The sequence below is a fragment of the Lemur catta genome, chromosome 7, assembly GCF_020740605.2.
Source record: "Lemur catta isolate mLemCat1 chromosome 7, mLemCat1.pri, whole genome shotgun sequence".
NCBI classification, from domain to species: domain Eukaryota; kingdom Metazoa; phylum Chordata; class Mammalia; order Primates; family Lemuridae; genus Lemur; species Lemur catta.
In genome coordinates, this window is record NC_059134.1 from 104423133 (window position 1) to 104567311 (window position 144179).

At 43.0% G+C, this 144179-nt stretch overlaps 2 protein-coding genes across 11 annotated transcripts in view; both read left to right on the plus strand.

Moving 5' to 3' along the window:
* The first annotated feature begins 8733 nt into the window (after positions 1-8733).
* On the plus strand, positions 8734-65824 carry KMT5B (lysine methyltransferase 5B). Of its 7 annotated transcripts, none has more exons than XM_045558273.1 (11): positions 8734-8788; positions 28338-28573; positions 37194-37341; positions 40781-40849; positions 45140-45305; positions 45863-45972; positions 47636-47802; positions 48090-48109; positions 48190-48326; positions 54206-54402; positions 61582-65824. In XM_045558273.1, the coding sequence occupies exons 2-11, from the start codon at positions 28414-28416 to the stop codon at positions 63057-63059; spliced, it is 2652 nt and encodes an 883-aa protein (XP_045414229.1). In that variant the 5' UTR covers positions 8734-8788; positions 28338-28413; the 3' UTR covers positions 63060-65824. The 7 variants fall into 7 exon arrangements, with proteins under 7 accessions (XP_045414229.1, XP_045414227.1, XP_045414226.1 ...); XM_045558271.1 differs by lacking the exon at positions 8734-8788 and adding an exon at positions 9239-9651; XM_045558270.1 differs by lacking the exon at positions 8734-8788 and adding an exon at positions 9784-9993.
* A 21851-nt stretch (positions 65825-87675) lies between these two features.
* CHKA (choline kinase alpha) overlaps positions 87676-144179 on the plus strand; it is a 65671-nt gene continuing 9167 nt past the window's right edge. Inside the window, exons 1-10 of one of the 4 annotated variants that reach the window (XM_045558279.1) lie at positions 87788-88239; positions 108901-109012; positions 120488-120517; positions 121547-121600; positions 131449-131562; positions 135100-135233; positions 135665-135769; positions 137188-137246; positions 139628-139715; positions 140211-140319. In XM_045558279.1, coding sequence (XP_045414235.1) covers positions 87908-88239; positions 108901-109012; positions 120488-120517; positions 121547-121600; positions 131449-131562; positions 135100-135233; positions 135665-135769; positions 137188-137246; positions 139628-139715; positions 140211-140319 — 1137 coding nt within the window. In that variant the 5' untranslated portion in view covers positions 87788-87907. Of the gene's footprint in view, positions 88240-108900; positions 109013-120487; positions 120518-121546; positions 121601-131448; positions 131563-135099; positions 135234-135664; positions 135770-137187; positions 137247-139627; positions 139716-140210; positions 140320-144179 lie in introns of all 4 variants that reach the window. The other 3 variants (XM_045558277.1, XR_006736531.1, XM_045558278.1) reach the window with 3 other exon arrangements.

Genomic DNA, 144179 nt, shown 5'->3' on the forward strand with positions numbered 1-144179 from the left:
TTTACACCATATTCAAAAATTAACTCAAGTGGATCCATGACCTAAATGTAAGGCCCCAAACAACAAAACTCTTAGAAGAAAACATACGGAAAAAGCTTCATAACATTGGATTTTGTGACGAGTAGATATGACACTGAAGGCACAGACCACAAAATAAAGAATAGACATACTGGACTTTGTGAAAATTTTAAAATTTTGTGCATGAAAGATCCTAACAACAGAGTAGAAAGGCAACCCACAGAATGGGAGAAAATATTTGTAAATCATATACATGGTAAGGGATTAATATCCACAATATATAAAGAACTCCTAAAACTCAACAACAAAATAACAAACGACCCAATTAAAAAATGAGTGAAGGTCTTAAATAGACATGTATCCAAGGAAGACATACAAATAACCAATAAACACATGACAAGATGCCCAGCATCACTAATCACTAGGGAAATGAAAATCGAAACTACATTGAGATAACCCTCACACTTAGTAGGATAGCTACTATTTTTAAAAGGAGAAAATAATGATGGGGCAATGCAAATCAAAACTACAATGAATACATTCCATTGTTGTACTACAATTCCCACATCCATCCACAGAACTCTTTTCATCTTGCAAAACTGAAACACTGTCCCCATTCCCCCAGCCCCTGGCAACCACCATTCTACTTTCTGTTTCTGTGAATTTGACTACTCCAAGTACCAAATAAGTGTAGTCATACAGTATTTGTGGTTCTATGACAGGCTTAGTTTCATTCAGCCTAATGTTTTCAAAGTTCATCCATGTTGTAGCATGTGTCAGAATTTCCTTCATTTTTAAGGCTGAGTACTAGTCCATTGTGTGGGTATGTCACATTTTGCTTATCTGTTCATCTGTCGATAGACACTTAGGTTGTTTCTACCTTTTGGCTATTGCAAATAATGCTTCTGCAAACATGGGTGTACGGTATTATTATTTTCATTAAATAAGCAATTGTTTGCAGCATGCAGACCTGAACCAGTCCTGGCACTTGTGCTGGAGTGCCTTTGCCCTAAGTTACATTTCATCATTGGAAACTCTGTTCCCAGAGGGAATAAAGAGGAAACCCAGGAGTCAGAAGGCATGGCAGGGTCCAGGGATTTCTGCCTCAGCCAGCACCAGCAGCAACTGCTCCCCGTGGAAGAGCCTGGGTTCCAGAGTCAGGTGACCCCAGAAGGGGTGGTAGCTGTGCTTTTCCAGACCTGCCCTGCACTGAGGGCTTTACCCGCCTAAACCCTGGGCAGCCTGTTTTAATGTGGAAACATAACTCTTATCTTTCTTTTCTTTGCTGCAATTAATTTTTCTCACTTCTAGGGAGGGTCTAAAGATTAAACTCTGCTCTTCCTCTCCCTTTTCCCTTCCTGCTACAGACGGAATATTTGTATCAGCCCCTCCCCAACCCCCACTCCCAAATTCACATGTTGAAGCCCTAAGATTCTGCCCGGGCCTTCAGCGCGTTGGTGATGCCTGCCCACGCTAGGAGGGGCCGTCTGCTTTACTCTGCTGCCGATTCAAGTGCTAGCCTCTTCCAGAGCACCCTCACAGACACACCCAGAAATGATGTTTAGCCAGCTATCTGCACACCCCTCAGCCCAGCCTCGCTGACGCTAGCCTAAGCGCCTCTTTCCCGATGGTGAGCTAGCTTCTCCAATCTCTAGTGGACCCCTCCAAAGCCTTCTGCTTGGGGAATGCGGGACCGAGACCCCCAGTCATGCTCTCCACCTAGCCACCCAGAGTGCCCTAGAGGAAAATCATCTGGACTTTCGACTCAGGAAATGCCACCCTTTGGAACTTACCAGACAACAAGCCAATAGCCCAAAGTGTATCTGTGAAGTATGACTTAAGGGAAGGATGATTATGAGGCAGAGCAAAAAGTTGACTCCACCCGAAGCACATATGTCCTGGCCAGAGAAGCCCAGGGTCTCCTAGTCGCGTGCCGGCCAGGCAGCAGCTCCAGTGGCCTGCAGCAGGGAGGCTCACCTGGTGGTAGAAGTTTCCTGCGGGCCTATTGGAAGCAGGAGCAATTTTTCTTCCTCCCTTTAAATGTCACTCAGCAATAACTGGCACCACCAATGCCCCAGCGGAAGGAACATGAATCTTCGGGTTCCTCATCTTCACTTTGAACCTGGAATCTGCACTGTGAACCTGGGTCAATCCCAGAAGCACTGTCAGGGAAACACTCCAGGAAAAACTATTCTGCAAAATTTGCTTGGTTGCAAGACAAGCCATGGAAAAACTGAAGAAGTTTTCACTGGGCAATAGCTAAATTCAATTCAGTTCTTTTTTCCCAGATTTTTTCTCTTTTCTGAGTGCATAATTTACAGGCAATAATTTTCCCAGAACTTAGATTTACAGTTTAAGAAGGTTCACAACATACACACCCAGTTACCAGCCCCCAGCAACAGGACATTTCCCTCTCACCAGAAAGTCTCTTGTGTCCCTACTTGGGCAATCCCACCTTTTGGGAGGCACATGACTCTTCAGATTTCTACCCTCAAACCCCAGATTAGGTTCTTTCTGTTCTAGGAATCAAAAAATTTTTACTCTACAGTTTTTGACTTGTCTCAACATAATGTTTTTTAATTCATCCATGTTGTTGTTTGCAACGGTAGCTTGTTCCTTTCTATTTCTGAATAGGATTCCATCACATGGATGGACTACAATTTGTCTATCCATTCTTTTTTTTTTTTTTTTTGAGACAGAGTCTTGCTCTGTTGCCCAGGCTAGAGTGCTGTGGTATCAGCCTAGCTCACAGCAACCTCCAACTCCTGGGCTCAAGCGATCCTCCTGCCTCAGCTAATATTTTTCTATTTTTAGTTGTCCAGCTAATTTCTTTCTATTTTTAGTAGAGATGGGGGTCTCGCTCTTGCTCAGGCTGGTCTCAAATTCCTGACCTCAAGTGATCCTCCCACCTCGGCCTCCCAGAGTGTTAGGATTACAGGCATGAGCCATTGTGCCCGGCCTATCCATTCTTTTGTTGATTGGCATGTGGGTTGTTCCCAGTTTAGGGATATTATAAATAAAGCTGCCACAAATAACTTTGAAGAGAAAGAGAGAAGGGGAAGAGATAAAGAGATAGAGGAAAAAAGAAAGAAAGAGAGAAAGAGAAGGAAGGAGAAAGGAGGAAAGGAAGGAAGGAAGGGCGGGAGAAGAAGATGGAGGAAGGAACAGAAACTTATAGAACAAAACAGGAACCCATAAGTCCATTCTGATGTAAATGTATTAATAAATTGAAAGTTTAATGAGGAATGGGATGTTTACATCTCTCCAAGTGCCTCTCCACAGAAAACTTGTTTATTACAAAGGGAAAACAAGTGACTTTCCAGAAGAGAAGACTGGCAGACATCCCTGAATTGGGTGACCCAAGTGAGCGTCATCCACAATGGGTCAAACTGAAGTCCTTTGCACCTGATAGGGTGCAATGACAAGAACACAGCATCCTTTCTGCAATGTTCCTGCCAAAGATCCATGACCTTAATCTAACCATGAGGAAACAGCAGAAAACCTGAACTGAGGGGCATACTAAAAAATAACAGGCCTGTAACCTTGAAAGTGTCAAGGGGTGATACAAGTCAGGAAAGAATGAGGAACTGATTCAGGGTGAAGGAAACTGAAGAGACACGACCATCCAAGGCAACTCTGGATTCTGGACAAGCTCCTTGGCAATAAAGGCCATTATTAAGGATCGCTGGAAGAACTTGAATGAGGTTTGAGGGTTAAATGGCAGCAACCTACGGAGGTTGATTTCTTGATTGCGATCACTGCACCCTGGTTTTGGAGGAGGCTATCCCAGATGGAGGAAACACACTCTAAAGTATTTGGGGGTAATGGAGCACCCAGAAAGTAAATTATAGTCATATGGTCCAGGAAAAAAATTCTACTATATTTGGAACTTTTCTGTACCTATGAAATTATTTAAAAAAAATAAGATTAAGCTCTCCCTGTCCTTGAGGAAATCAGTTTTTCAGCTGCTGTTGATCCTCTGTGTGTTGACTTCCAGATGTGAGTGAAAGAGAGGGCTGGTTAGGGCTCGGTTTTATTTGGGGGAGGCAAGAGAAAAGAGGGTGTGTGGCAGGAACCCAAAAGAGTAACGTCTCAGTGACACGGGACTTTCCCTAGTGCCCGTTTCATTGGCCCAGGTGGACACCACACACACAGCTCCCAGCGCACCTGTGCGCTTAAAGGCTACACACCTTTCAGGGGTGAGTGGTGGGGAAGCCCCATCAACTGAGCAAGCTTGAGTCCCCAAGGGGGAGGGGGCAGTTAGAGGGCCCCTTAAGCCTCCTTTTCTTTGAGTTTTAAATTTTATTAAAATTTTTTTTATTTTTAATTATTATGTATACGTAATAGCTGTATATATGTATAGGGTACATGTGATGTTTTGATACATGTACATCAGTCACATCAGGGTAACTGGGGTATCCATCACCTCAAGCATTTATAACTTCTTTGTGTTGGGAACATTCCAATTCCACTCTCTTAGTTATTTTAAAATATATCATAACTTATACGGGCAAACGCTTCAGGACCTTGGTCTGAGCAAGGACTTCTTGAGTAATACCCCCAAGCACAGAATCCAAAGCAAAGTTGGACAAATGGGATCACGGCAAGCTAGAAAGCTTCTGCACAGCAAAGGAAACAGTCAACAAAGGGAAGAGACAACCCACAGAAGAGGAGAAAACATTTGCAAACTATCCATCTGACAAGGGATGAATAACTACAATATACAAGATGCTCCAACAACTCAATAGGAAAAAAAATCAAACAATCCAATTAAAAATGGGCAAAAGATCTGAACAGACATTTCTCAAAAGAACACCTACAAATGGCCAACAGGTACATGAAAAGATGCTCAATATCAGTAGTCACTAGAGAAACGCAAATCAAAACTACAATGAGATATCATCTCACCCTACTTAAAATGGCTTTTATAAAAAGGCAATAACGAATGCTGGCATGGATGTGGAGAAGGGGAACCCTCGTACACTGTTAAAGGGAATGTGAATTAATACAACCACTATTAAAAAAAAAGATACAACCACTATGGAGAACAGTTTGGAAGTTCCTCAGAAAACTAAAAATAGAACTACCATATGACCCAGCAATCCCAGCGCAAGGCATATATCCAAAACAAAGGAAATCAGTACATTGGAAAGACATCTCACTCCCATGTTATTGCAGTATTCACAATAGCCAAGATTTGGAATCAACTTGTGTCCATCAATGGACGAATAGTAAAGCAATTGTGGTACATATACACAATGGAATATTATATTGCCATAAAACAGAATGAAATCCTGCCATTTGCAACAACATGGATGGAACTGAAGAATATTATGTTAAATGAAATAAACCAAGCACAGAAAGATAAATCTCACATGTTCTCACATATATGTGGGAGCTAAATAGTTAAAAAATTGATCTCATAGAAACAGAGTAGAATGACGGTTACCAGGGGCTGGGAATGGTAGTGGTGAGGAGATAAAGTGGGGATGGTTAATGGGTGCAAAAATATAGTCAGTTAGAATGAACAATATTTGATAGTACAACAAAGTGACTATCGTGGACAATAACTTACACCTCCTTTTATCCTTGTAGCAATCCTGGAAGGTTAGCCCTGTCCTCCCTCTCTTCCTCCTTCCCTCCTGTCCTTCAACAAAAGCCATTGGAGCCTCTTCACAGCTGCCCCAGGGGCTGTTCCAGAGGCTGGAGATACAGCAGTAAACAGGACAAAGGCCCTGCCCTCCTGAAGGATACAGCCCTACAAGGGAGAGACTGGGACAGACACGATGAATAAGTGAACAGGATGTCAGACTGTGACATGTGCTAAGGATAAAAAACAAACAAACAAACAAAACCGGAAAATCCTAAGAGAGAATGAAAACCAGGCATTGCATCTGAGCAGTGGAAGAACATTTGTCTGGGAAGTGGCAGAGTGCTGGAGGAGGGGGGGTTTGCTTTTGTCGGTGTGTGCATCCAATCTCAGCTGTGTTGTAGTTGAAATGCCTATTAAACAGTGCAGTGGTGATGTCTGAAGTTCAAAGAAGTCCAGGCTGGAGATAGAAATTTGAGCACCCCAAGTATACAGATGATTTTAAAGCTGTGGATGAGCTCACTTAGGTAGGTCTAAGGACTGGCACCTTTTTACCGTTGAGGGCTTGGCAAGCAGATAGGCTACAACACTTGTCCTAAATCATATGGCTGGCAAGTTGCAGAGCTGCGATTCAAACCCAGGTCAGACTCATGCCAACTCCCGTTAGCAGCTGCTAAAAGTCTTGTTGCTGTTGACTGGGGGACTTTGGGCATGTCACCTGACCTTTCAGAGGCTGTTTATTAAACATCTCTAATGAAGGAAGGCAGATGAAAGCCAAGAACGGTATGGGGTGCTCAGGCCAGTGGTGCTCAGGCATAGGGCCAAAAAGCCAGCCAGCCACCCAAAGGGGTCACTGCGATGGCTGGTTTTATCCACTGGTTTTAGAGACCTGCTCTCATTAGAGCAGTCCTAGCTTCTGGGCAGGAGTGTGCAGAGCCTGAAAGCCAACATATCACTTTACAAGAAGCAACCTGCCCCCAACCTGGAATGCTGGGGTCAATGTGACCTGTGGGCCCTCCCAGTAGGCACAGGGTCCACGCAAGCAAATCCCTGCCAGACAGTTGCTGAGTGAACCTGGCATTGGAAGAAGGGGAAGTGAAGAGCAAAGCAGGGTTGGTGGCACCAGGCTGGGTCCCTGGAGTGCCCCTGGACACACCAGGGCTGGCCCTGCTGGCAAGACCAGAATAGACTCTGTGGCCTCAGTCAGTGTCCAGCAAGGGTGCTGCACCAGGCCAGCCCCGGCCGGGCTGGCACTCCTGGCCAGCCTCACAGTGCTCCAGGGCTGGTCAGGCCCCTTCCGCTGACTCAGTCTTTCTTTAGAGTTGCTAATCCCTCTCGCCGGCCAGGCCGGTGGGGGCCCTGTGGCCGCTGTGGCTCTTCTCTTCCACTTCAGGGCATCCTGAGGCTTCACAGTGCCAACGCCAATGGCTCCTGTCACGTGGGGACTAGGCAGGTGCCTGGCCGCCGACTTCCTGCCCCCTCCCCCTCCCCTGCCAGCCGGCCTCAGGAGGCCTCCAACTGGCCTCTCTCCTGGGGAAATCTCCCGCTGGGCCTGGAGGAGCAGCCGGCCCTGCCGGGGGCTGCGGGAGAGACGGACACAGAACCAGGGAGCCTGAGAGGAGGCTGCACTTGGGTTCCCTCATCTTTTATGCCTGCCAGGCTGTGGGCTCAGCCCACCCCCTTGCAAGGCAACACCAGAACACGTGGCCTGGCACTTGGCAGTAAATAAACCGAAGTGCCAGCATCTTGGGAGTATGGGGACTTTACAGAAGTGGGGGTTTGGGTCTCAGTCTGAGGGGTGTGTGGAGAGCATGGCTATGTTGGGTGGATTCTGGAAAGCTCAGAGTGGGAAAGACACTGGCATTTGGGGCTGTGAAGGGCTACTCAGGTGTAGCTGGATTTGGGGCCTGAATACCAAGACCTTGGAAGGTTGGAAGGTTGACTTAGGGCCATGGCTACCCCCTGGGGGGAGATGGTGCTTCCCTGCACGTTGGGGGCGGCTAAGGTAGTCTCAGAGTCTCTGGGATGCAAGTGGAGCATTTGGAGCCAACCACTACGAAAATCTTGGCAAGTTTAGTGATAAACCAGAAACTAATAATCCGAAAGCAGCCATTTGTTAGTTGTGTTTGCAAAGAGGAACGTGGCCGGGTGGCTTCTGATGCCACGGATCATGCTGCTTTTAGAGTGAAAGAGCACAGAGGAATGCGGTCTGCGTTACCCAAGGCGGCCAGGCTGTGCCCACTGCCCACACCAGCCTCCAGAGGGAGGAGACAGATGGACAGTGAGGGCAGTGGGAGGAGCTCTGCTTTCCAGATCTAGACCTTCCCCTGCCTGTCAGCCATGTGCCCTCAGCAAGTCACTGTGCCTCAGTTTCCCATCTGCGGAAGGGGGTCACAAGCATCACGCCTACCACTCAAGGTCAAGGGGGAGGGGAAATGAAGTAAGCACTCTGTGCTGGTGTTAGTGGACTTTAGGACAGTCCTTGTAGTGGTCGTCCACGCCCTCCCTTAAACCACTCTCTCTGGAGGGCCTACTCCGTGCCAGGCCCGGGAGATGCAGCGGACACAGCCGAGAAAGGCAGGCTGGGACTCTGCCCGGAAGCCGTCTAAGCTGTCTGTCTGTCCTGTCTGCCTCCCCCCCAGCCCCCAGCGCTGCTGGCCCCACTGTCCCTATGTGTCTTAACATACCCAATTCACCCTCCAGGTCTCCGCTTCTTCGGGGACGCCTCCAGGCACCGAGTTGCCCGCATCTAAACGCCTGCGGCGACTTCAACTTCTTGGCGTCCTTAGCACACTACTTATGTACTTGCTGTCTGCATTTTTCACCAGAGTACTGGATAAGGGTCTGGCTCAAGCCCTGACTAGCTGTCATGTAGGTTACCTAAAAAAGAATCTCTCTGTGCCTCAGTTTCCCTACATGTAAACTGGGAACCACGACGGTGCCCCCCTCTGCGAGCTGCCTAGGGAGCGAGAGCGCGTCAGAGCCCAGAACAGCGCCTGCTAAGGGCCGGATACGAGTTACTCTCTTCAGTGGTGTTGTGTAGTCCTCACTGCAGACTGCAACCTCCCGCCCCGGACCCTCCGCTGCCCGAGCGCCCCGAGGACGCGCCGCACGTCGGGGGCCGAGGGCCCCGTCGGAGAGAAGAGGCGCCGTCGCGGCGTCGGGAAAGCCTAGCCCACGGTAGGTGCCGAGGAACGGCCGGAGGCGCAGGCTCACTCCCGCCTCCCTCGCAGCCCTGCGTGCGGCGGCGCTCGGGCTGCCCACTCGGGCTTGATCCGCTTCCAGCGACACCCTTTCCCACAACAAAGAGACTCCGTTCCTGGGGCCGCCTCCCCCGGCGCAACCCGGAGGCACGCTGGGCTAGGCGAGTCCCCGTCGCCCGGGCAGCCCCTTGGGCTCGGGAGCTGTCCCTGGTAGGGGCAAAGGTGCGAGGGCCCGAGGCTGGGGGCCGCCCGCCGGGGCCCCGCAGGGACGCGGACGCCACCGCAACCCGGCAGCTAGGTGGCGCCCGCGAGGCGCGCGGCGACGCCGCCTCCAGCCGCGATTTAAAGGGCAGCGAGGCGGAGGGATCCCTGACCACCGACTGGCTCGGGCGCGGATCCCTCCGCCGCGAAGTGAAGCGACGGCAACAACTATTCCCATTCTCTCAAAAATCGCTCCTTTTGTCCCTCCGCCGTCGGGAACACCCGGTGGGGAACTTATTTCCCTTTCGCATTTCTTTTTCTCCCCCGACAAAATCCCGTCGAAGCCACCAAGGCGGCCGGCGCCGGGCGCGCGCACGCTTCGGCAGGCCGAGGCCGTGGTGTCCCTCCGCCGTCGGGTGTCCGCGGGACTCCTTTTCGTATCCTTCCACCGATCCCGGGCGGTGTCCAGGTGGCTCACCGGAGGCGGCGGCGCGTCTGCGGTGCGGCCGGCGAGGCTCCCGGGCTATGAGGTGAGGACACCCGGGACCGAGGCGGCACCGCGCGGGGCAAGCACTCGGGACGTAGAGCTCCGAAGCTGGCGGACGCCTTTCGGACCTCGCGGCCGTGCGTGAGGCGAAGGTGAGGCCTAGGAGCGGCGCAACGGGGACGCCCGAGCGCGGCGAGCCGAGACAGGGGGCGCGGGTGCGGGGGACGCCGGCGGCCGCGGCGACCGCCGGGTGGGGGTGGGGTCCGTGGCCGCAGCTGGGACTTATTTTTGCCGACAGCGGATGGAGCGGGCGGTGCTGCGGCCCTTACCGCCATCTTGGATTTTAGTCTCCATTTTTCTCTGGAATTATTTTTTGGTGATTAATTTTGTTGGGGGACGGAACAGTGTGGCGCGGCAGCGCGGGCCCCTCTATCGCAGCGGCCGGGCAGCGGGGTCCCGGACGCGCCCCGAGAAGGAGCCGGGCCGCGCCGGCAGTGAGTCGGGGGAGGGGCGGGCGCCGGCGCTGGGAGTGCGGGGGGCGGCTTCGGGCTCCGGGGGCGTGCGGGGCCGCGGCCGGGCCGGAGCGGGGCCGCCGGGGCCGGGGCGGGTGGAGACCGGGGCGGCGGGGCCGGGCGGCTGGCGCGGGGGCGGGGCCGGGGCCGGGGCCGGCCGGGGCCGCGGTGCGGGGCGGGTGCGGGCCGGGCCTGCAGTGGTGGCCGCGGCCGGAAGGGAGCGGTAGTGGCCGCCGGGCAGTGTCGGGGCCGGGCCCGCGGCCGCACGAGGGGAGCAGCCCCGGCGCTCGCGATTGGGGGACTCTGTTTTCCCTCTTCTCCAATGGGCAGCCGTGAACCGTCTCGCCCAATCTGCTACCTCTGCCGCGCTGAACTTTTTGCTTTTGTTTTGGCTTGAGTCTGCTTTCATGGGTCCCCCCAGAGCTGTTCTGCAGCCCGCTCGCTCTGGGCGCCCTCGGCTGTGGCCGGGCTGCCTTCCTCCCCTTTGTGCTTTATCTGCTCTCCCGTGGTCCGACAGCGGCGGTTGGTCCTTCCACACGTGTACGGACGGTGTGAAGCAGTGTCACCCCTACCTCTAAGAGGGGGCACGAACATGTTTCCAAAATGACAGTTCTATCCAACTTGCTGGAGTGAGGTAGAAACAAATTGGGCGCTGAGAAATTCGCTGTCTCTGTTTAGGTTCGTTTGACCCGGTTCTGGAGCTGTAACCTCTGTGATGTGTTGAGTGGTGAAACTTCAGAAATAACGGGGGAGGTCAAAATGTGTTCTTTAAAGTTATTTTTAAGAATCTGCCAAATGAAATTCGCTCTGGGGGGAAGTTTTATCTAGAACTGCGGGCAGGTGAGTTAATTTGATTAATTGTGATTCTTTTCACCTGGACCTTTTTAGATTTAAATGAGTTTGATATGACGTAGAGTTAAGCGGGGCCTTTTAGGTTCTGAACTCTGTAGGATCGTCAGAGGAAGCAGCTGTAACTTTTTTCCTTTAGTTTTTAATATTGAGAACATACCTGTAGTTTTTGACAATTAGTAAAAAATAAATACTTTGAAAAGGGAGGAGAAAATCATTTTTGCCTGAAATAATCGCAGATAATTTATACATATTGAAATATATAAAATATTACTTGCTGTAGATACAAGTTCATTGTGTATTGGAAGGTTTAGCAATTTGAATCACAGGTGTGGCCCTGTCCCCGTTGGAGCTCCCTATATTCCAAGGTTAAAGTCCACAAATGCGTTAATCCTGGCATGTGTGGAAACTGCAGTCCACTTTTCAGTTTTGAATCTCTAAACATTCTACATTCTACTCCCTTTCTCAAACTCTGGCTGCACTGGCTTCCCCATGACTAGTGCCTTTTGGCCATGTCTTGCTGGGCATTCCTACACCCCTCCCCTCCCCCCAGTACATGCTCGTGCTTCAGACAGGCCCAGTGGGAATGTTGCCTCCTGGTGAAACTTGCCTTAGACACACAGGTTCAGGGGCTGGCCTGCTCAGGAGAATACATCCCTCCTCTGTGTTCGCTGAGCACTTACTACATTGTGTTGGACTGAGTGGTTTTCTTGCCCATCATCTCTGCTTTCTTGTGAGTTTGAGTCTAGTTATTGTCTTTGCTGCCCGGGGCCAGGTACAGAGCAGGAGGAGGTGCTCAGTAGCACTTGATGAGTGTGTTAATCTGTTCATCTCCAAGTTGTCAAGCTTAATGGTTTGTATTTAGTGTTTCAAAATATGTCCATTCTAATGTTACTTAATGTTGCATCATTTTGAAAAAAAAAAACTTTGAGTTTGAGACTGAAAAGAATATTATAACTTACTCTTCAAGAGGAGAGTAGGGCTCCATTCTTTATCCATAATGTTTGAAACCAAACTTTCAAAATCATTTCCTAGTGCTCTCTTGCCTATATTTTCGTCTGCCTTTTAATACACATGGAACTGCTCCTGCTCTGAACTCTCCAGACTTGTAGCAGTTACCAGTGGGCAGTCCTGGGGAAGTGGGAGGTGGGTGGGGGACAGCAGAATATGGGTTGGGGAGAAGGAGGTATGCTCCAGGGAAGTGTCCTGGTGTTTGCATATCTTTGAGCAGGGGGTTTTGTGGGTAAGGGATGCTGGTTTGTAACTTTTACCTTGGGTCATAAAAGTTTGGGATTGAATCTATTTTTCTTCACCTGAGTTTCAATTTATGGGTTTATAGGGCATGAGTATGTGGCTGGATTGTGTGACAAAGAGATTTGTGTGTGTGGCATCTGAGCAGCTCCCTATCCACAGGGATGCCCTTCCCATGGCTTACAGAGCAAATCCTTTCAGATAAATCAGCGTGATTCCATTATTTCGTGTTTCTGTGTACCATATATGAGCTTTACTTCTGCATGGCAGGAGTTCCAGGACTCTGTCAGCCCCAGAACACTCTAACGTAAGAGTCTTCCGCACACTTTTAAACACAGGCACCATGTGTCTTGTCTTCAGTGTGTCATGCTGTGGACTATGTGGTATTAATATACATATATTAAGTACATGCAGGGAGAGAGCCATTACATTTGCGTGGGGTTGATTTGGGGATAGCTGGTATCTCTGAATGAAATAAACTCAAACACCGGGCAACCTTCTAGGGCTGTATATAAGATTGAATGTTACATAAATATAATTTTGGGAATAGTTGAAGGATCTTTGGAGTAAGACTCAATACGTGTGTCCCAGTCTTTGCTTTGTCACTATTTGTATAAAACATTGATAGGGCCAGGTCTCAGTTTCTTCATCTGTAAAATGACTAAACATTAGTCTCTGAAGTCACTTCCAATCCTAAATTATACTTCATCTTTACACTTACATGCCGTCCAGTGTTCTCATTGCTAAGAATTATGTCATATTTTGATATCTCTCTAATTGGCTTACTTAGTTCATCTGCATGTGTCATGTAATTTTAGCTTCTTTGTTTTTGAAATGTCATTAAATTGATGAAATGACTTACACTCTTTTGGGTTTTAGAATTGAGAGACTAGTGTGTATCAGTGGTTCCTAAAAGCTTGGTTATTAAGACCTATGTGGCTCCTACATGCCATTTGCATTTCTGCAAAATGTCTTAGTTTCTTAGCACACTGAAGGAAAAAGTAAATGGACCAAGGAAGCATTTGCCAGTGACAAGCCTCTTTATTCATGGGTGACACACGTGGCTCAAGTATGGAGTTAACACCAGACTGCAGTTTAAACACGAGGGTTTTAGACCCAGCCTCACTACTTAATAGCACTTTGCCATCAAGAAAGCAGTTCATTTCTGAGCTTTAGCCTCCTTATTTGTGGTGCTAATACTTGTCTCACCTACTTTGTAGGGTTGCTGATCTAGTGAGTCCTGAGTCTTGCAAGTTAGGGTGAACCAACATAACATCTGATACAGGTGTCAGGGCAGCTGTGTTCTAACTTGTGCCACCTTTATAGGATCAGCTGGTCAGCACATGTCTGATGGCAGTGGGGTTGCCTCTCAGGCCTTATGCAAAAGGCCCCTTCAGCGAAGGTTCATTCTGCTGCTTATTTTGTGCCCATCTACCCTGTTGTGTAGAGATCCGGTTTTTCCTCACGCTGCCCTTTGGTTTTGGTTCTCCACTCATCTGTGTAGTAGTAACCCTGCAGTTCTCCTGAAAGTAGGCGCTCTCGTGCGCCCTCTAGTGTTCCTTGTTCGCGACCGGTATTCCAGCACCACGAACAGTGCCTGCTGGCTCCCAAGGGGTTCTTGATAATTTGTTGAATTGTGTGGATTCTGGGTCTACAGAATGAATCATTTTGTCTGATTTGTATAACAAGGTTGAAGTATCTGATATGTTTTAATGATCTCTGAGGAATATTTTCAAGGAAATGCTTATGTTGCGTCATGTGGAGAAATATATATTTTAGCCAGAAGACCAGCCTGCTCATAGGAAGGTGAGAAGTAGAAGGGGGCTTGATCCTTCAGCCAGTGGGGTCTGGGGCTGGAGAAGCCACAGGAAACCTCCTGTCGCACTCCTTTAAAAGGGGAGGTCCTGGTGGCTTCAGACAAATCCAGTTGCCTCAGAAAATATTTGTTTGATGGATATAAATGGATACCAGGAGGGTTTTGGCCCAAAAAAGTCGATCATTTTTATATTTACGATTTGGGTTTTCCCTGATCATCTGATCTAAAGTCTATTTTCATATTATTTTCTCTCCTAACATCCTGTTTGTTTCTGTTATACCTCTTGTAAGAACTTCTAGTTACACACTTACTCAGTTGTTTCTCTGCCCACAGTATACTCTGAGCTTTGAGAAATTAGGAACCAGGTTTATTGTGTTCTGTGGTTTTACTCTTGAAATATGTAGCAAAGTGTGTTTAAAAGTTTGTTTGGGTCAGGATTGTATTGCTTTCTTAATGATGTTAAGAGTGTACAGTACTCAACCTGGCTTTGGCTTAATTTTTTCGTAATTCTCTAAGGCTTGTTCTCATTTATAAAATACAGATGACAGTAGTAGTATGTGTGCGAAAGAGCTTTGGTGTGAGGAAATAATATGATGCACATAAAGTGATTAGCACAGTTCTTGCATAATTGTAAAGCAATAGTGTGAAATGCTGCCCAGAAAACTAGAGCTGGGAGGTGGGCTCTCATTTCTACAGCATTCAGTCCCTCACTTGCATCTTGAGCAGACATAGTTAGCTGGTCATGGGACACTGCTCGGTGCTCAACAGCACATGTCCCCAAACACTGGAAGTGGGTTGCTCCTTTGCAAGAATCATCTGTCTCACAGTGCCTGTGTTTGTCTCTTGCCCATCTTTTTATTTCCTTCTCTGTTCCCTCCCCTTTCTCGTTTCATTTACCTGCCCATGGTAAAATACTTCAAGATTTTATTTTGGTTTCATGTATTGATGGCACGGTATCTTGTCAGAAGAAGTGAATTGCTTTGGGCGAGTAACACAACTCCCTGAGCCTATTTCTTTTAATTTAAGACTTTTTGCGGTGAATTGAGATAATGTTGAAATGCTTGGTGAACTGTAAAGTCCTTTTATTATTAATGTTAATCTCTTCGGTCTCCACTTATTTTCAAAGTTCTAATATCTTACGACAGCTTTACCTGGGTAGTGCCCCACTTCCCAAATTTAGCAAATCCAGACTTTCTCATCTTTCCTGCAAACCTATTTCTCTGTCTTCCCTACAGTTATGGCAGTCTTGCAGCCTCCCAAATTAAAACTTTAGCCCCACCTAGAGATTTTGGACTTACCTTGAATTCGTTGCTCTTCCTCACCACCTGTAGCTAATTAATTTATTACCAGGTTTGCCATGCCTATGTCTTAAACACCAGAGCTTTTCTCTTTCCTCATCCGCTGCTACTGTTGCATTTAATTTCCTAACTGGTCTTTCTGCTTCTAATTTCATGGTCTTCCACCAGAGAAATCTTTTCTAGAGCACAGTTGAGAAAATTTCCAACCTCTTATCTGTGTAACCAAAAAAAAAAAGGTACTTTTATAGTCTGTGAGAACTAAGTGATAGCATGAATATTAGGAAGCACTAAATGAATGGAGCTGTTATTATTTATTGTTGGTGTTTTTAAAAATGGAGTTACAGTAAGAAAAAAATATTTTACCGCATATACAGCAAACTAAATTCCACTGTAACCAAATCTGTAGTCCCTCTGAATGTTGATGGGTGAGGTGCAGTTTGGTATGATTTTTAATCATACACTTGCCAGGAATCACATTTCTTCCCTTTAGGAATAGTAGGAGAAGCAAAACTGATGCTCAGTTCTGTATTATAATTAGCACCTTTGGTCTTTTTTCATTCTCTTGAAAGTTTGTACTTCTTAAATATTAGGGGTGAGATGATACGATTTTCTGGTGGGAGTTATGGTTGGATGGCGAATGGAAGGGAATTTTTTTACTTGATTGTTTGCAGTTTTGTGAATAATGTATCTGGTCCTCTTTCAAGCCTTAGTTACTTGAAAAGAGGAGGCAGTTGGAGACTTTAATTTTATAAGCAATTTCTGCTTATTTTTGCTGCAAACCTAGGAGTTAGGCCCTCTTTTCTTCTCATTTTACTAATGTGGTGTGAACAAGGTTCAGGGAGACTCGTGCATGGTCACACTGCGAGAGAGCAATGATGTAGCTGGGGTGGAATCCAGGTGCTTTGACTCCAGAGCCACATCCCTCACCACAGTGTGGGCTGCCTCCAGCGGAGTCCACCAGCTGGCAGACTCAGACATGCCCTGAAGGTTCAGGCCAAGAATCACCTTTTGGAAGTTTTTCCTCACCCTTGTCTTGGCCTGGTAAGAATTGACTATTCTTTGATCCATTTGTAGCTTCTGACTGAGGAACAGCACTGTAATGGCTGTACTTACAGACATTTGACACTAGATGGCATCTTTTTCTAGAAAAGTGAAATTCTCTTTGGTCTTAGAGAAAACGGTAACAAAGAAAGCATCCTTAATTTTATCTATATAGGCTCTACTAGGTAAGCAGGTGGATCAGATGTAGAGAGATGGGGAAGCAGGTGTTTTCTGTTGTTTTGTGGGTTATTTTTGTGGAATTTCCCTCAACCACATCAGTTAACCTTTATTTTAAAAATACCTACTGAGATGATTGAAGACATGAAATCTTTCTTACATAAAATCCCTTATAGTGATACATATTGAATGTGGATATGTAAGAATGAAGCAGTATTTTCTACAATGAGGCAGAGAGGGATTTATTACATGTCTAACTGTAGATCAGTAGCCCACTAAGTGCAAAAATTGCAAATGTGTGATTGTAAACTTACCTGTGGTGGGTATTTCACTGTGTAAAATGTTTTGCCACATGAAAAATTCTATCTAATAGTTTGTTTTTATTTTAAGTTTTTTTTTTTTTTTGAGACAGAGTCTCGCTGTGTTGCCCGGGCTAGAGTGAGTGCCGTGGCGTCAGCCTTGCTCACAGCAACCTCAAACTCCTGGGCTTAAGCGATCCTACTGCCTCAGCCTCCCGAGTAGCTGGGACTACAGGCATGCGCCACCATGCCCGGCTAATTTTTTCTATATATATATATTTTAGTTGGCCAGATAATTTGTTTCTATTTTTAGTAGAGACGGGGTCTCGCTCTTGCTCAGGCTGGTCTCGAACTCCTGACCTCGAGCAATCCACCCGCTTCGGCCTCCCAGAGTGCTAGGATTACAGGCGTGAGCCACCGCGCCCGGCCTATTTTAAGTTTTTATATAAATTGAAAAAATGTTCAATCATAATACTTCTAAGGAAGATCTTGGTTATCTGGCTTAGCACAGTGTATAAGTAGATGTGTAAATGAAAAGCCAGCTTTATTTTCAAAATCCCTATAACTCAATAGCCGTTTCATACCTGCAGTTGAAGAGGAAAAATGACTTTTAAAAATTGTTCTAAATACACTGTTTTTGAAGGTGTTTAAAATCTTTTTTCTTGTGACATGTTGGAATTTTGTTTTTGAAGTCTCGTAAGTATACAGTGTTTCTACTTTTATTTACTTTTTCATTTCTGTATTAGTGGCTGCTATTAGAATCCTGTGGCTGCTGTCACAAATTACCACAAACTTCTTTGCTTAAGTTAACAGAAATGCGTTTTCACAGCTCTGGAAGCCACAAGTGCAAACAGTGTCGCTGGGCCAAAGTCAGAATGTTGGCAGGGCTGTGCTGTAGGAGCGAATCTCTTTGCCTCTTCTGGCTGCCAGTGGCTGTGCATTTCTTCACCTATGGCCACGTCACTCCAGTCTCTGCTGTTTCTTCTCTTCTGTGTGAGCTGTCAAATCTCCCTCTGCCCTCTATAAAGGCATTTGGGATGGCATGTAGAGCCTACCTGCATAATCAAGGATAATCTCTTTTATCTCAAAATCCTTAATGTAGTAACATCTTCAAAGACCCTTTTCTTTTTTTTCTTCTTTTTTTTAATTTTCATTTTCTTTTTTGTTCAAAGACCCTTTTTCTTATAAGGTGACATTCACAGGCTCCAGAGATTAGAACCTGACGTCCTCGGGGGCCATTTTTCAGCATACTACAGTATTCTTTAGAGCAATTAGCTCAACCAATTTAGCATGATCCAGTACTTTTCAAAACTTAGTGATGATATCTGTAGCCATCATTTTATCCTGAAAAGGCGATGGGTGAAGCATTATTCCTTGGTGTGAATCGCTCAGCTTCAGGCCTGATTCCCTTGGAGGCCCAAGTTGGGGGCATTACCACCAGAGAGTGCTCGAGAAATCTGTAGAGTTGTCTGAAGCTGGACAAGTGCTAGAGAAGGAAAGCAGGAATGACAGTAACAACACGGGCACTGATAATTATTTTACAATTATAGAGACCTATTCTTTGCTATTGTGTTGATGGTACTATATACCTAATTAGCATTTGAATTAGTATGATAGCTCTAGTCTTTAAATAAAAAAAAAAAAAAACCAGGACACTGGCTCTGGCTTAGGTAGAGGCATAATTGTGAATTCAGAGAAACAAAAATCCCCAAAGCACCTGATTAAATTAAAAAGTTTATACACAGCCAAAGAAACTGTCACGAGAGCAAACAGACAACCTACAGAATGGGAAAAAATTTTCGCAGGCTATACATCCGATAAAGGGCTGATAATTAGAATCTATTTAGGACTTAGGAAAATCAGCAAGAAAAAAATCAAACAATCCTATCAAAAAGTGGGCAAAGGACATGAATAGAAATTTTTCAAAAGAAGACAGAAGTATGGCCAACAAACATGAAGAAATGCTCAACATCTCCAATCATCAGGGAAATGCAAATCAAAACCACAATGAGATATCACTTATCTCCAGTGAGAATGGCCTTTATCAAAAAGTCCCAAAACAATAGATGTTGGCGTGGATGTGGAGAGATAGGAACACTCATACACTGCTGGTGGGACTGCAAACTAGTGCAACCTCTGTGGAAAGCAACATGGAGATACCTTAAACAGATACAAGTAGACCTACCATTTGATCCAGCAATCCCATTATTGAGCATCTACCCAAAAGAACAAAAGACATTCTATAAAAAAGACATCTGCACGCAAATGTTTATAGCAGCACAATTCACAATTGCAAAGATGTGGAAACAACCCAATTGCCCATCAATACATGAGTGGATTAATAAAATGTGATATATGTATACCATGGAGTATTACTCAGCTATAAGAAACAATGGTGATATAGCACCTCTTGTATTTTACTGGATAGAGCTGGAACCCATTCTAAGTGAAGTATCCCAAGAATGGAAAAATAAGCACCACCTGTACTCACCACAAATTGGTTTCACTGGTCATCACCTAAGAGCACATTTAGGAATAACATCAATCAGGTGTCAGGCAGATGTGGGGCGGGGGAGAGCATGGGTGTATACCTACATAATGAGTGCGATGCGCACAGTCTAGGGGATGGACACGCTTGAAGCTCTGATTTGGGGGGGAGGGGGGCAAGGGCAATATACATAACCTAAACTTTTGTACACCCATAATATACTGAAATAAAAAAAAAAATCCTGAAGGCTTTTTTCCTTTCATGACACTAGCAGTAGTTGAACTACTCTGACAAGTCATCTACCTTCTCAAGTGAAATTTATTTCTGACAGCAGTATTTATAGGAGCAAGTTTTAAGGTTATAGATATGAACAGGAATTCGTGGTAGTTTTCTAACAAATCGGCAACTGAGCAATTGCCCTGTCAAACTGTGTTATAGCCTTGTGATGGAATATTGATCACAAATGCTTCTGGTAGCTCTTCAGGGTTTATGGTGGCCTAATCTCTAGAGTTATAGGATTCCATGGAACCTGTAGCAGGTTAGGTTTGGGATTGGAAAGAGGGTGTGATATGAATGGACCTATCCTGGGCCTTGTGCTAGGTTCCAATGACATGAAAGTGGATCTTAGCTAGCTTATTCTACTGTGAGGAAGGTAGATGTTATCAAATAATTGCACAGAGAAATGAGTAGAGTTGTAATAAGCACGATGATGAGAAATGTAAGGGGTTAAAATGTGTAAGGAAATCCATGGAGCTGGAGGAGTGGGGTTGGGCACGTGCTGCTGAGCAGATTGACATTATCCCAAGTATGAAGGCCTTGTGATAGGAAGCTGCCAACTTGTTCTATTTTCCTTTTTATAAATATCTTCAATTTTTTTATTATGAAAGTAACATGTTTATTTTGCAAAGTTGGACATAAGGTAAAAGTTGCTTGTAATTTTATTCTCTGGAGATAACACTATTAACAGTTTGGTGTGCTGAATTGCTTTCTTACCAAATTATAGCTAAATCACTTAACATTTTTTCTTTGTTTTTCTCAATAAAGATTTCCGAAAGTCCTCTAATAGGCTAGAGCTTAAAAATGTACGTTAACTTCTCTTTTTCTACCACTTGGGGATTGTTTCCCTGCCACTGGATAATTTAAGATAAACTATCTGTAGACAAGTTCAACATGTAAACTGGTTAGAGAGTTCCTGGTGTAATGAATGTCACAGGAATTAGGTTAAAATTCTTGACAGTCAATCAGAATCAGTGTTTTTATTTTTCTGACAGATTTTTTAAAAATCCTGGTTTGTGTTATGATGGTAAGCAAAAATTTCCCGTATTTAAGTTAAAAGAGATTGGAACCAGAGTTCTCAAATTGGACTCAAGTGGTTAACTCAAAAGTCACTCAACAATGTATAGTCCCATATCGGGACTATGGAAAGAGAAGGGAGTCGACATTTGTTGAGGGGCCATTATTGCCGGGTATAGAGCAGGTATATTACCTGAACCTAGCACATTTTCTATGAAACAACTCCACATTCTTTTGAAACTTGTTAAAGTATTAAGGCTTTTGTTTTGTCTGATTATATATAAATATGTTCACTATAGACATTCGGGGGGAAAATATATTTTTTAAAGTTATCTCATCCCTCCAAAGATAGCTGTTGGTGCTGGTGATTTGGAATGTATCCTGATGGTCCTGGGTGTGGTGCTTTTTACCTTAGTGGTAGTGTAATATGATTAGGAGTGTTCTCTCTAAATACAACTTTAATTCTTGAAATATTTTCCCCTTTAAATAGAGTTCTTACGGGTATGGTGGCTCATGCCTGTAATCCTGGCACTTCAGGAGGCTGAGGCAGGATGATCGCTTGAGGTCAGAAGTTCAATATTAGCCTGAGCAACATAATGAGACTCCGTTTCTACAAAAAAAGATCAACCAGGCATGGTGGCGTACACCTGTAGTCCCAGCTATTCAGGAGGCTAAAGTGGGAGGATGCTTGAACCCAGGGGTTTGAGGTTGTAGTGAGCTATGATAACACCACTGTACTCTAGCCTGGGCAGCAGTGCAATACCTTGTTTCATAAATAAATAAATTTCTTATTTTAGCAGTTTTCCAGTATGTTTTAGGTTGATCATAAATTGTCCCCCTTTTACGTAAGTTTAGTACTAGAATCTGGAGTATGTGCTTCCTTCCACAGCTGTTGATCCAGTGAAACCACATAAGGTGAATCTTCCTTTCTTGTTGACTTTAGTGTAGGCTAAACCTCTCAGGGAAGTGGTTCTGCCCATCTCAGAGCGTAATCGCAGTTACATTTCCTCAGCCTGGTTGCATCACTTTTGTGAACACTCACAATGAGCCACTGCACATGGTCCCTTTTTTGCTATTTTTTTTATTACCCTCTGCCATCTGTTTCTTTTTGTTTTGTTTTTTGAGACAGAGTCTCATTCTGTTGCCCGGGCTAGAGTGCTGTGGCATCAGCCTAGCTCACAGCAACCTCAAACTCTTGGACTCAAGCAATCATCCTGCCTCGGCCTCCCGAGTAGCTGGGACTACAGGCATGCACCACCATGCCCAGCTAAGTTTTTTCTCTATATTTTTAGTTGTCCAGCTAATTTCTTTCTATTTTTTAGTAGAGACGGGGTCTCGCTCTTGCTCAGGCTGATCTCGAACTTCTGACCTCTAGCAATCCTCCCACCTCAGCCTCCCAGAGTGCTAGGATTACAGGCATGAGCCACCACGCCTGGCCTGCCATCTATTTCTTAAGCAAAACCCCTTCTGTCATCCTCACAACTGGATAATGTCCTATTTCAGGACATAATATCCATTTTAGAAGCTCTCTGTCGTTTCTGAGCAAGGCTCACAGATCGCCAGTGGCTTCTTCTTTCCCCTCATAAAAGAAAGATACTTGCTTTCTGGGCATCTGCAGCCTTTGCCCAAGTTGATCACTCCCCTCTTGAAGCATTGTTCCTGGTTTGCTCTTGGTTCTCCTCCTTGCTCACTAGTTGCTCCTTTTTTTTTTTTATTCCATGCTGTTTTCTCCTCATCTTGACCTCTAGATGTTAGAGTGCCTCCCTCAGTCCTTGGATTTCTTTGATCTGTACTCACTCCTGCATGATTTCATCTGGTCCCATGGCTTGAAATACCATTAATACTCTGACTCCAAATTTGTATCTCCAGCTTGGACCTGGACTGCAGACCCTAATATCCAACTGTGTACTCTAGTTGGGCCTCTAATGGGCATCTCAAAAATGATCAAAACCAAAAAAAAGAAAAAATGACCAAAACCAAACTCACCCCAACCCCTACCCAAACCTGATCCCTGTAGTCTTTGTCACCTCCCTAAATATTACTTCTGTTCTTCCATTTGGAGGTGTATTTAAGTTCTCTTTCTCTCACACCCACATTCAGTCTGTCAGCAAGTCCTGACTATCACCAAAACCTTCAGAAAAGATCCCGAAACCAAACACTTGCCACCTCTGTTACTGCAAGCCACTAGTTCTTAACTATTCGCCCTATGTTCTCTTGTGCCCAGAAGTTATTAGCTTCTGTAGCTTCATTAAAACTGCTTTTTTAAAAGTATTTGTTTATAAGTGCTTCTCCATGTAGCAAGCTGCCCGCATGGTCCTTTGAAACGGTGAGTTGGATTATGTCACCCTTGCTTCCCATCTCACTGGGGTAAATGCCCAAGTCTCAGCAGTGGCTTTTGAAGCCCTTTCTTCTAGCAGGCTCTCTGACCTCATCCTGTCTCCGTACCCATCATCTACTCCAGCCACACCAGCCTCTGTGCTATTCCACAGACATGCTGTGTGCGTTTCTGCCTCTAGGCTTCATGCTTACTCTTCCTTTTCCCTAGTACACTCCTCCCTGGTTGCTGCCTGCTTTTCCCTCACATCCCTTGCTCTCAGAAAAAAGCCACTGTCACCCTCCTACTCCACCTGAAACACTGCCTGCCACCATAGACAGCTTTATTTTTTCCAAGATGCTGAAATTTATTTGTTCATTATTTCCTAGTGCTTTTTCCATTAGAATATAAGCACAGATGAGGGCAGAAACCTTGTTTTGTACTTTGTAGCATCTGCAGTGCCTGCAACAGTGTCTGGAATGTAGTAAATGTCTAATGATTTTCCTGACAGTTTTATATTGGAAAATCAGAACAGAGAAAGATTTGTGACTATTACACCACTTAAGAAGTGGTCAGTAGTCCTTTCTTGAAATTTTTTCCTGCCAATTTTGCAACAAAATGGAGGCAATTTTTACTTCTAAATATAGTCAATGGCTACTTAAATCAATTGTTGTCAACCAAGCCACAATCATGGGGACATTTTCATATGAACCAACTGTGTTCCATGGCAGAGAAGACTGCACCCTTGGAGGGGGGGGTCCTCTATGGTAAGCATGAAGCATTTAGGCTTTGCTGTCCACCTGTTTTTAACCACTGTTTCTCCATAGTCTACTATAATAGTGACCTGTGTTGGCTTTTTAAAATTCCATCATTGCCTTTATTTTATTTTTTTGAGACAGAGTCTTGCTCTGTCACCCAGGCTAGAGTGCCATGGTGTCAGCCTAGCTCACAGCAACCTCAAACTCCTGGGCTCAAGCAATCCTCTTGCCTCAGCCTCCCAGGGTGTTAGGATTACAGGCGTGAGCCACCACGCCCAGCCTATCATTGCCTTTAATATGTAAGCTTGTAGTCCAGATCATGCCAGCAAGAACAGATGCCACACTCATGAGGACAGAACAATGACCTGATGATTAGTAGCATATATATTCATTTCCAGTTAAAAATTTATAAATAGACCCAAAATTATTGATAGCTTTATTAGAACTGCTTTTACAAAATTTTCATTTGTGAGCCTAAGTCAAGTCTTTGGCTTTACTGACAGCTGCTGTATGAACATGTGGAGAGTATGGAAGCATCTGCTAGACGACATCCAGATGTGTGCAGTGTGTCCATCCTGGTGAAATTCAGCCATGGTCTGTGGCTTTTACACTAAGGTAGCTTCAGTTCAGACTATCAGGGGACCACAGTATAAATAAGACCCAAGATCACAGATTTGTTCCAGTTTGGATGATTAACTCACATTTAGTTAAAATTACTTATAAATTAGAGTGGATCTCAGTCTGTGCCCGAACTGAGCTGAAGGATGGTACTGCTAAAACGATTTATTGGTGAACTTTTCCTAATTCTCAGAAAAAACTTTGGTTGATAGATGTAATTTCTTAAAGTTTTTATTCTATAATCTTTCTTAAAATTTTGGCATTTCTTTGGGATAACAGATGATAAATTGAATGAATGAGTAACTTAGAGCAGCAGTTCTCACACTGGAGCTTACATCACCTCGAGGTCTTATTACAAGATATATTGCTGGGCCTTGTCCCCAGATTTTCGGCTTTTATCTCTTGAGTGGGAATCTTGGTTGAGACTTAATAATTCTCCATGGAGACTCTTTTTATTCCATCTATTTCTTTTCTATTTCATATAGTTACACTTAATGCATTATCATTGATACATATTAGGACTCCTAAGAATCTTAAAAACACACTCTTCAGTCATTATCCGTAAGTTGTGTGTCAAATGTAGGCATTCTAGGGATGGATTTCCTAAAGAACCAAAAGCACTTTGCGGCCTCCTTGTTCTTTTTCTCTGGAGGTGCGGAACTAGGGGGTGAGCCAGAAAGCACAACAACAGTTGGTGGGGAGGTTAGTGGTGGTAGCAGCTGCGATTCCTGCCATGTTTGCACCTGTACAGGAGTTTCTCTCACTGCCATAACACCGTGGACATCTTGAGAAAGACAGGATTTGAAAAGGTCAGGCAGTAACTGTAGTTTGTAGATTTTTTTTCAAATATAGAAATAGTTTCTGTGACATGGTGTAGACTGTAACCTCATTTGTTTAATGTCATCATGAGTGCCTCTGATCTATGTGCTGTACCAGATACTGAGGTCAGAGAGATGAAAAGGAGACTCTTGACTTCTGAAACTCTCAGTTAAGGAAGCAGACAGACATTTACGATACGTTTTGTGGTAGAAATCTATAACTGGATTTGGCAGTGAAGGTCAAAGAAGACTTCCTAGAGGACGTAGATACTGAACTGTGACTTAAAGGAATTAGCCAGACAAAAAGATGGGGTTATTGTGTTCCAGGCAGACAGAGGAGAAAGGTGAGAGAAGGCCATGGTGCATTGCTCTTTTTTTCTCAAGCTTTCTTTGCCTTTTATGCTTCAGAAGTATACTTGAGTTCTATGTCTTTCCTCCTAAGTATAAATATAGGGTATTTGACAAGAGATCTTGTGTTAAATTTGATAAAAAATTGAAAAATATTTAACTTATAACTGATGTATAATAGTTTTACTTACCCTTTCGTGTAGTTTAAGCAGCATCATTTCTTTGGGTTTAGTGAAGCTTACAAGAAGAATCAAAAAACAGGCACACTAAAAGTTGAATACAAATTAAATTTCAATAATGAAGGAACCAGGAGAAAAATAGATATTAGAGAACAATTGTAAAGGTATCCTGAACATTGATAGGTGTTTTTTACCTTGCACCTAAGCATGCCGCTCGCATGCACATCCTACCCCACTGTGAATCAACACAAATACTCCTGTGACGTGAGAGAGACCTGAGATCAAGTAAAAATTAATGTTTTGTGTTTGTATTGCACATCATTCAAGGCATGTCCAGGTATGCATTCCTGGGAGTACTTCAGAATAATTCATCGTTAGTACTTTTCTGTGTGTTTGTGAAAAGGATGGGAAACTGACCCTTATCCGGTATAGTTGAGAGAGTCTTGGGCAGCAGTGCTGTGTTCTACTCATGATGAGGGTTAGTTGTGTAGCACTGGGCATGTGACTTCATTTTCATCTGCAAATTGCAGGAGTTGTATTGGTGATCTTAAAGTCCCTTTGGCTTTTTTTTTTTTTTTTTTTTAGACAGAGTCTCACTCTGTTACCCGGGCCAGAGTGCCGTGACGTCAGCCTAGCTCACAGCAACCTCAAACTCTTGGGCTCAAGCCATCCTCCTGCCTCAGCCTCCCGAGTAGCTGGGACTAGAGGCATGCGCCACCATGCGTGGCTAATTTTTCCTATATATATTTTAGCTGTCCATATAATTTCTTTCTATTTTTAGTAGAGATGGGGTCTCTCTCTTGCTCAGGCTGTCTCAAACTCCTGAGCTCAAACAATCCGCCCACCTTGGCCTCCCAGAGTGCTAGGATTACAGGTGTGAGCCACTGTGCCCAGCCCCTTTGGCTCTTAAGTTCTGTATTTTTGCACTTTCTTATCTTCGGGCCTTTTTAGTCTGGCTCACACTAAAGCATATTTCCATAAGAAGGCAATATCAGGGACATCCTTTTTCTCATTCCATTAGTGACAGATATAATCTACAATACTCTCATTTCCAAAGGCATCCCCCACTATCCAAATTGTTCAATCCCCAAATTCAGCTAATTAAGATTCAGCTAGTGAGGGATGCCTCTATACTACCAAATATAAAATGGTAGCCTCTCAACTTCGTTGTTATTGTAAAGGAGTAAGGCAGATGTTTTTAGATGGGCACTAATTTTTTATTTGAATATTAGTCCCTTAAATATCTTGAGCAATGAGTTAAAACTAACAACAAAAAGATGTAAAGGTCCTTTACTTGTCACTCTGCTGCAGTGTACATTTCTTTATGCTGTAGGTAATGAATAGCGTAACAGGAGCCTGTGCTTTCCTTAGAGCAAAGGAGATAAGTAACTTCCTTGTAGTTTACTCTCAAGAGTTCATAGAGCGTTACCAGAACATGGTATTTGAGCAGATTATAGAGCTATACCTAGATATCAGTATAACAAGGAGCAAAGATGATTTGTATTGGTAACTGAAAGATAAACATTTATTTATCACTATTTGCTGGTAGTTATTCTAAGCACAGGCAATGAACAAGGCAGAATAAGTCCCTGCCTCACGTATTTTACATTCCAATCCGAGTCTTAGGGGGGTGCTGTAGTCCTGAGCATGGCATCATATGACTGGGGAGAGCCAAGACTGTCTAGAAATAGTGGAGACATCAGTTAGTAAATTACAATCATGTCGCTTAACAATAGGGAACATTCTGAGAAATGCGACTTAGCAATTTTGTCATCATGTGAACATCATAGAATGTACCTACATAAACTTAGGTGGTACAGCCTACTACATACTTAGGCTATTGTAGCTCCTGGGCTACAGATCTGTATAGCGTGTTACTGTACTGAATACTGTAGGCAGTTGTGACAATTTGTGTATCTAAGCACACCTAAACATAGAAAAGGTACAGTAAAATACAGAATAAAAGATTACAGTATTCTTGTATAGGGCACTTAACTACGAATGGAGCTTGCAGGACTGGAAGTTGCTCTGGGTCAGTCAGTTGAGTGAATGTGAAGGCCTAGGACATTACTGGACACTACTGTAGAGTTTCTAAACGTATTCTAGGCTACACTAAATTTATGAAAATTTTCTTCAATAATAGCCTTAGCTTACTGTAATTTTTTTACTTTATAAACTTTTTAATTTTGTTAAACTTTGTAACCTTTTTGTAATAACACTCAAAATATAAACACATTATACAATTATACAAAAATATATTCTTTATATCCTTATTTTTTCTATTTTTTTTTTTTTTTCTTTTAAAACTTTTTTTAAAAAAGCTAAAGACACAGTCACATGTTAGGCTAGGCTTTCACAGGATCGAGATCATCAATGTCACTGTCTTCCACTTCCACATCTTGTCCCACTGCAGAGTCTTCAGGGGCAATAATATGCATGAAGCTGTCATCTCCTGTGATAACAATGCCTTTTTCGGGAACACTCCTGAAGGACTTGAGGCTCTTTTACAGTTACTGTTGTTTTTTTAATGAGAAGGGAGTACACTCTAGACTAATGATAGAAAGTGTGTAATGTAGTCAATACTAAACAATAGGAATTTTTCAGCTCCCTTATAATTTTATGGGGCCACCATTGTATATGGGTCTGTCATTAACAAACATCGTTATGTGGTGCATGACTATACTTTAAATGTTGCGTATCTTTCTCAAGGGTTTGTTTAGATTGATCCTTATATTTACCTCCACATTTTGTTTTGTTTTTCTTATTTTGTTTCTCTTAGGAGAGAACATTGAAGTTATTCTCTAAGCTATTAGAAGAGAGTGACTAAATGCACCTGGGTCAGGCTGTCTGTGGGTATGAAGTGGTTGGGAGAATCCAAGAACATGGTGGTGAATGGCAGGAGAAATGGAGGCAAGTTGTCTAACGACCATCAGCAGAATCACTCAAAACTACAGCACACTGGGAAGGACACCCTAAAGGCTGGCAAAAACGCAGTCGAGAGGAGGTCAAGCAGATGTATGTATACACTTAAACAGATGACATATGACTGTTTCGATTGTGATATGCAGCAGTAATTCCTTCCAGTTGGTAATGTGCCTTCTGTTTTGTCATCAGAACAATGTTTTACATTTTCATAGTTAAGAGTATAATTTTTTTACTTTCAAAGTCATATCAGTTTTCTCAAACAATATGTAAAACTTAAATTTAATGCTTAGTATAATCTTTATCATGCTTTTCCATCCATGACTTTAAATTATATTTTGTAGAATTTATACCTGAATGGTTGTCATATAAAAATTTTAAAAACACTGCTTTTGAATTTCTTATAGGTTTAAATGGTATTTTTTTATATTCGATGTAAGTATAAGTATGTACTTCTATGCTAACGTTTATAAATGTTGTATGAAATAATGTGAATAATAAAATCAACTATTAACCAACCTACATACGTAGAATGGAGGACAGATAGAACTGACTGCATGAAAGCAGCTTCACAAATCGTAGATACTTACTCTGTTTATACAGGGTAAACAGTTGTTTATCCTCACAGTGAAACACTGCTGATAACACGTTAACTTTATTACCTCTGTATGTCTCTGTATGAGGGTGAGGATGCTTTTTTGTGAGTTCAGGAAATTGGAGGTTTAGTACACGTTTCATACTTCCTGTAAGAGTAGTAAAATGTCTGAGGATAATTGTATAACTAGGTAGCTATATGTCCAAAAAGTCATCCACATTTGTATGCCCATGTTAAGGAGGACGATTTTTTTCAGTTTCTGCTTTTTCTAACAATCTAGCCACTATTGAATATCCTTAATTTGTGGTGGAATTGGCGTATTCCCAGTGGTTTGGATTAGCCTGGGGTTTTCTACAGTTTCAGATAGATTGTACCAGTTCTGATTGATTTCCTTCTTATGCTACTCATTGGGCCCAGACTATCCTTAGCCTTGTCACATCAGATTAGGTCACTGTTATTGTAGAAAACCAGGCAGAATTCCTACTTGGGATGGGAGTAGGAAAGAGCCTGGGACTGAACAGGCTGTCCTCTGCATGGACACTGGCTCACTCCAGAGGTTGCATTAAGCATGCACCCTGAGCCTGTCTCACCCCTTAGCATTTGGTGGGAACCTGAAGAATTGAGAAATGTAGTGACCGTATCAGTGGTATTGGTTCTGGTTAGTAAATTGGGCATCTCTTAAGCTTTTTAGCTAATTGCTATTGGCTTCCTTTTGTGCATCATAGTACAGAAATGTTTTGATTAGTTTAATTCTTGGAACTACACAAGAATTTAGGAAATTACCATTATGTGGGTTACACTTTGCCAAGTGTAGATAAATATAGAGGGATAGGTTGGGAAAGCCCAGAGTGTATAGATGACAGCATCACATTGAATGTCATTGGGCAAGAATGGTGCAAAACGAGAGCCAATGATGAAGAGAAACGGGAGAGCACAGAGCAGTGCTCCATCTTAGATAAAATGCAGTGACTTCACCTAACATCAGAGCCTCAACACATACGAAGCAAAAACTGACAAAATTGAAGGGAAAAATAGTTTGACAATAATTTGGAGCCTTCATTACTTCCCTTTCAATAATGGATAGAACAACTTAAACAACACTGTAAACCAACTAGACCTCACAGGCATCTATAGAACATTCCACCCAACAACAGCAGAATACACATTCTTCTCACATGCACATGGAGCATTCTATAGGATAGAAAGTATGTTCTCTGATCACAGTGAAGTAAAATTAGAAATCAGTAACACGGCTGGGCGTGGTGGCTCACGCCTGTAATCCTGGCACTCTGGGAAGCCGAGGCGGTCGGATTGTTTGAGCTCAGGAGTTTGAGACCAGCCTGAGCAAGAGTGAGACCCTGTCTCTACTAAAAATAGAAAGAAATTATATGGACAGCTAAAAATATATATATAGAAAAAATTAGCTGGGCGTAGTGGCACATGCCTGTAGTCCCAGCTACTTGGGAGGCTGAGGCAGGAGGATTGCTCGAGCCCAGGAGTTTGAGGTTGCTGTGAGCTAGGCTGATGCCACAGCACTCTAGCCTGGGCAACAGAGTGAGACTCTCTCAAAAAAAAAAAAAAAAAAGGCCGGGTGCAGTGGCTCACGCCTGTAATCCTAGCACTCTGGGAGGTTGAAGCGGGTGGATTGCTCGAGGTCAGGAGTTCGAGACCAGCCTCAGCAAGAGCAAGACCTCATTTCTACTAAAAATAGAAAGAAATTATCTGGCCAACTAAAAAATATATATAGAAAAAATTAGCCGAGCATGGTGGCGCATGCCTGTAGTCCCAGCTACTGGGGAGGCTGAGGCAGTAGGATCGCTTAAGCCCAGGAGTTTGAGGTTGCTGTGAGCTACGCTGACGCCACGGCACTCACTCTAGCCCGGGCAACACAGTGAGACTCTGTCTCAAAAAAAAAAAATCAGAAACAGAAAGAAATTTGGGAAATTCATGAATACATGGCAATTAAACAACATACTCCTCAATCAATAATCAGTAGATCAAAGAAGAAAACAAAAAGGAAATCAGAAAACATTCAGTGAATAGAAAGGAAGGCACAACGTACCAAAACTTAGCAGATGCAGCTAAAGCAGTGGCTTAAAGGGAAACCCTCCACTTTAAAACACCAGAAGATGAAGAGTGAAGGAAAGAAATGATAAAGATTAGGGTGGAAATTAATGAACTAGAGAATAGAAAAACAGAGAAAATCAACAAAAATAAAAGTTGGTTTTTGAAAAGATCAACAAAATTGACAAACCTTATAGAAGACCAAAAAAAGAAGACTCAAATTACTAAGATCAAGAATGAAAGAGGGGACATTGCTATGAGCTTACAGAATTAAAAAGGATTATAACATAATACCATTAACAGCTGTATACCAACAAATCAGATAGATAAAATGGACAGATTCTTAGAAGCAAACTACTGAAACTGGTTTAAGAAGAAATAGAGACTGGGCACAGTGGCTCACACCTGTAATCCTAGCACTTTGAGAGGCCAAGGTGTGAGGATCCCTTGAGGCCAGGAGTTCTAGACCAGCCTGGGCAACATAACAAGACCCCATCTCCATAAAAATTAAAATTAGCTGGACATGGTGGCCTGCACCTGTAGTTCCAGCTGCTTGAGAGTGAGGTGCGAGGACTGCTTGAGCCTGGAAGTTAAAGGCTGCAATGAGCTATGATGATGTCACTGCACTTTAGCCCAGGTGACAGAGTAAGATCCTATGTCTGGGAAAAAAAAAGAAAAAATCTAAATAAACCTACAGTGAGTAAAGAGAGAGAACCAGTAATTAATAATAAAAATTTAAAAACTACCCATAAAGAAAACCTTAGGCCCCAGATGACTTCTTGGTGAATGTTGCCGGATGTCTAAACAAGAATTTATACCATCACAAACTTCCACAAAATAGAGGGGAAAGGAACACTTTCTAGCTCATTTTATTACCCTGTTACCAAAACCAAAGACATCACAAGAAAACTATAGAGCAATATCCCTTATGAATATAGACATAAAAATCCTCAAGAAAATATTAATACTACCAATCCAAATCCAGCAACATATAAAAAGGATTCTACAACATGACTTAGTGGAATTTATTCCAGGAATGCAAGGTTGATTTAACATTTGAAAAGCAATGTAATGTATCATATCAATAGAATGAAGGACAAAAATCACATGATCATCTCAGTAGATGCAGAAAAAGCATTTGACAAAATCCAGCACCTTTTTAGAATACACTCAGCAACTAGGATGAGAGAATACCTCAACTTGTTGAAGGAAGGAAATTTATGAAAAATCACAACTAATGTCATATTTAATGGTAAAAGACTAAATGTTTTTCCCAATGAGATCAGGAACAAGACAAGGATATCCACTCTCACTGCTTTTTTTTTTTTTTTAAGAGATGGTTCTTAGTCTGTTACCCAGGCTGGAGTGCAGTGGTACTATCATAGCTCATTGCAGCCTAGAACTCTTGGGCTCAAGCCATTCTCGCCTGAGCCTCCTGAGTAGCTGGGACTACAGGCACGCACCAAGTGGAGACAAGGTTTCTCTGCTCTGTGGGGTTTTGCTCAGGCTGGTCTCAAACTCCTGGCCTCGAGTGATCCTTGCGCCTCAGAACCCCCAAAGCCTTGGGATTAAGACGGAACCACCACACCCGACTCACTGTCACCACTTCTATTCAACATTGTACTGGAGGTTCCAGCCAGGGCAGTTAGGCAAGAAAATGAATTAAAAGGCATCCAAATTGGGTAGAAAGAAGTGCAACTATCTCTGTTTGCACATAACATGTTTGTGTATATAGAAAACCCTTAAGGAATCTACTACAGAACTACAGGTTGAGTGTCCCTTATCCAAAATGCGTGGGACCAGAAGTGTTTTGGATTTTGAATTTTTTCAGATTTTGGAATATTGCATTATTGAACAACTCAGGGGTTAGGGTGCCAAATTCCCCTGCCCTGCATGCTGTCAAGAATCTGCATATAAGTTTTGACTCCTCAAAAACTTAACTGCTATTGACCTGAAGCATTGCTGATAACATAAACAGTTATGAACATGTGTTGTATGTTACATGTATTATATACTGTAGTCTTATAATAAAGTAAGCTAGAGAAAAGAATATATTATTTAAGAAAATCATATGGAAGAGAAAATACATTTACTAATTAAGTGGAAGTGGATATTCATAAAGGCCTTCATCCTTGTCATCTGCACTTTGAGTAGGCAGAGGAAGAGGATTGAGTGGTCTTGCTGTCTCAGGTGGTATAGTTGGAAGAAAATCCACATATAAGTAGACCCATGCAGATGCAGTTCAAACCCATGTTCAAGGGTCAACTGAACTTACCAGTTCAGCATCCCTAGTCCAAAACTCTGAGATGCTCCAGTGAACATTTACTTTAAGTGTCATGTTGGCACTCAAAAAGTTTCAGATTTCAGGTTTTCAGATTAAGGATACTCAACTTGTATTAGAATTGATAAATGAAGCCAGACTTGGTGGCTCACACCTGTAATACCAGTGCTTTGGGAGGTCAAGGCAGGACGATCACTTGAGGCCAGGAGTTCAAGACCAGCCTGGGCAACATAGTGAAACCTTGTCTCTATAAAAAAATTTTAAAATTTGGCCGGGCGCGGTGGCTCACGCCTGTAATCCTAGCTCTGGGAGGCCGAGGCGGGTGGATCGCTCGAGGTCAGGAGTTCGAGACCAGCCTGAGCAAGAGTGAGACCCCGTCTCTACTAAAAGTAGAAAGAAATTATCTGGCCAACTAAAAATATATATACAAAAAAATTAGCCGGGCATGGTGGCTCATGCCTGTAGTCCCAGCTACTCGGGAGGCTGAGGCAGTAAGGATCGCTTAAGCCCAGGAGTCTGAGGTTGCTGTGAGCTAGGCTGATGCCACGGCACTCACTCTAGCCCGGGCAACAAAGTGAGACTCTGTCTCAAAAAAAATAAATAAATAAAATAAAATAAAATAAAATTGGCCAGGCATGGTGGTGCGTGCCAGTAGTCCCAGCTACTCAGGAGGTTGAGGCTGGAGGATTGCTTGAGCCTAGAAGTTCGAGGTTACAGTGAGCTATGATCACGCCACTGCATTCTAACCTGGGTGACAGCAAGACCCTGTTTCTTAAAAAGTAATAATAATAATAAACAAGTTCAAGGTTTCCGGATACAAACAAGCAAGATCAGTATGCAAAAATTATTTGTATATTCATACACTTGCAATGAACAATCCAAAAAGGATACAATGTCATTCACAATGGTATCCAAAAAGGGAATAAATTTTACAAAAGAAGTATAAAACTTGTACTCTGAAAACTATAAAACATTATTGAAAGAAATTAAAGACAATCTAAGTAAGTGGAAAGCAGACATCTCTTGTTTGTTGGTTGGAAGACTTAATATTGTTAAATTGGCAGTACTCCTCAAATCTATGGACTCAGCACAATCCCTGTCAAAATACTAACCTGCTTCTTTACAGAAAATGACAAGCTGATCCTGAAATTCCTAGAATCTTAGAATTTTAAGGGACCCAGAATATCCAAAACAGTCTTGAAAAATACCAAAGTTGAAGAACTCACTTCCTGATTTCAGAACTCACTATAAAGATGCAGTAGTCAAGACAGTGATGCACTGACATATAGATAAACATGTAAATCCATGGAATAGAGAGTCCATAATAAATGCTCACATATTTGGTCAATTGATTTTTGGCAAGAATGCCAAGAAAATTCAGTGGGGAAGGAATAGTCTTCTCAACAAATGGTGCTGGGAAAATTGGATATCCATATGGAAAAGAATGAAGTTGAACCACCTATCTCACCATATGTAACTCAAAATGTATCAGAGACCTAAATGTAAAAGCAAAACCTATAAAACTCTTAGAAGAAAACATACGCATTAGTTTCCTGACTTTGGATTAGGCAGTTACTTCCTAGATATGACACTAAAAACACAAGGAACAAACAAAAAATAGATAAACAGGAATTCATCAAAATTGTAGACTTTTTGCTGGGTGCAGTGGTGAGCACCTATAGTCCCAGCTACTGGGAGGCTGAGATAAGAGAATCTCTTGAGCCCAGGAGTTCAAATCCAGCCTAGGCAACATAGTGGGACCCCATCTCTAAAATAAATAAATAAGTTAAAAATTACAAACTTTTTTGCTTTAAGGGACACCATCAAGAACCTGAGAAAACAACCACAGAATGGGAGAAAATATTTTCAGATCGTATATCTGTTGAGGAACTAGTATCTAGAATATATGAAGAACTCTTAAAAGTTAACAATAAAAGGCAAAACCCAGTTTTAAAATGGGCAAAGGATCTGAACAGACAGAAATTTCTTTAAAGATAAACAAGTGTCCACTTAGCACATGGAAAGATGTTCAACATCATTAATCATGAGGGAGTGCAAATCCAAATCACAAGATAACACTTCACAACTACGAGGATGTCTAGAATCAAAAAGACATAATAAGTCTTGTTAAGGATGTGGAGAATGTGGAATTCTGGCACGTTGCTGGTGAGAATGTAAAATGGTGCAGTCAGTTTGGAAAACCGTCTGACAGTTCCTCAGTGATTAAATATAAGGTTACCATATAACTCCCAGCAGTTCCACTCCTAGGTGTGTACGTACCTAACAGAGTTGAACACATACATACACACAATAACGTTTTCACAAATATTTGTAGCTGCATTATTCATAGTAGCCAAAAAGTGGAAAAAACTCACATGTCCAGCAATAGACAAATGGACAAACAAAACATGGTGTATATCCATATAATGGCATATGAATTGACCATAATAGAGGATGAAGTACTGATGTATGGATGAACCTTGAAAACGTTATGCTAATTGAAAGAAGCCAGTCACAAAAGGTCACATTATATGATTCCATCTGTATGAAATTTTCAGAATAGGCGAATCCATAGAAGCAGAAAGTAGATTAGTGGTTGCCAGGGGCTGTGCAGGAGAGGGGAGGGGGTAGAGACTACTAATGGATACGGGGTTTCTTTTAGGGGTGATGGTGGAATGATTGTGAATACGTTAAAAAACATTGACTTGTACACTAAATGGGTGAATTGTATGATATGTGAATTATATTTCCATGTAGCTGTTATAGAAAATATAACAACTCTGATAGCTTTTCACATACCTACATGCAAATAATTTGATTGCAAAATCATGTATCTACCTTCACAGGAACTTACATGTGTTTATTTTGTTTTTTGAGAGTGAATGAAAAGAAAGTTAATCTGTGTCTCATTCGTCCAAGTTTTGATTTTGAGAGCCTTAAAGTTATATTGCTGGTGTCCTCTGTAAATCATATATGCTAATTCCATGAAGAGACTGTCAATGATGTATACGTCAAAGTTAATCAGCACTGATGAAGCTTCATCCTTATAAATTTGGCCTTCCTTTCCTTTTTACATTGCTTTTCTTCCACAATTAAACCCAATTATTTCAGTCCCTATTTTTATCTGGTTATTCAGAATTGTTTCAAACAGAGGTTAGTTAGAAATAGGCTTGTTATTCTCTATTACTTTCCCCGCTTCTTCCCAGCTGTGGAATCATAGGCAAGTTTCTTAACCTCTGGGCCTCAGTTGCCTGCAAAGTGGGGATGATAATCACTCCTCTGTCCAAAAGCAGGAAGCTGAAATTAGCTCCAGGATTCCTTTTGGTACTTGAGATATGTAATTCTGGCACTTGCTGCAGAAACTATCTTATGTTCCTCTTACTTACCTCTCACTTCAGCAGTATCTGCAGCGACACTATATGCTGTGTTAAAATAGTGAACATCCCATCCCGTTTCTCAGTGTTCCTTGGAGGTGGGGGGTGGGGGGGAGTAAAGCCTCTGAACCAAAGATTCTCACAACTACCCAGGCCCCATTTTTGGGAGCCTGATGATGATCTCTGCTGACCAAAATAGCCTCAATAATAGAGGTAGTTTACTGCATTAGGTTTTCTGTTTTATGCAAAAGGTACTGAATTCTTAAATACTAAAATGATTGAAATAGGTAATTTTTCATTTCTTGTTTACTAGCTTGAATGGGCAACAAAGCTAAAGATTTTTAAGGTAGATTTAAGTAGTTTTCAATTTGTTATTTTTCTTTCTTTTGCTTTTCACAGGTAATGGTAATTCAGGATTTGAAGGACAGAGTCGTTATGTACCATCTTCTGGAATGTCTGCCAAGGAGCTCTGTGAAAATGATGACCTAGCGACCAGTTTGGTTCTTGATCCCTATTTAGGTTTTCAAACACATAAAATGAATACTAGGTAATTCTAAGTCTTTATCCTGAATGGGACAGATGGTGATGTTGAATTTAAGAAAATAATTGGCTAATTTTACTTTTGCTCAAAATTTAAAGTGACATTAAAGGAAAGTTCTTAGCTGGGCACGGTGGCTCAGGCCTATAATCCTAACACTCTGGGAGGCCGAGGCAGGTAGATTGTTTGAGCTCAGGCATTCGAGACCAGCCTGAGCAAGAGCGAGACCCCATCTCTACTAAAAGCAAAACAGAAAGAAATTAGCTAGAAAACTAAAAATATATAGAAAAAATTAGCCGAGCATGGTGGCGCATGCCTGTAGTCCCAGCCACTCGAGAGACTGAGGCAGGAAGATCACTTGAGCCCAGGAGTTTGAGGTTGCTGTGAGCTAGGCTGACTCCACGGCACTCTAGCCCAGGCAACAGAGTGAGACTGTCTCAAAAAAAAAAAAAAAAGGAAAGTTCTTTGCTAATGAAGGGTTTTCTGCGTTTGAGCCAAAAGCAGCAGGCAAAGCCTCTAAGAATCTTGTCAATTTTAATTTTGTGTTCTTATTTTACCTCAGAACATGTCTATTAAAATATAAAGCTGGAGGAGCATCTTCATATTCTGTTTTAAATGTTGATAATTAGCGAAAAGAAAAATTTTATAAGCATCCTGCACAACCATGAAAATGTATGATTGTTTCCTACTTAAAGTAGGTTACATCCCTATTTTATTCCTTATAGACTTTTCTTTTAAATAATTGCTATTATATATTAATATATAGGGGATTTTGTCATGTTTAATCTTTGAAATTCAGCTAATCATTATATGAGTGAATATTTTTAAAGATGTGTTTGTATTCACTATGCAGGTAAGAAATTAGATGTGTTTTATTGAGTATCAGATGCCATACATGTAAAGTATTCCGTTATTCTTGAAATCTGTCATCTTTGAACATCTGAGGTCTCTCTTTTGTTCTAATTCTCTAAAATATCATCGCTCCTCTTAAAAAAGACCCTTAGATCATTTCATAATTGTTTCTGCCACTAAACAGGTCAGAACTTTGCAACTTTTATCCCTTAACTTCCACAGCGAGCAGTTTTTGAATCTGGTGGAAAAGAAGAGCAGCAGGGATTTAGGAGGTGGAGCAAATTCTGGCGCCTTCACTCATGTCCATCATACCTGCACTGGGGTTTTACGTTCTGGTGTCAGTAGCAACCCTGAAAGATGGTCAGTGATAAACAGTTGGGTGAGGCAGCAAAGTATGGGCAATTGGAGGAAAGTCTTGTGTTCTCTTTTTTCCCCTTTTGATTCTATCCCTTGCCAGAATTTTAAAAAGATACTGTATGCTTCACTTAGTGATTATATTCTAGAAAGAAGTAATTGAGGTAAAAACGTGCCTTTGATATTTTAATGTAATTTTCTGTCATACATCTTTACTCACTGAGATGAAGTGAAATGTTGGAATGGAGTTGAGAGATTATTTAAATAATTCCCTGCTAGATGGCTGGCCATTCTCTGGAAAATCAGCAAGTTTGGATGCTGTGATGTCCAAATAAGATGTAGTTTGCATTATTTTAAGTCCACTTCCCTTTTTTCCCATTGAACATAAATGAGACTAGTGCTCATTCTCCTCCTAGAAGACTAAAAGATCCTGATAATATTTAAGTTGCCCTAAAGCCCTTTTTTTTCTTTTCCCTGAGTTAAGAAATGTGAATATGTGAATCACTATTTGACACAATACCTAGTGGCATTCAGGGTATCACTGCAAAGGCGCATAATTTTGACCCGTAGCCATCAAGAAAGTTACATTATGTTGATTATGTCTTGTATACTGAGATATTGAAGCACATAAAACATTTCAGAAAGTGTTAAGTCAAAATTACAATGAAAGTTACAGTGTTTATAAAAGAACTTCATGTACTCCAAAACCCCCAGGGTTTATTCAAGAGGATGAAGGGTTACCTATTATTGGTGTCTGCAATAGGAAACACTCTCTCCTGGACCACTGCTTCTCATAATTAGTTTACACATATGAATAACTTGGGAATCTTGTTAAAATGCAAGTTCTGATTCAGTAGCTTTGGGATAGGGCCTGAGATTCTGCATTTCTAGCAAGCTCCCAGACTGCACTTGGATCCTAAACCATCTAGCCTATGAGTTTCATTGTGATGTGATAAGTGGATAAAAAATTTCCTTAACAGTAGTTTCCTAGGGCTCACCTAAAACCATGTAGTCATAAAATGTAAAGTTCAGGATTACCACACAAATATTAACACTCAAGAAATTACTGTATCTGAGGACTCCTAAGTTAAAATGCATCCAGTACATACAATTTTTTCCCATAGAAATTGAAGCATCTACAATGAAAGCTGGTTAAACAAGTTAAACCTGCAGAAAAATACATTTATTCATATTTTTCAGTGCAACATTTCATTATACAGTTCCTAAAACAGCTTGTGGTGATGCAGACAGTCCTATTCCCTAGATAGAGCAGGTGGGTTTCATAGCAGTGCTGGCTCTTGAGGCCAGTGTGGCTATGCAGGCCCCTCCTCTTTCTGCTAGAGGTGTTCAGAAGTTCATGTGCATTTTAACAGACTCTTCATGTAAGCTGCCATTTAAGAAGACACACATTTTATTAGTGAAGCCTGTTAATCTTAGAGAAACGTATGCATTTTCATTTAATCTTAGTGGATTTATTTGAAAATAAAACTATCCCTTCTAGCTCTTCTTCATCTTTTGAGCAAGAATTTACTGGAATATTGACTTAAATCATTTTCAAAGATGATATTTTATAGAAAATAAGAATCTATAGTGCTTTATTGGAATAGTAGATAACCAATAAATACTTCTTAAATTGCTAATTTATTGACTCTTCTCTCAAAAGAAGTGACTGGAAAATGTGATGGATCTTGGGTTTTAATTCTTCAAGCTGGCTGCATATTCGTTGTCTAAGTGGTCTCTCTGTGTTCATGTTTATGCATCGGTAATTTGACTGTTATTTTAAAATTTCTCTTTTTTATGTCCTTTTGCCTCACTTCTACTTCTTTCAGTGTATCACCAGGAAGAATGTTTAGAAACAGTAGATGTTTAATGATTTGAGAATTTCCAAAACTGGCTATATTTTGAACATTTGTTTTAATCTTAATATTTCACTGTATTTACTAACAATACGATACTAACGATACGAATGTATAAATCACTTTAAATATCACTTTAAAATTAGGGGCAAAGCAATTTTTTAAGCCTTCTAACTTAATAATGGTAAGATTGTGTTATGTGGGAGAAAAAGAATTTTAGCAGCTTTTATCCTGCTGTGCCTGCCTGTGGCTTCACAAAGTTCTTAAATACCACCAAATTTTAAGGATTTTTGCAACAACAAATATTGTAAGTCTGTTTAGAAATTACGAGTACAAATTATACAAATAGTTTTTTATTGTTGTTGTTTGTTTTTGCATTTATATAGCGCCTTTCCTTCGAGGAGCTCAAGGCATTTTTCAAAATCTGACAGTTTTCCTCACAACAACCCTGTGAGGTAGGTAGAGTGCATTACAAACAATAATAAGATACCAACTAACCTGTTTCAGTCTTTATAATGTTCTTTTGTTTTAAGTAATTTGAGGTGTCAGCATAAATACAAGTTTTAGAACATTTTGCAAACCTTTTTCAATAGTTTGGTAATAGTTATATTTTTTAAAAAACCACTTGTACTCCATAACAGGGTAATTTTAAGAGAAACAAATCATTCAACAAAAGATCAGGACTCACTCCATGGAATTAGCTGAGCACTGATTGCAGGACTCAGCCAGGTATGTTTTTGGTTCTTGTTTATTTTCAGGTCAAGAAGGAATGGAGAGCTGTGGTTCTGTGACTCCTGCTCAGCATCTGCAGACTGTCAGTTGGCAGCTAAACTTTCTTCAGAGGGGGAAATGTGTTCACTATGTTGCCTCATGGTCTTATAAATTTTATATCTTAAAATATTTGAGCATTTTTCTCTCTTCCTCTCTTTCCCTTTCACCCTTTTTTCTGTTCCCCTTCCTCTTTTCCCCCTCCCTCCAGTCAACTCTTGATTGTACATGCTAATGGAAGGGCACAGTAGTACAGCTAATACAAATCTACAACTTTTCTTCATTGCCACAGTGGTCTCTTGGGTTTGGAAACAGAAAAACCAAATAGCAAGAAAACCTGGGAAGTCAGTCTCTGGAAAGAGTGGGGAACAGGTGTGTGTGGGAGTGTGAATTCATACTTTTTTTTTTTCCTGCCTCTTTTAATAATAGCCATTGTAAATGATGTTTTTTATTTCTTATACCAGCCATTGATCAGAAGTGTGGAAAGAGAAAAATTAATGTTTGATTTATTTAAAGTAGCAAATTTTATATTAAGAGAGGAGGAAGGGGCATATTGATTTGGAAATGCCAAATACCTATTTTTTCTTGCCTCTCCTGCCACCCTACTCCACCCCCAAATGCTAAATTTAAAAATTCATATTTGCATCCATCCCTCCCACTGTATCATCAGTATACAAGCTAGAGCTGTCTCTGGCCGGGCTCAGTGCTGGTGCTCATGGCAAGCCCATGGTCAGATGCTCTTCTAACCATGAAATGACACAAGAGGGCTCTCCTGGGCCAAGTAATAGAGCAGGAATGAGAAGGGCCTGCGTATGTCCCAGCTCTTCCATTAATTAGCTCTGAGTCCTTGGAAAACTGCTTAGCCATGTTGGGCCTCATCTGTCTCATTTGTGGAACAAGAGGGTTATTTTAAATGATCTGTGAATTTTTTTCTAGCTTTAAGTACCACAGTGTAAGGATAGCTTAATGTAGTTTGTATGGGATATTTAGAGTGATTATGGTTAAGGAGAAAAGAGAGGGTATTTTTCTGTTCAAAATAGAAAATTATTTTCTTCTAAGGTCCTCAGTGGATTTTGCTCTAGCCCTAATAGCTGTTAACTGTCTTAATTTTTATTTCCCACACTATTTGTTGTAATGGGGTTTGACTTGAGCTGTCAGCCAGGTGGTTTTTATATATTATGGAAAACAACTGTCTCTTCTGCCTATCTGCACCCATAACCATTTTCTTCCTCCTTTTTCTAACTATCATTTCATGCCTATAGCAGCCAACTGTGACAGTAAGTTTTAACACTTTTGGAACAGCAAATTACATTCTAAGCGAAATAGAGGTTCTTCCTAGCTGGTAGCAGGGGATAGTTTTGGAGGGTTTATTTGTGTTTGAGGCAATAAAGTCTGAAAAGCGGAAACAAAAGTCAACACAGGAAAGGTGGAAGGCAGAATATTACTAAATCAAGAGTTGACTATTTTATGTTGGTTTTAGCATATAAATTGTTTGGCATCATGAATAAAGGGTAAACAAAACTAAGGGTACCTGAAAGACATTTTCAGGTGGGAATAACATGTTTCTGTAAGTGTAGAACACACATAAAGCCTATTAAAAATAGCCAAGATTCATGCCAGGTATGTAGCTTACTTTTCTGTAATGTTTTCAAGAGCTGTAGGTGAATTTAGCCCTAACTTCACCTTATTTTAAAATAGAGCATCCCCGCTGGTCAGTTCTGCATGGAGCATGTGAAGATATTAATAGCTCAGCACTGTCAGTGTAGCCCTGCCACCTAATGTCATGGATGATGTATTGCATTTGCTCAAAGTGAAATATTGCTTTTCTGATTACTGTGTTAAACTTGGGTGGGTTTTCTGTTTCTCCCCATTTCATAGTTCATGTTGCTTGAAGTATGTGCCTTAGCTAACAGCTGCTTTGTTGTCTTATCTGTCCTTCATGTGCAGATAACTCCATAGTGTAGGGCTGCAGCAGGAATGGTCTAGATTGGGTTTCTTCGAGATCTTATTTTGACAAGATCAGTTGTGATGGCTATTAGCAATTAGTTTAATAGGATGTTTAGATGCCTGCCCAGTTCTGCAAGTCTTTTAAAAGATTATTTTAGTGGTGGTTCTCCAACACCATATTCTGACAGCCTAGTTAAAGGCATTTTGAATTGTTTAAAGGGCTTGCATTCATGTTTCTTAGGGCTTATATACTAATTGATTGAAAATGGAAAATAAAATAGATCATTGTCCATTTCTTCATATGATTATCTCTAGAATGTGTTTGAACTCTCAGTTCTGCTTAATAGTGGTAAGAGTTAAGAGTTACTGAAACTAGAGTCTATAGCTAGTAAGTTCCTAATGGTATTAGTATGCATTAGTCTATCTGAGGTCTTCTGGAGATCCTGTCCAGTAAACAGTATACCTGTTTGGACCTCCTGTCTTCTCTCCTCTTGGTTCTAGTACTTTCTTTTATTATTGCTAGCCAGCCGACCCTAGTATTTGAATCCACCCTTATTAATATCCTCTGCTTAGACTTCCCCTCACTGTGCCTTCTTTTTAATTTTTTCTGCCTGTAATGTGCTTTTTTTAAACCTTTCCCAAACAAATCTTGTACCTTTGTTGTGATTTCCATACTTTTAGGAGCTGTAGCAGTGCATATTTTTACCATATTAACATGTGTTTGCATATTGAAGCCTTGCTTAACTGTGTGATGCATGTATATGTCTTTCATTCCCAATTAAATTTTCCATTCAAGAACAGTAGCCATGTCTTCTGTCTCTTGTATTTTTACCTCAGCACTTCATGTGCTTCTGTGTACACACCACCTAATAAATACTCCTTCATGAAATATTGTGGCTTAAAAATCTTACTGAAATATTATTTGTGATAGCTTATCTAGAAAAAAAATTCTGAATGTTTCCTTTGCTGGAGTTTGTACTAGATCTTATCTCAGTTTTAGCATTTTCAGGTTTATGAGATGTGTAGTAGTAAATGTTAGAGTGAGATGCATAGTTCAGATACTTTTTCTCCTGAGTCACTAATATTTTTTCTTCATGTATTTTATTTGAACAGGAATCTAATTCTTTTTTCTACTGGGTTTTTATTTTAAAAAATAAAATCTGTGAGAAAATTAGTCAAATGAAATTGACATGAAAAGAAATTTTGAAATTAAGATTGAAGTACTTTTAATCATAGTACACATATTTTACTGAGAACACAGCTTTAGAATGAAGAGCTCACAACTTTTAAGTCAGGACCATGATTGCATCATGGGTGGAGATATATATATAGCGGTATAATGTTCTGAATTCATCATGGCTGCTTTTATAATGGAAGCCTTTTAAACTCCTACCCCAACAGTTTTTCCTGCATCACTAATATAGCCATTTCACTGCCAGAGTTATACTTTTTGCCCTCTTTTTGTTCTCTGAATGCAGTTATCAGAGATCTATTTGACTTAAGTAGTTGGAACATCAGGGTGTGTTTCAAGGCCTGTTGGAATACTTAGTTTGGGGTTTTTCTGCGTACATAGAGAATGTTTTTGTTCATAGCATGGTTTTGTTTGTTTCACCGTACTTCTGAAACTCATTGCCTTGCACTCTTGCAGCTTGATTTTGCATGTTTTTAAAAATTCTTGTCATTCTAACTCTCAATTAGATGTGCTCTATTCTAGATCTTTCATTTTGTACCTTCCAAAGTAGATAACTAGAATAAGCCTGAATCAGGCAGCTTTTGTTTAAATCATCTGGTCACCTCACAGTTAATAACAGTGAAATAAAAATATTAAAATATAGTTTGAAGAAAGAAGTTTTACATCCAGGTGATCAACATTACTTGAACAGTAATGATCAAGATTATTGATTGTTCTCTTTTGTCAGATCTTTAATAACCATGGCTGTTTTTAAAGTATTAGCTTTTTCTCAAGATCTTAAGATGGATCAGTGGCCTAAGGATTGTGGCAGATAACTTATTGTTTTGACTTCTTTCAGATTTCGGCCTATTAAAGGAAGGCAAGAAGAACTAAAGGAAGTAATTGAACGTTTTAAGAAAGATGAACACTTGGAGAAAGCCTTCAAATGTTTGACTTCAGGTGAATGGGCACGACACTATTTTCTCAACAAGAACAAAATGCAGGAGAAATTATTCAAGGAACATGTAAGTTTATTAAGATTAATATTAACCTGTTTGAATAAGAGTAGTAAACCAAAAGTCTGAATGTTAGTGAATACTGAAATTTTAAATTGATTTTTCATAAAATTAATCAGTGTGACAGTCTTGTGACACGTAAGACCATTTGGATGACATCCAAAAAGAAAACTCATCATCTAGAAATGAAATTCATTATGAATTTTTAGAGAATCAAGCCTACTAGGTACTCAAATGCAGGTTGAGTATCCCTAATCCAAAAATTTGAAATCCAAAATGCTCCACAATTTGAAATTTTTGAGTGCTGCTCCCATGACACTCTAAAGAAATGCTCATTGGAGGATTTCAAATATTCCAAAATTGGAAAAAATTCAAAATACGTCTGTACGCAAGCATTTTGGATAAGGATGGTCAGCCTGTATATGAAATTTTAAAGTAACAGTAACATTTGTTACTTAATGATCTTACATTTTTTACATTGTTGCTGATGGTTTGCTTTTATAATTCTGAGAAAGTCTAGCAGGGTAAACAATTAAAAGTCATTATCATTTTTTTTCCTGTTTTAGGTATTTATTTACTTGCGAATGTTTGCAACTGACAGTGGATTTGAAATATTGCCATGTAATAGATACTCATCAGAACAAAATGGAGCCAAAATAGTTGCAACAAAAGAGTGGTAACTATTATGCTAGTATAAACCCATAAAGTAATTTTATTTAAAGTTCTCTCTTAAATTACTATCAAAGTGCTAAGAAATTCATGGTAAGGAATGAAGTCAGAGTCGACTCTGAAGGAGCCAGTGCAGTGCCATTGCTTTGGCCCATTGACTGGAGTCAGGATAGTGAAATTAAAAGTCTGAGTTGAACCAGATCCCATCTCTAGGCCAAAGTGCTTTTCATTTGCCCTTTATTGAGTCTGGATGCCTTCTCAATGATGAGACTACTGAAAGGTTCAGGGTAACCTGGCTTCCAGAGTCAGTCTTTTACTGGCCTCAAGGAGAGGTTGGGGATGAAATCTTAATGATCCTAGGAGTTCTATGGGTGGAAACATCCTAATGCATTACATGCTTAGAAAAAGTAATATATGTGCTGGCTCAGGTAAAAATAGAGTTGAACCCAGCCAGGAGGAATAAAAGCCATAGATGAAAGAAGGAATGTGTGACTGTATCTTCTTTCCCATCATGCCTGTTCCCCACCTTATCTCCCAGGAGAAACATGTAGCCCCTTTCATGTACCAACCCCTGGGTGTATTTCTTATAGCAAAAATTTGGAGGATCAGGCACTTGAAAATGGAACGGGCAAAAGAAAGTTACTCGCAGGCCTCTCGTGGGTGTGAGTACGAGTGTGCTTTGTTTGCCTTGGAACGGTGTCGTGGTGTCAAGCCTGCTAATTGGGTCCTGTGGCCCTCTGCATTGCTGATGAGAATGTAGGTTTGAGAGCGGCACCGTCTAGTACAGTAGCCACCAGCCACATTGAGTCCTTGAAGGGTGGCCAGTCTAAATTGAGAAGTGCTGTAAGTGTTATAGACACCAGATTTCATATTAAATTTTATTTCTCATTAATAGTTCTTACATTGATTACCTGCTGAAATAGTATTTTGGATATATTGGGTTAAAATATATTGTTAAAATTAATTTTACCTTTTTTCTCTTTCTTAATGTGGCTGCTGGAAAATTTAAGATTGTGAATAGGCTTATATTATTACATTCCTAATGGATAGTGTGCTCTAAAGAAGCAGTCCCCAACCTTTTTGGCACCAGGGACCGTTTTCATGGAAGACAGTTTTTCCACAGACTGGAGGGGATGGTTTCGGGATGATTCAAGCACATTACATTTATTGTGCACTTTATTTCTGTTATTACATTGTAATATATAATGAAATAATTATACACCTCACCGTAGGTTGGGGAGCCCTGCTCTAAAGGGTGGCAGTGCAATTCTGAGTCCTCTTAAGTGTTTACTGCCACTGGACCCTGTCTGTTTCATCCAGCAGTCAGCAAGTTTAATTCAGTGCAGCAAGTATTTGAGTACTTTCTGTCTACAAAACACCACACTAGGTGCTGCAGAGGATTCAGAGACATGGGTAGCATAGTTCTTGTCCTGGAGGAGTTTCCATTCTCTTGAAAGGATCAGGCAGATACACAAGTAACCATGGTACAAGGCTGTGGGGCTCCAAGGAGAAGAGATGATGCCCAGGTGAGGATCCAAGCAAGTTAGCTGAAATATACACAGCTAGGTCTTCTCAATTTCTGGTATCTATTGGTCAGGCTTATTTTATTAAAAGAAGCCTTATTATTTATAATTACTAGTAATTTTTAACACATCACATATTTTAAATAGGAAACGAAATGACAAAATAGAATTACTGGTGGGTTGTATTGCCGAACTTTCAGAAATTGAGGAGAACATGCTACTTAGACATGGAGAAAACGACTTCAGTGTCATGTATTCCACAAGGAAAAACTGTGCTCAACTCTGGCTTGGTCCTGCTGCGTTTATAAACCATGGTAAGCTATGTTTCTAAGGTGTTAGCACTAGTGTTGGATGGTCCTGCTAACAGAATGGCCTTAATCAAACTCAGTAAAATCTTTATTTTCCATTAAAGGACAATTTGAAATAGGAATTTTTTTTTCATAAATTTATTAAAATAAATACTCCTTTAGTTTAACTTGAGACCTAAACTTCTATCAAAAATTGTAAAGTTATGTGGAAAGCTTATTTCAGATTTCTGTAATTGTTCGTGTTTCAGATCTTATCAACAGTTAATTGACTTTATCTTTTGGACATTTTTCAGATTGCAGACCTAATTGTAAGGTAAGCATAAAAGATTTTTTCCTCAAGTATTTTGTTTCTGCTTCAGGTGTGAGTTTCTTAACGAGTTACTTTTATTTTAGTTTGTGTCAACTGGTCGAGATACAGCATGTGTGAAGGCTCTAAGAGATATTGAACCTGGAGAAGAAATTTCTTGTTATTATGGAGATGGGTTTTTTGGAGAAAATAATGAGTTCTGCGAGTGTTACACTTGTGAAAGGTAAAGTATTAAATAATATTTTCAGCTTTAACTTTTTTTTAACTACCTGACACTGATGAGAATTAACTCACATTATCTCTTCACCATTTAAATGCAGAGATAGTCTTTTATGTTCTGTAGCATAACACCCAGTACAGTGTATATCACCAAACTCAAATGGTACACAACTATTTAGGGACACTGGCACCTGTCCCTTTAAAATTTTAATTTTACCAGCTGTTTTTATGAGTGGTCAGAGTACAAATCTGCTTAAGGAAAGAATAGGTAATAGCCCACACACATGCACACACACAGTGCCACAGTGGGGTTGCCCCCTGCTCAAAATGACAAGTGAAGTTCGCGACTGATAGTCATGTAAAAACCCTAAAGTTGTCTTGCATATTATCTAGCTATGTCTTCTGGAATTTTTGTTTCAATGCACATACTCTTTGCAGTTCCTGTGTTCTATCCCCTGCTGTCACTCAGTAAGGAACCTCTTTTTATGGCCCATCAGTATTCTGGAATCCTTAAAAACCCCAAAACTCGCTTTGGCAGGATTATCAGTTTGCGTCGCTCATTGTAGTGACTTCTGCACACAAGGGCTCCATGGAGGGAGCTGCTTAAGCTCGTGCACATGAGTGCTGCAGGAAGGCTTCCTTCCCAAGCTGGTGCAGACTACACCGGCAGCACAGGGAAGGAAACCTGTATTAGTTGAGCCCATTTTGTACACCTTCCACTGTGCTGGGCACTGTACTCACCCTGACTGATTCAGTCCTCGCAGATGTCCTGTGTGAGAGAGAACTAGAATGTGTGCACGTTGTAAGTACACACACTTCAGTGTCTGGAGCCCAGTCAGCCTGACTTCAGAGTCCTTATTCTTTCATGTCATAATTGCTTTTGCAGTTATGAGCAAAGTTATTAGTGCTCTTTTCCCTCTTAAAACACCCATCCCACAATATAGCCATGCCAAGGGGGAGAGATGGGCGGATATCCAAGTCACCATTTCCCCCCTTTCTGGACAGTCAGGGATCTCCAGCCGTGTGGCGAGACAGGCTGGAGTCATTGAGTCATGGTGCTACCTTAGCTGTTTCTCTCCCAGCATTGGGTGGGCTCCTTGCCATGAGGGGATGGCAGGAAACCTATTCCCAATGCTCCTAAATTTTTGCCTTTTTAATCTATGAAGGAGTTTAGTTATAGTTAAGTAATATTTTATAGAGAAACCATAGTGTTACAGTTAAGTGCCTGGAATCTGGAGTCAGACTGCCTGAGTTGGAATCCTGCAACTCTACATTTTATTAACTATGTGATGTTGGGCAGGTTACTTAGCTTCTTTGTGCCTTAATTTCCCCATCTGTAAAATAGGGATAACATTAGAAGCTATTCCGTAGGGTTGATGTGAGAATTAAATTTATTTCACATAAAGCATGTAAAACAGCACACAGCTAATACACAAATGTTAGCTATAGAATTATTTTGTGGTTTCTGGTTATTTTCCCATTAGAATATAAGCTTAATGAAGACAGGGAGTTGTATCTGTTTCATTTACTGCTATATCCCCAGCATACAGAACAGTACCTAGCACTTAGGAAGTGCTTGATAACCACTTGGTGAATGAATGAATGGAGTAAATAAATATGATGAATAAGTTTTTGGAGACTTTCCTGGTGAAAAAAAAAAACCTAACCACATACTCAAGATTCCAAACCAATATGAAACAGCTTTTTCCCTGGTTTAGAACCACATGTACAGTCATGTTCCTTGGGCAGATTGGTTTTCTTTCACGAACCTCAGTTTTCTCACTAGTTAGATGAGAGTATTTCTACTCCACAGGGTTAATGTGAGGAATAAATAGAAACATGTGCAAATCCTTTTTAAATGGAGCAACATAATACAGAATAGTAGACATGGCTATTATCAGGCTATTTGAGCAGTTTGATGTAAAGATCAGCTGTATATATTCTTGAAATTATCAGGAACACCAAATTGTTTCTGCTTTTACAGAAATTAGCTAGGAGGATGAGGCTGATCAGAGGAATTCATTGAATTACTCATCAGATATTAACTGAACAGCTACTTTATGTTAGGGCCCACACATGCAGGATAAACGAGACCAGCACAGTTCCAGCTGTCAAAGCAGTGCAGTGAAATGGCATGAACACACATGGCGTGCTAAGAGCTGGAGGGCGAGAAGAGTGGCTCAGTAAAGAAATGAGAGTGACAATGTAGTGTGGACAAAGACACTGGGTCATGGGTGAAGTCCCTGGGATACGTTTGAGACATCTTTCTGGGCTGTAACTATACCAGCACAATAGTAATTATATTTCTTTTTTATTTTATTTTTCTCCTTCCTAGTTTTGTCACTGATGTAAAGCTCAATAATTGTAGTACATTTATAAGTAAGAACTGCAAATGTCACTCTAGAAAATTTAAAGGATAAAATCTAATGAAGGACCAAAAATAAAAAGAGCTGTGATCTCAGAAAAACTTAAAATCATAAATATTACTCCTTTTCCAGTTAAAGTATAAATTTGGGACTTTAAATATTTTAATTTTGGAATTGGTCAAAACTATTTTGAAGCTTATATGTAAGTATGTCTGATGATAGGAAGCCAAGAAAAAAATTGTAAAAAATGGTTAGGGGAGACTTGCTGGAACAGATGTCAGAAGTTACTGTGAAATGATTGAGTTCAAAATTTGATGATACTGTCTCAGACATGGACAAATAGATAAGAGGACATTAACAGAGTTCTGAAATAGAGGCAAGTACATATGAAATCTTAATATCACATTGAGACATTATTTATTTAGAAAATGATATTGGTATAATTCATTGTGCTTCTGGGAAAAAACCAAGTTAGACCCCCATATCCCATAATATACAAAATAAATTCCAGATAGAGTGGAAATCTAAATTTAAAAGACGATTTAAACTATTAGGAAAAAAACTTAGGAGAATATATGTCTAACCTTGGGTTAATGAAGATCCTCTTGAAACACGTAAGATAAGGAGTGATAAATCCAAAAACTTTTGAAGGCCATAATAAAGTCAGATAAATGCTATACTGAAGGAAAATGAAGAACACATAGGCGAACAGTTAATATCCTGATAACAAAATCTCCTATAAACTGCTGGGCACAGAGGCTCAGGCCTGCAATCCCAGCACCACAGGAGAATCCTTGAGGATGGGAATTTGAGACCAGCCTTGGCAACATAGTGAGACCTGGCCTCTAAAAAAAAAAAAGAAAGAAAAATTAGCCAGGCGTGGTGGCACATGCCTGTAGTCCCAGGTACCCAGGAGGCTGAGACAGGAGGATCCATTGAGCCCAATTCAAGGCTGCAGTGAGCTGTGGTTGTGTCACTGCACTCCAGCCTGGGTGCCGGAGCAAGCCCTGTCTCTCTCTTTTTTTTTTTTTTTTAAAAAAAAAAACAAACAAACCCACAACTCCTGTAAGCTCCCAATTCAAGGCTGCAGTGAGCTGTGGTTGTGTCACTGCACTCCAGCCTGGGTGCCGGAGCAAGCCCTGTCTCTCTCTTTTTTTTTTTTTTTTTAAAAAAAAAACAAACAAACCCACAACTCCTGTAAGCTCATAAAGAGAAGATAGTCGAATAGAAAAAAGGGTAAAGGAGAAAGAGATCCTTCACAGAAAAAAAAAAAAATGGCCATAAACAAGGAAATTAAAATTAGGGATTCATTCTCACTCAGATTGGCACCACTTAAGAAGTACAGTATACTGCTGGTGAGGATATGGGGATACAGGCACTCATACAATGCTAATAGAGCTATGAATTGCTATATCCCTTTGGGAAAGTAATCTGGCAATATTTATTAAAAACAAGTGTACCCTTTTATCTGGCAGTCCCATGTGGAGGAATCCATCCTGTAGAAATAGGAGCACCAGTTAGTAAGGATTTGGTTTCAGTAGCAATATAGCAACAATGTTCATGGTGGCAGGCAAAAAAAAAAAAATACAAGTTTTAATAATCCCCAAGGAGGAATGATTGAACAAATTATAGAACGTTTATTCTGTGGAAATACACAGTTTTCAAAACATATGGTCAATTCAGATTTTTTTGTCCATAATAAGAAAACTAGTTTCTGAGGAAAATGTTTGGTGTTATCATATTTTGGTTTTGTTTGTGTAAAAAGAAACCACATGTAAATTGGTGTGCAGACCATGGTAAAAGGAGTGGAAGACGACACTGTTGGCAGATGATCAACACTGGTACCTAGGGCTCTGAGGAGGAAGGGCAGCTGGGAAATCCTGTTAACTTTTACTTTATGGATATAGTTCCTAGGATTGTTTGACTTTGCAGCAAGCATGAGCATGTATTACTTTCATAAGTTAAAAAGATGGAATAAGGGAAGTAAAGAAGGAGGTGAATGGAAGAGTTTTACTTAATTCTAATTTACAAAAATTATTGTTCATTTGTTTTATATTAAAGAATACTTTAAGTGTGGCCCATCTTTCTAGAAATAAACCAGAAATGTTACAAGTTATGATAAAAAGACACAGAGTATCTGAAAATAATTTCTTTCTTAATCTCTGGAATGAAAATAGCCTTTGGGATTTACACATTTACTTTATAAATATATTTTAGGGTAGATTGTAACTGGTTGCCTGCCTTGGTGAAGATTACCTAGAAGATTTAATAGTGATTTCTAGCCCACTTTTGCAAAAGAATTGAGCATTAATAAAAATAGAATTTCAAATCCATTCTAAGAAAGAGAAGAAAACAAGAATGCTAACCTTTATGTTCCAAAAATTCCTGCATTAAATATAGGTCTGTGCTTCTTAGCACTAAGGGAGGGGTAAAGGGTAGGGAGAGAAAATAAGATTTTATGAGGGGAGAAAAATTTTCTTCCTTTCATCCAAATTCTGAAAGATACAGATCATGTGGAACCTTACAGAGGGTAATATTGCTTTCATAATCCAGGACATTCACAATTTTGTCACAAATTCAGAAGCTGCTATTGTATAACTGTTTGTTAAAAAGCTTAGACCAGTAAAAAGCAAGTCAGTGAAGACAATTTTGGCCAAAGAGATTTCTTGTTTCTTAAATGCAGTATGTATGCTTTATTTTTAAAGATTAATTCCTAATTTACTTTTTTGAATAGAGCTGAGTAGCAGTTTATACTGAATAAAGCAAAAATTTGCAAAGCTAGATTTATTAGGGAAGTTTAAGAGAACCTCTTAGTGAGTACCCTCGTTTACTTCAGAAGGATTTATATAAATAAAGCAGGGGTACAAATCGTTCAGTGGTGAAAATCAAGTCTTTTAAATGTTTCTGGGAACACTTTATTAATTTAATTATGATCATTCATGTTATTGCAGAAACTTTAAAAGAATTATTTAACAAATTTTATTGCCCTGGAAGACAGATTTTCACTAATAATAGCATCACCTTCTTACAAAGAATTTCAGTGAGAGTTTGTATCCAACATTAAGTTCTTAGTTTATGGAAATCCTCTGAATTTTTAAAACCAGTGTTAAATAGTGGAAATATGTGGGGTTTTTTAAGCTATGATTTAGACCTAACTATTGTTCCAGGCTTTTTTTTTTTTCCTTTCTCTGCCTGAACTAGAAGAGTGCAGTGGCATCATCATAGCACAGTGCAACCTCAAACTCCTGGGTTCAAGCCATCCTCCTGCCTCAGCCTCCCGAAGTGCTAGGATTACAGGCTTGAGACACCACTCCTGGCCAAGTATAGAGTCCTTAAAGTTACTTTTATTACATACATTTTTAATTTCCTTTGAGGGGTCTAGACTTGGTAGGTTGCCAGTGGTGGTTGAGGCCTCCTTTGTTCACACCTGTGGACCTGATGTGGCTGAGTGCCCTCAGCAGTGAGGCTTGGTGAGTAAGTATGCTGTTTGTTTAACCTGTGCTGTTTTCTCTTTCAGACGGGGAACTGGTGCTTTTAAATCCAGAGTGGGACTGCCTGCGCCTGCTCCTGTTATCAATAGCAAATATGGACTCAGAGAAACAGATAAACGTTTAAATAGGCTTAAAAAGTTAGGTGACAGCAGCAAAAATTCAGACAGTCAATCTGTCAGCTCTAACACTGATGCAGATACAACTCAGGAAAAAAACAATGCAAGTAAGTAAGGGAGATTTGATAAGCATATCTTTAAGTATTTTCACACAATTTGCTTTCTAAAGTATGCTTCAGTAGTTTTAAACTTTTAAATATTGAGAGAAACCAGGACCCATGAGCGTTGGCAGCACTGCAAGGTTCTCGAAAGGATTTGAGTACTAAGGCACACTCTGTATCTCACCTCCAAATTCAATATCATACCCTAGACTGTTTTTCTTGAATGCTTGGTAACTGGATATTGAGTTCTTCATATGTTCCAGGGTCATCATATGTTTGAGAAAATCATTTTCAAGGTGTTAGTGACATTTTAATGATACTGTTAGGCCCTACAAGAAGACAAAGGACTGTGTAGAATCATGTAGGCTCATGTTCCAGTGTCTAGCCAGTCTGTTTGGAAAAGATGATGGACTTAGAGAATTCATAGCATCTGGCCTCAAGGCTTCCACCTTTCTACACTTGGTTACCTTTTTAAAAATGAACTAACCCAATTCACCAAACCACCAGTTACCAGACTCAGAATTGTGATAGAGCATTTTGAATGTTGCTATATTATGACATGTTGTATATTAGCTACTACAGAAAGTAGGAAGAGAGATGAAAAGGAGAAAAAACCAAGCTTGGAGATACCAGTTGTTTGTGGGGGCAAGATCTAATGGAAACTGGAAAAAGAGGATGAAGAATAAACAAAGAGAAAATAAAGAGAAGAAAATCTAAATGGGCAAAGGAAAACATCATGTTTGGGGAGCTTTCAAGTACTGGAACCATTCTAATTGCTACTGTTTTTCTGGGTAACACCAGTTTTCTGTAGTTGCCACTAAAGCAGTAGAATCTTCAGTCTGACTTGTCTCTGAGAGAGGCAGAAGTTGTAAAGTCTCACTTGGTGATTCCCAAAGTATGCCTGTGTTGGCACTTAAACGTCTAGTAAGACTTCTTAGCACTTAGGAAGCAGAGCCCTCTGAGATACTGATTATTTTAGGCTCTTCTCCCTACTTTCAGATGTTCTCAGCCCAACACGGGGTACTCCCTTCCCCTACAGAAAATCCTGAAGAAAAGGGACGGTGTCTCCCATGATGGTGAATGTCACTGCCGTGAATTCCTGAATCTACCTGCTGCTGGGAGTCAGAGGCCAGGTGTAACCTCTGTAGTGGAAAAGCAGTACTGTAGTCCTATTCCAGTCTTTTTAGTTAATGTTCAAAGGGAACAAAAAAAGAAGAGTTAGTCAATCATTCACTGTTGACTGTTGATTCTAATAATAAATGCAGTGTAATGAACATTTGTTTTCTGAGTCTGGTTCCTTGGTGAAACTGGAGACTTGTGAAGCCCATTTTATAAATGCATACATAAAAACACTTAAAAGCCAGGCATGGTGGCACGCACCTGTAATCCAGCTACTTGGGAGGCTGAGGCAGGAGGATCACCTGAGCCTAGGAGTTCAATACCAGCTTGGGAAACATGGTGAGACCTTGTCTCTTTTTAAAAAAACAAAAAAAACACACAGTTAGGTGCGTGCTGCCATCTGTACATGAAAGTGACCACAAAGCTGCCCACATTGAATGGCTCTGTGATGTACATGGGGGGGGGGGGTGTTTTGTGCTTTTATGTATTGACTTTATTACTAGTATGTAGATACTGAACTTAGTACACTGCTTAGTTTAAAAGATCAAAACCCAAATAATGTTTGGAAGGTGTTGCATCTACTAATATGTAGCCATTTATTTATTAATAAATGTTAAACCAAATAATATTGGGAAATATTTATTAATAAACCAAATAGCTATTAAGACCCTGCTTGTTCTTGAAGAGATACAAAGATGTTTGAGACTCAGGCTCCTCCCTCAGGGAGCTTATGCCTTGGCTCCAGGATAAGAAGAGCACACAAGTAACTATGCAGAGCAGACTAGAAATGCCATTTTCCCAAGTTTAGAGGGTCTAGATAATCCCTTTGGGCTGTAGTTCTCAGCATTACAGCGTAGAAATACAGCACTTTGCAGTGACTGCTTATATTGGGGTGCTTGCTTTATTCAAATTACCTCTGCAGCATGATGGGAGTAATCTGAGGGCTGTGTAACTAATACTGAGGTTATGGACAGAGTAGGTAGATGTGGCTCAGTGCTCTGGAGCTCGAGGCTCACTCACCTCTAAGACTGTTGTATATTAAATCACGTTCACTTGAGCATTTTCTCAAGTTCTTGTATTCTCTTAGGCTGTGTTTCTTTTGTTGTTTGTGTCTCAACCATACCCTTCTACCTCTGAAAGAAAGGCTTTTGGAAACTGTAGCTGGTAGCAAAGCCGGAGTTGGCCAGAGCTCCTCTCCCAGGATCAGCGGGTGCATGTTGTGTATATAGGTGCTGAGCGCTTTTAATTTGTGTGGTTGCTCGTCTTTATCCTGCAGTTCACTTACATATAATTTAGCAGCTGATAAGAGGAACGGCTTTCTTTGAACAGCATGTATAAATAAGTATTTCTGCCTAGTTAGAAGAAAAAATATTTCTTCCTTCCACGCATGTGCTTTTTTGGAAGGTGCCCTGAGAACTACAGCTTGTTTGCTTCGGCATCCAGGAGTGGAGACAACAAGGAATCCATTTTCACAAATGTAGTCCACAGGTCTGAATTATAATGCAATTATTGGAGTATTCTAGTTTTTCAGGCCGCTTGTGCCTTGCTGTCTGGGCTGGCCCCTCTGTTAGTGCTGTGATACGGGATGTGAAACCAGAGGCTCTTGAGCAGTGTGGGAAGATATGGACACAGTCCCTGCAGGTACCACAAGTCGGGACAAGCCCCAGAAGACTCAGCCAGTAGAAGTTCATCTTAACTAAGGAGCATCTGTCCTAGACATAAAAGGCAGGGGCACCACTTCTCACTGTCTCACCCATCACTGACGTCACTAATTAATCAGAACACTTCTCTCCTAAGTCTACAGGTTGCTTCAGAGTTCTTTCCAGAGCCCTGTTCCAGGTAGCCAGACCGTGTTGGTCACATTAGATGAAAGCTACTTGTGCCTAGTAAACTCCTTGAGACTGAGGTCTGCAAAGTCCCATCGAGGGTTTTCTGGAGTCTCAAGTTCTAGAGATGCTGAACTGCATGTGCCCCATATGTTAATCTGGGTTCACATTGACAGTGTGTATTTCCTGTGCAATCTGAGCACTCAGGAAGGCTTTGGTGTCACTTTGCAGCTCTTATATCGGCTTGTAAGTCTTGATGCCACACTGCCTTATGGTTTTGAGGGCACCCTGGAATGACCATGATAGCCATGCAGTGGGTCCTTTACCTGTGAGTTATGACACCATAGTAATTCAGTAGTATACCTTATAAGCAGCATAACAGTGATTAAAAACTAGGGATCTTGATTTGAGCCACAGGCCTAAGGTCAAGTCCTATCCCTGCCAGCATGCCTAAGATGGATGATCTGAGGCATGCTAGTCCATGTGAACTTGGTTTTCACAAGGGTTTAATGGCACTTCAAGGGTATTCATTAGGATTGACATCATACTAATTTGGCCATTTTGCACAGCACCGAGTATATATAGTAATTGCTAAGAAGGATATGTATCCCCATCTGAAATTACCAACCAGGTTTATGCATTTGGGATTTGTCCCAGCCACTAGGAGAAGATAATCACATAAGGTATATTAGTGCTGAAGGAAGGGTAACCACAGGCATATCTTGTCTCCACTTGTGCGTAATCCTTAGTATCTTAATAGACTTTTTAAAAATTACTGACTTTTGGTTTGTCATTGTGGCCACACTCTTCCTCCTCACTGTCTGAAATTCTCAACCCCCGAAGGACAGCATAGCACCTTCTTTGGACAGTGAAGGACTCTTGGCACTACATTGGACTCTCATCTTAGTCTCATTGCTCACATTTCTCTTGCCTGGTTTATCTGTGTCTTTTTTGGCCTTTGACTTGATGAGCATACCTTTTGACTGGGCTTTTGATGGAGTAATGCTTTTCAAACAAAAGGAGAATACAGTGATGAATACACAACCATAGAAGTGAAATCTCTATTGAAGTAATACATAGCATCAAATGCAGTCCATTTTGTGCTCAGTTTAGACACAAACACGTGAAAGAGTTTTGGTATACTACTGCCAACAGTGAATCTTTTGGAAGGAGGGATAGGATGGAGAGAGCCTGGATTCAGAATCACCACAGAATGGGGTTTCATCTACTGAATAAAATAAGTGCCAAGTAAGGAGAGTCTTAGGTGCTGTGAGAATACATAGGAAGGACACCCTGTCTTACCAAAAAAGCCACAAAAGTCTCCCTGAAAGAGGTGGGCCTAAGCTGAGACTGACGAGGGGATGAGAAGTTGACCAAGTGAAGCATGTTCAGAGCAGAGGGACTTTCATACAATGATAGTGGTCAAGTGGAGGACTTGAATAGAAGATGACTTGTACTCCCGTGCCATCACTGGAGTACAGGGTGGAAAGAAGAGATGTGACCAGAGTTTTATATTTTAGACTTTATTCTTAGGGCATTAGGGTACTACCGACAGGTTGAAAGCCCAGAAGTGACATGATATACTGGGAAAATCCTTCTGGCTACATGGTAGATAACAGATTGTTGGGAGAGAGAGCAAACAGACATAGTTCTGGCAGGTGACCATGGCATTTGGGACAGGGAAGAGTAGATGGGTTGCCGTGACATTGCAGGGGTAGACTCCATAGGATGTGGTGATTGGATGAGACAGGGAAAGTGAGAGTGAAGGATGACCTCTAGTTTTCTGGTCTGGCAGCTGGGCAGATGGTCGCTGTACTGCCTGACATGGAGCACGTGGAAGGGGAAGCTGCCAGGGGACTTGACAGTGAGCTCAGTCTAGGCATGTTGTCTGTGAGGGACTTAGAGACAGCCTCAGTCAGCATTTGGTGATCTGGATCTATAATTTAGGAGAGAAGCTAGAGAAAGGAGTTAGGGAATTGTCAGCATGTAAGTGGTAATTGGCTGTGGGGCAGTGAGGGCCTGAGGAATGATAGTCTAGGGGCAGATGGAGGAGGAGTGCTAGGGATAGGGGAAGGAAGCCCTGGGGAGTGTGCTCATTGACAGCCTAAGGAAGAGAGGATTTCTCAAGAAAAAATGGTTATTGGTGTCATATTCAGAGAAATGAAGGGTCGAGAAGTGTTCGTTGGATTTTATAACGAAGTCATCGGATTGGCAGATGCTGTCTTGTTGGAGGGGCAGGCTGGATCCAGGTTGTAGGAGATTGTGTGGAGAATATGATACGTGATCACTGAGTAGGGGTGATTGCAGGTATATACTAAGAATGGTATGGAAAGAGGAAGAATAAGATGGAGAACCACTAAGCTTGCTCATACATCAGTCCTTCAAGTAGCACAGGGTGAGTGAAGGCTCATCGTGGCCACACTTGGGAAAGCCAAGCAAATGGCAGCCAAACAAATGCAGGTGTATCCTAGGTTTTGCCTAGAAACAAGCAAAACACTAGTGTCTATTAATAGTGCATCTACTCAGTCCACCTTGTAGGCAAGCCATGTAAGCATAAAGAAGTCTTTTCACAAAAGAATTCCCCTAAACAGCCTTATTTTTTAAAATATTTTCTACCAAGTAGTTCTGTATAATTCCAGTTCATCATAAATCACTCATTCTCAAATGGGATAGTATTCAAATTTCACTACTCCTCTGAAATAAGTTGCCCCTTGTTAGCAGCCCACATGTATAAGTATGTTCTTGGTTTAGTCATTGGAGCTCTTCGCTATGAATTCTGGTAGTTCAGGTACCCTGAAGCCATTTATGATCTAATCTCTGAGTACAGAGCCTTATATTCTTGGTGGTTTGATATTTTTGGAATGCTGGTTATGCATTTGTGCTCCTCTCTCAGTAAAAACTAATGGTAACTTACTTGCTTAGCCAGGCATAAGGAATAGCAGTTGCCCTGGCAATGCTCAGGCATGTTGGAAGCAACAGAAACTTTCTCCACAGCATCCTGATCCTCATTCTGGCCCGACAAACTTTCTCCGCAGGATCCTGATCCTCACTCTGGGCCGGCATTTGTGCTGGGCTTACCCATATTCCTTGTTCTTGTTCTCCCTGTTTTCTGGTGAGAGGTGGTGAAAATCGATTAATTCAGTCATTTCAGCTTCCCTAGTGAAGGGAACATCTTTAAAGGATGTTTTGATTAGGAAGAGGTTTTTGAAGTGAGGGATGTGGAAACTAAGTAATTGAGAAATTGACTTGCGTAAAATTATAAATAATAGTCCAGAATGTAAATGTAGAGGAAAAAAATAGCAGAAAGTCACTGACGAGGCCAGAGACTCACTGCAGTAGCAGCTTACGCTTGAGTCGCATGTAAAGCCTTTGAGAAGCCATTCAACTGTCACATTAGTTCTCAGGTTATCGTTACCACTAGGATCCTTGCAGCCTTTCTGTATCCTTGTCCTGGAGGAAAGAAGTATGCCCTTTGTCCTGAAGCCTGTTATCCTAGCCGTGTGCTGCTGCTCCCTCTTTTCAGTGTGACTGTCGGCATCAGGCAGTCACCGAAGGGTGCCCAAGCCAGTTCTGCAGCTCATCTGACAGCTCAGTCCTCACAGAGGTGACCAGAACGACTTACGATAATCAGTTCTTTTTGGTAGTGACGGTGTATTTTCTGGAATAACAAAATACAGATCTTAGGATCTATTTTTCTTGTTTGAAACCATTGTAATAGAATTTGTCTCTTAGGGCCTATTAGTAATATATTTCTGTTCTGTACTACTGGCCAAGTACTGTACTTACTTCGGGTTAATGAGTAATGGGTTTTAGAAACATATTTAAAATGACAATTTTAAGAAGAGTTTGTGAAAGAAAAGAAAACCATGATTTTTACTTAGCTTTTCTTCAAATCTTCTATGTGGGGAAATAATCAAGAGAAAAAGGCCTTCATTCGGACCAGTATCATGACAGATTAAGGAGAGGCTTAGAGTGAAATCTAGGTCCCTGCTGTGCTAAGCTCCTAACTTATCTCAGAAATGAATAGATGCCCATAAATTAGAAAGGGAACTTCAAAGAAAAGCCGTATAGGGAATGTGTGTGCTGGCAAAATCTGAACTGGTGTCTGTTTTCTACATCTGTATAATCTCAACATACTATAGCTAATAGTCTGGTTTGGGGCATTGTTTTGTTGAACTCTGCTGTGTTGCCAAGGCTGTTTTTCACCTTTTTTTTTTTTTTTTTTTTTTTAACCTTACAGCTTCTAACCGAAAATCTTCCGTTGGTGTGAAAAAGAACAGCAAGAGCAGAACGTTAACGAGGCAGTCTGTGTCAAGAATTCCCGCCTCTTCCAGCTCTACCTCATCCAAGCTAACTCACATAAATAATTCCAGGGTACCAAAGAAACTGAAAAAGCCTGCAAAGCCTTTACTCTCAAAGATAAAATTAAGAAATCACTGCAAGCGGCTGGAGCAAAAGAATGCTTCAAGAAAACTCGAAATGGGAAATTTAGTACTTAAAGAACCTAAAGTAGTTCTGTATAAAAATTTGCCCATTAAAAAAGATAAGGAGCCAGAGGGACCAGCCCAAGCTGTGGTTGCTAGCGGGTGCTTGACCAGGCACGCAGCACGAGAACACAGACAGAATCCTGTACGAGGTGCTCTTTCGCAGGGGGAGAGCTCGCCCTGCACCTACATAACCCGGCGGTCAGCAAGGACAAGAACGAGTCTGCAGGAGGCCTCTGACATCAAGCTTGAACCAAATACGTTGGATGGCTATAAAAACAGTGTGGCGGAATCTTGCCCAGACAGCGGGGAGCAAGCAGCTCCCGCTGTGCAGGAAGAAGAACCGGCTCATGAGACTGCACAAAAGGGGGAGACAAAGTGTCACAAAAATGACACTGGCGTGTCCAAAAAGAAGTCACGACAGGGAAAACTTGTGAAACAGTTTGCAAAAATAGAGGAATCCACTCCAATGCATGATTCTCCGGGGGAAAATGATGCAGTGCCAGATCTGATGGGGCCCCATTCTGCCCAGGGCGAGCACAGTGGCACGTCAGGTGTGCCTGTGAGCTACGCAGACTGTGCTCCTTCATCTGTCGGTTGTGCAGTGGTCACATCAGATAGCTTCAAAACAAAAGATGGCTTTAGAACTGCAAAAAGTAAAAAGAAGAGGCGCATTACAAGGTATGATGCACAGCTGATCCTAGAAAATAACTCTGGGATTCCCAAATTGACTCTTCGGAGGCGTCATGACAGCAGCAGCAAGACAAATGACCAAGAGAGTGACGGAATGAATTCTTCAAAAATAAGCATCAAGTTAAGTAAAGACCATGAAAATGATAATAATCTCTACGTAGCAAAGCTTAATAATGGATTTAACTCAGGATCAGGCAGTAATTCTACAAAGTTAAAAATCCAGCTAAAACGGGATGAAGAAAGTAGGGGATCTTATGCAGAGGGGCTTCATGAAAATGGGGTGTGCTGCAGCGATCCTCTTTCTCTCCTGGAGTCTGGAATGGAGGTAGATGAGTACAGTCAGTATGAGGAAGAAAGTACAGATGATTCCTCCTCTTCTGAGGGAGATGAAGAGGAAGATGACTATGATGATGACTTTGAAGATGATTTTATTCCTCTTCCTCCAGCTAAGCGATTGAGGCTAATAGTTGGAAAAGACTCTATAGATATTGACATTTCTTCAAGGAGAAGAGAAGATCAGTCTTTAAGGCTTAATGCATAAGCTCTTGGTCTTAATTTGACCTGGGATAACTACTTTAAAGAAATAAAAAATTCCAGTCAATTATTCCTCAACTGAAACATTTTAGTGGCAGCACTTCTATTGTCTCTTCACTTATCAGCATAATATTGTAGAAAGTGTACAGCATACTGACTCTTCTTAAGTCTGATTTGTGCAAATTTTTATCGTACTTTTTAAATAGCCTTCTTACGTGCAATTCTGAGTTAGAGGTAAAAGCCCTGTTGTAAAATAAAGGCTCAAGCAAAATTGTACAGTGATAGCAACTTTCCACACAGGACGTTGAAAACAATAATGTGGCTACACAATTTTTTTTTAACTTTTAAGAGCATTAGTTGGCTCTTTAATATATGTCTAAATAATAATTTAAAACAAATCATAGTAGCAGCATATTAAGATTTTCTAGTATGCTAATATCACCAGCAACGATCTTTGGCTTTTTGATTTATTTGCTAGATGTTTCCCCTCCTTGGAGTTTGTCAGTTTCACACTGTTTGCTGGCCCAGGTGTACTGTTTGTGGCCTTTGTTAATATAGCAGACCATTGGTTGGGAGTCAGATTGGTTTCTTCAAAAAAAAAAAAAATACATTTACACGCGTGACAGCTCACTTTCAGTACATTATATGTACAAAGGTAGCAGTGTGCAGGATGAGTTTCGATACGGCGTATTTATTGCTTGTCATGTAAATTAAAGACCTTGTATTTAACTCTTTTCAACCCTTTTAGATAAAATTGTTCTTTGCAAGAATGATTGGTGCTTATTTTTTCAAAATTTGCTGTGAACAATGTGATGACAACAGGCAACGTTTATCTAATGAACTACAGCTATCTTAATTTGGGTCTTCAAGTTTTCTGTTGCACTTGTAAAATGCTACAAGGAATATTAAAAAAAATCTATTCACTTTAACTTATAATAGTTTATGAAATAAAAACATGAGTCACAGCTTTTGTTCTGTGGTAACCTATAAAAATGTTTGTCTTTGAAATTCAGTGTAAACAACTGAAAACAATGTATATGTTGTAAATATTTGTGTGTTGTGAGGAATTTTTGTCATAAGAAATTAAAAGAACTTACCAGGAAGGTTTTTAAGTTTAGAAATATTCATGCCAATAAAATAGGAAATTATAAATATATAGTTTTAAGCACTGCATCAGTGGGAGTTCTTGGCTTATGTTAGTTTATTATGAAAATATCAAAGATTTTTTGACTATATTTTCAGTTAAACAAAAAGAGTCAGATTTAATTTGTTTTTTGAAGCACTTTGAGAAGAGAAATTAATTTTAAGTAACTTAATGAGCAAATTTTTTGATTACTACTTTATGTTCAATACCAGGCTCTTTTCATTTCTCTGGGTTACTTTACAAATCACTGGGCAAAAGATTTGGGAATATAAATCTGTAACAGGTGTTTGACACCAGTGGGTCTCTATTTCTGGGGAAACGTGTATGTGTACTTTCAGACACAGTGTTCCTAAGTAAAATCCATTTAGGGGATTTGTATAGTATCTATAGAAAAGTAGCCCATGTCTTAAAATGTTAAAAGGAATCTGCAGGTAATGAAAAGTCCAGTGGAGAAAACCTCAATGCTTACTGTTACTACAATTGATTCCTACCAGTTTCCAGGTTTGAGGGACATTATTTAAATTAAGCTCCTTAAACCTCTTGCCCATAGGTTCCAAATAGAAATTAATAAGGTTCATTAAAAGTTTTTAAAGTTTAGGTGGTTTTCTTTTGCCTATGTTCTCTAAGGAATTACTTCCGTAGTCTTACATGGTCTCATCCTTGTTTGTTATGGTGCAGTCTAATTCCTCAGGTATTAATTTGGAAGCACATAGTAGACTTCCTTCCAGCCACACCCCCTTCTGCCGCATCTGGAGGTCGTCACCTCATGAGGGAGAGCAGCCCCTGGTCTCAGGAGCACCTGTCCCCAGGCACCTGGAGCACTTGGCAGCCCACAGCCAGTCCTGGGCTCCCTGTGTCTGGAGAGTGCTGGAGGGCAGTGGGGCGCCTCTTCTTTTCCCACCTTAGTTTGGGGTGTTTTGAAGAGTTTCAGAGACTAACACTTTATTTGAATACCAACAATAGCCATTTCAGGAATTTCAATCTTAAGAAAAAGTAACAATACATTTCCCATTTTTCTTCATTTTTAAGCTTACTTTTAGTAACTTATTTATGATATTTTAATTTTATTGTGGCCTCGTCTTTTGAGGCTGACCTTCCCATGGGTCTCAGAGCAGTGACATTTGGTAACGAATCACTGCCTCTCAGGAGTTGGTATGCACAAGCACTCAGCAGCCACTGTTGATGCCTTCTAGGGAAACCTAATTTCCGTTCTTAAAGGTAGGGGCCTCCGAACTGTTCTAGATCTGCTGTAGAACTTCACTGTGCGGAATGGTGAAATCCACACACTGTTGACCAGTTTGGAAGAGGTTGCATTCAATAAAACTAGCTTGAGCTTATGCAATGATTCGTTAAGATTTTGGCATTGTAAGAATTAGGAAATGATCATAGAAATATATGTAAAGTATTCAATTTTCAATCATTTTTCAAATTACTGTTTTAAATTGTTTTGCTGAGTTGTAATACTTTTGAGATACAATGTATTCCTTGTACTGAAAGAATGAAAGGACTTTTTCAGCATTTGAGGTAAGTTCTTTAACGTTTCATTAAAAACATTTTTTACAAATATTTTGTACATGCACTTGCAGTATTGAGGTTAATCATTTTAATAAATTCGGAAATTAAAACAATTTGGCCGCTGTTCACTGTATCTGAAAAGGAAAAATCAAAAATGGTGATTTCAAGAAGTTTTCGTGTAAAACACAAAATCAGAAAGTTTCTAAAGCTTTTCACTATCTGTGAGTGTTCAGTTCTCTAGTCCCTAGTCTTCTCTTGTTTCTGGTGCCACTCATTTCTCTCTCAGGAGGGAGACTCTATTTTAAGTTACATACCCTCCTAGCCCTTAAACTCAAGAAATACTTGCCCTCAAATGGAACAAAATAACATTTAGGTGCTTTTACAATCCGTTTATTAATGGTTTCTAGTTACTGGTTTTTCCCCCCTTGCTGTATTGGACAAAACTAACATATCCAGGATTGCCATGGGTCCTTCTTTCTGCCATTTACTGTTGCAAAACCTAGTTGGAAAGAAGGAAATATGACTGGTGTAGGAATCAGGAAATGAATTTGCCCAGCTCTGCGACATCTGAGTAGCCTTGAGCAAGCTGCTTAATCTCCAAATCTTCTAGCACCTAGCACAATTCTCAAGTCAGTGTGGACGCTGGGTCCTGTCGCCAGTTAAGTGTCAGGCTGAGCTGCATCCACTTTTTTTTTTTTTTTTTGAGACAGAGTTTCCCTCTGTTGTCCAGGATAGAGTGCAGTGGCATGATCATAGCTTGCTGCAACCTCACACTACTGGGCTTAAGCTATTCACCTCCTAAGTAGCTAGGACTATGGGTATGTGCCACCACGACTGGCTAATTTTCCTATTTTTAGTAGAGACAGGGTCTTGCTCTTGCTCAGGCTGGTCTCAAACTCCTGACCTCAAGCGATCCTCCTACCTTGGCCTCCCAGAGTGCTAGGATTACAGGTGTGAGTCACCACACCTAGCTCTGCATCCACCCTTGAGGATACTCTGGGTGAATGGTACAGTCCAGGCAAAGCGTTGACTTTTCCTAATAAATATCTGACCAAACTTGGGTTCCCAGTATGGGAAAAGCTAAAACATGGCGTGCCTGTTAAGTACTTAGGCATCTGATACAGCATATCGGGTTTTCTCTCCTTTCCAATAGCTAATGGCAGCTAGCTTGCCCGGAGCCCTTGTATGACTTATTTCTCAAATGCCACCTTTCTGTCCCTGACCTGCACACCATTGTGTACTTGGCAGCAGAATCCAGTGGCAAGGTGTGAACAGGCTGCCAGCCTCGGGGCCATTTTTGTAGCCCGTTATGGCGTGTTTACTAGTGACGGAACCTGGAGGCAAAGTGAACTTTGATTCTTTGAAGGAGCACCAGGATTGGTGGGAAGGGGCAGGGTGTGTGAACAGCCAGGATTGGGAAGGGAGTCTCCCAGTTACGCTGCCTCCTCTGCCACTAACATTCTCCCAGGGCACTAAGCTTACAAATATTCATGGAAAGGGAAAGCCGCTAGGCCAGAGGACAGACAGACTGCAAGCTCGTGGCTTTTTTAATGCTCTGAAAAAGTCAAACCTGTTACCAGATCCTATGTTCTCCTTGTCAGATTTCTGAGTTTTTCTGGTAAGTAGACAGTGATTTCATCTTAGGGGCAGCCCACCCTGTTGAGTGCTCCACTGAGGGGCAGCAGAACGTGGCCGGGCCACTCAGGCATGCCAGATGGCTGGCACCAGTCCAAGCCCCTGAGTGGCCTGGGTCTAGTGTGACAGCAGTAAAGTTACACTTCAGTATTTTGGGGGCACATATTATGTACTTGGTGTTGAGGGGGTGAGATTTGAGTCTTCAGTGTGGGATGAAATTAAAGCCCTGGGAGAGGGTATCTCAGTCCGTTTTGTGCTGCTGTGACAGAACTCCACAGACAACGATTTACAAACAATAGAAGTTTATTTGGCTCATGGTTCTGGAGACTGGGAAGTCCAACATGGAGGGGCCACTTCTGGTGAGGGCTTTGGTTATGCGTCAGCCCGTGATGGAAGGCGTCCCAGGGCGAGCAAGGGGCAGGGAAGCTAACTTTTCTCAGGGACTCTCACGATAACAGCATTAGTGCATTCGTGAGGGCAGGGGCTCGTGACCTAATCACCCCACAAAGGTCCCACCTCTCGAGACTGGTGCATTGAGGATTAAATTTCCAACCTGAACTTTGGGGGACAAACTCAGACCATAGCAGTGAGATAACCTAGGGAAAGGGGGCTGAGGCATGGAGGGCCATAGGGAATGCTGCTCTAAGGCCACTGGTCCTCTGTGACCTTGGAGAGCACAGATTGGGGCAGGCCTTGGAGGAGTGAGGGAGGATGGAGCCAGGAGAGGAGGGGCCTCACATGCTAGTAAGAGACAAGCAAGTTTCCCCTTTGAGATGGGAAGCTTCCACAGGGGGCGTGTGTTCTGAGAAGGAAAGTGAAAGAGTCATTCAGAGGGGTGCGGGGTGAGGGTGGTCTTCAGAGCACAGGTCTGTCTTCCTTCCGAGGGGAGGAGAGGGTTATGGGCTGTGGCGGGGAAGCCAGTCCAGCGCGAGGTTTCCTTGTCTGTGAAGCAGGGGCAGCTGGAACGCAGAGACGAGGCTTGAGGAGCGCGAGAGAGGTGTGGAACTGAGGACGGGAAAACGAGCTGGCTGTGGAAACCTAGTGTAATTCATTCAAGAAATACAAATCTGCCCATCACCTTCCAGGTACCGTCAGTGTCCTGGACGCCCAAGAGGGCGTGGGCTGGTGGCAGCACTTTTCTGCATGTGTGAGCCTCTCTGGCCATGGCCTTTAGCCAGGTGGGGGCCACAGAAGATGGCAGGCTGGGGGGCATAGTGTCTGGGTTGGCGGAAGAGCAGGTGGATGAAGGGCTGTGCATGCACACAGGGAAGAGAAGGTGAGTCTGTGGGCTGAGTGGGCCACTGGCCGGGTGAAGGTGGAGCTGTAGAAAGCCTGGAGACTGCAGGCCAAGGACAGCCAACCAGTGACGAGAAGAACAAATGGGGGGACAGGCAGAGGGTGGGGGCAGAGGGTGGGCTCTCAGAGCATTGGAGGGGCTGCATTTTCTGAGGATGACAAGGTCCCCGATGGGGCCTGGGGGAGAATGTTCCTGGCAATGAGAAGTCGCACTTCTGACAGATCAGGGCATTGGTCACCTAAGATGATGGCAGACGGCCTCCGGTGCAGTTCCAGTGAGCGCAGGGGACTGGGCTCCAGAGCCCTGGGAGCCAAGTGAGCATGGCTCGGGGATGCCACTCCCCAGACAGGACCCGACGAGATCCCCTCGTCGAGGTGGTGGGCACCTTGGTAAATATGTTTTTAGTGCACAAAGGAGGTGGCCACAGCTTTGAAGGACCAGGAGGGTGACTTGAGCCCAGGAGTTTGAGGCCAGCTTGGGTGACAATAGGAATCACTGCTTCTTACCACTTCCATGCAGTTATGTGGGGCCAAAAGTTTGTCTGCAGGTTATGGTGCAGGTAAGTGGGGTGGCTCACGCCCATTAGTCACATATGCTCAGGGAGCTTGAGAAGTGGGAGAGGTGCCACTGCCCTCGTGGGCGATGTTTGCCCGGCCCCTGGGCCTCTGAGGGGTGCCGCCCTCCTTATCTGAAGGAGCGAGTCAAACGCCAGCCTGCCTGGACACTGCAGGGCTGCAAGGTCTCCTCCAGCCAGGCAAGCTGCGGGTCTCGGCGATTTTAATAGTCACTTGACACAAGTGGAACCCAAGGGCGAAGGAATAACTGTGTTTGATCAGAAGGTTCCTTGTGTTATCCTCTAAAATACAACTGTGGTCACCCTCGAGACAAGTGTTTTCTCTCATGGGACAGATTTTCGAAGCTCTAATTACGTGAATGGGAAGCAGGGTTCTATTTACAGAGTTGATTTACATCTCAGAAGCACATTTGCTAAGCAAGTTATGCTTTTGCCACTATTCATGGGTGCTTGTTGCTCCCGGGGCTGCTGGTTGGGTAATTTTGATTTCATCACACCAGTCCCTGTGGGGATGGGGAATTGGACACTGATTGGAAGTGACCACGAACTACAGGCCGGGAGTCCACGGGAGTCTCGGAGTTAACTTTTCTCCCAGCCTATGGTAGGTTGGAGACTCTCCTATAAACAAAACTGCTATTTTTGTTTCCTCCTCTTGCCAATCAAGCCACATTTTTCTTCTAGGGGCAAGAGGTGAGCTGAGGAGGCTAAGCCTTGCCTCCAGGTGGCCCAGAGCCGGCTGCCTAGGGCTGGGCACGGTGAGGATGTGGGGTTGGGCAGTGCCCCTGGCGTGCTGCTCTGCCCTTCCTCAGCCGTGTGAGCCTGAGCTAAGTGCTGCCCTTGCCTGAGTCTTGGTTCTGTCACTTGTAAAGCAGGGGTAGTAACAGCACCTAACTCCGGGCTTGTTGAGCATTAAGTGAGAGAGTGCCCAGGAGGCCCTTCATGCCTGGCCTGGCACCCAAGTCAGTAATTAGTGTCAGCTGGTACCCACGTCCCACCTCAACAGTCTGTGTGTGGCACCCCAGACGCCTGCTGGGCCTCTGACCTCTGCCCTCTGCAGCTGACACCTGCTCAAGTTGCCTTGATCACAACCTTCTCTGGCCCAGCCTCAAAACACACAACTATTCTAGTTCTTTCTTCCTCTGGCTGATGCCTCTTTGTCAGCCAAACCATGCGTCCTCTGCTCACCTGAAGATGCTGCTCCATCTCTGTTCCTCTCTCTCCTGCTTCCACAGGAGTCTCTCTGGATTCACCTGTTCCCTTGACGGCCTTCCCTATTTGAATGCCAAATAGGTGCTGGGTGCTGGAAAGGCACATGAACTCCAGGGGGATTTAAAACCCAGCATTTTCCCTCAAGGGAAACAGATGCCCAAATAGCAAGAACGTGTGAAAATTGCTTGGATACATGTATGTGAGAAGTATTGAAAGAGCACCAAGGAGAGTGCCTTGTTTCTGCTGGGGACCAAGCAAGGCAGGCTTCATGGAGAAGATGAGATTAAGAAGGCTGCTGAGGGATGAATAGGAGTTCATAAACCCAAAGAGCAGAGGGGCAGTGGCCATGTGCAAAGTTCTGGAGACAAGGAAGGACAGGGTGTCTTCTGGGAAGGATGGCGAGAAGTTCGCCATGGCCGATCCAGAAGGTTTGAAAGAGGATGGCAGGTGGGGCCTGGCCTGCAGCCCTCAGGGGCCGTGGTGGGCATGCAGTGAGCAGCCTCAGGGGCAAATCCCGTCCCCAGCACTTCCCAATTTAGCACCTCTACCTAACTGTGCCTTTGTTTCCTGCTCTGTAAAATAAAGATGATAGTAATAGCCACCTCATTGAATTTTAAATAAAACAACAAAAAGATGCACTACGTCTGGCACATGGTGAGTGTTCAGTAACTGTTAGTTGCTTTTGTTATTTCCTTGAATCTAATTGCAAATCCTGTACTTCTTCTCTGGCTTCAACGGATCAGATCCAGACCCAGCCCGAGTGCACCGCCCCCACCCCCACCCCTGGCGCCCAGTCCCCACTGTGGCCCAGCCACGCAGGAGGCCAGAGCACAGAGGGCCAGGCCTCTCACTGTACAGAGGCGGGGACAATGACTCGCCTGGGGTCACACAGTGCACAGGAGGCAGAGGTGGACAGGGGCTGCGCCCAGGGCAATACCTGCTGTGCACCCAGCCTAAGCACCCCCATGCTGGCCACGGCGGGCAGTGCCAGGCAGGGCTGCTCTGAGCTGGGACCAGCTGCTGTTGACATGTGATAATACGTGTTTGTTTAGCTGGAGCCACTCACCCAAGGGGTTAATGTTCAACCCCTGCAGCAGGGAGCTGGCGCTGAGAGCACAGCCTGCCCTTCCTCCCCAGACAGCGACATGGCAGCGCTCGCCTTGGAGGGTGCCTGGCTGAGCGCTCACAAGTGTGTCTCTGGGATGTTTGGGAACATCGAGGTCCGGCAGGGCTGGACCTCACCACCGTTCCTGGGAGGAGCCCGAGGCTCCAAGTGGGATGGCAGCGCCTAGAGTCACCCACCTTCCGGCCCCACCACATTGGGCTGCTCCAGGCTGGGGGCCTGGGGACCCCTGGGAGGGCCTGGTGGGCTGTGGTGAGAGGATGGGCTGGGGGCGCTGCTGATGGCTGGCCCTGGGGCTCACCTGGCGGCACTTGCTTCTCCCTCTGCCTGGGACCCTCTCTCAGCCCACCCCTTATCTGAGCAGCTCCCTCTCACCCCTCAGGTCTGTGCAGACGTCTCCTCCCAAATCTCCCCTGACCCCTGACCCCTATACCAGGGCTTCCTTCCACTCGGCCCTGAGCCCTCGAGCCGCATGGGGTCCTTGGGGCCTGACCGGTATTGGGCCCAGGGAGGCAGCGGCAGGCTGATGGGGAAGGGGCTTCCTCTCTGGGAAAGCAGCCCCCAGTGACCAAAGTCTCTCGTCCTCAGAACCTGGGTGGGTTCTGAAGTCAAAGCCTCAGGCTGCCACCAGCCGTTGGAGCCCCTGGGCCAGTCACTGCCCCAGCGGAAGTGCGGAGCCCAGGTCAGCCTGGGCAAATGGGCTGCACCCAGGCCTGTGCCAGGACACGTTCGTCCTGCCCAGCCCAGCCCGGCAGAGAAGGGGCCGGACGCGGGGAGCACAGCTTGCTCCGTGTTGGCGTGAGGTCTGGCAGAGGGGCCAGCGGCCTCGCTGACGTCAGCTTGCCGCGGGAGCCCCACGGGCCAGCAAGGAACGTACTGTCCTCTGGCTGGCCCTCCGGCCCACGTCCTGGCACAGAAACTGACCCTTCCGGGAGGTTCCCACACAGCCCTGTGGGCTGGGCCCCGGGAGCACTGAGCTCGAAAACCCAGACTCACCCCGCCTCAAGGAATCAGCCTCTGCAGCGCCCGCGTACAGCCAAGAAACACAGAGAGGGAAACTGAGGCCTAGTGACGGGCCCCGGCTATGTGCCACTAGGCAAGGGCAGAGCTGGCACAGGAACCCAAATCTCTCCCCCAGGTAAGAAGAGGAAGTGCTCTGGTCAGCGAGCAGTGCTGTAGGATGAGAGGAGTGAGAGGGAGGTTGTGGGTGCCCAGTGAGGGTGCCCAGTGGGTGACAGGGCCCTGGGGCAGGCCCACGCCCACCTGCCAGTCCAGGTGGAACTCCGGCCAGAGCTGCCCAATTCTGAAGCTGCCCCCTGCCCCCCCAGCCCTGTGGCCGGTGGGCACAGGGAGGACACAGGGAGGGGCAGCCGGGTTAGCATATGGCCCCTGAGTGAGGAAAGAGGCAGAACTGGGTTGTGCTGGAGGTGAGCTGGGTGTGACCGTCACGCCCACGCCAGGCAGCATTCCGGGCACTGGGTCAAATAAGCAGCCTGCAGCAGGGTGACAGTGTGTTATTGTCCACGTGGCTTCCAAAGGCCTTGGTGTCAGCTGGATTGACAGGGGCCCTGTTAAGACAGGCTGACTTTGTACCCCGGCCTCCAGGAGCTGCAGGGGTCCGGACTCTGCCTGCGCCAGCAGCAGCCACCCACAGATCAAGGCACTGAGGGGCCCCCTGGTGCTGTCTGCAGGGCAGCTTGCTGTGAGAGTCACTGGCTCATTCGAGTGGTGTTTGTGCCTTGATGTACACTGGGCACCAGGGAACCCCCTCTCCCTGCCCTCAGGTTGTGCAGTCTGCCAGGAGGACACACACACACACACACACACACACACACACACACACATGCACGCGCGGCCCCGCTTTGGCTGGAGCTTTGATTAGGGCAGCCCAGGGGTTGTGGTGCCCGGAAGAGTGTGTGTGTGTCCCTCCTGCAGGGGCTGGAGGAAGGTTATGCCCACAGCAGGGAAGACGTCTTGAAGGAAGTGTCCTTTGAGCTGGATTTTGAGGGAGACGGAAGAGTCGGGCCGTGGAGGTGAGGAAGGGTCCCACCGCCCTCGACACGGCCCCACCAGCTCCCCCACAGTGGCCGCCTTCCCCCAGCACAGCTTTAACCACACAGTGATGGCATTTTTGAGAGAAAGCACAGAGGAGTGAATAGTGGAGTGGTGGCACTCAGGCCCCGGGATCGGAAAGACCTGGCTTTGAGCCTAAATTCGGCCGCTTACTGGCTGCAACGTCTGTCTTTCTTCATCTGCGAAATGGGCTCTGCGGAGCGCTGGTGAGGAGGTGAGATGGTCCCTGAGGCTACCGGAGAGGACACTCCCCGCCCTCCAAGAGAACGTTCCTCCCCCACTGTCCCCTGGACTGTTCCAGCACGCCCCTGCTGCCCAGGAGGTAAGGAAGAAAGAATGGCCACCGTCTGCAGAGCTGGGACAATAGCTCTTGGCTTCCCTTGTCATGGTCATTCACTGTTTCTGCCTCCTGTAGTCCATTCCCCCTTCCTTGGCAAAGGTCCCTTCCCCGTTCCCCGTTCATGGGGCTCAGGGTGGACAGGCTTCTCACCCGCAGCCCCACTCCAGGGCTGGCCTGTCAGAGAGCGCATCCCCCAGGCGCGGTGACCGGTCCAGGGATGAGCACGTGACCAAGCTGGGCATGCAAACTTTGGCTGGGACCCTGAGGCGAGGGGACTTCTCTCCCCACTGAAGTTGCCTTATTGCTAGGATATGAGCCTGGAGCTGTTGGCCACCGTCTTGCCACCGCGGGGGAGAGGCTGCCAAGGAAGTTGGACCAGACAGACTTTTGCAACCCGGATGCCTCTGCCTTTGCCAGCCTGCCAGCGTGCCGGGCGAGCCAGGCCTGGGTGATGGGATTCGGAGGCCACAGGCCAGCCTGTCACTGATGTGCCATGTGACCCAGGGCCAAGCACCACCCTACTCCAAGCTTCTGTCAACAGCAGAACCTGATCCCTGCCCCGTGGAGTACACGGGCTGGCAAGGCCCGGGTGAGGCAACGAGGTGGACGGGAGGAGCCATGCAGCCACTGCTAGAACCTCGTGAATGGGATCAAAGGGTGCGCTCTTTCGCCTGTCTGCCCTCACTCCACTGGGTGTCCATGGGACTCCTGCATGCTGTCGTGTGCGTCGGCACCGACTCTTCTTCGTTGCTGCATAGTATTCCACTGTCTCAACACACCTAGATGTCTTGACAGTCCACTCCTGGTGGACATTGGGTTGTTTCCTGTTGGGATCTATGGTAAATAGTGATACTAGGGGCCAGGCACAGTGGCTCACGCCTGTAATCCTAACACTCTGGAAGGCCGAGGCAGGAGGATCACTTGAGGTCAGGGGTTCGACACCAGCCTGAGCAAGAGCAAGACCCCATTTCTACTAAAAATACAAAAAAATTAGTGGGGCAACTAAAAATAGAAACAAAAAATTAGCTGGGTGTTGTGGTGGGCACCTGTAGTCCCAGCTACTTGGGAGGCTGAGGCAGAAGGATTGCTTGAGCCCAGGAGTTTGAGGTTGCTGTGAGCTAGGCTGATGCCACGGGCACTCCAGCCCAGGCAGCAGAGTGAGGCTCTGTCTCAAAATAAATAAATGATAGTGATACTAGGCACATGCACAGATGGCTTTTGGTGGACGTAAGCACTCGGTTCTATCGGGTGTATATGCAGGAGTGGAATTACTGGTTCACAAGACATGCATATGTTCACAATCCAATTGTTTCTCCACACTCTGTTGTGAAAAGTTTCACATCCACAGAGAATGTGACAGAATTGGACAGTGCACGCCATGTACTCTCCACCTGGAATATATAGTTAGCATTCTACTATAACTGCCTTGTCGTGACCCTCTCCATGCCCCCATTCCTGTATCTCTTCATTAGCCCATCTGCTTTTATTGATGCAACAATATAATTTTAAGGGGAAAAAAAAGCAGGATACAAAACTATTCAAAAACTGTAGACCCAGAGAGCCTGGGAGGAGGTGGAGCAAACTCCCAGCGGCCACGCTGGTCTCTGGCTAGTAGGATTTCTCCCTTTGCTTTTCTGTATTTCCCACATTTTCTGCAGTGAATTTCTTTTGATTTTTTTGATGAAGAAAAAACTGTTTTGGGGGGCTGGGTACAGTGGCTCACGCCTGTAATCCCAGCACTATGGGAGGCCAAGGTGGGGAGATCACTTGAGCCCAGGAGTTCGAGACCAGCCTGGGCAACAGAGAGAGAGCCTGTCTCTACAAAAAATAAACATTAAAAAAACAGCCAGGTGTGGTGGCACATGCCTGTGGGCCTAGCTACCCAGAAGGCTGAGGCGGGAGGATCCCCTGAGTCTAGGAGTTGGAGGCTGCAGTGAGGTGGGAGCTATGGTCCCACCACTGCACTCTAGCCTGGGTGACAGAGTGAGACCCCATCTCTTTTTTTTTTTTTGAGACAGAGTCTCGCTCTGTTGCCTGGGCTAGAGTGAGTGCTGTGGCATCAGCCTAGCTCACAGCAACCTCAAACTCCTGGGGCTCAAGCGATCCTCCTGCCTCGGCCTCCCGAGTAGCTGGGACTACAGGCACGCGCCACCATGCCCGGCTAATTTTTTCTATATATATTTTTTAGTTGGCCAGATAATTTCTTTCTATTTTTAGTAGAGACGGGGGTCTCGCTCTTGCTTAGGCTGGTCTCGAACTCCTGACCTCAAGCAATGCACCCGCCTCGGCCTCCCAGAGTGCTAGGATTACAGGCGTGAGCCACTGTGCCCGGCTAAGACCCTATCTCTTAAAAAAAAAAAAAAGGTAAAAACAAAAACAAAAAAACATTTTAGGGCCAGGCATAGTGGCTCATGCCTGCAATCCCAGCTTGAACTCTTTTTTTTTTTTGAGACAGAGTCTCACTCTGTTGCCCGGACTAGAGTGCCGTGGTGTCAGCCTAGTTCACAGCAACCTCAAACTCCTGGGGCTCAAGCGATCCTCCTGCCTCGGCCTCCCAGGTAGCTGGGACTACAGGCATGTGCCACCATGCCTAGCTAATTTTTTATATATATATTTTTAGTTGTCCGGCTAATTTCTTTCTATTTTTTTAGTAGAGACGGGGTCTTGCTCTTGCTCAGGCTGGTCTTGAACTCCTGAGCTCAAACAATCCACCCACCTCGGCTTCCCAGAGTGCTAGGATTCCAGGTGCGAGCCACCGCGCCCGGCCCCAGCTTGACCTCTTAGTCCAGACTAGGAGTTCAAGACTAGCCTGGGCAACATAGTGGGACCCTGCCTCTAAAAAATAAATAAATAAAAGAAAAAAAATCATTTTAAATGAAAAAGGAGCTTTGTCTTTTATAGGATCTGAATTTCTTTCTTTCGGGAAGGGAGGCAATGGAGAGAGGAATGAGGGTGGGGAGAAGGTTGGGAGAGCTGCACCTCCTTCAAATTAGAAGCCCAGGGAAGACCCAGGTGCCAGCTGGAGAACAGAGAGGGGAAGAGGTTGGGGAAGACCATGAGTTCTGGGCGAGGCCCAGGCCTGCCTCTTCATAGACAGTGCTGTGGTTACCAGCAACTCCCATTCCCAGGGGTATAGCGGTCCCCAAACTTTTCAGCACCAGGGACTGGTTTCATGGAAAGCAATTTTTCCAGAAATGGGGGTGAGGGGGCAGTGGAGCTCTGTGGCCCGATACCCTAACAGCCCATGGCCTGGGGGTTGGGGACACAGCAGGGGCAGAAAGAATCCTACCCAAGCCAATGCAGCAGCCCCAGGAGAGATTCGGTCAGTTGGCACCTCTGAGTCTAGCAGGGGCTTGCAGAACGTGGCGACGGGTGCCTAGTTCTGGAAACTTGCTCCCTGGAGGGAGAAAAGGCAGGAGTGACTGAAGGTGGTAGAACCTTGGCAAACTGCCCCAAAGCCTCCTCACCTGAGATGTGTGAACACAGGGCATGGAGGGCTCCACTCCAAACCCAAACAAGTTGATCCATGAAGGAGGAAATCTCATCACAAATTGGCATCTAAGGTGAAACAAGGACAAGGTGATGGAGGGAGAGTCAAAGATAGGACAGACAAGGGTACTGTGTCATGCCTACATGTTTATTACCTGAATATACAAATGGTTAATAAGCACAATAGGATGGATATTATTAAAAAGAAAACAAAAAACCAAAAAACGGGGTGAGGTGTGGTGTCTCACACCTATAATCCCAGCACTTTGGGAGCCTAAGGCAGGAGGATCACTTAAGACCAGGAGTTTAAGACTAGCCTGGACAACATAGTGAGATCTCATCTCTATAAAAAATTTGTAAGACTGGCATGGTGGTGCACATCTGTAGTCCCAGATACTTGGGAGGCTGAGGCATGAGGATCACGAGCCCAGGTGTTCGAGGCTGCAGTGAGCTATGATTATGCCACTGCACTCCAGCCTAGGTGACATAGCGAGACTCTACCTCAAAAATAAAGAAAGAAAGACAAAGAAAGAAAAACAAAATAAGTGTTGGTGAGAAATTGGAACCCTTGTACATTGCTGGAAAAATGATGCCACCACCATGGAAAACAATATGGTGGTGGTTCCTCAAAAAATTACACAACAAATTACCACATAATCCAGCAATTCTACTTCTGGGTATATACTGAGAAAAAATGAAAGCAAGGACTCGAGTAGATATTTGGACACACATACGTTCATAGCAGCATTATTCACTGTAGCCAAAAGGCGGAAGCAACCCAAGTGTCCATCACCAGATGAATGGATAAACAAAATACAGAATTATTCAGCCTCAAAAAGGAAGGAAATTCTGACACATGCTACAACATGAGAAGTGAAATAAGCCAGACATAAAAGAACAAATACTGTGTGACCACTTATGTGAGGTCCCTAGAGTAGTCAAATTCCTAGATGAGCAGTTACTCATCTATCAATAGAGATGAAATAGAGCCTGTGGTGTTCAGTTGCTGAGATTTGGGGGCTATTTGTTACAGCAGTTGGTCTATACTGACTAACACATCACTCCATTCTTCCACTGTATTGGCCTGGCAAACCTCAACCCTAGACCCAACTGGCTTCTTTTGAGAGAGTCTTGCCCCATCCACCCTGGGTCGAGCTCTGTTTCTGACACATACAAAATCCTTGCAGATGGTCCTGGTCAGGCATCTCTCCTCCGTGTGATAACACAGAGATCCAGGCTCCCTCTTTCTGATGCCGTTGTCTTCATCTTGCAGCTTCCTAGGTCACCGTGGAAGGGGAAGAGAAAGTGGGGAAGGCATACCAGCTATTTAACCTCCCTGGCCCTGAAGGGGCATGTATTACTTCCATTGGTGTGTTAGTCTGTTCTGGGCAGGTGGCCATGCGGTGATTCAGGGACCCAGGCTTCCTGGGACTAGTAATTCTGCCCAGGCTTCTTCCCGGCGTCCTTTACCACTAGTTAGACACAGGGGAAGAGAGAAGGCAGAGAGGTGCTCCAGGAGGGAGAAGCGACCTACATAACGAGTCACATGGTCCTAGACCACTACAAGGGGGTGGGGAGCTGGGAAACGTGTTCTCTTGGTGTGCCCAGGAAGGAGGAACGCGTGCAGGCAGTGGGGGTGCTCACGGTCTCTGTGGTGGGGCCAGTGTTCATGCGGGGATGGAATCTATACTGCGGATGGGGAGAAGGCTGGAGGGGGAAGTGGGGAGGGCAGTGAGTGGAGGGCGAGAGGGCTTGGGGGACTGTAGCCAGGGATGCTCCCGGAGGAGAGGCCTAAGTGTAGCAGCTGGCGAACAGAATCCTGGTGGTGGGAAGGCGCAGGGCACTGTGGCCTCAGGCAAGAAGAGGGCCTGGGTTGGGGCGTCAGGGTAACAGGCAACGTGCTGAGTGAGTCATGCAGGAGGAATGTTGAGGTCACAGAGACTAATGAGAGGAGTCTGGAGCAAGATGGGTTTAATCTCTTACCCCTGGGGCTATGTGTTTCTTGTAACACTCTGTTCTATGTGCTTCGATCATTTGATCCTTTCAAATGCAGTAGATACTAACATGGTCCCCATTTTACAAACCAGGAATAGCGGCACAGAGACAATAATCACCTGTCCAGGGTCAGACAGCCAGTAATGGTGCTGGGACTGGAGCCAGGCAGCACGGCCGGCTGTTAGGCTACCTCTGGAATCTTCCATCCATAGGCTCATGAGTCACTCACTCATGTACACATTCACTGAACACTGTGCAGGCTCTGAAGTTGGGAGAGGGGCTGAGAGGTCAGTAGACGCAGGCTGACGGGGCAGGCGAGGGTGGGGTCTTACAGCACCAGCCCCAGGACACAGGGACCTTGGGAGGCCTGGCAGGGCTCCTCGCTGGCCTGGAGGCCTGTCTTGATGGGGAGGATCTGCCTGATCCGCCTTAACCGGATTAGTCCTGCCCGGGGTGGGGGTGGGGGCCGGGCAAGCTGGTCAGCCCGGAACCTTCGCCCTGTCTCGAGCTGCTGGTGGCCAAGGGTCTCCCTCCCCGTCCACCTGGCGCCTGGGGCGGTTTATTGTTATCAGCATTGTAGATACAAATTCTAATCGCAAAAACAGCTTCATCAAGTTATGGCGAACGAAAAATGTAAAACCGTTAGCCCCGCCCCAAACGCGAACACTTGGGGGCGACCTCCCGCAAGGTCCCAAAGGGCTGGGGACTTGCAGGGCAGGGAGGCCCCGCAGCTGGCCGTGGCAGGGCTGCGCCAAGGAGGGGCGTGGGGGGCCCGGGACCCCTCGCCGCCCAGGCCCGCCGCGCCGCGCAGCCCCCGGGCGCCGCCCCCTCCTCCCCGGCCGCCCGGACTCCCGCGCGGGGGCGGGGACGCTGGAATCCTGTCCAGCCGGTTTCCTGCCCTGCTGGGCGGCCGCTGGCCTTGGAATTCGGCAGGCAATGGCGCTGGGGGAGGAGGGTCCGGCCTTTGCTTCCGTGGGCCCCGCGGATGTTTCAAGGTCGCCCCCGCCCGCCGCCCCTCGGCCCCCCTCTGCCCAGCGAGATGGCGAGAGTGCTTAGAAACTCGGGGACCGGTCAAGGTCACACCGAGGGGCTGCCAATGGGGCCCCACCGACCTCTGGTGGCTTCTACAGGCCGGGGTGGGAATGCGGGCTGCCACCTCCCCTGCTTCCTTATCAGTTACCGAGAGAGGGTGAGGACGGCACTTGGGCCCCTCAGAGGTCTCTTGGCATCCAGGCCAGGGATGGCAAGTGCCCCTGGGAGGGGAGGCATCTCAGCCAGACCCTGGGAAAGCGGAGAATCGAATAGGCCCTGCCTGTGCCCTGGGCCTCAGCTCATCCACCTGTACAAGCGGTCCCCTGCAGAAGGGAGGGCCCTCCCAAGGCCACCAGGCAAAGTCCAGCCTGCAGGGACCAGGATCATCTGAGGAGATGGGGGCGCAGTGCAGTGGGCAGATGGGATGCAGTGCCTGAACGCAGGTCCCCACTGCCTCTCAGCCCATCACAACTGCGATCTTTCTACAAATTGCATTTATTGTGTTTCAAAAGTAATGCAAGCTTGGAACGCAAAACCACAAGGCAGGTTTTCACCAACCTTGGAAAATAAGTTTAGATGGCCTCACTTGAAACACATGCTCTGGCACACAGGAAATGCACTTTGGGGTCCCAAGGGATCACCTCCAGTAGAGGACAGTCATCAGGTCCATGCCCAGGGTCTACGACAGGGGCTCCAGGAGGGCCTCATGTGCCCCAAGGGCCTCAGATTGGGATTTTTGGTATCATCTCTAAATAAGGATAATCAGATGACCACAGAGATACACTGTCAGGCTTGAAAGATGTTCCTTACGCCATACCACTTAAAGTGCTCTATAAACCATTATTATTATTTTAATTAATTCCTCTATTAGCTTGAGAATAGCAAAATTATCTTGAATGGGACTTCAGCACATGTGTTAAAAGCATTGATTTGTTCAATTTACGTGTTTCAAATATGCCCCAGTTTTGGTAAACTTGTTGTTGAGATATTCCTTTATTTCTGAAAGTGCCAGGAGCCTCAAAGAATGGAAAAGGCTCCAGGTCCTGGTAGAATTTCCACGCACTGCCAGAGCTCCTTCAGGATTTGCCTTCCTGCTGGCACGTGGGATGAATTGCCACAGGCCCACCCTTACGGGGGATGGCTGCCTTATGCCAGCCTCTGGGAATGTAGCTAACAGTAAATAGAAGAGCAGAGATACCCTCATGGGGCCCTGGCTTTGTGCCTGGCCCTTTCCCTGCTGGTTTCAGTGAATCTCCCCAACAACCCTGTAGGGTAGGACCAATGATCTTCATCTGGTGATGAAGAAAGTTTGGCTTACAGAGGTAGATGCTTTGTCTACAGCCACACAGCGGATGGCAGCATGACCTCCAAAGACAGATTTTTTACCCATAATAAAAATCTGGGATTTTTATTACACGAGATCCCTGCAAATGGGGTGGGGGTAGTACCTGTCCCATCCACCGGACACACGGGCATTCTAGTCACCTGCCTCCGTTGTGCCCTCTGGGCCCTAGGCCCCAGCTGTGGGTGCTGAGCCGACCACACTGAGGCTCAGAGACCTCTAGGAAGTTGCTGGGCCTGCCCAGCCCCTTGGTGGCAGAGCTTCCTGGGCTGGGGCTAAACCTGGCCACTCAGTGAAGGCCTAGCTCCCTCCCTGTCACTCTGCTAGGTGGGGCTGTAACCGAATCTTGAGCATGTAAAGTTTCAGCCCAGTGGCCTCTCTGTGTGCTCATCAATATTTTAAGGCTCAGAACTGGAGTTCCTGGTCCTGGGTGCAGCCTGGAAGGGGGTGGTAGGCACAGCCCTGCCCGGGCTCTGCTTCTCCAGCCCTTGAGTGTACCTCCACTGTGTCAAGTGTCTAGTGCTTCCTGGGCCAAAGGTGCTTGTGGTGCAGAAAGACAATAAGGACAAAGCTCCCCTGGATGGGGTCCTGGGTGGGGTCCCCAGTTCCTGCAGGCCTTGGACAAATGGTTTTACCAGCTGGTGAAGCTCCTTTCTCTCCTGTGAGGGAGTGCTAATGACGCTCTCCTCACTGCTGGTTGGAAAATTTCAAAGATGCTGGATGCAGGTATAGAGCTCAGGGCTTGCTCCTACCAGGTGCTTGACAACTGGTCCCTCCATCTGGGGGGAGGCCACCTCACAAAGCCCTTTCTTGGGATAGGCCTTGCAGCCAGAGTTGTGGCACTGAGGCCCATGGGTGGACCCTTCTGAGCTCTGGGGAGGGCCCTGGTCTGCCCAGTGAGCCTGGGAACTCCCTCGTCTGGCCCCTGGGACCAGAGCAGAGGAACCAGTCAGCAGGAAATTGAGTGGAGAGGGACTTCCTCAATCTCCTTCCATCCTGTTACCCACATTCTCTAAGTCTGCTCTCAGAATTCAGTATCAATCACAGAGCTTTTGGACAATTTTCTCTTTTGTCCCAGAAGAAAAGACTTTTTAATGGAATAACCTCTCCCCAGGACCAGTGCCTGCCATAGCAAATTTCTCTGCAAGCTGTGTCCACTTGTGCACGTATCAACATTTTGGTGATCAGAGTGTACATTGCAGTTTGCATTCTTTCCTTACACGACATTGTCTCCCAGGCTGTGAATTGCTACAAGTGTACGCATTATTCATCTTTGAACTCACGCCACTGGCAGAGGCTACACCGTGCAACAATACAAGTGCTTCCAGCATGCGCCACACTTCACGTTCAATCCTCCCAACAGCCATGTGTGCTAGGTATTATAATCCCCATTTCACAGTTCGGGAAACTGAGGCTCAGCCCAAAGTGGTAAGTTGGTAAGTGCTGAGCCAGCACTTCACTGATTTATCCATTTAGCAGATATTTCTGGGTGTCTACAGACACCAAGGCCTGCGCTGGGCACAAGGTGAACAGGACAGGCAAGGTCCCTGCTCTAGTGCAGGTCAGTCTGAAGGGGAGACAGACAATGATGAGCAAATCAGCACACAGTGGCGAGGAGAGAGGGAGAGGGTGGCGTCAGGCAGCGTTGCTAGTCTAGATCAGAGCAGGAGCCGGGGGATCTCTTTTCCCCGCTCCCAGTGCTACCAGGCCCTATGATGGGCACATCGAAGGCACTCAACAGATGTGTGGAAAATGAACCCTTTCCACGTTCCTTCCAACTTCAACATGGTCATGTTTAACTCCTGCCTCATGGACCAACGTGCGGGCCCCGTATCCTTTATTAGCCTGGTCTCCCCAGACGCTGCATAGACGTTTAGGTTATTTCCAGTTTGCTTTAATTACAGACAGGGTGGCAATGTACAGTCTCATGCATGGGGCTTTTTGCTTCGGGGAGCTACTTTTCTTGGGAGAGCCTTGAGAATGGGGTTGCTAGCTCAAGGATCATGAACAAGTTTATAGCTGTGGTTTCTCCTTTGGATGCTCTCGACGGCCTGGTGATGCCTTCGCAGCCTTTCCAAGCTCTGCTCAAACGCCCCGTCAGGAAGGCTCTCCCCACTTCTGTGGACAGAATTAGTCATGTACCCTTTCTTACAAAACCTATTATTTTAGCATTACTATGTGACAAGCACCGTGCCTGCCCTGGCAGTTCTGGGTGGGATTGCCCACTCTCGTGCTGAGCTGGGGCCCTGATCGGCCGCACTGAGCATGGGCCAGCAGGAGACATCTTGTGTTCCCTGTGGACGCCTGGGCAGGGGGCCAGGACACCTGGGAAGAAACGGTCCTGCCTCACCCCTCATCTCAGCCAAGGGGCTTCAGTTGTCACCCAGCCCCTGCAGGTCTGTCTCCATAACTATCAGATGGAAGCGATAACATATAATTGCTCTACCTTCCACAGGGACTGTGGGTATTTAGGGAGCAAATGTGTAATATATACAGCTGATATTTCCTATGTGCTAGGCACGATATGAAACACTTTTTATGCTTTATCTCATTAATCCTCATAATCCACGCCCTCCCTACCATGAGGTGGGCTGTTAGGCCCATTTTACAAAGAGAGGCTCAGAGAAGGTAAGTGGCTTGCTTGAAGTCATACACCGAGGAAGTGGTGGAGGTAGGGTTTGAACTCACTCTGCTGGACTCCAAAGCTGCTGCTGTTCCCCCACTGTGCAATGCAGGCTCTCCAGAGGTCACAACAGGTGTCTGCAGGTGTGCTTGTGACATGAATAAAGAACTTGAATCACACAAGACCATCTTCAAAGTGGGCACTTGCATATGGCACTCCTGGTGGGGGCGGTGGTCCTTCAGCTGCATCCAAGGTCACATTATGGTGGTGGAGGGGGATTATGTGACCAGCTGCAAGCCTGTGTGGGGGACAAGGAACACTGGGCAGGAAGGCCCCAGACACCCCTCACCTGAGTTGGACCACGCGTTAGGAGTCCTTGGCTCCGGTCATCTAAGGGCCATGTGTGTTAAATGTATTAATATGGATTTGTACATATGTGTGTTAGACACTCACATGTGCATCACAGGAGCTGCACCTAACTTCAGAATTCCTGCCATAGCCACCCCTTTGAAGGCATCTGCCCTGTCTCCGGCCCCTACTGCTCAGGTTGCCATGTCTGGTACCAGCAGCCTGGTTATAGCTGACTGGGCCAGGCCTGGGCACCTGACTCAGTGGTGCCAATTCATGGGCTGGCCACTGCCTCGTAATAGGGCTTTCCAAGACAAGCTGGACCAATAAAATTCCCATTCTTGGGAGAGTGACTCGGAAGTCCTGAGTGACCAAGCCAGGTGTTGGAGGCTGCAGGGTCACAGGGACTCTTGGGATGGTCCTGGGGCAAGCTCTGTTGCCCAGCGCCTGAGTCCAACCCCGGGCTCTACCATTCACTAGCTGTGTGGTCTGTTAGTCACTCCAAGCCTCAGTTTCCTGATCTGTTAAATGGAGATAAAAGAATAGAGCTCAGGAGTTCTTGAGAGGATTCCATGAGGTTTGCGACATCACTGGCAGGGCAGGAGCTTTAGCTAATATCCCTGTTCATGCAGACTCCCTGGTGGGCCCAGGTAGAGTGGTCTCTAAGTGGGCTAAGGGTGAGGAGAAGCTGTCAGGAGAGAAGGCTTTGGTGAAAGAGGGCAAGCACCTCCCAGACACATTAGTGATGTGCCCCAAGTCACATCTTTAAAATCCAACCTGGATTCTGAGACACCAGCCTTCTCTGACACTCAAACCATCTGGTTGAAACAAATCAACTCCATCTTGTACACCCAGTGTTTCCTCAAATGCTCCAAAGTCCTCCTTGAAGAACGAGCGAGCAGAATTGTGACCGTTGAAAGCAAAAGTGAGACAGAGGCAGGAAACTGCCTGCACCGCCATGTTTCCAGCTTCTCAAAGGCCAGGGCGATGGTTATCCTCTAGAAAGAATGACACTGATTTTCCCCAAATTAGAATGCAGGACTCAAGGTCCCTAGGAGAGAAATCAAAGCTTGGAGCAGCATCATTTTGTGCTTAAAATCTCTGTCCTTGCATACCCCAACCCCATAAGTAGTCCCAGAGCATAGCCACATATCCCACATTTCACTTTTCTTTCAAGGTTTGGGCCCCAGAAACTTTTCCAACGTCTTTAACGAGGCAACAGCTTAATCCCACAGGGAACTTCGAGCCCATAAAGATGCCCCTGGGTTTTCACATTCCAAACCAGCAGATGCCAGAAAGAGTTATTTCAAATTTTAGAGGCCCACTCCTTACTTGTAGTGCCCCTTCATCCTGGCCAGATTTCTGACATTCCTCTGAGATTACCAGACTGGTGCCAGGGGACAGTGGGACAAAGGGCCTCTCACCCAGGCAGGCTGTTGGCAACGCAAGGTCTACCTCCCTGTGGTTGGGTGTTTTTAGACAAAGTTCTTGGCTCCCTTATCGAAATGGCTGCCCAGGGAGCCTTTGATTTCTCAGCCTTTCCAACATGCAGTGGGACTCCCACCTTGCTGCGCCCCATCCTAGAGGCCTAGGCCTCTTCCAGCTCCCCAGGCCTGTCTCCACAGCAGCCTTTTCATTTTCATCCTTTGTTAATAAGGTAGTTTTTCTTGGAGCAAGTTCAGCCAAGTACACACTCTTTGAAAAGAGATTTTTGCTTCTGGCAGACTGTGAAATTCCTGCACGGGAGCCATTTCCTGTGCGCCAGGAACTGGATATCCTAAGCCCTTGGCAGCTGGGGAAACCTCTTGTACCAGCTCATGTCCCATAAAATAGGATTTTTAATTTTTATATTTATCTGTACCCCACTTGCTTCCAGGAAGGACTGAGGCGGCGGGGTGGAAACGAGTTGGGTCAGTGTGTGGCAAACCAGAGCAGGGGCCCTTGGCCCCCAGCCCCGGGCAAAGGTGCATTAGTCATGGTCACGCGGCTGTCTCCTGGGTGTGGGGGGAGATGACAGTGTCCACAAAGCTAGCAGCACGGTGGCACGCACCTTTGGCCGTGTTCCGGCAGCTGCAGAGGCCCCGCTATGGGGGTGGCCAGCCCGCATCGTCCCTGCGCCTCCCGCCCTAAGCCTCTAGGTCCTGGGGTCCTCAGCACCACGGACAGAGAAACTGAGGCTGCAGTGGGCGTGCGTGGGGCTGGGCCGCGGCAGGCGGCTGTGCAGCTCGGCCCGGCAGAAGGTGTGTGGTCTTGAAGCAGTCACCTTTCCCCTTTTCCGGGCTTCAGTTTCTGAATCGGGGATAATAGTTTCTCGGGCTTGGGTTGGACAGGGTGTAACGCGCCTCGCACAGCGCAGAGCTGACGCCGGTAAATGTTACAAAAACACACCCACGGGGCTCCGGGCGGAGGCGCCTTGCCCCGAGGTCAGGGGAAAGAGAAGCCGGCCTCCAGACGCCAGTTTCCTGCCTGCCCCCTGCCAGGCCCCCGGCCTCCGACGTCTCGGGTTTCCGAGGAGTCCAAGGAAAGTTCCCGCTCCCAAAGCCAATCCGGGGTCCTTTCAGGCTCGCGACCCTGCCTCATTCGGCCCAGCCTGGCTCTGTCCTGGCCCGCAGCCGCTGTCCCAGCGCCCCCAGCCTCACTCCCCTTCCCTCCATCCCCGCGAAAAGAGGCGCAGGCCTCCTGGCCCCGCCCCCTGCCCGTCCGCCCCGCCCCTTCCCTAGGGCCGCAGCGCCCCGGGCGGGGGCCGGCGCCGCAGCCAATGGGGAGGCGGCGTGGCGAGGGCGGTGGCGGTTGTGATGCGCCGGACCAGCGGATGGCGACCAATCAGCGGCGAGCGCGAGGGCGGGCTGTGACGTTGTGGGCGCTCCGCGTGCGGCGGCCGTATAGGAGCGAGCGCCGCGGCCAGCAGCACCATCGCTGCGCCGCCGCCGCCGCCGCCAGCCTCCAGCCGCTTCGCGCCCGCCCGGCGCGCCCCCAACCGCCGCGCGCAGACCCCGGCGGCCGGCCAGTCAGTGAGCCGCCTCCCGCCCAGCCTCCTCAGGCGGGCGCCCGGCCGGACCCTGAGCCTCGCCCTCTCGCGCTGCGGCCGCCCGCGTCTCCTCGGCCGCCTGCCCGGCATGAAGACCAAGTTCTGCACCGGGGGCGAGGCGGAGCCCTCGCCGCTCGGTCTGCTGTTGAGCTGCGGCAGCGGCAGCGCGGCCCCGGCGCCTGGCGTGGGGCAGCAGCGCGACGCCGCCAGCGACCTCGAGCCCAAGCAGCTGGGCGGCCCGCAGCCGCCGCTCGCGTTGCCGCCGCCGCCGCCGCTGCCGCTGCCCCCGCCGCCGCCGGCGGCGGCCGACGAGCAGCCCGAGCCCCGCACGCGGCGCAGGGCCTATCTGTGGTGCAGGGAGTTCCTGCCCGGCGCCTGGCGGGGCCTCCGCGAGGACCAGTTCCACATCAGTGTCATCAGGTCGGTGGCTGCGCCGCTCCGGGGCCGCGGGGTGCGCGGCGGGGGCTGGCGGGTCAGGTGACGAGGGCGGGGCCCGAGGCCTGGGTCCAGGCTGGGGGCGCGGCCGGCGAAAACCGTCTTTCCCCTGGCCCTCGGGAAATGCGGGCGGAATCCGGCGAAACGGGCCCCGCGGCCGCCCAGAGACCGTCCCGAGGCAGGCTTTTGTAAAAATGTCGGTTTCAGGAGAAAACGGGTGTATTCTGGGAGAACAATACCGTTCAGTCACACCGTGTTTTGTATTGAGGCTTAAAATATGTCTAGAGAGTGAGTCCCTTTGCGGTTTAGGCCCCTGAGTGAAGGAGGGGTGTGGTGGCTGACTTTTAAAAAAATGAGTTGATAACTTTTTCTTCTAGTTCCTCGAATTCAAGATTTGATTTTATTCCCCTCTGAAAGTCGTTATTTGTTAGTAGTGAAAGAGTAACATTTACTCATGCCTTCTAAAACTGAGACATCATACATAGCTATGTTACTAGACCAAGTTGGGAGGCGTGGCTCCAAAAATAAAGTAAGATAGAAATGTGTTTTCCCTTTTTTTAAGCTTAAAAATATTTAACCTTAAATGTGAATTATGGAAGTATGTGTGTGCATATTCAGACTTAACAGAAAAATAGAAATATCCTCTTGACTTCTGTTGTCACTCTGCTCCCGAGGGAAAACCAGTCAACATCAAGTGTGTATCCTTCTGTTTAGACCTTAAAAAATGTAATGTGTTCAATCCTTTTCTGCTAATTTTCTTTTCATTGGCTGACCAGGTTGAGTGCAGTATCTAGAAACTGACTGGCTGGCTGCTACCAATAATGCCCAAATTCAATTTTGGTCATTTGATTCCTTTCTTGTGCCCATGGTCTTTCACCAGAGCTTCGAATGCAGCAAAATTAACGCTGAGCTTCACTTCCTCTTTGTGCTTCAGGCCCCTCTTAACAGTTATGCTCTTGAGCTAAGAGTGAGAGTTAAAAGGCAGTTGGTAGGAAGCATAGAAAAGAAAAACAAAAGTGTTTAAATAGTCCCTGAACTGCGTAAGGGTACTTTTTTTTTAATTAAAAATTTTTTTAAGTTAAATTACTTTATGTATTTATTTTTTTAGAGCTAGAGTCTTGCTCTGTTGCCCAGGCTGGAGTGCAGTGGTGAGATAATAGCTCATTGTATCCTCCATCTCCTGCGCTCAAGCCGTCCTCCCACCTCAGCCTCCCTAGTAGCTGGACTGTAGGCCCGCACCACCATGCCCAACTAATTTAGAAAAGTATTTTTAGAGATGAGGTCTGGCTATGTCTGGAACTCCTGGCCTCAAACTATCTTCCTACCTCACAACCACTCCCCGCCCCCCCCCCCCCCCCAGTTGCTGGGACTACTACACGTATAAGCCACCTCAACTAGAAGGGTGATCATTCTAGGCCATGCACTGATTGGTCTGTAAAGTGAAAAACCTAGGAAGTGACTTACCCAAGGTCAGTGGCTGTTTACCGCTTTCAAAGCCTGAAGTGCCGGGTCTCTGGTATTCCCCTCTCCTGTACCAGTGCTCTTGCCTTTGGCCTGTGGGGACATTTGGATACCCTTGAGCATTTTGCTCAAATCAGTCATTACAAAAACACTGAGGATGTCTTGTTTCTTTTTTCAAGGAGTTAGTAGTCTTGGAAGACTCAGCTTTCCTTTGAGTTGGAGGACATTTTTACTTAATATTGCAAGGCGTGCACTGCTTCTCAGTCCTGTGATCTGGAATAGAATGTAGTTGTGGAACAAGTTTAATAAAGAGAAAAGTGATTTAGGACATGGACAAGTGGGTGATGCCTAGCTTTAAAAAACAGACAAAACAGTTGGAGATGCCCGGGAGAGATTTGCCTGGTTGAAATTCAGTGATCCTTTGTAGGCAATTACATTTGCTGTCGCTCCAGCTGTTACGTGTTATTGAGATTGCCCAATCCATTCTTGAGCTCCATCTTTCCACTGAGTGCCAGTTCATCTGCAGAGGTTTGTCAACCCTCGCCACCTCAACTGTCCATTCAGCCTGTTCTAAATTTAACCCTTTGGCTCCTCCTCACCCCAGAATGTGCTTCTCCTGCTTTCTCTCTGAATTATTAACAGCCTGGCCAGAGCCCCAGGATCATTTCTAACTCTGCATTCCCCTAGAAATCCCTCCTCAACACACAGTGGTAACTAAAACCTGGTAAAGAACCACTTTTGTGTCTGCACCTTTTGTCTGCTCCCTTTGTCACTTCCAAGGCCAGGAGAACCACCCCAGCCATCATTGCTCGAACACTGTAACAGGAGGTGTCTGTGGATCACCTTGTGAAAAATTTTTGTGTTCCCTCTAATACGTTCTATATCCTGTTGCCAAGTATTTCTCAGATATTACTCCTGTGGCTTTCTGTAGCTAGAGAATCAAATCCAAACTTGTTTGCTTGGTCTAAACTTGGGGTCCAGCCTACCTTTTTATGGTGGTTCTTTTTTTGTTGTTTTAAAATCACTGTTTCCCCCAGTTGAAGCAACTACTATAAGCAACTAACGTGGAGCTAGGTACTCTGAACCCTGCGTTTTCTGCATGAGCTTTGTGTTTTCAGTTATCAGGCCTTTCTTTGCTCCTACCCTGTGCTTGGCGGCCTTTCCCTTTGGTGTCTGCTTTTAAAATTCCTCCTTCAAGGCCTAACTCAGAGAAAACCAGACAGAATGAATTTCTTTCCCATCTATGTCTCCTCCCTAGCCCTTCATGCATGCAGTGAAGTGCTTTGATGTCACAGCACTTAACACATTTGTGTAGGTGTTTATTCATTCCACTCTCATGTTAAATTGAATTCCTAGAGGGCATTTCATGTTCATCTTTGGATCTCCAGCACTAGAATGTTGCCTGGCACGTAGGCATTGGATAAGTATTTGTAGAAATCATCATTTTTACCTTAAATTGGCCTCTTTGCTGTGTGATGAACACGGGTCCCTGTTATCAGACTATTGGTTATCTGAGTCTCTCCAGCTATGAGTAGTATAGGGAGAAATAAAAAATATCATTAATGTGAAAATTATTATTAATGAACTAACCACTTAGAAAATTTGTTCATGCCCACACATCACAGCTTCATACTAACTTCTGTCCCTGCGTATCAATTCAAAGGCTTATTATTATCACTCTCATTGCTGATTGATAAAATAGTCATGGTCAGTTGTGAAATGAAGTTGCACATCTTGCGATAGATGCAAGAGTTCATGAAGTTTAGTGAGAGAAATATTTGAGAACTGTCAAAAGTTTCACATATATAAGTTTCACATATATCTGTGGACATATTACATTTCACAGACAGACCTCCTAATGGTGAAAAGAAAATTGATGAGGAGGATGATACTATGGGCCCTGGAAAATGAATTCATTTAAATATAAAAAGACAGAGGCCCTTGAAAAGACTGCCAAGTCCCCAGATATTTTTGCAAAATTATGCAGTAAAAGTCAAGTAGAGAGTGAATTGTGTCTTGTGATACCATCATAAAATTTTTGGAAAAATTATGCCAAAACTCTCTACTTGATTTGCTTTTCTTTTTAAGTATAGGTATGTAATTCCATTTATAACTTAATTTATGTATGCTACATATAAGAACAGAAATAATCTTTAGTTTCATTTTTCAAGAATCATTTGCACTTTGTTTTTACTGTTTACTGTGAAAATTTGGTTCCTTGCGTAGCTTGTTTGCTTTCTTTCTAAATTAATACATTTCATTTTTTTAGAGCAGTTTTAGGTTCACAGCAAAATTGAGCAGAAAGTACAAAAAGCTCCCATATATACTCCTGCCCCCGCACATGCACAGCCTTCCCCGTTATCAACATCCCCTGCCAGGGAGGTACATTTGTTACAGTTGATGAACCTACATTGACACTTTATCACTCAGGGTCCATAATTGACATTAGGTTTATGCTTGGTGTTATATAGTCTATGGTTTTTGACAACTGTATAATGATCTATATCCACCATTGTACAGATGCTGCTCGACTTATCATGGTATGGGGTTACTTGCAATGGGGTTATATCCTGATAAACCTATTGTAAGTTGAAAATATCGTAAGTTGAAAATGCATTTAATACACCTAACCCTCTGAACATCATAGCTTAGCCTAGCCTACCTTAAATGTGCTCAGAACACTTACACATTACTAGCCTATAGTTGAGAAAATCATCTAATACAAAGCCTATTTTATAATAAAATGTTGAATATCTCATATAATATACTGAATTCTGTACTGAAAGTGAAAAGCAGAATGGTTTATCGGTACTCGAAGTATGATTTCTACTGAATGTGTATGGCTTTTGCATAGTAAAGTCCATAGCAAAGTTGAAAAATTGTAAGTTTGAACCCTGCTATAGGTTGGGTTCTATCTGTAGTATACAGAATAATTTCACTGTTCTAAAAATCCTCTGTACTTACTGTCTGTTAATCCCTCCTTCCCCCCAACCTCTGGCAACCACTGATCCTTTTACTGTTTCCATAGGTTTGCCTTCTCCAGAATGTCATATAGTTGGAATCATATATTATGTAGTCTTTTCACTTTGGCTTTTTTTGCTTGGTTATAATATGCGTGTATGTTTCCTCCATGTCTTTTCATGGCTTGATAGCTCACTTGTTTTTAGCACTGAATAATACTCTATTGTTTAGATATACCACAGTTTATCCATTGACCTACTGAAGGACATCTGTGTTGCTTCCAAGCTTTGCTAATTATAAGTAAAACTGCTATGAACATCCTTGTGTAGGTTTTTGTGTGGATATAAGTTTTCAATTCGTCTGGGTAAGTCACCAAGGAGCACAATTGCTGGTCATTTGGTAAGAGTTATGTTTAGTTTTGTAAGAAAATGCCAAACTGTCTTCCTGAGTTTGGAACCATTTTGTATTCCCATCAACAGTGAATGAGAGTTCCATTACTCCATGTCCTCATTAGCATTTGGTGTCAGAGTTCTGGATTTTTGGCCATTCTAGTAGGTGTGTAATGGTATCTCATTTTAATTTGCAATTCCCTAGTGACATATAATGAGAATATTTTCAGATACTTATTTGCTATCTATATCTTTTTTGGTGAGGTGTCTTGAGATGTCTGTTCAGGTCTTTTGCCTTTTTTTTTTTTTTTCATAGACTAGGTCTTGGTGTTGCCTGGGCTGGAGTGCAGTGGCTATTCACAGGGACAATCATAGCACACTACAGCCTTGAACTCCTGGGCTCAGGTGATCCTCCTGCTTTAGCCTCCTGACTAGCTGGGACTACAGGGGTGCACCACTGCACCTCGCTTGCTAATTTTTAAATCAGATTGTTTTCTTGAGTTTTAAGAGTTCTTTATGTATTTTGGTAAACAGTCTTTTATAAGATGTGTCTTTTGCAAGTATTTTCTCCCGGTTTGTGACTTGTCTTTTCATTCTTTTGGCAGTGTCTTTTGCAGAGCAGAAGTTCATAATTTTAATGAAGTCTAGTTTGTTGTCAGTTATTTCTTTGATAGATCATGCCTTTGATATCATCACCATAAAAGTCATAAAAAGTCATTGCTATACTCAACGTCATCTAGATGTTCTCCTATATTATTGTCTAGGAGTTTTATAGTTCTGCATTTTACATTTAGGTTTATGATCCATTTTGAGTTAATTTTTGCAAAGGGTGTAATGTCCGTGTCTAGATTCATTTTTTTGTGTGTGGATATCCACTTGTTCCAGGACCATTTGTTGAAAAGAATATCTTTGCTTCATTGTATTGCCTTTGCTCCTTTGTCAAAGATCTCTTGATTATATTTATGTGGGTGTATTTCTGGGCTCTGTTTTGTTCCATTGATCTATTTGTTCATTCTTTTGCCAGTAGTACACTGTTTTGATTACTGTAGCTTTGTAATAAGTCTCGAAGTTGAGTGACCCTCTGACTTTGTTCTCCTTCAAAATTGTGTTGGCTATATTGGGTCTTTTACCTCTCCATTTAAACTTCAGAATCAGTTTGTTGATATCCACAAAATAGCTTGCTGGGGTTTTCATTGGGATTGCATTGAATCTCTAGATAAGTTTGGGAAGGACTGACATTTTGGCAATATTGAGCCTTTCTACCCATGAACATGGAAAATCTCCATTTGTTTAGTTCTTTGATACCTTTAATCAAAATTTTGTAGTTTTCCTCATATAGGTCATATACATATTTTGTTAGATTTGTATCTAAACATTTCATTTTGGAACATTTATAGGGGATAATATAAATGGTAATGTGTGTGGTTTTTTTTTTTTTTTTTTTTGATACGGAGTCTCACTCTGTTGCCTGGGCTAGAGTGCTGTGGCGTCAGCCTAGCTCACAGCAACCTCAAACTCCTGGGCTCAAGCAATCCTACAGCCTCAGCCTCCTGAGTAGCAGGGACTACAGGCATGTGCCACCATACCCAGCTAATTTTTTCTGTATATTTTTAGTTGTCCAGCTAATTTCTTTCTATTTTTAGTAGAGACGGGGTCTCGCTCTTGCTCAGGCTGGTCTCAAACTCCTGAGCTCAAACAATCCACCCTCAGCCTCCCAGAGTGCTAGGATTGCAGGCATGAGCCACCGCACCTGGCCGGTAATGTGTTTTTAATTTCAAATTCCACTCGTTCATTACTGGTATATAGGAAAGCAGTTGACTTTTGTATATTATCCTTGTATCCTACAATCCTGCTATAATCTCTTATTAGTTCCAGGAGGTTTTGTTTTGTTTTGTTTGGTCACTTCTTTCTGATTTTCTATATAGACTGTCATATCATCTGTGAACAAGGACAGTTTTATTTCTTCCATCCCAATCTATATACTTTTTATTTCCTTTTCTTGTCTTATTGCATTAGCCAGGACTTTTAATATGATGTTGAAAAAGAGAAGTGAGAGGGAACATCTTGCCTTGTTCCTGTTCTTAGTGGGAAAGCTCACTGCAACGCACAAACAATCCTCCCACCTCAGCCTCCTAAAGTAGCTGGGACTACAGGCGTGCACCACCACACCCACCTAATTTTTCTATTTTTTATTGAGATGAGGTCTCACTCTTGCTCAAGTTGTTCTCAAATTCCTGGGCTCAAATAATCCTCCCAACTTGGCCTCCCTTAGTGCTAGGATGACAGGTATGAGCCATTGCACAGGGCTCTATAGTGGGAAAGCTTTGACTTTCTCATCATTAAGTATGATGTTAGTTGTAGGTTTTTTATAGATGTTCTTTCTTTATCAAGTTGAGGAACTTCCTCTCTATTTCTCACTTTCTGCGAGTTTATTATTTACTATGAATGGGTGTTGGATTTCGTCATATACTTTTTGTGCATCTATTGATAGGATCATATGATTTTTCTTCTTTAGCCTGTTGATATGGTGGATTATATCAATTGCTCTTTGAATGCTGAACCTGTAGTCCTATGGTTAGATTTCAGTCTTTTGGTGAGCCTGTACTGCTGGGCTAGTGTTATGTATTTCCTTTCCCTCAGGTAGGTTAGTGTCTGGCAAAATAATTTCTCCTGAAGGCAAATCTTGTTAAGAAGAACAGAATGCTCTGGTATATTTAAAAATGGTTCCTCCCTCTTGTTACGACAGGGGGCCTGTTTGTCATCTGTGGCAAATGTATTCTAAAAAAAAACGGTTCCTTTTCCCCTCCCTCTGCCAGAAGCATGAAGGGATTTTCTTCAGTGTTCACTGTAAGGACAGTGAATACCTCCTGGAGGTAAAACTCACCAAAATGTGGGGCTCCACCATGACTGCGTTCCCCTGGAGTTTTTAACTCTCAGAGTTGTCTACACTGAGCCTCCACCAGTTCATCAGTTACGATTTAGGTTTTCCTACCCTGGCATTGGTTCCTGTGGAGCTTTCTGCTGTGGTAAGTTGTGATTCTCTGTATCCTCCTATCTGTCCATCCAGTTTTGGAGACACCAGTTTGCCCCTTGACCTCACTTCTCTAAGAGTTGATTTTTCAGTTCAGCTTTTTGCTTGTTAGGATTGGGTGGCAACTTCTAAGCTTCTGGCATGTTGGACCAGAAACCGGAAGTTGAAGTGGCATTTACATAATGACAACAATAATAATAAGTGCTTCCTTTGCTTGCTACCATATCCATGCCATTGCTTTCAATTATGCCCTCCTTTTTTCCAGTTTTCCCCTCCAGTGAAGCCCTGCCAGTCTAGCCTCCCCAAAGGATCTACCTGTCCTCTGTCAGCTGACATGGAATCCTGTACTGCTTGGGGACAGCCCTTAATTTTAGCTTTCCTCAATAAGATTGTAATGTCCATGTCTTTCAAAACTTATTTACACATCTCAGTGTGCCTAATGTTCCTTTTGTTGAGTATTGAAGTAGCTTAGGAGCTGATGATGAAACCATTAAAAAAGTAAGGCCTGGGAGGTCAGCAGGGGCTAGAAGGGATGTGAGCGCATTGTGAGAAGTTGAGAGTATTCCTGCACCCTGTGAGGTGGAAAGAGTAGGCAGAGGTATGCCATGTTCCTGGGAGGTTAAGGATAGTGGCTTGAAATTTGTATTTAAGGAACTCTCTGGGGTGGCCTGGGGGATAGCTTAGAGGGGAAGGAGACCCAAGAAGCTGGGAGACCAGAGAGGAGGCTGCTGTAGCAGGGTGGGGAGACTTACATTTATTTGGGCAGGAGCAGTGAGAATGGAAAGGAGGAAAGAATTTGGGAAATAGGAAGACAGCTGGGCTGTTGGAGATGAGGAAGATTTTGAACCCCAGGTGAGTGGGAAAAGGGTACTACTGTTAACTGAAGTAGGTGAATCAGGAGGAAAGAATTATTTTGAATAGAGGAAGGAAAAGGTTATGAGTTGGAAATCAAGCTAGAGAATAGAATAAATCGGTGTGCAAATTTTGGGGAAGGGTAGATAGGTAAAAACTAAAGAAAGAGTCATTAAAAAAGAAGAGGAGTGGTTTTCAAAGGATGATTCCCCCCCTCCCAAATACCCTCCAGCATTAGGTAATGTCTAGACACATTTTTGAGCATATGATATAATTTAATGGTGGTGGTATGACTGGCATCTAGTGGGTAGAGGGCAAGATTGCTGCTAAACATCCTACAGTGCATAGGACAGCCCACTCCTCTTCCCTCAGCAAAGAGTTATCCAGTCCCAAATGTCAACAGCGCCAAGGTTGAGACAGCCTGGAGTAGAAGTCTCAAGACTAAACTTTAGGCTGGGCGCGGTGGCTCATGTATATAATCCCAGCACTCTGGGAGGCTGAGGCGGGTGGATTGTTTGAGCTGAGGAGTTGGAGACCAGCCTGAGCAAGAGCGAGACCCTGTCTCCACTAAAAAAAAAAAAATAGAAAGAAATTATATGGACAACTAAAAATATATATAGAAAACATTAGCTGGGCATGGTGGCACATACCTGTAGTCCCAGCTACTGGGGAGGCTAAGGCAGGAGGATTGCTTGAGCCCATGAGTTTGAGGTTGCTGTGAGCTAGGCTGACGCCACGGCACTCTAGCCTGGGCAAGAGAGTGAGACTCTGTCTCAAAAAAAAAAGACTAAACTTTATTCTTTCTTCCTTCTGGTATCTTCTTAAAGATTAACCTTTGCTTTGTAGCTGGTGCTGATAATGAACAGCTGACACGATCTCATGTAATCGCCACAAAAACCTATTAGATACTGCTACATATTTTGTGGTGAGAAAACAGGCTTAGAGGCATTCAGTAACTTGCCCAAGGTCGCGCAGCCGTTCTGTGCAGAGCCAGCACTTTACCTGGGCTGGACTTCAAAGCCTATTCTTTTAACTGCCTTTCCTGGCCATGGGTTAACGCACCCTATTTCTCTCTCATTGCTACATATAGATACTATCATTTCACTGCAGTACTTTGGGGATCGTTTTTCTGCTGAGACACTGCTTATGTTGTGAATTTTTTTTCTTTCTGGTCATTTTGACTTTTAGATGATGCTCTTAAGACTTATAAGCTGCCTGCTGTATTTTCTCCTGGGTCCAGGCCCTCAGCCTTGGGAACTGAGCCCTGTATGTGATGGACTGGATGCATGTGACTGTAGATGGTTTGCAGAGGTTTCAATGGCTTTTTGCTTTTCAGCAGAATACAGTTGGTTAAGTGTAGACGAGGTAACTTTCCATCTTAATTAATTAGCAAATGAAAATCTTTGTGTTATGGGTTTCTGTGGAGCAGACCGTTCTTCAGACTTATCATCTGCTTGAGCATTCAGCTGACTTACCTATACATGGATCCTTTTCCAAATGATTAAAAAATATATAGATGTTTCACATTAGAAATGGCATATTTCAAGACCTTGGGCAATCCACTAGGTTGTTGTATCACTGTAGCATGGATGTTTCTTGCTTAGGGAGCTGTGGAATGTAACAAATAAAATAACATCTTCAGACCTGCCAAGTCTACAAATAAAGGATGTAAGCCATTTGTAAAGCTATCTGAATATGTGTTGCTATAATAAAAACTATATTACACACTAAACCACTGTGGAGTAAAGTGATTTCACTCCAAAACTTTGAAAAGTTATTTTCTATGGATAAAGATTTGAAAACATTGAAGCCACTCTTAGATAGCAATGCAAAAGGCTGGATGCGGTGACTCATGCCTGTAATCCTAGCACTTTGGGAGGCTGAGGTGGGAGGATCACTTCAGGCCAGGAGTTCAAGGCCAGTCTGGACGACAGAGTAAGACCCTATCTCTGCAAAAAATAAAAAAATTAGTTGGGCATGGTGGTGCATGCTTGTAGTCCCAATTACCTGGGAGGCTGAGGCAGGAAAATCACTTTAGCTCAGGAGTTTGAGGCTGCAGTGAGCTGTGATCACACCACTGTACTCCACACTGGGTGACAGACAAGATCCTGTCTCTTAAAAAAACAAACAAACAAACAAAAACCCAGAGACTAGCCCAGTTCACACACTCACTCAGAGGTGCTCCGCTTTTTATTCTGTAGTTAAAATTTGTTCTTCTGCAAAATTATAAACTACTTCTTATCACAAACTTGAAGCCTTGGATGCGATATTCACGAGTGCCCAAGATCAACACTGTGTACTGCCACCACCTTGCAGATGCTGTGTGGTATGTTTTGAAGTGGGTCATATGATACAGATTGAATAAATTACATCTACTAGACTATTCTGCTTTATTCTTAGGCCTGAGAAGGTTTTGATACATTACTGACTTGGATTTGACTTCCTTTTTTACATGGCATATTTTTAGAATCTATGTGAAATTTTCAGAGCAGCCAAACTTGAATAATAGTTTTCATAGCCAACACCCAAAGATACAGTAGTCAGTGTTTTCGGTAAGGTGGGTGAATAGGTTGGAAGGATTTTCGAAGCTGCCTTTGTTTCACTCGTCTGTGCTCTGAAACCAGGATGACATCTTGCTCCTGCAGCACTATGGCAGGAGGGGGAACGATGAGTTTAAGAGCTGTCCTGTGGTTTCCCATCCTGAAGGACTTGGAAAGCAGTGAGATGGAAGGAAAGTTTTTTACAGTTGCCGAGGCTGCAGCCACCTTCTTTTCTTTCTCACGTTACACTTGGGTTTCTATTGTTATCTGTCCTGCCACCCCTGGTCTCCCCGGTGAAGTACAGCTGCATTGGTAAATGGTGAGCCGCTGTATGCCTGTCAAGTCAAGTGAGGTGTCCTCATTTGCTTCATAGAGGGGGAAATGACCATTTTCATTCTCCCTCCTCTAAAATTTGGAAACTGCCATTAAGTCTAGCAATTAATTGTACTTTATGGCTAAACGTTAAAGTGACTTATTGGAAAGTTAGTGACCTAATAGCCAATTAAGAAGAACTTTATGATTTTTCTTCACCTTGCCAGGTTCTTGTGTTTTGTAGGTTTGCCCTTGATGTGGGTAATATGGTAAATTTCACTAAGATGCTTTAATATCTAAGATAGTTGACTTCTTTTGGAAAGGACTGAAAAGGAGGCCTGGGCATAAAAGTCCTGAAAAGTACCCAGACTATTACCTGTTGTGTGACTAGAGGAAGGAAATTTGCAGTAAAGGTTCAATTAACTTTACTGGAAAATTTCTATATTCCTTTAGGAAAAAGTATAAAATCAGAACAGATTATTTTGAGAATTAAAAATATTACCTGGTATGCCTTGGAATCAGTTCAAATATGAGTCCGTCTCTCTCATTCTGTGTGTGTGTGGGCACGTGTGCATGTCTTACCTGTCTAGTACCCTACAGAGATATTTTATGTTCAGAATGATGACCCCAGATCAGTAAAGGGTTTGAATTGCTGACATATGTTATATTTGCCGAGTTATACATAAGGTAGGAAGAGAGGGAGGTGTGAAGAGATTTTAAATTTTCAATGAAAGTATTTTATTTTTTAACCTCTAATTGTCTTGTAGTTTGGATGGTACTTAATACCTGCTTGATGATTTAGTGAAATTCAGTGAAGTGGGATAGCTTCCTCCCTTAGGATTCCTTTTATTTGTGAAATGATTACAGAGGACAGTTGTAAAAAACAAAGGTTATTTTTGTTCATTTTGGCTTTAGATTTTCTGAATAGGTAGTAACAGGGTTAAAAGTTCAAACATTACAAAAGGCTGTACTAGAAAATGTCTTTCTCCCACCTCTGATGACCATCAGTGCCCCTCCCTAGAGGCAGGCACTGTTACTATTATTCCTCAGAGAGAGTCTGCACATGTATTTTTATATGTGGGCATATTCATTCTTTCAACAAATACATGAATTGAGAGCCGCTTTGTGCTAGACACTGTGCAAGGGCTAGGAATATGTATTCCCCTGCCCCTTTAGTATGTGCAGTAGATCACTTTTGTGCATTTAAAGGCACACTATATCTTAAAGATTGTTTTAGTAGTCAGTAAGCTGCTTTGTTCTTTTTAATAGCTGCATAATGTTATATCTTAAGTATCATTTTGATCTTTTCAGAAGAGTTTAAATGCTAGACCTACTTTTCTTAAGTTAATCACTTTAATAAAAGATTTCACTTATTGGGGTGCTACTATTGACGGATACTGTTTGATGGTGCTTATCTCAACTAATCCAGGCAACCAGCCCATCAGAGAGGTATTCTTAACCTTGGGGGCCCAGAGAAGTTGAGTAGCTTGCTTGAAGTTAAGAGCAAGTGCTGAATCCTGTCTGATTTCAGAGTCTCTTCTCTAACCCAGTTCCAGCACAGTATGGTGGTTATTTCACATGTTCTCTCAGATATGCACTTCAGTTTTGACAGTAGATTGCATTCATCTTTCTCTCTTTTGCCCAGATTTTTTGTGATAAGCAGTTCTCTACAACAATACCCATTGCTTATAAGGTGTGTGCAGAAGTATCCTAAGAATATAATTTCTGATGAGAACTTCAAACGACTATAAGCATGTTGATCAGTCCTGTCTTTTAGGTAGGTAATAAAATCAAAAGACAGTATCTACCCTAAAATGCAGTCAGTTGACCCCATGGATTAGTGACCTATGCAGACCATGCACCCTGTCACAGTCCAGGATCAAATAATGTGCATGTGGATCAGGAGGAGGGTCATGTGGAGAAGGCCAAGGATCCTCAAGGTGTCTTCTGACCTTCTCAGACATTCCATTTTACTAACAAGGGCTGGAAACAGATCTAGTATATGAGTGATTGTCCTTTGTCCATTTGTAGATTGTGAAAAACGAAGTTTAAGACTCTGTGGTGTATATTATCTGTGGGCAGGTAATTAATGCCTGAAGTTATGGTTGTGGCATTTTTTTGCTCCTGCTCATATGCTATTTAAAATTTGAGCTGGGTGCAGTGGCTTGTGCCTGTGGTCCCCAGAGTGAGACTTCATCTCTTTAAAAAACAAAAACAGCTGGGGACAGTGGTTCATGCCTGTAATTCCAGCACTTTGAGAGGATCACTTGAGCCCAGGAATTTGAGGCTGCAGTGAGCTGTGATTGTGGCACTGCATGCCAGCCTTGAAGACAGAGTAAGACCTTGTCTTAAAAAAATAATAATAATTGGGTCAGGCACGGTGGCTCACGCCTGTAATCCTAGCACTCTGGGAGGCCGAGGCGGGTGGATCATTTGAGCTCACAGGAGTTCGAGACCAGCCTGAGCAAGAGCGAGATCCCATCTCTACTAAAAATAGAAAGAAATTAGCCAAACAACTAAAATATATACAAAAAAATTAGCCAGGCATGGTGGTTGTGTGTTGGATACCATAGTTTTATGTGAAATAAGCTAAAAAAATTACAAACATGTATGAAGTAGTAAAGAATAAAATAACTTTATTAAAGCTTAACATTTTGCTAAATTGGCTTCAGGTTTCCTTACTTTATTTGTCTGTAGGTAACCATCATTCTAAATTGTTGTTAAAATTCTGTTTTTTGCCTTCTGAAATAAGCTCTTTAGATCAGAATTTTGAAATCTTTATAACCTGTGCCTTTGATATAAGTGCTGAAGCATTAGAGCATTATTTGTAATGTTCATAATTGACACACAATAATTGTACATATTTCTGGGGTACAGTGAGAACTTATTCCTTGTACCTAACTGTAACATTGTACCTGTTGACCAACCTCACCCCATCTCCCCTTCCCTTCTCCCTTTCCCAGACTCTGGTAAGCACTATTCTCAACTTTCATGAGATCAACTTTTTTAGATTACACATATGAGTGAGATCATTTGATATTTGTCTTTCTGTGCCTGGCTTATTTTACTTTATGTAATGTCCTCTAGGTTCACCCATGTTGTTACAAATGACAGAATTTCATTCTTTTTAATGGCTGAATAGTATTCCTTCGTGTATGTACACCACATTTTCTTTATTTGTCTGTTGATGGACACTTAGGTTGATTCCCTATCTTGCTATTATGAATAGTGCTGTAATTTAGGAGCGCAGATGTCTCTTTGACATACTAATTTCATTTTCTTTGCACATATTCCCAGTAATAAGATTGCTGGATCTTATGGTAGTTCTATTTTTAATTTTTTGAGGACCCTACATACTGTTTTTCATAATGGCTGTACTAATTTACTGTCCTTTCCCCAATGTGTGTTGTTGGCATCTTTGTTGAAAATCAGTTGGCTGTAAATGCATGGATTTATTTCTGGTTTTTCTATTCTGTTTCATTTGTATCTGTTTTTATGCCAGTATCATGCTGTTTTGGTTACTATAGCTTAGTATATTTTGAAGTCAGGTAGTGTGATGCTTCCAGCTTTGTTTGTTTGTTTTCTTTTTTTTTTAACTCAAGATTTCTTTGGTTTTTGGCATCTTTTGTGGTTCCATATGAATTTTAGGATTTTTTTTTTCTATTTCTGTGAAGCATGTCATCAGTTTTTGTTTTTGTTTTTAATAGAGACAGGATCTCACTCTGTCACACAGGCTGGAACTCTTGGGCTCAAGGAGCTCAAGTGATTCTCCTGTCTTAGCCTTCTGAGTAGCTGGGATTACAGATGTAAGCCACTGTGCCTGGCTAATTTTTCAATTTTCTGTAGAGACAGGATCTCACTATGTTGCCCAGAGTGGTCTCAAACTCCTGGCCTCAAGTGATCCTCCCATCTCAGCCTCCCAAAGTGCTGGGATTATAGGCGCGAGCCACCATGCCAGGGTGCCACTGGTATTTTGATAGGGATTGCATTAAATCTGTAATCCCTTTGGGTAATATGGATGTTTTAACAATATTCTCCCAATCCTTGAACATGGGATATCCTTCTTTTTATTTATGTCTTCTTCAATTTCTTTCATCATGTTTTATAGTTTTTATTATAGAGATCTTTCACCTCCTTGGTTAAATTTATTTTCTAAGTATCTTATTTTTTTTGTAGCTATTGTAAACAGGATTGTTTTCTTGATTTCTATTTCAGTTTGCCGTTAGCATATAGAAATGCTACTTTTTTATGTTGATTTTGTATCCTACAACTTTACTGAATTCATTTATTAGTTCTTCTGATGGATTTTTGGTGGAGTCTTTAGAATTTTCTGTATATAAGATCATGTTGTCTGCAAACAGGGACAATTTAAATTCTTTGTTTCTTATTTGGATGCCTTTTACTTCTTTCTGTTGCCTAATTCCTCTGCCTATCAAGAGAATGATTATTTTCATTTCTGAGTAACAATTTATATAAAGGAAGCTCTTTATACTACTTGTTATTTCATTGGTATTGTTTAAAGAACCATGGATTAGTGATGCCTGTGCTACTAGATCTGGAGAGTGGTGAGTAGCATTCCTGCCACTGGGCACTTCTGGCTCTTTTCAGTGTCCTTCCTGTCATGGGTTGCTTCAGTGTGTTAAATACGAAATATATGTGTTATTGTCACTGTATGTGATGTTTTGCTTAAGTGGGTATCTTGTGCCTCCTATATTTGTGACTTTTATAAATTTATTATAAGGCTTTTATGCCAGCTAACAAAAAGTTTGTGACTTCAGACTTCCTTGAAATCCTTGAGAGCCCCTGGAATTTTACTTGGGAGGATATTTTTGACAAATTATGTAGTAAATTGGGCCCTTGTATTTTTGCTACCATTTCTGTGACATTTCTTCGCACCAGATCTTCTTGTTGCTCCTAGTTACATTATTTGACTCTTTAACAACTGGATTTTTTGTAGGTAGTTTCTCACAGTTTGGGTCATTGATGCCAGTGACCTTGCTTCATTTATTTTGATTGTCACTAAAAAATATTTGGCACTTTATTCACTAAAGCCTATTGAGCAACAGAGGCTACAGGCAATACAAAATAGATGAAGGATTTCCAGGTCATGAGCTTGTTTCTGGCCAAGCTAGCTACCTTCCTTCTTTAGGAGTACGAGGATAAATTTTGAATCAAGTTACACAATTTAGAACAGTAGTTCATCTGTTTGCTTTTTGCATTTGACTGAGCTTTCTAGAGTGTGTGACCAGAAGGAAAACTAGGGCTTTTAACTCTGATGTAATGCCTAGTCTGTTGCTTGGTAGCCGGAAGCCCATGTTGGCTGTGACTGGATGTGGCAGGGGAATTCTGATAAGTTACGCAGATGAGGTGCTGCCCTGAGATTAGCAGAAAGGTTAAGGCTAGTTTTGGTTCCTTCTATCTACACACAATCCATCTGCTTCACAGTTTACTTTGGGAAAAACAAGAACTTTGGGTTCCCTTTCGTTTCTGTTCTTCTTAACTAGGGTAGACAACTTATTAATATTTGCCTTCTAAGCAAATAGATCCTCACTGCTGCGTCATTCCTAGATACTCATGATAATTTTTCTTTTTAAGTAAACTATTGAAAAAACTTCTTAAATATGTCTTGCTTAAATCTGGGAAAAATTATTTGTGTATAAGCACATTCAAGTTTTTTAATTGGTTAAGAAAAAACTCATTCCTTTTTCCTTTTTAAAAACAGCTTTATTGAGATACAGTTCATATACCACACATAATTCACCCATTTAAATTGTACAATTCAGTGGTTTTTAGTATATTCACAGTTACATGCAACCATCACCATAATCAATTTTAGAACAGTTTCATAATCTCAAAAAGAAATCTTGTGCCTTTTAGCCATCACCCTTTACCCCTCAATACCTGCCTCCCACCCCAGCCCCTAGCAACCACTAATCCACTTTCTGTCTCTAGATCTCCCTGTTCTGGACATCTCCTGTGAGTGGAATCAATATGATACGTGGTCTTGTGTGACTGTGTTCTTTCACTTAGCGTAATGTTTTTTAAGATTTTGTTGTAGTGTGTATCAGTATTCATTCTTTTTTTATTAAAATTGTAAAAAAATAGGCTGGGCATGGTGGCTCACACCTGTAATCCTAGCACTCTGGGAGGCCGAGGAGGGTGGATCGTTTGAACTCAGGAGTTCGAGACCAGCCTGAGCAAGAGCAAGAGAGACCCCGTCTCTACTGAAAAAAAAAAGAAATTAGCTGGACAACTAAAAATATAGAGAAAAAATTAGCTGGGCATGGTGGCACATGCCTGTAGTCCCTGCTACTCAGGAGGCTGATGCAGAAGGATTGCTTGAGCCCAGGAGTCTGAGGTTGCTGTGAGCTAGGCTGATACCATGGCACTCACTCTAGCCCGGGCAACAGAGTGAGACTTTGTCTCAAAAAAAAAAAATAAATAAATAAATAAATATAAAATTGTGAAAAAATAAATAGCATAAAATTTATCATTTTAACCATTTTTAAGTGAATAGTTCTGTGACATCATGTACATTCACACTGTTGTGCTACCATCACCACCATCCATCTCCAGAACTTTTTCATCTTCCCAAACTGAAACTCTGTACCCTTTAAACACTAACTTCCCATTTCCACCGGTAACCTTATTTTTAAGTTCATTAGCTGAGTCAGAATCTGTTTTCAGTTATTTCGTATGTGTTTCCTGGAATGGGATGTATGTATATCCTTTTGATCTGTGGCCCTGCCAACAACTTGATTTTAGCCATGTAAGACCTATTTTCAGACTTTTGAACTCCAGAAATGTAAGCTAATAAATTTGTGGTGGTGTAGCCACTAAGTTTGTGGTAATTTGTTATAGCAGTGACAGGGAAGTAAGACATTTGTTTCATACAAGCTTATATAGAGTAGTCCTGATGTAAGGCTCTTTTGTGGGTAGTTTTTGCAGCTCATGTAGCACCTCCTACATCTTTAATGTGGCACTGGTGCCTCTTGTCTCTTAGCACAGAATGGTAGCTAAAAGCAAGGACTCGGGAACTCTTTGAGTCCTGGCTTAGCTCCTTACATGCTGTGTGATTTTATTGTGGGTCTCAGTTTTCTCATGTGTAAGATGGCGGTGGTACCAGCATCCACCCTGGAGATCAATGTCAATTCCATCTTGTAGGATTGTTGGGTGGATGAAATGAGCTAATCCGTGTCCATTACTTAGGACATTGCAGGACAAGGGATCCATAACTCTGAGCTCTTGTAATGACTAAATGAAGTGTTCCTCTTTTACAGAGGAGTGAATTTGAGAGGTTTAGTGACATGCATGATTGCATGGCTAGTGAGTGGCACAAGTGGGATTTCAATCCATGGCTTTCTGTCACTGAAGCCTATGCTCTTTCTCTTAGCATGATGCCTTCCTACAGGAAGATGGGACTGTCCCTTAGAGAGCTTACTACGGTCTATTTAGGGAGCCAAGGCTACCTCACTAAACCTATTAGAAAGCCATACAAGATAGCCAGTTATTAAATTAAATATAACTAGGGATTTAGAGAAGGGTGATGTCAGTGGGACAGAGTGGTGCTGGTTATTATTACTTTCAGAAAATCTTTATTGAGTATCCCACCATTTGGAGCCACTGGGCCTTGAGAATTAAAAGTTAGACATTATCTCTGCCTTCAAGCAGCTAACAGTGAAGATGGTAAAAGCTTCGTTGAGGAGGTTGGACTTTGAACTTGGTCTTAAAAGGTAGGTAGTTTTTAGATAGCAGAGAAGAGTAAGGAGGAGTTTCCAGATTGAGAGAATACAAGTAAAGTGTATGTGGTACTAAGCTGGGTTAGTACTAGGCTTAGCTGCTCATAACAGAAAACCCCAAGCTAACAGTGGCTTAAAATAAAGAACATAGAGATTTATTTCCCTCTTGTGTTAAAGAAGTCTGGAAGTAGCCAGGTCTGGGCAGTTATAGTAACTCCATGGTTTGATGGGGATTCAGGCTCCTTTCAGCCAACTGCTCAGCTTTTCTTAGGATGTGGCTCTCATTCTCATCCAAGATGCTGCTGAAGCTTTGGCCATGTGTGCTGGTCAGGATGCTGGCAAGAAAATGGAAGCAATACTAGGTATTTCTTTTTTTATTATTTATTTATTTGAGACAGAATCTCGCTCTGTTGCCTAGGCTAGAGTGCTGTGGAGTGTGCCTAGCTCACAGCAACCTCAGACTCCTGGGCTCAAGCAATCCTTCTGCCTCAGCCTCCCGAGTAGCTGGGACTACAGGCATGTGCCATCGGGCCCAGCTAATTTTTTATATATATATTTTTAGTTGTCCAGTTAATTTCTTTTTATTTTTAGTAGAGATGGGGTCTTGCTCTTGCTCAGGCTGGTTTCGAACTCCTGAGCTCAAACGATCCACCCGTCTTGGCCTCCCAGAGTGCTAGTAATACAGGCGTGAGCCACTGTGCCCGGCAATACTAGGTATTTCAACATAGAGAATTTAACGTAGGGAATTGGGTACTCAGAGTTGAATCTGACTTTAGGGTATTTTTTCAGCTGTTAATATTACAAGTTTTTTGAAAAGGCTGTTAGTCAGAATTGGTTGACAAATTTTACTAACACTGGCATAGAAGAGATAGATCTTGGAACAACATATCAAGTGGAAAGCCTTGGAGGAGAACGTTTAAATATTGCCTTAAGATTTTAGCCTGGTAATTACGGGAATATGATAGAAATTTTGGATTCTGGAAAAATGAGATTGCAAGGATGCATCTTGGATGCCCCTTCATTCCCAGTGTTGAGGAGATTTCTGTCTGGTCCTTGTTCTCTAGAGGCAATGCCATGTAGAGGGGCACACAGGCAATGTAAAAAAATTTAGAAAACTCTTCCTCTACTCTACTTTAGAAAAACAGATTGAGAATTGTGTCTGTTTTTAATGTTACTCATGGAATTAATCTGAAAACTGTGGAGTTAATCATTTATGTTCCAAGAATCCTGAGAGAATAAATTGAGACTTAAGATGAGAAAAATTATTATATAACTCTCACTTTTCATCTGTATTTATCCAAGAAGAGTGATTTAGCTTACCTTCAAAATATAGGTACTTAATACCCTCTTCTTCCTGACAGAGGTGGCCTCAGTAACATGCTGTTCCAGTGCTCCTTACCTGATACCACAGCGACCATTGGCGATGAACCTCGGAAAGTACTCCTGCGGCTGTATGGGGCGATTTTACAGATGGTGAGTTCATAGGCTACTTGGGGAGGGAGGAGCCTGTCAACATTTTTAATCTTCTTTCCTAAGATACCTGGAAAGAGATTTTAAATACCTTAATGATGTTACTAAAGATATTTAAATATATTGCATTTACTTTAATTGGGCTACACAGCTTGGTTTATTGTTTACATTCTAAGTTAATTACTGTTTTTACTTCTCATTTAGTAGTAAACTAGTACAAGTTTTTCTAGTTTTACATCTAGAGAAGGTATAATATTGGTTAAATCTTTAGTAGTGTTTGATGATTCTTGGATTTTTCTACACATTGAAATTTTCAGCTTAGATTGTAAAATTCTAATGTGGAGAAGGTATTGTTTTATAGCATAATCAAAAAGATTTTAGAGAGTAGTCCCCGTTAATAGAGTATGATCTCATTGAACTGAATTTAATAACTACTTCTCCGAAATTTCTTTAAAACTGAATTTCTTAGATTCATAATCTTTCTAAATTTTTATATCACTTAATCTAATTTAATTTTCAATTAAAATACCTTATTTGTTGAATTATCCGATTATAAGACATCCCAAATGTCTGAGTTGTTTATTTTTTACTATTTATGTCATGAATTTGCCATTTCATTGACCACACATACAAATATCAGACTGATATATTTCTGCGGTAGGATTTGATAACCATTTTAATCTAATTTGGAAGGGCCCATTTCTATCTTCATGAAAGAGAGCATAGCAGTTATCTGACTAAATTTTTTAAAAGACCAGTCTGTTTCAGCTCAATCTAAAAAGAGGTCATGTCCATGTCTATGGTATTCAATTTTATATTTAGAAATATTAAAGTTATTAATAAAATTGGCAGTCTAGATGTTAATTTGTTAAAAAATTGTCATAAAGTGAAGGAATCCTTTCATTGGATAGTTTTTCCTTGACTGTGTCAAGCTGTAAAAATGTCTGAGATCTAAAAATGCTGGGAATGAGTTAGCATATTTGGAGGTACATAGCTATTCCACACGTGTGCACTTTGCCAAGGACATCTGAGGTCACTTTGTAATTAGGTACACACAGCTGGCATACAGCTAGGCCCACAGTTGACTCTCACTGAAAGCACCGATCCCTTACTGATAATACACAAGCAGAAAAAATTCTTGTGTTTACCACACAGTTTGGTTTTTTATTTAATGAAGTTTCAGTTTCAAAGCACAGTTTTTGAAATAGTCAATTAATGTCCTTTTGGCACTTTTACTGAAGTGTGAAAATAACGTCTTTTTAGGGATTTTTTTTTTTCTCTGAGGACTATTTAACAATTAAGTCCCATTTCTGCTCTTTCATTTTTGTGTGTTTTGCATTAAAGCGATACTTTTATTTTTATTATTACTATTTTTTTTTAGATGGGGTCTCGCTATGTTGCCTGGGCTGGTCTTCAACTCCTGGGCACAAGCGATCCTCCCGCCTTAGCCTCTCAAGTAGCGGGGACTACAGGCGTGTGCCACTGCACTGGCTAAGCAATACTTTTTAGATACTTTAATAAATAGCTGCTGAAATTACATGTGGTATAAGACTTTCATTTAAATCTGATTTATGAGGGTTTTGTTTCTATTTATTACTTAAATAGAAGCATTTTAAATGTGCCCAATATGTTTGATGCACTAGACTAAACTAGGAGTCAAGTTCTGTGCTCTAGATAGAGCAGCCCTGCAGTGATGGAAGTAATGGAATGTTCCACATCTGTGCTGCTGCTAGTACACTTGTTACCAGCCATGTGTGACTATCGAACACTTGAAATGTGGTGAATGTGACTGATGAACTGAATTTTAAATTTTATTTAATTTTTTTTTCTTTTTTTCTTTTCTTTTTTTTTTTTTTTGAGACAGAATCTCACTCTGTTGCCCGGGCTAGAGTGCCGTGGCGTCAGCCTAGCTCACAGCAACCTCAAACTCTTGGGCTCGAGCAATTCTCCTGCCTCAGCCTCCCGAGTAACTGGGACTACAGGCATGTACCACCATGCCCGGCTAATTTTTTCTATATATATGTATGTTTTTAGCTGTGCGTATAATCTCTTTTCTATTTTTAGTAGAGACGGGGTCTTGCTCTTGCTCAGGCTGGTCTCGAACTCCTGAGCTCAAACAATCCGCCCGCCTCGGCCTCCCAGAGTCCTAGGATAACAGGCGTGAGCCACCGCGCCCGGCCTAAATTTTATTTAATTTTAATTAAATTAAAATAGTCACATGTAGCTGGTGGCTACTATATTAGCCCAGCTCTAGGATGTGCCTTGTGGCTATATGAGTAACAGTAAAAGCCAGCTGCTGTACATCCTGTGGCTTGGCAGTTAGCCTTTCCACTAATAAAGATTCACGGTCAATTGTTACTCTTTTGTCCTTTTTGAAATTTTAGCAGTCTGGAAGTATTTATTACCTTACAGTAACTGAGTATAATAGAAATGTCTAGAAATAAGATTTGTTTAAAATTCTTTGTCTTTCTTTATTATTTTTCTTTTGATAACACTGGTACCAATTTATTTATTTTTAAGAAAAAAAAAGACTATTGGGTAACTCGGAGAAATAAAAGGCAGAATAATTGAAGCCACTTAAAATGTAATTAACTCTTACCAAACTAATAGAATAGAGTATATTTTATATATAATTCTTAATTGAGGAGGGGAGGTACTCTACATTTAGCTTCTCAGTTATATTTTTTTAGATAAATGTTAAATTAATTTCCATTTCTGAGGATACATATATTGAAACCATGCTTGAAAGTACCTTGAATATAGAGAGAAATGAGTAGTTTTCTAAGTTTTCTAATAAGCACACCTCTGACAGTCTCACAGTTGACTTACTAGACAATAAACTCATTTTTGTTTTGAGAAAGCTTTTCCTTTGCTTCATAGGTGGGAATAATCTATATTTTCCATATAATTACTTAGTTTGTTGAGTCCTTGGTTCAAGTACACTTTTTTTGTTGGAGTTAAACCATAAGGCCTGTAGCCTCAAATTTAAATATTTTTGGTTTTGAAGCTCTGTAGGGTTTAACAGGGACACTTGTTGCCAGTTAAGAGTTTCAGCTATTAATGGCCATTGTAGAGTGTTGGTCATTGGGGATACTGTGACAGCACGAGGAGGAGAACTAAATTTAGGGACTCTGAGAAATGGCTGTGGTAGGAAAGAAGGAAAGTGGAGAGGATGCTAAGGTGCTCACAATGTGAGCTAGCAATGTGTTCTACAACACTGTGCCAGGGATTCACCATGAATTTAAATTCCTTTTCAAATATTTTCAACCCAGCTTTAAAATTTCTATTATTTACTTTTTGCTGGAGCCTGGATGCAATGAAATTGCTGATTTATGGTCAACTCTTTAGAATGAATCTGGCCTATAATGGAAGGAGATGTTTATAGTCTACAATGAAGCTTTTGTTCTCATCAGAACAGAAAAATGGCCAGAATTGATAGTAAATTATCAAGGTTTGCATTAATTAAGAGATGTGGCTGAATAAATACAGAGCCCTAAATAATAAATCACATTATTTTCATAAATTAAGAGTTAAAGACAGAAGTAAATATAGGATGATTCAAATTTTCTGCTTTCCTTCTTTTTAACTCTACCTCCTATGAAAGCACACAAACATCCTATAGATGTATGTGTATTTATACAAATATAACTGGTATCTCCCAAATCAGCTATATAAATGCAGTTATAACATCCTTTGAGGTGGGTTAGAATTCACTCCTTCCTTGAAAAATGTTAATTGAAGACTACCACCACAAATGATAGGCCTATGTGTTTTCTCAGAATATTTTTCTGTTTTGCTTAATTATATGACAGATCAGTTTAGTATGCCACTTCTTTCCCTTTCCCCTTCTAGTTTTAAGCTTTTGAACTTTTTACCTCTGAGAGAATCAAATATTAAGTAGAAGTATTTCACATGTTCTTTGATCAGCAAATGATTTACAAGTGACTTGGTTTAAAACAACTAGATGCTTCTCAGCTTTCTCATTTTTCTTCATCTTGGTGTTATGAGATATCTAATTTCCTTTATTTCCATAGTGACGATGAAATGACTGCTTTTTGGTGCAGTTCTCTAAGGGTTAAGTGCCAGAAAGCTAAGGTAAAACTTTCAGATTGGGTTAAGGCCCATAGTTTCTGTCCCACAAACATCTGTCTCTTCCAGCCCCTATTTCTATATCAGATGAGACATAAGCAAACTTCCTAACTGTATCCTGGAGGTTTTGTTTAGGATTTATGTTAGTTTTAGGAAGCTTATGAAAAGTCCTGTGTTTGAAAAGTCTTGTTTATGGAAAGGGCAAGAATGGGTCCTTTTGAAAATATGAACAAGATAAGACACACACCGCTATACGATATTATTTGTAGTAACTTATTTATTTTTTAAGGACATCTCAAGATAATTGAGTATGTAGGAAATTATTAAACATAAAAATACTGATATGATCTTAAAGTAATACATGTTGATATAATTTATTGTCTGTTTCCCATAAACTAGCTTTAATTTTAATGGGATGGAGATTATTTTCATTAGCTGCATAGATGATGAAAACCAAACTCAGCTGTAAAATTTGCTCTAGTTTAATAGAAGTTTTGAGAAGTAATAATTCAGTCTGGTTAGAAAGAGATACAATTGCTAGAAGAGAGCTTAAAACTATAAACTTAGCTATCAATGTAACTTGATTTTTTTCCTTTCTGATACTGGGAAGGAACATGAGCTCTGCAACGTCCAGTAGCAGCCTTTTCAAAGAAGCAAGTTTGGCTGATTACAAATAACCAGTTTGCTTATTTATCATGAATTGTGGAAGACACAAATGTCAGTACGTATTGTTCATTCAATGTAACCTGTGCCAGTTGGCGGAAGTCTCAGAGGATTGCTTTGTCTCTTCCTCTGTCAGAACAGTGACTCTGTGTTAAGCCAATTTCCTTCTGTGCATGAATGGAGAGATTTGGCCTCACCGTTATGAACGGTCTCACAGGCATGAATGTTTATAATACACATCAAAGATCTCTCTTGAGTGTTGTCTGGAAAAATGTTTTTGTTTGTTTTTTGAGTAATAGAAGGCTAATATTAGTGCTTGTTTGAGTACTAACCATAATAAAATTAAAGGCATCAAGGCACAAGGCAGATATGTATTAGGAATTCGAAAGAGTAAAATTTGGGACACTGTCCTTTTTGAGTATAGAGAATAAAATGTCCTCTTCCCTATTTTCTCTTAGCCCCAGTTTAATTAGAAATTAAACCACAATTAAGTAGGGAACAGCCCATAGATAGTTAAACTGTTGGCTACTGAGAAATCAGCTGCTTAAAAGTATTTCTTTATGGAGCTAAGGTCACATCTCTGTACAAAGGCAGTATTGCTGATCCTTGATGGAGAGCCATGTCCCTGGTAACTAAATACCGTGAATTATCTTTTTTCCCCCTCATTGTATTAGGGTCATTATGAGTTTAAGTTTTATTCATTCTCTTTTTAAAAAAGACTCCCTTGTACTTTTGAATATGGTGTAATTATATCTATTTCTAAGGTAGTAAAAACTTCCCTCTCAGAAGTAAAACATTTTTCTAGTATTGTGTGTTCCCATTTGGTCTAACCTAATATTTCTTTGGCTCATACTCATGGTTGCCAAATTACTACCAATAGTCCTTCCATACCTGCTTTGGTGCCTTCTTTTGATAACTAAATAAACCACGGACTACTGTGTCTAATTTTGACATATTCAAAGTGTCTTTGTCTTGCTGGTCTTAAATGTTTGGGATTTATAGCATGAAGCCAGTGCAGATTTCTGGTCCCTGGAACGATGGTTTGACCGCAGCCCACCCCTCTTTGGGAAGGAATGTCTTTATGTTGGGAGGAGTAAAGGGCATTGGGGGTAATGTACCACTTTAGCTGTATGTGCATGTGTTCTCTGCTGCAGGCTTGTCCATGCGATCGTGCCTGGAGCACTCTGGTTTCCAGGTGACAGACACGATTCACGGTATAGTATGAGACCTCTGAAGTTGGAGCATTCTCTACAGCTTTAATTTCTTTCTTTTAGTTCTTGGATTCAAGAAATGCTTTTAAAAAAGAAAGTTGTAATGCTTGTTAAGTAGCACCAGCTACAGTTTGTGCTGTGCTTAAAGAGGTACAATGATTAAGATTTCAGAATGTTATGTATTGAATATATCACTTTTTGTTTTTTGTTTTTTTGTCCAAGGCAAATCAGATCCCTTTCTTCTGTTTCCTCAGTAGAAAATGGCAAACATTTAGTAATTTTAGAAATTTATGGGTCTCAACTTGAGAATTTAATTGAAGGACAGTACTTAGGTTCTTCTTCCTTCATACCACTTTTCAACATTAAGGAAACACCATATATATTTTGATATTTTGGTCAGAATTAGAAATAAACTTCCTTCTTTCTCCTTGTCAGTTAGTATACACTTACATGTTTTATCTGAATACCCGATACCTTTATGAAGCTCAGCAGTGCTGATCTGATGTGGAAGCATGTCAACATGTCTGGAGAAGGAAGGGCTAGTCAACACTTGGAGTACTTATGTGGAAGGTATTTTAGCCTTGAAAGTCTCAGGTCAGCAGGTTGCCTTGGATCAGACATACATTTTGAAATGAGCCTTTTTTACCTGGGCTTCCACTCACCTACCCTTGTACTGGCTTATGTTGCCTAGAGCCTTTTAGAAGTTCTAGTCTTCCAGCAACATTGATCAAGTCATCCAAATTTGAAATTATTAATGTTCAAAAAGATCAAATTGTTTTATAGTATTCCTTGGGATAATTTAAGATACTCTAGAAACTACCAAAAAATAGTAGAAATCACCTGTTTAAATTCTTGTGATTCATGTACTCATTAAATAATCACAAAAGCTATACTGTAAGTCACTGCATTGGGATCTCACATCGTAATGTGTTCTGTAAAATATTTTCAGAAAAGTGTTCTAAGAAACCACGAAAGTAATAAGCATAGGATGTTTTCATTCTTTTTGTAGATATCAGGGAGAGAGGTTAGGGTTCATGATAACACTGAGAAGAAAATATACTGCAAAATGTTCATTGAAAGAGTCACATGACTATTGTACATTCTGTGGAGTCATAATTCTAACACTTTTTCCTGCCCCGCTTCGCCTGAGGTGGAACATAGTCTCATCATCAACAGGGACTCTGCAGGCCAGGGATTATGAAGGTGCCACCGCCGTGTTAAGAATTATTTCTCTTCTAGAGAGTTGAGTGTGGTCAGATAATGAGGGTGGATATTAGAAGTCTTCAGAGCCACAAGCTACACAGTAAAGAAGCCCATTCCACTCCAGGACCAAATGAGTATCACAGCTACAGAACATTCCAAATGAAGCAGCAACACATCCTGTTGCTCTCAGGGTGAATACTGCTAGCCTGGGAGGTGCTCGGTACTCAACTCACAAAGATAATCCTGGGGTAGTGAAGAGATGGATTATTTTTCAGACTAAATTTTAGGTGCCCTAGAGGTTGAGTCTAGCTAACAGTTGTATTATTGTTTCTTGGTCATTCACTTATGGATCCCAAAGCATTTTTTAAAGGCCACAACCAATCTGCTCTTTTATATAGAGCTTTTAAAAGAGGCAATAGCCAAATGATCCATTTAGTTCTTTTTTGGTGGGGAAGAAGTGGTGGAAGGAAGAGAATATCATCCATGTTTCTATAAATCATTCTTATTTGTATCATTTTAGTTCTATAGCCACCATTATATTTAATATAGTATCTATTTCCTTATGACAATAACGATTTGATTTCTTAAATAGCATTTCCAGTTTATTATGCTGTTGATGACACGTCATTCTTTGTAACTGATTCATCACTTTTTAAAATCTCTCCCATGAGCAGCTGATGCAATAGTAGATCTTTAAAGATACTTTGAAGATGTTTTAGATGTTAATAATGTTTTAAATGACATTTAAAGAGCTATATGCTATTTCATGCCACTTTCTTTATGCCACTTTTACTATGTATTTGTATACATACACCCACATAAACACAGACACTAGGGAAAACTGAGATGCTACTTTGTTTCATCTCACAAATGGGGCTTTATTAAAACAGTATAATCATAAACCTACTTCCGTCATTAGTAGAGGAATCTTTCATTAAGAACTGGCCAAATGAGGCTGGGTGTGGTGGCTCATGCCTGTAATTCTAGCACTCTGGGAGGCCAATGTGGGAGGATTCCTTGAGGCCAGGAGTTCAAGACCAGCCTGAGGAAGAGTGAGACCCCATCTCTATTAAAAATAGAAAAAAACTAGTCAGGCGTGGTGGAGTACACCTGTAGTCCCAGCTACTCAGGAGGCTGAGGCAGGAGAAGTGACTTGAGCCCGGGAGTTTGAGGTTGCAGTGAGCTATGATGATGCCACTGTACTCTTGCAAGACTGTCTCCAAAAAAAAAAAGAACTGGCCAAATGATAAGAGTTTATTCTGTCTGATGGCCTATATAGTTTAAAGAACCTGCTATATTGTGGAATATTGGGTAATTTAAAGTAGAAGATTTTTAAATCCTAAAATTATATAATAAATTTAATAAAGTGATATCTCCTCATCCTAGGACCTAAAGTTGTCTTACTACCTCTTGATTTCCATTTTCTTTTTCTTTTCAAAGCATAAAATGTGAACATGCTTTGTAATATGAGCAGTTACTACTTTCCTAGTCCCATTTAAAATACAAAGCCTTAAAATGTGATTTTGTCAGAAAAGCAGCATTTGAAACCTTGTACCAAATGTATTATAAAAGTAACATGCTTTTAAACATTTTTTAAATTGTGGAAGTATGTAAAGAAAAAATGAAAGTCCTCTAGTCTCTCATCTTACTTCCTAGCTAATAGAATTTAGACTTCTTAGAATTCAGATTTTAAATTTAAAAGTTCTTGGCCAATCAAAAATATGTTTCAGCTTTTTAAATCTTCTGTAATTTTAAAAACAAAATATTAATCATGCCTCCTTTATTATTGCTATCACTTTAGCCTGTTTTATTTCCTACATCACAGGCTAACAAATACATGATTCTAACTTATAAATTCTCTTGAAAACCAAGCCCAAAATAGGAAGGAAAGAAAGAAGGTGGGAGGAAGTCAGTGACAGTGTATGATTTACCCATTTAAAGTGTATAATTCAGTGGTTTTCAGTATATGTATAGAGTTAGGTGTCTTATGCATATTTGAGACATTCTGATTTCTTAGGTCTTGAAATTTCAGTGTTTATTTTTGAAAACTTTAGGGAATTTCAGATATATACAAAAGTAAACAGAAGGGGGTAATGAAGCCCCAGAGTTCATTCTCCTTCTTCCATCTTTTCCCTCACTTACTCCCCCAGGTTATTTTAAAGCAAATTCCAGACATCATATTATTTCTTCCACAAATATTTCAGTCTGTGTCTATATAAGATGATTTTTTAAAAAATGACCACAATAATGTTCATGTCACAAAGTTTAATAATTATTTAATATTAAATAACCACTGTTCGCATATCTAATAAATGTAAAAATGTTTAGTTTTGTTTTATAACTTACAAAAGATAATTTTTATTAACTTGTAAGTGAAAAGTTTGAAGTCATGCTAAATATTTGTACATGTATTTTAATATCTGCTTCAAATAAATCTGTGCCACTGAAGTATAATCCCACAGATTTCAAAATATATTTTACTTCCTATCTTCCTGGACCAGAAAGTTCTCTCCCTCTCTTTTGGCAAAGTGAGTCTGCCTCTTCCTGGCTCACCTCAGGAGCGGGGAGTCTTCTCTTACCTGTTCATGAGTATCTACTTGGTTTGAGATTTCCTGGTCTTACTCTTCTTATTTATAGCACGTAGGGAACCTGAACATTCTGTACTGAGGAAACAGAACAGAGGGTTGGCTGTTGCAGAAGTCCATCTTGCCTTCATGATGGTGCTCTTATGATATACGAAATGCATTTATTTGGAGGTGGGATGGGATGGGCAGGGGTGGGGAAATTGTTTTTGGAGTTAATTTCCACTTAAGGTGCTAATATGTTAAAAGGAATGGCCTTGGGAACTAAGCCAATTTGTAACTTTGGATGAAGTGACTTGCTTTCAGGAGCACCATTAGACAAAGGAAAGGGACTTCTGTTGGCTAAATAACCCATTAACTGTATCTCCCTAAGAAGATACAGTTAGAGTAATAACAGCCTAGGAATAACCATAGTCATTTAGAATTTTGTACAGGTCAAATCCCGTTATAACATTTCAGAAGGATATCTAAATTCCTTATTTGTCATATTAAATCTTTTACTACAAAGTATTAACACATTGACTGCCACACAAAAAACCCAGAAACTTTTCCCTGGGGCCACAATGTTTATTATGAAAATAGAATAAAAACTTTGATTGTAATTTTAAGGTAAATGTAAATAGAAAAACAAAATTTATTGACTTCTATTCATTTAATCCACATTTTTAGAATTAAATTGTCAATATTGATTGTAACAATAAGAACATCAGCAAGTAAGATTTTATATATGCTTCATGCGGCCCCAAGGTCAAAACTAGAGTGAGTTTTAAATACAACTCTCATGGCAGTTAATGTGTTAATATCTATTATATCAGATTGTGGAACTTTTTTTGTTCTTAACTTTCCTTGAGGAATAAAGCACAAGGACTTTTTAAGGGACATTTCAACTCCAGTATTCTAATTAACTCCACAGCCAGTTTTCCTATTACTGAGACCATGGATGTGAATTTGCTGTGGCCAGTAGGCTCCACTGCACGAGGCTGCTCCCTGGGCTTGTTTGCCTTGTGCTTCACAGTGTGGAAGTGTTCATTTATTTATGCAGTCCAAAGAAAGAGTGTAGTAAGCATCAAGATTTCCTTGTGGTCTGAGGGAAGACTAATCATAAATAAAAGTGGGAGTTCCTAGTCATTAGGAACTTACCAACTACTTGAGAGAGGGGACCTGGCACAAATCTGAGATAATGATGCAGTCATGAGAGTATTTAGAGTTAAGGATGGAGTGAGGCTTTCCTGTTACCTTGGTACTCTTCCCTAGAGTTTATTATGTCGTACATCAGATCATCAGCAAAGATCTGAAAGTATTATAGTATTTTGATTTTTATAGCTTTCATTGTAACGGGATTTAACCTGTAACATCTTTTCATCAGAGAAATGCAGATTACACAAATGAAAATATCATATATCCCCATTTTTACTTTCTGTACTTTGTACCAAATGTACTTAACTATGTGTTAAAGGTATTATTGAGTATGTATCAGTGCAAGCATTAAGAGCCTTTTGCAGATAGCTTCGTGAACATGGATATTTATTTTGTTTACTTTTATATCAAGTAGATAGAACGTACTGTTTATACAAAACACACATTAAAATGTCTGTGGAATGTTATTTCAGTGTATGATGGATGAGAGTGGTTGCTTTAGATCACTAGGTTTTTTTAATGGTGCTAGAGTAGCTGGTGTTGCTTAACATGGCATTTTTTTTTCCTGTCCACACTTTTCACCCTTGGTACAGGTATTTTTGATAAAGCTGTGGAATGGAAAGGTATGTTTTTCATGGGATGTTCAAGAATCTGTTGCCTTAAAATTTTTAAAGAGGTTTCCTTTATGGGATTCCTTTTGTGTCTGGCTTAAGCAGACTTAGTTTAATTGTAACAAATAATGTATTTTTAGAAGCAGTGTTTGGATATAAAATTTTGACATGACACAAGTTTCTGACTGACTTTTCCTCATTCCCTTATTAAAGATAGTATGAAGGTTTTTAAAGCACTTGGGGTGGGGGGAGTTGCTTTTAAAATGTATGATCTGTGCCATGAAGAAAGAATGTAGGCCAAGAGTTGCTTATGGTAGTTAATCTAGTATGTTGTTATTGCTAGAATCCTTGATACCAATAATTTGCAATTTCATTGAGGAAAGTGATGTAAAAGTATTACTTAACATATAAAATAATTTTAGAGACTTTATTAAATTCACACAATCCTCTTTTTGGTGGAGGAACAATTCAGATTGAGCTGGTGACCAGCTGAACTAGAAGGATTAGTGTGAAAGTGGAAAGCCGGCCTGGCATGTCTGCGCAGATTCTGTGCCAGGGTTCCTGCCTGCACATACCTTTCTTCTCCGTCCAAGTTCTGTGCTGACCATGGCTGTCCACAGCTGTGTTTACGCTCCCTGTTCTAGCAGGTTGACTTGAAAGAACCACGTAGCTAAAGTGGTGAGAGACTCAGCCTGACTGCTTGTTTGTAGAAAGCCTGATTGGAAGAGTGCGCTCTCTTGACTTTCCTCTGACAATGAAATTGTGAAAGATACATAGGGACGCCTGTGAGACATGCAGCTCTTGGGTCTCAACGGCACATCCCTTTTCTTATAAAGCAATGAAGCACTTTGTAAGGCGTTGGTACTAGTGCTGGAGGCTGCTGGTGCATTTATACTGCTGCCGATCACATCGGTGGGCTGAGAAACCCTCCTTAAAGATCTGTGATGTTTTGTAAAGCCTGACTATTCTGGTGGTTGCAGAGTTAGTGTCTGCTCAGCATTCCCCATCTCACCGGAAGTGTTTGCTTTTTCTCATTCATAGAGGTCCTGTAATAAAGAGGGATCCGAACAAGCTGAGAAAGAAAATGAATTTCAAGTAAGTAATTCAGTCCATTCTGCGTCTGTGTGAGATGTACCCTGGTGTTTGCAAGCCTCATTACTTTGCGGTTTGGTAGTGCCTGTTATCTGCTGGTGGAAAATTCTGGTCTTTCTTAGAGGAAGGTCTCTTGGTCTGTTGGAGCCACCTCATTAAGACCAGGTGAGCACTGAGCAGTCCTGCTTCCTCCTGAGAGTAAAGATGGTGGAAGTTTGGTGTCTTTATGGCAGTCTAAACAGCATTTGGGGTGCTGAGAGATGCAGGTCTGGGTGACATTTGTGTGTGATATTCTGATGTGGCGGCACTTGGCTGTGCTGCAGCAGCATCTCTCTCAGCCCGTTTCAGCGGTTCCCACGCTTCTCATCAGGATGCAGGTCACTGCCCAGTTGTAGTGGCCACTCTCTTCCCCTGGGCAGGCCACAGTGTTTTTTCGTATGCGTGATACCCAGGTTGGAAAGGTTTCTTCCTAAGAGATTGTGAGTTAAAATGACCCCACTCTTTGAAATGCACGTGCATAGATGGCTTGAGGCTGAGAGCACTGATGCATGGAGGCTCAGAAGCCAGGCATCGGGGCAGAGGTCTCCCCACACTGGGAGGAAGCACCTTTTGAGCATCTCTCCACATATGTACAGGCTCACAGAGAAGGGGTGCATGTGTGCACATGCACAACATACCTGCGGCTAAGATGGAGATACATGGACACATCAACATACTGGTTTTACCAATTATATTCTGATTATTAAAATGATCAAGAAATAGGCATCAGAAAGGATGAGACAATAGAGGAATAAAAGTGTCAGTATTTTTTCCTCACATTTCAGTGGTTTGTTTTGCATGTGTCCTGCTCTGGGGACTCTGGTCTAGAGGATCCTAGAACTTGTGCTTTCTGGAGTGATAGTTGGTGAGAAGTCATTGGGTGGGAAGTTAGTGACATTCTGTTTCAACCATTCTGAGCCCTTTGTGTACAGACCTTAGAACATCCTGATAGCTGAAAATGTTGGATCAGCAGGACCTCCGTGATGCTGACTCCAAAGTACATTTTCAGGCCGAGCGCGGTGGCTCACGCCTGTAATCCTAGCCCTCTGGGAGGCCGAGGCGGGTGGATCGCTCAAGATCAGGAGTTCGAGACCAGTCTGAGCGAGACCCCGTCTCTACTAAAAATAGAAATAAAAATTATCTGGCCAACTAAAAATATATACAGAAAAAATTAGCCGGGCATGGTGGCGCATGCCTGTAGTCCCAGCTACTCGGGAGGCTGAGGCAGTAGGATCACTTGAGCCCAGGAGTTTGAGGTTGCTGTGAGCTAGGCTGACGCCACGGCACTCACTCTAGCCCGGGCAACAAAGTGAGACTCTGTCTCAAAAAAAAAAAAAAAAAACAACAAAGTACATTTTCAGTTCTCATTTTATTTTGACTTCTCAGAGCATTTGACATGACCTCCACCTTTCTGAAATGTTTCCTTCCCTGAGGCGGCCACAACACAGAGACACAAAGCGTAGCTGTCCCCCTTTCTTTCTTGGTTTTCCTTGCAGGTGCATCTCCTGCTGTCTGGTGGTGTTAGAACTCCCCATAATTTGGTCCTGGACCCTCTTCTGTTGTCCTCTCTCCCTGGGCCAACTGATATATAGGCAAAGGGTCACGACTTCTTTTCTACAGCCCAGAGCCCTGCTTGGAGCTAACTGTTGGCTAGCAGTCTCTCCTTAGGTGTCTCACAGGCCCCTCAAACTTGCCATGTCCCAGACCAAACGTGATCTCTTCCCTCTCCCCACAGCAAAATGAAGATCCAATCCTTTCTGGTATTCTCTTTCTCAGCCACTCAGTCAGTTATGTAGGCCAGGAAGCAGGGAATCTCCTCAGAGACCCTGCTCTCTCTCATCCCCGTATCCAAACCATGTATTCAGGTGATTGTTTCCTTTGAATTGTACCTTTGGATCTGCCTCCTCCTTCCCATCTGTACCCTCACCTCCCTCGTCCAAGCCACCCCCGTGTCCTTTCCGGTCTCCCACTTCTACTCTTGTTTCCCACAAACCATTCCTTTTAAAAGTCACCTTTTTGAATGGCTGATCTGATCATGTCAGCCATTTGCTTAAAATCCTTTCTATGCTTACTCCTTGCCTCTGGCCGAGTTACATGGGCATTATCATACCAGGTTCTCATGGTCTGACCCCTGCTGACCTTTCCAGCTTCTTCTCACAACATATTCCCCCTCATTCCCTGCTCTCCAGCCGTGTTGCCCTAAACCTATGGCTTTCTCCCTGCCACAGGGCCTTTGCAGATGCTTTTCCTACTGGGTCTCCGTCCCTTCACCTGTTTCTCACACCCCAGTTTTCTCATAACGAGAATCCGCTCAGACTCCTTCCACGACGAGTACCCTCCTGGCTCTCTAGACAAGGTTGGTGCCTCCATTTCATGCTCTCACGGCACCATGTAGCTCTCCTTAGCACTTTGTGTGGCTGTAAATTTTCAGTATTACATGGTTGTCTATCTGCCTTTATGAGATGCTGAACTCAGAGCAGGCTTTTGTGCTTGGTGCTATCTCACTGCAACTGCAGCGGCTGGTACATAGCAGGGTGCGATGAAGAATTGTTGAAGGCTGGTTGCAGCTGGTGCCAGTTAGACATCTCAGGCATGTTCTTTCCCTTGCCAGCTGGTACACATGCTCTTGTCCATTCCTCTCATCAGTCCCAGATGCCCTCTCCCCAGGTGACCTGTCAATAACAGCTATACCTCCTCTTCCACCTGAGGGCCTACCAGGAAATAGCAGGTAGTCTGATTTCACATATCATCCTTTTGGATCAAAAGGTAGGCAGTTGGTTGTCAGAGTGGAGGAGTTGCTTTGTCGTCTTACTTGAGCCCTTCGAGTGGCCGTTGTTGGTTTGCAGACCCCACCTTTCTGAGCATTTCCTCCAGACTGGCCATCTCCAAAGCCTTGCTGTCCCAGAGGAACCCCCTCCCTTATAGTCTTCTTGAGAGGAGGACTTTTCCCCATCGTCTCCCAAGTACCTCAGGGCCACCTGTGGGGTTGGTGTCTTCTTGCTTTTCCCTCGTTCTTGCTTCCAACCATTTTCCTCCATTGAAAACCCCAGTTGCTTTGAGGCTCACGCCATGTGCCTCTACCACCCTTTACCCTCCTGACAGCTGCTGTCCATTGGTGAAGATTTCAGTACACAGGCTGCTTCCTGCCGTCAGTTCTCTGGCCTTGTATCTTAACCTCCTTAGCCCCTAACAATCTTTTCCCTCCATTCCTCCTCCCTCATCTACTCACGTATGTTCCCCAGAGCTTTTCACCAGAAATTGTATCCCCTCCGACATGCCTGTCTCATCTTTCCTCCACCTGCTGACCTCACAGCTCACTTTGATACCCCTGTAGCCATGGCTCAGTGACCACCATTGAGACCTCCAGTGCAGACGCCACCACCTTCCCGCTGTCACCTGCCTTCCACCTCCTGTCCGCCTTGCCCAGCTGAGGACTCACGCTCTGCCATGTGAGCCTTTCCTTCCACATTCTCCGCTGCCTTTCTCCACTCGCGCTCTGTTGTGCTGTTCTCCTGAAGCCCCGCCCTGCCGAGCCCAGCAGCCTCCTGCCTTCTCTGTGCCGCGCCCAGGACTGAGCACTGTGCGAGAAGAACTGCACCATTAGGCAGAGCAGCTTCATTTTATGGCGTGGTGCCGAGCCCCAGGTGGGCATGCAAGCTGGAAGCCTGCCAACTTTTTCCAGCAGGTTTTGCCTCCTGATGCGAGAGGTCTGTTTCAGGCTTCTCTTCTCCCGTCACGCCTCGCCCGTGCCCATGCTGGGGGCTGCATAACCTGAGCCCTCGGCTGCTTCTTTCCTCATCTCTTGTCTTTGCATTGTACGAGAGCCTTCTGCTGCGTCTGTGCCCATCTTCGCCACTGACCGTGCCCTATTGGAAGGGCCCTCCCTGCCTGTGTTCCACACCCCAGCTCTTCTCTCATCTGCTTTCGGGCCTCACTTGTTGACTTGTGCCTGCATTCTCGCCTGCCTGACTGACTGCACCTCCTCAGCCCCAGGCGGGCTCCATCTTCCCTCCACTCCCTTGACTGGTGCCCTCCTTGGCTGCCCCCGTCCCCGCTCCCTTTCCTGGCAAGATTTCTTGAGACAGTGTCTACTTTCTCTGCTTTCTCACTTTCTCTTTTTTAGAGAAAGTTTTGGAAGTATAGGAAAGTACAAAGAATAATGCAATAAACACCTTTATATCCACCATACAGAATTGGTAACTTAATTTTATCGCATTGCTTGATTCTAATCTTTTTTATATGAATTTATTTTGATATTTTTATTTCAAACTAATTTTAGACTTACAGAAAAAAGTGCAAAAATAGTGCAAAGCATTCCTGCACACCCCGTACCCAGGTTTCCTAATGTCATGTAACCTCTCTTCCGTAACCACAGTGCAGTGATCTCGCTTCCATAACCACAGTGCACATGAACATGGATCCAATAATAGGAGCTAAACTACACACCTTATCTGAATTTTATACAAGTTTCTCCACTAATGTTTTCTTTTGTTCTATTCCAGAATTTAGCCAGAATCCCAACATTGCATTTGGCTCTTTCTCCTTAGTCCTTTTCAACCTGTAACAGTTGTTTTTGTTATTTATAATCTTGACACTCGTGAACAGTCCTGATCAGTTATTTTGGAGATTGTCTCCTCAATGTTGGTTTGCCTAATGCTTTCTCATGATTGGAATAATGTTATGTGTTTTTGGCTAGAATACCATGGAAATGCTGTTATATCTTCTCAAGAGGCTCATGTTATTGTTATTCTTATTACTGGATTTTAATTTTTTAAATAAATGAAACTTTATAAAGTGAAAAGTCAAACTACTTCAATTCTCATCTAGTTCTCTCCCCTTCTTTTTTTTTTTGAGACAGAGTCTCACTCTGTCACCTGGGCTAGAGTGCAATAGCATTATCATAGCTCACTGCAACCTCAAACTCCTGGGCTCAAGTGATCTTCCTGCCTCAGCCTCCTGAGTAGCTGGGACTACAGGTATGCCATAACGCCTGGCTAATTTTTTCTTCTTTTTTTTTTTTGTTGTAGAGACAGGGTCTCACTCTTGTTCAGGCTGGTCTCAAATTCCTGACCTCAAGTGATCCTCCTGCCTCAGTTTCCCAGAATGCTAGGATTACAGGCGTGAGCCACTGCTCTTGGCCTTGTTTTTGTTTTTGAAACCAACAATTTCCACGTTGCCATATCCAGTGGCCACTTCTGTTTGACCCTCAGCAGTATCCGACACAGAATGCCCCTCTCCTTCTGATACCAGGCATCTTACCCTCACCTTGCCTCCTGCTCCCTCTTCTTGTTGCCCAAATTTAAATCACTTTTTCAAATGGTGGCTTGCAACCTCTAATGGGGCATGAGATGTTAGCATTTTTGTTGCTTTTTAAAATGAAATAGAGAAGTAAATGTTAGAAAATGTTACCCAGTTGTGAGGGTAAGTATTGCATTGTATAATGTTTGTCTTGGGGGTGTGTGTGTTAGATTGCCATGTGAGATGCCTTTCTTACTGTGGTGACAGTTTGGAAGCCACTGCTCTACATGTTGGGACTTCTCAGGCCCTGTGCTGGTTCCTCTGTCCCTTGAGGATCACACCCAGTTCATGAGCTTTACCCGTCACCAACATGTTGAGGACTTCTGAATATATTTGGCTCAGACCTTTCTGTAAGCTCCAGCCCACCCAGCAGTCTCACCCACTTATCCAGGCTGATCTTGTTCTCTTGCTTTTCCTGAGTGCTCTTTTCCAGTGAGACCGGCCCCTCCTAATTCCTTGAATGCACTGTCTTATTCCTTCCTTCCTCAGGGCCTGGTGTTCCTGGGGTGCTGCTATGGCTCCTTCCAACCCCCCAGGACTCAGGTCAGTTCAGTGTTACCTCCTCAGAAATACCTACCCTTTCACACTGTCACATCAGTCACCCTCTGTGGCCCTCATGGCTGTGGCCCAGTCTGCAGCTGCATGTGCTCGTTTATTGTCTACTTCTCTCTCTCTCAGGTGTGAGCCACACACGGGCAGGGGTCGTACATGCCTCATTTTCTGTTTCCCTGGCGCTTAACACAGTGCCGGGTTCATAGTTGACATTCATAAGTGTTTTCTAGGTGAATATATGAAAATCTTTGCCTCTGAAGTAGAAGTAAATAGTTTCCAGTTGAGGTATGGATCTTCTCTTCTGAAAAAGTAGGACCAGTTTTCCCTCAACTGTCATCAGCTATGGTTCCATGGCCTGTGGCTGGACCAGGGCGTGGTGGGAGTTGGACGGAGCCATGTCTGTCCCACTCATTACCATGCTCATTTTCTTTACGTAGCAGCAGGAAGGTGTTTGGGGACTTAGTGATTACAAAAAGACCACCAGCAGTGGCTACACTCTAAGATTACCTGCCATCCTTCTTAACCAATCCATAGTGCCTTGGGGTTCTCTCTCATGTTTTCTTCTCCCATGTTCTGCCCTCCATATGCCCTCCCCTCTTTCTTCCTACTTTGAATAAATATTGAACTGCAATGTTATGTAAGAACAAAGATTCTTTTTGTTTACATTGTTCAGAACAATGCTAAAGAGAAATGGAAAGTTCTTAAGGCTCTTTCTATCTTCTCTGCACTATTTCTGGGAATGGGTTGACTCAGCTCTGGCCAGTGTATTCAATCCAAGTACCAGTGCCAGATGTAAATAGAGTCAGCTCCAGGAATCCTTTGTTCCAAGTGGACATGCTGTACAAAATGCTGAACTTCCTGAAGTAATAAAGTAGGGTTTAAATCTGTGCATAAAAATTGAAGTTCATGGCCGGGCGTGATGGCTCACGCCTGTAATCCTAGCCCTCTGGGAGGCCGAGGCGGGTGGATCGCTGGAGGTCAGGAGTTCGAGACCAGCCTGAGTGAGACCCCATCTCTACTAAAAATAGAAATAAAAATTATCTGGACAACTAAAAATATATATAGAAAAAATTAGCCGGGCATGGTGGCGCATGCCTGTAGTCCCAGCTACTCGGGAGGCTAAGGCAGTAGGATCGCCTAAGCCCAGGAGTTTGAGGTTGCTGTGAGCTAGGCTGATGCCACGGCACTCACTCTAGCCCGGGCAACAAAGTGAGACTCTGTCTCAAAAAAACAAAAAAATAAAAAAAAAATTGAAGTTCATGACCTGCCTGGGCAACATAATGAGACCTCATCTCTGTAACAAATAAAAAAAAACATCCAGACGTGGTGGCATGTACCTGTAGTCCCAGCTACTCAGGAGACTGGGATAGGAGGATCGCTTGAGCCTAGGGGTTTAGGGTTACAAGTGAGCTATGTTCATGCCAGTGCACTCCAGCCCAGGCAACAGAGCAAGACCCTGTCTCAAAAGGAAAAAAAAAAATTGAGATTTTAAACTTAAAGGGATATTTAGGATTGGACACATATCTGTCTTTGTCTTTGGTTTTTTTTGTTTTTTGTTTTTTGTTATTTTTAGAAAGGAGGTCTCATTCTGTCACCCAGGCTAGAATGTAGTGATCATACATAACTCACTGCAGCCTCAAACTCCTGGGCTCAAGTGATCTACCTCCCTCAGCCTCCTGAGTAGCTGGAACCACAGGCGCACACCACCATGCTGGGCTATTTTTTAAAAAAATTTTTTGTGGAGATGGGGTCTTGCCGTGTTGCCCAGGCTGGTCTCAAACTCTTGGCCTCAAGTGACCCTCCCACTGTGGCCTCCCAGAGTGTTGGGATTACTGGCGTGAGCAGCGGCACCCAGCGTATATGTGTTTTATACAGTGCTAACCCTGATGCTGTTCAGCTTAGTCATTCCACAGTGCTGAAAGTTGGAAAGTTGAAAAACAAATTTTAATTCTGACAAAATTCTGGATACCTAGACATTTTGGGTATCCTCATCCTGCTCTTTGAGAAGTGAGTTAGAATTCTGTGGGAGATTCTACAGATGGCAAAGGGCTGTGAAAAGCCACAAATGGCAGATTACCTGGCCTAGGAGCTGAGTTGAGCACCCTCTTCTCCCACACTGCCCTGCCTCTGCTTTTGCACTGTACACAGCGTGGGAGGTACCGCAGTCTCCGGAGCTCCAGGGCATAGGGCTCCCTGCATAGCAGTGGAACGTATATCCACGTAGTGACTTGGGGGGTGCTTTGCAGGCCTTTGGGTACACTCACACTGGGCTTTTAGGTAAAATGGGGCCAGCAGTGACTGCACCTCTTGGATAGGTTTAGTGTAAAGATTAAATAAGTGGTTGAAAACCTTTGCCAACTAAGTAGAGATATTAGGTATTTGTCAATCTCTAAAGTTTAAGAAATAAAACTTTCTGATTATCCTGCTCTAAAATCAATTAACTACCAGCCCGGGCAACATAGTGAAACCCCATCTCTACAAGAAATTAAGAAATTAACCTGGCATGGTGAGGCACCCCTGTATTCCCAGCACCTTGGGAGGCTGAGGCAGGAGACTCACTTGAGCCCAGGAGTTTGAACATGCAGTGAGCTATGATGAGGCCACTGCACGCCAGCCTGGGTGACAGATTGAGACCCTGTCAATAAATAAATAAATAAAAATAAAAATTGATTAACTTGGTAGATTAATGCTATATCTATATGGTCACACAAAACCTCAAATTAGGAAATATTAAGCCTCACAAGATAATGGTTAGACCATAATTGTGGGGATTATACAAGATGGTGGTTGGACCATAATTGTGGAGGATTACCAACAAATCTGTTTGCCCCCACAAAGTGTAAAAGTGAATGACTGACTTTTTACTTTAATGTGGTGTATATCCTTTGGAAGTAGCTTTTTTTTCTTCTTCTTACCAACTCTAATATTATGTCCTTGCTTAATGGGTTGCCCTCTTCATTTCTTAGTTTGTTTTTTGTGAGGTGAGTGTGTTTTAAACAATGTTTCTCTGGGATCATGTTTCCCACAGCAGGTTTCCTCACAGGGGTGAATTACAATCCTCTGGAAACTTGTGCACACCTGCTGGCACCTCTCCTTAGATAAATCCACTGAGATGCTCAGGGTTAGGACCTAGGAATCTCCATTTGTAAAAGCTCTTTAAGAGATTCACGTGCACCTCTAGCTGAGAATGATTCCTTTCTACTCCACCACCCCAGCACATGGACACTCTTAAGCTGTAATTTACTGTTAAAGGGGAAAAGGCTAAGGAATGAATTTGAATTGAGACCAAAGGATAGATTTTGAAGGCAAAATGATTATAGATCCCAAATTAGTTATTAGGACTGAAGATTGAACATATGAGCATTACAGAGATTTTGGCAAGAAGACAGACATTAAACTGCAGAGGAAAAGGTTGGGTGTATAAGCCGAAAATAGAAACCTAGAATGCTCCAGGCTATGGTACTCTTTGGACCAAAAAGCCATAGATCCTGGACCTAAATCAGTAATTCTCCAGCTTATTGGATCCATAGACCAAGTTAGTAGGCAGAGGCCCTGTGTACCCTTTGCTTCTCACAGACACTCTTGACCAAAAGCAAATCAGCTCTCAGCAGAAAGGATGGTATTATGTGGCCTTTGATAAGATGCACGGGTGAGACTCGTGTATAGGTTGTAAAATCAACAGAAGCAGTCAAAGTGCTGATGGATGTTGTTCACTCCTATTGTTCGGTGACCTAAATTTTACATCTCATCAATATAGTGTAATGCTTACAAGCATGGATCCTGAAAATCACAAGATCTGTGACTGTGGAACCTCTCTGTCTTCTATGTTAAATGAGCATGATAATACTAATACCCACATCAAAGAATAGTTGTGACGATTGAACTGTTCCTATGAAAGCACTTCTGATGCTTGGCACATAGCAAACACTCAGTAAACACCTGTTTGTCACCATCTGTTGTAGGGGGCTGAGGCCATGGTTCTGGAGAGCGTTATGTTTGCCATTCTTGCAGAGAGGTCACTTGGGCCAAAACTTTATGGCATCTTTCCCCAAGGCCGACTGGAGCAGTTCATCCCGGTAAGATTTGTTCATAAATGCGCAGTTGACATGTGCCACAGACAGGAGATGGCTTCTTTGTCTCGTTGCTACAAGAACCTGAAATGCTGAGGTTTGAATATTAAATGTGACCTATGTCATTAGACTGTATCAGAGATCAAGAAAAGCAAAGTTTCTTTTGAACTTACATTGGAACCTCTTTCTTTCCTATAAAGATACATTTATCCAAATTTAAAATACAAATCAAATTTACTATTCCTTTGTCACCTCAGGCTGCTTACCCTGAAACTTTCCCCTTTACACCTTGTTCCTCTCAAACTTCTGGGGCCTTTCTTCATAGAACTCGCTGCTAGAACACCTTGGCCCTGACCACACCCTGCCACATTGCTGGCCATGGCTCCGTGGGGCCATTGCTGTTCTTTTTCTTGTCTCCCAGTCCGTCCTTGGGTGGTTCCTGCTCTCCCACTGTTCGGAGTCTCCCATCTGTCCTGCCTCCATTTGCTGGTCAGATTCCCCTTGGAACTTCCAGGCAGCCAGGATTGTGTCATCTTCTTGTCCGGAGGCATTTTTAATGCTGCCATAACATTTATCAGTGTGCCATGTCTTAGGGACATGTGTGCACATCTAAAATAGCTCTGGCTCCTACCCGTACACACACACCATACTCTGCGTGATGCCTCACGCAGCAAGAGCCTCGTCAACTGTGACTAAAAGGGGTGACCCTGCCATTTTGTTGGCCTTGCTGATCCTTATTGATCTGCATTCACCCTCCTGGCTAGTCTTGGAGATTTGATAAAAGATTCCACATCTTAACTGAGTAAAAGCTTCTCGAGGAGTAGGATCACAGGTGGCTGTTTTCTCCTGCCCTGCTGCACAGGGTGTCTTGCACCTCCACAGCATGCAGACGGGGCCCAGCACAAGGGCACCTGGCTAAGGGGTGCTCTGCTGCGTCTAGCTGGGGACTGGAGGAAGGGACTCTTTTGTCTGATCCCACAGCCCAGAAACAGGGGACCTTTTTGTGATCTGCCTCCCCAGAAGGGGTATCTTCTTTGAGTTGACAGATGGCATTGTCCATCAGTGCTGGCTGCCAACCCTGAGGGGTGTATTTAGGTGAATGAACAATGCCTTCACCAGGCCAGGTTTTACCTTTTCTGTGGCACCTGGCTGTGTTTTTATCTATAATTTCCCTAATAAAGGTAGTAACATCTATCAGGCACGAGAATCAAATGAGATAATAAAGTATCTACCAACCTCAAGGGAGAGTTTAGTACCATGGGTAGTCATGCCAGACAGTAGCAAGGTGTGTTTGCTGACACAGACAGATGTCCCTAGCATTTCATAAAATCAGGCTGCACAACGTCATCTGTCATATGAGCCTAAAACATGCCCATCATGATTAGTAATATTTGAAAGAATTTTGTAAATATAAAACATTTCATATGGTTATGAGTAGCAATATGGATGAATCTTAAAAGTATAATATTGAGAGATAAAACAAAATTATGAGAGACTATAAATAGTGTCATACCATTTTTATAAAGCCTGATGAAAGCAAATTTAAAAATTGTTTATGAATAAGTGCATGTGTGGTAAAAGTTCTCTTTTTAGAAAGGGTAAGGGAATTGTTAACACAATTCACAATAATGGTAATGTCTTAGGGACAAAAGGGGCAGTGATCAGGACACATAGGTTGTAGCATCTGTGGAATTGATTTTGTTCTAATTCTTTAGTTCTATCTATGCTCTTTTGTATGTATTTATATTGTTTACTATATAGTGAAGATTTTTTAAAAATTTTATTAAATACTAGGTTTGAACCATATGATATTGCCAATATTCAACTGTTTTTGACCCACAAAAATGCCAATTTCATTTGATTCAAGCTAATACTATATGTTATTTCTAGGTTTACTTTTTTGTTTTTTTTTTAAGAGATGAGTCTCCCTCTGTTGCCGGGCTAGAGTGCAGCGTCGCGATCATAGCTCACTGCAGCCTTGAACTCCTGGGCTCAAGTGATCCTCCTGCCTCAGCTTCTCGAGTACCTGGGACTACAGGCATGCACCACCACACCTGGCTAATTTTTAAAGTTTTTTTAGAGACAGGGTCTCAATATGTTGCCCAGGCTGGTCTCAAACTCCTGGCCCCAAGCAAACCTCCCACCTGAGCATCTCGAGTCAGTGGAATTACAGGCATGAGCTAGGTTTACACTTTACCGCTGCACGGGATCAGATGAATTCCATCTCGTCTGATTCCTGTAGCCTTCTTTCAAAGGGCATGTGATTGTAGTGACACCTAAGAATGGTAGATGGTCTCTATTTCTCTTTTTCTGTGCTGGGGATAGAACTTGGAATATTGAGATTTGTTTGTCTTTGAGCACATTAGCTTTAAGTTTTCCATGTTACCAAACACATTACTGGCATTTTTGAAAATTGAGTGAGCTGCCTTAAGAAGTCCTATGTGTCCTGCCACTGGAAGCTGACTCCCTGATAATTTGTTGAGAATGTTGGAGAGGATTCCAGAGTTGAGTAGAATTTGGGAGAGCTATTAGTTCTGATTCTAAAGCATCTGCCCTCTCTTGAGACTTGCCCTGGGCTTCACATGCATTATGTCCTGTGAGAGACTTAATGTCACAGTTCCCATTTTATAGAATCGAGGAAATGAAGCACAGAGGTATGATGTAACTTGCCTGTAGTCAAGTAGCTTTGAAATGAATATTAAAGCCAGAATTTGATCTGGGGTTTCTCTAACTTGGGAGCATCCATTGTTGACCCCTGTGTTGTATTGCTTTGCATTTTCAGAGAAATATCTCTTCAGGTTCATGTAAAGAAGCTGTAGAGGTCTCAGGCAATCAGAAGCTCCCATGGATGTCCCATAAAAGGGTAGCCCAGGCAAGCATGGCCTCAGGCTGCATGAGGGGGAGTGCAGGCCCCACAGACTGGGAAAAAAATCCTCCTTGATTCTGTTTGTTTGTTCAGCCTTGCAGACACCTGCCCTGTGCCAGGCCAGGGGCTGACACCACCACTGGGAGCAGCGGGAGGTGGTTCCTCTTGAACTCATGGCACGTCTCCTGATTAGAGCCTGTTCTGAGCACCACCCCTTACCCGCAACACATGAGAGTAGAATGTTCCAGCCCTTGGAAGAGCTAGGAACTGGTTCCTGTGATAAACTGTTGGAGCCGTGGACTTTTAGTGTTAGCTAAGAATGCATAGATTTATTCTGTATGGGTTTTGAGGGCAGAATCACAAGAAAGTGTACTTTCCTAGAATCTTAGGAAAGTAAATTAAAAATTTAATAAGATCTAAGGAAGAGCTTTCTCACAAAAAGGGTTCAAAATGAAATAGACCTTTGGAGGTAGCCTGCTTCTCGATGTGGAAGTGCCATAGCAATTGCTGGGTCACCATCTGCGGGGACACAGTGTTCACTCTTAAGGGAGTTTTGCGCATTGGGTGAGACTTAAATGCACTATAAGAACTAGATTCTGGTTCTTAAAATTGTGTGATCTCACACTTTTTAGGTCACCTGGGTAAATGTCAGTTTTTAATTCCCTTTTTTATTTCAGAGCCGGCGATTAGATACTGAAGAATTAAGTTTGCCAGATATTTCTGCAGAAATAGCTGAGAAAATGGCCACATTTCATGGTATGAAAATGCCATTCAATAAGGAACCAAAATGGCTTTTTGGCACTATGGAAAAGTAAGTGGTCAAATCACTTGGTCCTAACTTAGTTTTACATTAGTGGCTCCCAGAAGTACCAGCAGTGAGAATTTGTTTGCTACGATAGTCAGAGGTCTTTCTTTATTTCCTGATGTGCAGGCTGTCAGTTGGTGGTGTTTGTCTCATGGGTAAGTCTTTTTTTGCATGTAAAAGTCAGTTCCTGAGCCAAGGAAGACTTGTTTACAACAGTGCTACTGTACAGGTCGATAGGCCGAAAATCAGCTTCCTGGAATGCCGCGACTCTCCAAGCCCTGCTCGTCTCCTCAGTTACGGCGGTCAGAGGGTTCCCACTGTTACTATGGCTGTGCTGGTATTGAACTTGAGTGTTTAACCCAGCCAAAGCCTCAAGAGCAAGGCTTGGTGAGTTGAGTGATAATTCTTTGTTCCCTCTGTCTCTTTCTCTTTAACAGATACCTAAATCAAGTGCTGAGAATTAAATTTACTGTGGAATCCAAAATTAAACAGCTCCACAAATTCCTTGGTTACAATCTGCCTTTGGAACTGGAAAACCTGAGGTGAGTATTTGCTTCTATTTCCTGACTTAGTAAGTACATCTGTCCAGAAATTTAAATATTCATAGTCACTAAAGCTGTTGCCAGTAAACATTGATTAAGTTTGCCTTATATCTGGCATTTTGCATTGGTTCTGCAGAGTGAATTTCAACAGATGAGTTTTGTCATTTGGAATTAGAGTTTTCTGTGAATGCTGTCATTTTATCTCCAGTTAGTACGTGAAGGTTTTGTGGAGGAAGGAAGATGTCAGAGGAGTGGTTTGGTGACTAGGGCAGTAGGTTTTTTGGGGGAGGGGTAGTGGGAGCAGGCTAGGGAGTGTAAGGGGGTGAAGGGAGACAGTTAACCACAGCTTTGGAGGGAAACAGAGGAAAAATCTTGATCCTGATCTCTGAGTTGAGGCCACCGTGGTGTCCTCAGGGTGAGACTGGGTTCAGGCTACTTGCATACCTACTCTGACAAGTATTTACACCTTTAATTACTGAAATATTTGAGTATCTCCTGTGCTGGGCATTATGATTGGTGATGAGGAAATGGTAACTAAGACAGTTTTCAAGGAGCTTCTATTTTTTTTTTTTAACCTTTTTTAAAAAATGAAAAAATTTTTTTATTATGAGTACATAGTAGTTGTATTAAATGTATCTTATAGGGTGCATGTGATATTTTGATATAGGCATACAATGCGAGTTAATCAAATCAGGGTAATTGAATTATCTGTCACCTTAGGCATTTAATATTTCTTTGTGTTAGGAACATTCCAATTCCAGTCTTACTTATTTTAAAGTATACCCCAACTTATTGTTGATTATAGTCAGTTTGTCGTGCTATCAAGTATTATTCATTCTATCTTACTGACTATATTTTTGTACCCATTAACCATCCCCACTTTATCCCCCACTCCCTGCTACCCTCCCCAGCCTCTGGTAACCATCGTTCTACTCTCTATTGCCATGAGATCAGTTGTTTTTAATATTTAAGGAGCTTTTATTTTATTAGGAAGACAGAAAACTAGTAACCAAATACAATAATGTCAAATTATAATAAATGCTATGATGGAGATACAGACCAAAGTAGCCCAACACAGAGGGATCTGCTTTGAGTCATTGGTCAGAGAAGGGACTGCACAAGCCAGAGCCAGCAGAATGAGGACTAGCTGCCGAGGAGGGGTGTGCTCAGAGAGGAACAGCATGTGCAAAGGCCCAGCAGTGGGAAGGCGCTGAGTGCTGAGGAGCCTGTGGGGATTGCTGCTGGCATCTGCAGTAGAGCTACATAATGACATAGTTTTCAGAATTCACATGACAGATACCACACAGGGACCATGTGTTGTTTTGGAGTTCTAAAGCTGTGCTGACCATGCTGAGAGAGCAGACTGCTTCCATCTTATGGAAAGCTTGATAGGTAACAGTGAAACCTTCCTTTTTCAGATCACTGCTTGAATCCACTCCATCTCCAGTGGTATTTTGTCATAATGACTGTCAAGAAGGTAAGAATTGCTACATTATGCTAAGGATGGGGTTCATGTGTATACTTAGAAGATTACCTCCAATGTGTATGATAAATGTCAGATGTCCATCAAGAGAGTATTAGATATATTAAATTATGATATAGCCAAATGAAGTATTGTGTAAATACAAAGGAAAATTTTTGTAATGAATATTTTGTAAATAAAGGTACATTTAGCTACAATTTCCCATTTTCCTTATGTATGGTGACTTTTGGGACACCCTGTATTAAAAAGAATGATAGTTTTGTATATATCAATAGAAAAATCTCTAGATACATTGAAGAGAAAAAAGCAAGTTTTAGAAAAACATGTAGAATATTATTTTGTTTTTGTAAAAAAAAAAAAGTATTTACATAGAAAAGATCTGGGCCAGGTGTGGTGGCTCGTGCCTGTGGTTGCAGCTACTCGGGAGGCTGAGGTGGGAGGATCACTTGAGTCCAGGAGTTGGAGGCTGCAGATAGTGCCACTGCACTCCAGCCTGGGTGACAGGGTAAAAGAAGGAAAAAGAAATCTGAAAGAATATTCACTAAACTTGGGGATAAAGGACTTAACCTTTCTAAGTCCTACGTTACCTTTTCATTGTTTAGCTTTTTCTGGTTAATCTGAAAAGCAGTAAAAGAACAAGATCCCCCCACCCCAGTCCTGGCCCTTCCTTCTGTACCACGAAGCACAGTGAGCTTTATTAAAGCCACCTCCTCTCAATATCAGTGTACTCTGCTATTAATGACTTCAGATTTCCCTGCTTTAAAAAAAATGCCACGTGTCCCGTACTCTAACAAAACCCCACCCAATATGATTTCATACTCAACAGAGGTTCCTTTCTCATAATGCATCTCCCCTGCTGCTACCAGCACTGCCTTGCTCTCCTTGTCCTCCCCAGTCACAGGTGGCTGAGGTCCAGCCCGAAGCTCTTCTTTGCCAGGCTCAACAGTTTTTTGTTTTTGGTTGGTTTTTTTTTTTTTTTTTTGAGACAGAGTCTTACTTTCTTGCCTGGGCTAGAGTGCCGTGGCGTCAGCTTAGCTCACAGCAACCTCAAACTCCTGGGCTCAAGTGATTCTCTTGCCTCAGCCTCCCGGGTAGCTGGGACTACAGGCACATGCCACCATGCTGGGCTAATTTTTTTCTATTTTTAGTTGTTTGGCTAATTTCTTTCTATTTTTAATAGAGATAGCGTGTCGCTCTTGCTCAGGCTGGTCTCAGACTCCTGAGCTCAAGCAGTCCTCCCGCCTTGGCCTCCCAGAGTGCTAGGATTACAGGCATGAGCTACTGTGCCCGGCCAACAGTTTGTTTTTAATTCCAAGAACAGTCCTTCATGAGGACCTGTCATTATTAAGCCATTAGTTTGAGGCAAAATACCTTTTCTTTAATACTAATTAACTGATCATTGCTGGCTATCTCAAGACAAGCAGGGTATAGGAATTTCAGCTGCTGCTGCGTGTTTTGTCCATGCCCTTGTGGGGTAGGGAGATAGTAAATGGCAAAGACATCACCAGAGACGGGGCTGGGAGAGGTCAGCTGCCTCAATGATGGCAAAGTGTCAAAAGAATAGAGATAGATGTTGTACATTTATTTTGTTCTGCTCCTTTGGGCTTTTGCCTCCATCTCTCCTTTTAATCACTACGTGAAACAGAACAAGTATGTTGAAAAGCCTAGAAAGTGTACCTCTTACCAAAAACCCTGGGAGGGGCAGTGGCCAAAAAACTAGCAAAGGCTGCTTCACAGGTGCCAGCCCCACGATGCCTTAGGTGCTGGATGCTGTGCAGAGTATGAGGATCTCAGGAACACGTGCCCAAAGAGGCAGGCTGGTGGCCAACCCAGTCTGGCCCAGAATTCACCTCTGAAAGAAATAGCATCATAGGATGCTGCTTGTGGTCTCCTTGGGAAGGAAAACCAGGCGAGGACAAAGCAGGGGGGCCCTGTGGCAGCCTCGCTCACTGCTGGCATCCTCCCTGGGGAGGATCCTCTGACAGAGCTTCCCAGCTGGTGTGCTGCAGGCGACAAACCAAGTCCCAGGGCTGCTGGGGTGGTGGAGCTGGTGTCTGGGCCAACCCAAGCTCCAGCGTGGCACCCTGTGAGACATTTGGAAGTATTGCCCCAGACAGTGAGTGAGAAGGACCAGGGCTGTGAACAGATGATCTTGTGCTCAGGTAGATCTGGAGTCTCCCTGCCCGGGGCCAGGCCTCCTGTGGCAGCACTGCTCCTGCACTCTGTCTGCACCCTGGTGATGTCCAAGGGACCAAAAGCCAAGGTCAGTTAGGATTCCCTGTAAGGGTAGAGCCCCTCTCTCGGCCCTGCTCTTCAAGGACATGAGCTATCTGTTGTAAAACATAAGCCATGTATGTTATCCAACCTTTTTGCAGGTAATATCTTATTGCTGGAAGGCCGAGAGAATTCTGAAAAACAGAAACTGATGCTCATTGACTTCGAATACAGCAGTTACAATTACAGGTATTACGTTATAGTCAGATATTTTCATTTCAGTGTTGTTTTCTTATTGTATTATCTTTATGGAACAGTTACAGGAGATACTAAGTCAAAACCCCGTTTTAAGTTGAAAGCTGCTTCACCTGGAAGCTGAGGCTCTTTGCCTGGTGGCCGTGGGTGAAGCAGCAGCACTGTCCTCCCTGCTCTTAGCCAACTGCTGGGGAGGAGCGGCGGTGTAATTAAACTCCAGAATTTGGCTTTTCCTTTTGGCTTCAGAGATCATTTTCCTCTCATAAGGACTGGATGTTCTTGAGTAGTGGTTCAGGTGACGCCTTCATAACTTCAGTCAGTGAGATTCTGATAATCACCAGATTGGTGCTTTCTGTCATTAAAGCAGTCACATCCCTCCCTATCCCTGTCCACTATGCTCGTGACTCAGCCTTTTTTTCTTCTGTAGACAGGAAACTTCCAGACTAGCAGTCTGCTTCATTCTGTGCACGGTCTTATCTCTTATTTCAGGGGATTCGACATTGGGAATCATTTCTGTGAATGGATGTATGATTATAACTATGAGAAGTACCCTTTTTTCAGAGCAAGCATGCGGAAGTATCCCACCAAGAAACAGCAGGTAGGAGATTGGTTTTTATATACTTGATAGGTAAATTACATAAGTCAGTTTTATGCAGTTAGAATTACATCTTCATTTTCAAAGATGCCTTTTTTAAATTGTGGGATGGTTAGGCAAACCCTTTTGCTTATGTTAAAAAATGTTATTTTTTTCAGTTAAATGTAGGTGCAAACTTGACCTTTGAGTGCAGCCTTTTAAAAATCTGTGCCAGAGGTACTTGTATTCAGTCAGAGAAGAACCAGCCTCCTTTGTAGTTCCTTCTAGTGTTTTCAAAAAGCCCAGCCTCAGTTCTGCTTTCTGGCCTTCTTTTTGGGGATCGCTGACCTGCCTCTGTTCATTTCATGTTGTGCAGAGAAGTAATCTTTGGGGCACTATGGTTTAGTAGCTAGAGCAAATGCCTTTGGTGTTAATAGCTCCCTTTCCTGTCCTGAATTAGGGGAGGCCAGTGAGTGTGAGGAGAATGATTTCTCCTGGGAACTTCTTCCTGGGATCCCCTCTTTCCATTCCTCAATCTACCACCAAAGCCTTGGGTTGAGGATAAGTAGGTAGTGAGGCGGAAGCTAAGCAGGGCTGGGGGGAGTTGTGCCGAGCCTGCCTCTCTGAGCATGTGGGGGGCACCAGCTCATCTGCTTGGTGATCCCTCTGTTGTGCATGTGCACCTCACACAGAGGTCAAGGACGATGAGGACAGGAATGCATTTAGCTGCTCCTGTAAGTCACTCAGCAAGTGTTTGTTGAGTACCCACTCTGAGCCAGGCACTGTGATAGAGTCTTCAGTAGTGATCCACACTCCAGGTCTAGCCATTCAAATGTAGACTTGTTGTGGGGCCAGAAACAGAGTTTGCTTTCATCTGGTCACAGGCTGATGTGATGAACTTGAGTATGTCCAAAGCAGAGTGCCCAGGATGGCATGAGAAGGAAGGGCGGGAGGACTTGTTTAACCTGGGGAAGAGAGAACACATAGCAGCATCTGGGTATTTGAATTGTTGTCTTGCTGAAGAGCAGTTAGACTTTTAGAGACACCAGGAAGTGCTAGAGGTCAGAATTCTCAAACTAGTGAGGGGGAGATTTTCAGTAAGAAGGCAGATTTCATTTTAATGATAGAGCTTTATAACTGCTAAAATTGTACAGCAATGTAAATTATTTATTTATTTTTTTTTTGAGACCAGGTCTCCCTCTGTCACCCAGGCTGAAATGCAGTGGCATGATCATAGCTCACTACAGCCTTGAACTCCTCCTGGGTTCAAGCTATCTTCCTGCCTCAGCCTCCCAAGTAGCTGGAACTACCAGGCACGCACTGCCATACCCAGCTACTTTTCTTTTTCCTTTTTATGGAGACAGGGTCTCGCTGTGTTGCCCAGGCTGGTCTTAAATTCCTGGCCTCGAGTGGTCCTCCCCCACTTTGGCCTCCCAAGGCATTGGGATTACAGGTGTGAGCCACTACAACTGGCCTACCAATGTAAATTTAAGGAAGTTCCACGCTAGTTCTATTTTCTGAGAGGTTTTAAAGATAATATATAGGGTATTGATCTTTATCAGATAACCTTTCTGCATCTATTGAGGTAATCTCATGTTTCTTCTTTCTTTGCTCCATTAATGAAATATTTTTAAATGTTAAACCATCCTGGAATTTCCATGATAAACTCCATTTGAATGAGCTGTGTTTTGTAATACTCTATACTTACTATTTTGTAATACTTTGTAATACTCTGTGGGATCCAGTTAGGTAATAATTTTAGGAGTTTTATGTCTGTGCTCATAATGTGAAATGGATCTGTAATGTTTATTTTTAAAATTATTCACACCTGCGTTTGGGACTTACCAATTATAAAAATGGGTTGAGCAGCCTGCTCCCTCGTTATTTTTTGGTATAAATTTATTAAGGTGAGAGATATCTGTTCTTTGAAAGTTTGGTAGACCTTGCCTGTAAAACAGTCTGGGCCTAGAAGTTTTTTTTAGAGGAGGGTCAGTAGTTACCCTTTCATTAAAGTATTGATCTATTTGTGTTCTGTCTCTTCCTTTGCAAATTTTGGCATTGAGTATTTCCCAGAAATTAACCCATCTAGTGTGGTGGTTCCAATATGGGTTTTAAAAACTAGTTTGATTTGGATTTGAAGTCCACATCTGCCACTACCAGCTGTGTAACCTACACAGTCTTAGTCTGTTTTGCATTGCTATAAAGGAATACCTGAAGCTGGGTATTTCATAAAGAAAAGGGGTTTATTTTGCTCACAGTTCTACAGAATGTACAAGAAGCATGGTGCCAGCATCTGCTTCTGGTGAGGGCCTCAGGAAGTGTCTGCTCATGGTGGAAGGCGAAGGGGAACCAGCGTGTCACGTGGCCAGAGAAGGAGAAGAGAGAGGAGGAGGTGTCAGGCTCTTTTAAACAACCAGTTCTTCCAGGCGCTAATAGAGTGAGAACTCACTCACTACCACGAAGAGGGCACCAAGCCATTCATGAGGGATCCGTTCCCATGACCCAAACGCCTTCCGCCAAGCACTACTTCCAACATTGGGGATCAGATTTCGACATGAGATTTGGAGGGGACAAATAGCCAAATTATATCACCAACTGAATATATCTATGCTCATTTCCTCATCTGCAAAAATTATTTTATTGTTGTGAGAATTAAGTGAGTTAATGTGCAAAAAACGAATGTTCAGAATAGTGCCTGTTACGTAGAATCCAGTAGCTAGTAGCAATCATCTTTTCTATGTCAGGTTTACTTCAGATTGTAAGGCCCCTTTTAAGACCCTTTGCCTAGGACAGTGCTTGAACTTGAATGATGCTTCCTGGTGGTAGAAGTGTGGTATAGCATAAGAAAGCCAATTTTAGAGAAGGAAAATGGAAGAGGAGATATTGGGAAAGGTGGTGGAGGAAGAACTGTTGGCATTCCAACTAGTGACTAGTTAACCAGGGCTCTTTTTTTTTTTTTTGAGACAGAGTCTCGCTCTGTTGCCCGGGCTAGAGTAAGTGCCGTGGCGTCAGCCTAGCTCACAGCAACCTCAAACTCCTGGGCTTAAGCGATCCTTCTGCCTCAGCCTCCCGAGTAGCTGGGACTACAGGCATGTACCACCATGCCCGGCTAATTTTTTCTATATATATTTTTAGTTGGCCAGATAATTTCTTTCTATTTTTAGTAGAGACGGGGTCTCACTCTTGCTCAGGCTGGTCTCAAACTCCTGACCTCGAGTGATCCACCCGCCTCGGCCTCCTAGAGTGCTAAGATTACAGGCGTGAGCCACCACACCCGGCCAACCAGGGCTCTTATAAGGAAAAATAACAGCTGTTACCTTATTTACAAAAGAAAGAAAGTGGTGCTATACCGTGTTCTGTTGCCTTTGGATGTAGTATAAAATGTTGAAGAACAAGTAATCTACTAATTAATTCATACATAGAGTAAAAGTGGAGCCTGGTAGAACCTTAGGTATTAATAAATTATTTCTTCTCAAATCAAAATTAAACTTTGCCAATTTATTAACATGAGTATGTAAATAATCATAGCATCTTCGAGTTGGAAGGCACCTTCACATTGTCAAGTCCCACTCTCATTTTGAGGGGACATTTACAGCAAACATCAGGATACCCCAGAGCCTCATGCCTGGCGTGTCTGTGGCAGCCCTGCGTGGAACACCAGCCAGTTTGGGGAAAGGAGTGATGCAGGCGTACCCTGCTTTAAGATTAGACAGTGAAAAAACTTAGACGTGGATTCAGTTAGAAAAAACTATTCTGCCTAAATCACTTTTTCCAGAAGTACTCGCAGTTTCCTGGAACTGTCTTGTCACCCATACAGCATCAAGTTCAGTAGAACTGCTGCTGCAAACTGGCCCCAGTGGAGAACATGAAATGGTGATTACTGC

Bases quoted from the DNA above. Each gene is read 5' to 3' on its own strand.
- KMT5B (XM_045558273.1), top strand. From the start codon at position 28,414: ATGAAGTGGTTGGGAGAATCCAAGAACATGGTGGTGAATGGCAGGAGA. The intron at 37,342-40,780 runs GTAATTCTAAGT...GCATTTATATAG, and splicing joins ACACATAAAATGAATACTAG to CGCCTTTCCTTCGAGGAGCT. The intron at 45,306-45,862 runs GTAAGTTTATTA...TTCCTGTTTTAG, and splicing joins AGAAATTATTCAAGGAACAT to GTATTTATTTACTTGCGAAT.